General features: G+C 36.9%; 1 protein-coding gene and 1 pseudogene across 1 annotated transcript; both read left to right on the top strand.

The window, feature by feature from the left end:
* Nucleotides 1-11,035: 11,035 nt before the first annotated feature.
* Nrk (Nik related kinase) lies at nucleotides 11,036-110,648 on the top strand. The gene is made up of 29 exons (XM_075956883.1): nucleotides 11,036-11,092; nucleotides 17,802-17,867; nucleotides 54,202-54,258; nucleotides 55,761-55,832; nucleotides 59,513-59,638; nucleotides 61,209-61,319; nucleotides 62,742-62,832; nucleotides 64,761-64,891; nucleotides 66,957-67,011; nucleotides 68,518-68,596; nucleotides 69,604-69,779; nucleotides 71,507-71,570; nucleotides 72,007-72,271; nucleotides 72,308-73,165; nucleotides 75,375-75,473; nucleotides 78,086-78,153; nucleotides 80,294-80,388; nucleotides 82,800-82,897; nucleotides 84,162-84,520; nucleotides 85,582-85,891; nucleotides 87,327-87,507; nucleotides 88,298-88,369; nucleotides 89,786-89,929; nucleotides 93,016-93,174; nucleotides 95,773-95,873; nucleotides 97,701-97,850; nucleotides 100,952-101,087; nucleotides 104,255-104,394; nucleotides 107,549-110,648. The coding sequence occupies exons 1-29, from the start codon at nucleotides 11,036-11,038 to the stop codon at nucleotides 107,642-107,644; spliced, it is 4,416 nt and encodes a 1,471-aa protein (XP_075812998.1). The 3' UTR covers nucleotides 107,645-110,648.
* A 29,328-nt stretch (nucleotides 110,649-139,976) lies between these two features.
* On the top strand, nucleotides 139,977-140,283 carry LOC142841423 (small ubiquitin-related modifier 1-like; annotated as a pseudogene).
* The last annotated feature ends 3,896 nt before the right edge of the window (nucleotides 140,284-144,179 follow it).

Below are 144,179 nucleotides of genomic sequence, written 5' to 3' on the forward strand. Positions count from 1 at the left end.
TTCTGGCTCCCCCGTCTGCCTGGAGATCAGGATGTACTTTCAGCTCCAGTGTGCGAGCGTATGTGCCACCACACCCCTAGCTATGACCATGAAGAACTTAACCTCTGAAACTGTAAGCAAGCAGCCAATTACATACTTTCCTTTATAAGAGTTGCCTTGATCATGGTGTCTCTTTTCAGCAATAAAACAATGATGAAGACAGACATGCTAATGCAGAAAAGACGGAAATCTCATGGGGTCTTGTCCCTAGAAAACAGAATTGCAAGCAGCTAATGAGTTCCTAGAGAGGGAAAGTTAACCTCTCCTGTGATGAACCCCTGATTGTTCATCTAGTACAAAGTTGTAATACTTGAAACCATGTGCATATAAACAACACATATGGACTCAGTAGGTTATATTTATACATTTATTCACATATATACATGCATATGTATATGTAACCATAATAAAGAAAAAGAGGTTTTCATTCAATTGGAGAGTGGGGACATGGGAGTGGTTTCAGGGAGGCATGAGGGATCTAGAGGAAGAAAGGTTTGGGGGAACTGATATAATTATATCTTAACCTAAAACGTAAAACCATTTAAATAAAAAAGTTAAACAATACTGGGTGGTGATGGCAAATGACTTTAATCCCAGTGCAGGCAGAGGCAGGTGGATCTCGGAGTTTGAGACCAGCCTGGTCTACAGAGTGAGTTCCAGAACAGCCAGGGTTACCCAGAGAAACCCTTTCTCAAAAAAAAATGTTAAATGAATAAATATTTAAAATAAAAGTTTATAAATAGTTTAAATGTACTATGAGAGATCTTGGCTGTGGAATATAATGTAGTTTTAACAAAAAGCAATGAAGTAGATTTGGGCAGATTGAGTAGTCAAATGTTCATAATAATTTTCAGCAAAAAAATCAGTAATTATACGGATATGTTCTTTATGAAAATAACCTCTGATAAAAGTTCATGTGTTTTTAAGTGCACAGTAAATTTTAGGTTAGTTGGTATGCCTAGCTTACAGAGAGTGAGCATATCAGTATAAAGATTAGGCTAAAAATTTATTGTCTATCTATGCATCTATACAGTTTTACTTTAGTGTGTTTTGAAATGAGGTTTCACTATTTTTTTAATTTTAAGAAAATTGTTTTTTCTTGTGTTTCCATGACTACTAATGAAGTTGACTAATAATATATTGAAATATATATTATTTATTTATTTATTTAGTGAATTAATTATTTTTTTTGCATCCCGACCATAGTCTCTTCCCCCACCTGCCCTCTTCTCATTCCCCATGCACTCCTCCGCTTCTTTTCAGAAAAGGGCAGGTCTCCATGGATTTGAACTAGCCACAGCGTACCAAACTGCAGTAAGACTGGTCCTGTTAAGGCTGGACAAAGCAACCTCATAGAGGGAAAGGGTCCAAACATCAGGCAACAGAGTTTGAGACAACCCTTGCTCCCACTGTTAAGAACCCCACAAGAAGACCAAAGTACAAAACTGTCACATAAGTGCAGAGGGCATAGGTCAGTCCCATGCAGGCTCCCTGTTTGTTGGTTCAGTCTCTGTGAGCCCTTGTGATCCCAGGTTAGTTGACTTTGTGTGTTTTTTTGACCTCTCTGGCTTCTACAATCCTTCCTCCCTCATTTCTGTAAGACAAACTGTCCATTTTTTCTTGCATTTAAAAACACAACAAAGTCAATAATTTATATGAAATATGATAAATCAGTAATAACATATATATATGGTTCCTAATCTTGAAAAACAGGATAGCAAACTATCTTTATGTATCTTTGTGTTTATTAGTGTAGTGAAAAATAAAGTTAGGGAAATGAAATCACGGAGCTAATAATGTTTGTTATCTCAGTGGAATAAGATGAAGACTAGGGAAAACTGGCATTTTCTTTACACTTCCTTGTATGTTTTGACATGTTACAAAATCAATAAAAGTATATATGTCCATGAAAAGGGTAAGTGGAAATGTCTGGAAGAATAGCACCACTATGCTTTCAGCAGTCTTGGAGAAAGCGCATATTGTGCGGGGCAAGCACCACTCTCTGAAACTGGAAGCGCTCAGAGATAAAGAATCAATTAAATATATCCTATAACTTGTGGTTGGACGTGTAACACAATCATTTTGACACATTTCCAAAGGTGAGTCACCACCCACCTCTCTCACGTATGCACTAGCAGACTTTGAAGACCCTCCTTAATGTTACAGCACTTTGAAGAGTATAACAGAGAAGACTGGACAAGTAGGTATTTGCAGACTGGGATCAAGAGTGCCCTTACTGTGGTGACGCCTCGCACTGGGAGGAGGTTAAGGAGCGAGGGAAGGAGTGGTGGCGATGTCTGCATTGCTTGGTGCTTGCTCCATATATAAAAATAGCCAGCTATGCCTCTTCATTCTAGCCCAGTGTAGCATTTGTTCTGTGACCCTACATAAAATGTAGTCTCCTGGGTGTGACTTTAAGGATAGTACATGCCCTTGCATTAGAAATAGAATTGCGGCGTCTTCTGGATAAACAGCCCAGGACCACAATGTACAGTATGAAAAAAGAACAATAATATCATAGTTTCAAACAATCAGAAAAGACAGTTGCTTTAGATTGATTTATCTTTTAACCCACCTTATTTTCAAATGCAAGTTCAAGGCAGATATTTACTTAGTTTCAGCTTGAAATAGTTCTAATTTTAGAGAAATGTGTCCTTTAGAAAATACTTATTTACAAGCGGCAATTATCAGAGCCTTGTTCTCTGACTGTTCCAACTTTTACCTGTTTATAACATCTGTGTGTTCATTCTTTTTCCTTATGACTTCCCATTAGAAGCACTCAAAGACAGCTTCAAAGCCCCACTCCCCGAAGTCTTCTTTCTCTTCCAAAATGCTAGCCATCCTTTCCAAATAAGTCCTGATTTCAAAATTCTTCAGCATCTTCCTCTTCTTAGTCAAACACAGTTGTCTGCTTCTTTCAAACACAGTTGTCTGAAACAGTTATTCCCCTAAGAGTTCTTCACACAATCCAGGTCGCTTTAGACAATTGCCCCCAATTTGGTTATTTTCTTGGCCTGTGTTATCACTGTAGCGCCAAATTAATGCTACCTGTTTTCATTGGTTTCTCAAATTCCATCTTTGTGGACCAGTTTTCTAAGCTTAGTGACAAGGATTTTATTTGTATCTATGTCAAATACAGTTTGGTTGGTATAGGCCAATAATTCTAGGTTTTTGAACAGTGACTCTCTTTGAAATGGACCTGCAGTTTTAATGTTCCAGCTAAAGAGCAGAGAAAATGTAGAACGTGAGGGAGGGGGAAAGTGGGAGGACCAAGGAAACAAAAGCCAGCATGAACTGGCCTTCATCTGTGCTTATTCCTCGTTGCATTTCAATCTGCTCCCATCCTCCCTTTCTTAACCCCTTGCTAATTCATCATTCCAGTTTCCTGTCAGCCCAGGTCTCATCTCCAGTTTTATCTTCTCAGCTTTTCTGCTCCCCTGCCTCCCAAACCTAGGCCCAATTTATTGCTTCTCTTTTCTAACCTATTCTGGCCTTGAGACCCTTTCCTTTGAACTAACCCTAAAGACTACCTCATGACTTAGCTGGATCACTTCTCAAACTCTACTCCCTTCTTTGTCTGACCATAATCAGAAAAATACATAAATCTGTGTAGGAGTAATACTGCCAACTTTGAGTTCATCAAGAAAACTTATATCCATGCCTTTCATGTTGCCACCGAAAGCATCCATGAATAAGTTGGACCAGGAGCCAAGAATACAAAACCTGTTTTATGTTCCTTTTAGCATAGCTTTGCTTAAGTTTCTACTTCTCCTTTTCTGGAGTTTAGCACATCTAATATCTTAAGACTCCGATCTCTATGGGTCTATATAGATTTAATTTTATTTTAAAACAAAATACATTTTAATTTTAATTCTTAACTTCTCAAACTCCGAGCACTTAGGCATATGCTTCCACTAGCTATCATGGCTCTAAAATATAGATATGGAATATTTTCAATTCTACGGCAGTTCTTTTGAACAGCGCTATTCTAAAATGTTTGATTATTCTAATAATAATTTTTAAAGATTTATTTTTATTTATGTACATGAGTATGTTTGTGTCAGTGTATGCTTTATATATTCAGGTTCCCATTAATACCAAAAGAGGACATCAGATGACCCTGGAGCCAGAATTACAGGCAGTTGTGCGGTACCTAATGTGGGTTCTGGGACTCAAATTCAGATCCACTAAAAGAACAATACTACCTGTTTTTGGTAACTGAGCCATTTCTCCATCCTTTTTTGCATTTTTGTATCAATATTGTAAGTTCACTTTATTTTCCATTGATTCATTTCCTTCTATTAAACTGTTTTCTTTTGTTAAGAAGTTTTTAATATGCTTATTTTGCTTTGGTTGTATTATTATATTTTATTCAATAATAGATCATGAAATCATATGTGTATATAATATATATGTAATGTGTGTATGTGTGTGTGTGTAATGGTCCATTTGATAAGTAACCCAGTCAACTAGTTATTTAGTGCTTTGTAATATGTCATCCCTAAGGTGAATTGCTTAAAAAGTATTTTTTCTCCCTTATGTTTCCTATATATCAGAAATTTGGGAATGTATTCTTAAGGTTTATCATGTTGCATTTGGATTGGTTATTATTTTGGTTCCACTGGGAACTTAAAATCTCCTTACACATTTTCTTAAAGTGTATCTGCTGCGAACAGTTTACTCATATCTACATATATATGCATACATTTATTCTGATTTTGAACAAAAAATCCCTATGTTCTTAAAAATTGATTTTGTTGTATGTATGCATGGTATCAGCACGGCTTCTCTCAAACAGTACAATGACCTGAAATTCGAAAAGTCTTGGCAGATAGTTCCTTATATCAGTCTGTAGTGTACCACAACAACAGTATTATATGTTTCCTTTATCCTTTCTTTTATCTCCAGATAAACGCTACCCATCCTGCTTTTAGGAAGAATTCCTTTTCTATATAGACAGATAATTTCTTGAAGTTCAGTGCTAAAATTTCTTGGGTATTTCCTTTTTTGAAAATATGTATTTTCTAGCTTTGCACTATTAACTTCAATTCATTTTTAAACCCTGACTGCTATAATTGGAGATTTTTAGATACCCACACATTTCCAATTTCCTATGTTGTCAGTATGTAGTACTGGCCCAGCCAAAGCCAAGTTATTAGGTGCAAAACCTTCAGAAAAGAGGAAACTCACTTAGAGCAGGAACACAGCAATATCAATGCAGTATTACTGGATTATCCTAAGACCTTGAGCAGCAGTCACTAAAGCTCATGATTCATTGCATTAGTGTTTCCCGTTAACATGTGTCTGTGTGTATCTGTATTAGGCAGCAGCAATGTGTAACCTGAAGTTATACATTTGAGGATAAGAATGGTCTATCTTCTAAAACAAAGAAAAGGCTAAGAAGAACGGGAAGCTCGGCCATCAGTTTCAGAAATCTGGCTCTTGGTTCTAGTGTCCCTAGTTTAATTCTCTTATAAAACAATTGACTTTACTTTTAGGAGTAGCATTCCAGTTTTCAAGAGCAATGAAACCATGTTCAACCAGGATCAGGTTTCCAGGGCCCCATTTTAGAAACAAGCATAGCTCAAACCAGGCTGAGCCTAAGAGCATTCCGTGACGAGCAGCAGAAGCTTTGCAAACTATGGTTAGAAGGCACATTTCATGACCTTTAGCCTGACAAATAGCGTGTGGATTGTTGCTTTATCTCCTAAGGAGAAGCCCATCAGAAATAGAAAAAAAATGGTAGATTGTTGCGAACTGTTGCAGAAACTGTGTTGCAAAGACGCCTCCACCAGCAAAATCTCATCAAGTCTTCAGCACAGCAGTGCCCAAGGTTTTCCCACCCTTACTAGGACTGCTTGAGACAACGTAGACATGCTGCCCATGTTGATTCTAATCGGTAGCGTTTTGAATTACGTTGTACACCCTTGCTTCACTATTCCTTCCCAGGACCCTGTGCTGCACACAATAATCTTATGCTAATAGAGGTTTTTAAGTTATTAATTCATTTTTAGAGATGACATCTTAGAGAAAACAACAGACCTTTTGTTTACAGCAACCATTTTTTTTCTTATTTTGAAACAGGGTTTCTCTGTGTAACAGTCCTGACTGTCCTAGAACTCACTTTATAGACCAGGCTGATCTCGAACTCACAGAGATCCTTTAGCCTCTGTCTCCTGAGTGCTGGGATTAAAGGCATGCGCCATCAAGGTCCGACACAGCAGTCATTCTTAATCCTCAGTAGCTTTCCATGGCTTCACTTAACTACAGTGAGCTATGGTTCTAAAGTATTGACTGGAAAATTCTAGAAATGACTGATTTATAACTTTCCATTTATTATTTTCATTAAAGTATACTATTATAATAGCTTGGTTCTATCATTAGTTATTGTTACTTTTCTCAATTCACCTTATAATAGGTATCAAGTATAGGAAAAAAGTGATAGGTGTGTACGGAGTTCAGTAATTGCTGTGAATTCTGATACATACTGTGGGTCTTGGAACGTATTCTCCGAAGATAAATGAGGAAACATTGTACTTTAAATTTTTAATAAAACATTTTATAACATTAAAAAATGTAAAGCTTCATTATATGTCAATTGACATATATTCAGGAGAGTAAATGCATTCGCGAAAAAGAGGAACAACAATTGAAAATCTTTTTATTGTTTTTCGAGCATCTTGCTTCTGCTTCTAGAAACATCTGGAATCTTTGAAACCCTTACTGTTTATGAAGTATACCTGGGTTTTGTAGTACTAATCTTTCAAGACTATTGTCATTAGCCAAGTCTATGAAAAAAAAGAATATGTAGTTGTTTTGACGAAGATGAAATTATTGACTTGGAATTTGATTTTCTGTTAAAAGGCACACAGAATGGCAAGAGAGGAGATGTACTCAAGACCAAAGAAGATAGAGATGTACAGTGGGTCCTTGGGGTTGTAAACCCACTCTTTCCCTCATTTTCCAGAGCTCTTTTCAAGTGACTAACTACTTAGCTGTTCCTCTGCATTTAGTGCGGCACATCTGCTAAGGAGGATTCCTCAAACACAGCCCCCTTTCAGATCCTCAGCGAGTACTGGTTATGCCCAGCCAAACTTCTCTCTGGGAGAAACATTCATGGATTTCAAAAACTATTTTTATTTATTCTTTGAGAATCTCATTCATGTACACAATGTACTTTTGTCATGTGGCCTCTCTTCTTCAACTCCTCCAAGACCCCTCCCACCGTGTCTCAGGCTCAACAGCACATTCTGAGTCCAGTTCCGGCTGCCCCTGTGAGTATGAGTTGTGGACCTCCACTAGAGAAAGGACAACTTACCAGGGGCAATAGCAGGAAGAAAACTGGCTCCTCCTTCCCCAGCAGCCAACTACTGCCAAAAGCTTCTCTCCTAGAGGCAGGGATTCATGAGCCCCCACCCCATCCATGGTGGAATCTCTACTAAGGAGCCACTGAAGGTCTTCTGAGGGGAGATTTTTAGGGCACTGAAGGGGGTTGGGGAACTTTCTGGACACATCTTCAGCTTCAGGTCTGTGAAATGTCCCTATTAGGTACTCCTCCACCTGGTGCTCTTTGCCCTGACAGTCATAGCTGCCTTAGGCAACTAGGTTACAGAGCTCATGATATTTCTGGTAGGAGGGCTTGAGGACTGGAAGGGGGAAGAGGGAACTGGATAGCTCAGGGGCCCAGCTACTGTCATCTGATCTCACTTACCCTTGGGCGTTTTTGAATCTGGCTCCTCTTCACACAGTCTTGAAATATGCGCCAGCCCTTCCACAGCCATTGACAAGTGGTCTCTGGAGCCAGAGTGCCTGAGCTGGAAGCCAGGATCATCTAATTACTACCTGTGAGGCTTTCGGCAAGTCAGTTCTTTACTCCCTGCCTCAATTTCCCTAACTTAACAATGAAGACTATAGTGAATAAATTAGAAAACAAAAAGTGTTGACAAAATTAAGGAAATACTACGTGCAAAGCTGTTAGTGTGGCACATAGGGTAAACCTTTTCAGTAAACTTTAGTGATAAAATATATCTGCGACCAAAAGTTGAAAAGAGCCCAGGGTCTTAAGAAAACAGAATGTGTTGGACAAAGGCAGTGTGGAAAACTTTGGGATCTAAAATGGGGGCAGAGAGTTCATTTCTGGCTAAAACGCAACCTGACAAATTCCTGGACCTTGGACAAAGTAGGATTACTTTTATGGCACTTGAGGTCAGGAGGGAGGGACGGAAGGAGAGGAAGGGTGGAGGCCATGTGGGAAGGGGCTAGGGACCTGTGGACTGTGGGGTGAGGGGAAAAGTGCTGAGGTCGGGGAAACAGGTGCCCTGTTTCAACATCCCTCCAAGCTGAGCCTCCAGGGTGGGTGCTGCTTGTATCTGCTAGTGCCGTAGTCAGGTCACCTTCCTCCAAGTGAGCCTCAAAAATCCCAGAAATGCCATCTTAAAGGCAGTGTCCACATTCATCCTTGCCTTCTTTTCCCTGAAAGCTATAACCAAAAAAAAAAAAAAAAAAAAGTCAAGGTTTTTTTTCTGTGGAGTTCTGGTGAAACATCTAGATTCTGGTCACCCCACCCACAGGAGTTCATCCGGACACTTTAACTAGACCAGCTCCTGATGTTTTCCAACACGTGGCTAGAAAACTCAAAGATCTAGCCTGCATTCTCTTGCTTGGTCCGGTATGGCTTTCTTAGTCTGAAACAGTTGGTCACAGGAACATTTCCCCAACCCCAACCCCAACCCCCACAGTCAACAAACAACAGCAGAGGTAAAAATGTTAACTTGTGAACATGTCTTCCCTTTAACAAAGAAAGACTCTCCTAGGATAATCTTCATAGTTCCTTTCATTGTATTCCTTGATTTTCCTGGCTTGGTTTCTTAAAACAGGACATACTTACAACGTTGTAATTTTCGATCAGCTGCAAATCTTCCATTTTAAAGTTCTGAAATTTTATTTTTCCTACTTCCACTTAGGAAAACCCAGAAGCATTTTGCTGGTCACTCAGGAAATCTTAAGTTGTTTTAAAGGAATAGGGTTTTGTGTGGCAGGGTTGTCAAGATTTGAGTTCTTTGATAGTGTAGTTTCTGTAATTACATATATATTTATATATATTTGGTTTTAGAAGATTTGATTCAGAACACCCAGGCTTGTTATTCTGAAGGAGGGAGGAGGTGGTTGATTGCTTCTGTAGCCTTTAACCGAGAATCTTTAAGTAGCTAGACTGGGTTCCTTGGATAAACTGTAGCCATTACAGAGCTCACGGAGACTCTGAGATAAAGGACCGTAAAGAAGTCAAACTCTAGCGTTGAAACAGTCAGAAAATAAACAAAATTCACTAACATATAAGAACAACAATTACAAAAGTTCAGAAGCTGGGTCAGAAATGACAGATTCGAGGACAGTGTGTGTGTAGGGGGGGGGAATTATTTTTGTATAAATATTCCTAGGATAGGTAAGAAAATTTGTTCGTTTTAAAAAAAAGAAAAAGAAAGAAAGAAACAGGAAACAAGGTCCTAAAAGCATCGCGACTTGGAGTTCTGGTGCTCTAAGCACAGTAAGCTCGCTCCGGGGAATGTAAGCAGCTTCAGGGCATTTTCTGAAGTGTTCTTTGTAGTGCGCAAGAGCTTTAGAATGCGGTTAGTTCTACGCATTGGCTCCCTTTTCTGTAAATGCTTGAAGAGGCAACTTATTAAAGTTTGCCATGCAGGAACCAAGTGTCAACCTCCTTGCGCTTTGTGGAGAAACAGGGGCGCACAGCTCCGGAGCCCTTAAAAGTTTTGCAATGAATGAGTGAATGAATGAAACCGGGCAGGAAAGTGGAGGCTGGAAAGCAAGCAGAAACTTTCTGGGCTCACAGTAAGCTCCAAGCCTGCAAACTTTGGAGCCACAGGACAGCCAGGGCTGCTGACAGTGGGTCTGTGTCTCTTTACCCAAACACCTGTTCACAGGTGTGGTTTTGCCTGAGCAGCCTCCGCCAGACGCCAATTAGCCCCCGGGCTAGAGGAGCTGGAGCCACAGATGCCTCCAGGGGGACCTAAGGAACTTTGTCCTTTCTGTCCTGTTCTGTGCCAAAGGCTTTGAAGATCAAGCTGCAGCAGCCCTGGGGACTCAGTTTCTCCATTTGCACTAGTGTGTACCCAAGTCTGCTCACTAAACGGATGAGCGAATCCTTTCCCACTCTTTCCTGATTCTTTTTTTTCTTCTTCTTCTGCTTCTTTAATCGATGGAGCGATTAAAGGAGAGGGGGCGAGCTAGAGAACTCAGACCACTAGGAAAGTTACAATGTTTCTTCGGGGGAGATGACGGTGCGGGTTGTTTGGACTGTGGCAGGGCTGTGGGGCCCAGACTGGGAGCGGCGCTGAGCGGGACCGGTTTTCCGGGGCTGGCAGCTGCCTAGCAAAAGTTTCCTGTGGAACAGTGGCCGGCGGGGGCGGGGGCGGGGGCGGCAGGCGCAGCCCAGGACCCGGGGGCGGGGTGCGGGCGGCTAGGGGCCGGCCCGAAGACCGTTAGAGGCTCCCTCTGCCCCCGGGCCCCCCTGGCTCGCCTCCCCGCTGCGCGGCTGCCCACCTGGCGACGTGACGCTCCACCAATCCCCTTCGAGCTCCTCCGGGCCCCTTGGCCTTGCACCGCCCCCCTCCTCACCCTGAAAGGCGCACCCTGCCCGGACCGCCCTGCGCTCTCGCCGCGGAGCACCCTTCTGGCTTCTTCGTCTCTCGGACGGACAGACGCCGGAGCTCTCTTCTCTTGCCCTTAGCCCAACTTTCTTTCCCGCCTCTCGAAAACTCCGAGCTTCCCTCTTCCTCCTCCCTTACGCTTGTTCTTTGCCACTCCATTTTTCCCCCTCCTCTCCCACGCCACAAACCCACCTCCCCTCTCCTTTCGCCCACCCCCTCCTCCCTTCCCGGGACCCCCTTAAACTCTTCTTCCTCCTTCAACTCAGAGACTCGGTCCCAGCGCTCCTGCTTGGACTCCGTCTCGGTCTCCTGCTCCGGTTCTTCTCGAAGTCATGGCAGGACCAGGGGGTTGGAGGGACAAGGAGGTGACAGATCTGGGCCATTTACCGGTAAGTAAAGGACACCAGGCCATCGCCCTTCTTGTGCGCTTCTTTCCCAGGCTTGCAAAGCCCGGGGAAGAAAGCCCACACCCTCCAGTGCCTAGGCCAGGACTTCGACGGGCCGTGGCTCAGGATGGGCCAGAGAAGCTCCTGTGCGGAATCAGCGCCCCTGGGCTCCTGGCCGAGGTGAAGGCCACAAAAATCAAAGGGACAGGGTGAGGTTGGGGAGAAAGAAGTGGGTGCTAAAGGGTGGGATCTTTCTTAACTAGAGCCAGCATTGTCTAGCAGCGCCCGGGTACCTGTAATAGGAGGGTTCCTAGAGCGGACAAGTGACTGACGACCTACTTTGCCCCCCCCCCCCGCACCGAAGAGATCTCTGTACCTATGGGTGACGCCCTTAAAAAAAGTAATGAGCACTAGAAAAAATGAAGCATCGTAGTCACACTATAGTAGCAGTTTCTAAAACTTTACTCTTACCAGGAGAATGTTCTCGACTTAGTGTTGCTGGAGCGAAAAGAACTCGTCGCCGCCTGGATAAAAACTGAATTCTGAACATGGCCTTTTAATTTTTAAAACAATGTATTATGACCGCTAGATATTGAAATGTAATTTTTTGTTTGTGGTTATCATGCGCAGGGTCTCCTTTTGCTCCGTGTCCCGTTGAAACTGCTTGGTGAGCCATTAAAGCCATCGCAAACAACAGACTTACTACTGTAACAACACCGTTTATTTCATTGGCATCTGGTTTCTGGCTGATACTGGATCCCACCCAAATCCATTTTTCAAGTTCCCTTTTTAGATTGGCATTTCACTTGCACCCAATCTTGAATGCAAACGTCTGCTAGACTCTCCAAAGGGGAACTAACCAGGCACTGTGTTGGAATGATCGCCAAGCATGTGGAGTTCGGGGCATTGGCCTCCTTGCCTTGAGAAAAGCTAAATATTAACCGTGAGGTTATAGGACTATTCAAAGTCATCGTGACTTAATTAATTTTGTGAATGTTTGGCATTTAAAGATACGTGTTGTTAATGATGGCAGATACCTGACTCCCTAAAAATGGGCCACTCCCAAGGCCTCCTTTAATAATTTCACAGTATGTGGTGTGGTCTGTGGTGAGGGGAGGTGATCTACATGGCTAATATTTTAGCAAACTGTTATCAGTCAGTAAAAGAACATGCTTCAATACAAAACCGTCACATGTCAATTGTTAGAATTGCTGTTATTGTTGCAACTTCATAAAATAAGATCAAAGAATTTTAAAAAACTTAAACCATTTTTCATCCCACATACACTTAAAATCACTTCTTTTCCAGGATGGACACATGAGATGTCTGGATTATGGAGGCTTCCGTTGGTGAATTGCCTTCTGAGCAGAGTTTTTCAATGCAGTCTAAGGTTGATTTGATCCTAACTAAGATTAAAGCCCGTGAGTGACCTCCTTGCCTCCTCAGCGCCATGTGCGTGCGCGTGCGTGCATGCGTGTGTGTGTGTGTGTGTGTGAGAGAGAGAGAGAGAGAGAGAGCATGCGTGCATGTGTGTGTGTGTGTGTGTGTGTGTGTGTGTGAGAGAGAGAGAGAGAGAGAGAGAGAGAGAGAGAGAGAGAGCACGCGTGCATGCGCACACGAGCGCACCCACGTGGTGTGGAAGCACGCATGGACAAGCTGAAACAAACTGGTTTCTGAAAAGGATCAAATTGAGGATAGAAATGATAGCACAGGGAATTCCAAACTCAAAGAACAACAATAGCAGAAAACGTAAAGGTGCTATTCCCACAAACAATGGGGATAAATTCCCTGGATTCACTCACCTGGTTATCCCTTTGGAACATAAAGATCTGATGGGAGTCCATGAGATGAGCAAAAAGTCTTAAATCTTGATTTTATAGTTCACTAGAAGATTAGTATTCTCAAGATTGGGTGAGGGTGGTAATGGGTACAGGAGAAAAAGAAAAAAAATGATTTGTAATGTTGGGGAATATGGAAAAGACACAAAAAATAGGGTAAAAATGATATTTTCCCTCATTTTAAATCATCATGGAAGGTTCAATTTAGGAAAATTCTTATGTTTCAGAATTTTATTTTAGAGTAATTTTCTGTACTATCTGAGCAAATCATGGGTAATTCTCCCCTCTCCCTAGATCTAAATTCCAAGAAGAGAAATATAGCTGAGGAGTGGCATGCTCTTCAGTATTTTTCTTTATATCAAATGTTTAGAGATGTAAAGTTGCAGTTTCTTCAGTCACCGAGGTGTAGTTGTTTTTTTTTTACATTTAATGTTTATTTCACATTTAACTTATATTTGAAGACTTTGTAAGCAAATGAATAGATGAATTGATTAAGTTAGATAGACATTTGCAGTTTGACGCAGAGAGACCTGACCAAGCAAAGAAAAGGGCACAGAGCAGTGAGTGTCCCTTGCAATAGTTATCTTCAATAGGACACATGTGAAGGACAGAAGAATATTGGCATATGTTCCTGCTAAGTGAAACAGTTTGCAAACAGCTAGATAATGATGAGAGATTCAAACCTTGAAAGGCCAGAGTGATCACAAAAAATCTTGGAGGCCAGGGTGTGGCCTGGCTGAGCTGTAGAGTGAACGCCTGGCTCGCACAGGCCTTGGGTCCCGTTCCCATATCACACAGGCACACAGAAACGTATATGTAAATCTTTAAGAGTCTAGAAGTACAAGTAAATATAGGTTTGGTATTTATACATTACATACTCTTTGTGATTGTTCAAGTAAATGAACATAAACCAGAACCCCTAGAGAGTATAAGCTTGAACAGGAGTACAATTCAGAATCTAAGAAACAGATGGGAATTTGAGCCATGGAAGTAGAAGGACCATGACTTGGAGGCTCGTGTGGGCTACATAGTATTCTAGAATAGCCTGAGCTTCCAAAAAAGACTCTCTTTGTGACACAAAACAACAAAAAGTGATATAAATTTATGTGGTATTTTTAATTAAATAATGTTTTATACTGAAACATTAATCAGTAGTGAAAGTAGAAGAGAAAAATTATATAAATTTCACAATCATAAATGTTGTTTTGATGTACTTATCAAACCTTTTGCATAGGGCCTTAGAGACATAAAATACGAAAGCCATTGCAATTATCAATTCAATCATATTTGCTTTTGGTTTTTAAGACAGGGTTTCGTGTAGCCGTGGCCGGTTTCCAACTATTTCTATAGCTAACACTGCTCTTGAGCTTCAAGTTCTTTTGCCTTTATTTTCTATGTACTGGTAGTAAATATGGGTCACTACATAATCACACTTTTTAATGACCTACTCTAACTTTTCCCGATTTTTAACTGAATGTATACTTCCTATAGGAGAAGAAAAGTACAGAGATTTATGATTTTATGTTTTCTTTGCAGAGACAATTGCAATGTTGTATATGTTTATAACTGAATTGTATGTTACATTTTGATTAATTTATAATTTATTATATATGTATGTCTGACAAGTAAGCCTGCATAACTCAATCTTCTTCTTCGCCAAATCTAGCTGGTCTCTCACGACGATTGTCCCCAAGCATTTCCTGCCCAGTATGGTAATGACATTCCTAGTGGCTTTGCCCTTGGTATTTGACGCTGACATATGTACTCCTAATCTATATTGGGTTCAGGATTAGACAGGCTTTGAGGACAGTAGTGGTAGAAGTGATCCGAAATAGTACATGATCCAAATGCTATATTTGAAATACATTAGGCTTATATTTAATTATAACACCCAATTTCCCCACTCTTCACTAAGAAGGCAAAACCTGAGTTCCGCATTCAGTCCTGAGATGCTTCCCACTTGACCAAGTTCCTCAGCTACTGTGTGGAAACCAATTCTTGCCTTCGAGGGCACCAGGTTTGAAACAGCCAGCATAACATCCATTACATGGAGAATACTGCTTCGGCTTGACCTTGCAGTTCAATCTATTTTCTGAGCCACATTCCTTGTCCCTAGCACAGGTTTTGTTCCTCATGTTAGTGCACACACAGGGTACATGTATTGAGAATCATCTGGGTATCTTAAAAGAACTGTCTGTCCAAGGGAATTCTGATTTCATAATCTCCTACTAGCCTAAGGATTCTTTATTTTTAAACAAGATTTCTAAATGAATCTTGTGGAAGGAATAGATAACCAAGCCATGGATTACGAAGTAGTCATCTATAAAGATTTTCTTCTCTAAGCTCTGATTTGATTGTGAAGTTCATCCTAGCCATTGTCTCTGAGTTTTGCTCTAGTATTTAGCTCATTCGAACCAACATTTTAGGAACTCTACCCACAAGTTCTTTTCTTAAAAGCACTTTTTGTACCATTAAAACACGTGGAAGAAATCCTCTGCCATCTCTCTATACTCCCAGTGTTTATTCCCACCCTTTGCTGTGTAAGCCGTGGAACATGTTCCCTAACCTTTAAGTGAACGTAAGTACATTGGAAACTCTGCTACCTGTGTTGACCGTGAATTGCTTTTCTTTGCCCCTTTGTATAGCGCATTTAGTTTTATTGATCAAGCTAGGACTGTCTTCCTTGACCAGGAAACACTGCCTTCTAGTGGTTCTTGTGCACCCTTCCACCACACACCCTTAAGAAAGTGAGCCCCTGTGGTGCTCAGTCTTTCCAGCTCCTCCTGCCTTCAGAAGAAACAGCTCTCAAATTCCAGCTTCCAAGGGCAACTCAATTAGGGATTTTTAACTTGAATATGTCGAAGTATGTGAAAAATAGTTTTTAAAAATTGCCTAATGGTTTCTGGCTCAGAAATAAGTTGACCCCCCCCTTTTTTTAAAATTTCACTTTTTGAGAGAAGATCTAGGAATCTGGGTTTCTTTTTTTATAATCCAAAATAAAAGTGGAATGACTGAAGTATTAATTTACAAATCAGTTTTCCCTCTTTTTACCTGAATTTAGTTAGCATTTAGTTGTAAAGCAGATGAGACATGGATTAACAACATTACACAAACTGAGTGAAAACATTAGCCTTAAAACATAGGAAGACTAAGTTTGATATGCTTTTAAAACTTGAAGTTTAAGAATGTATTATTTTATTTAAAGTTAGTGTTAGGGTAATTAGGATGGTGTTATTGTCAGGACTAGAAAACAGATTTCTGGCAATGTTAAGGAAGCTAAAATGAGGGTTCTGGGGTTTACACTTTACAGCTCCTCACTTTCTTTTTTTGAGTAGACATCTGACAAAATCTCATATAAGACATACTTATTGTTGTAGGCAGAAATAGAATAAGATAAACGTCTGACTTTTTCTGAAAATTCAGAGATACCAGCTATATTGACAGACAATATGAGAATTGCCTAAAATGGCGTCTTTATCACGTTAAACACAAATGCACTTATAAAGACAATAGCTTACCCAATAGGAGTTAGCTAACTTGATTGTTTTAAGAAGGAACCTGGCCCTGCGAGATGACTCAGGAGGTAATCATGCTTGCCCCCAAGTCTGAAGACTGGACTTCAGTCCCCGGAACTTACTAGGTCAAAAAACAGACTCCTCGGGAGTTGTCCTCTGACCTCCGTGCGTGTGACATGGCAGGTATGAACATGTCCACACACAGCAGAGAGGAAATGAAAAAATAAATTAATAGATTTTTTAAAAAGTGAACAGTTGTTGTTTCTCTTGAATTGCTAATGGTGTAAAGAAAGCTTCTCAATGATCTTTTTGAACGAAATATGCTAAAGTGATAGTCCCTAAAAGCTGGTTCTTACTAACTCCTGCGTCATTTACCTCTTCCCCATAAACCTTGCCAAGAGTCATAGAAAAAGCTGAGAGTCATACTAGATAAGAGATAGACTTTACTTCTCAAATACTAAAAGCTGTCCTTTCAACATTTTTTTAAACTTTCAATAGGAAGATGTACCTTGATTTACTTGCTTATAATCATGACTTTATTGAGATATCAACTTCAATTAGTGTTTTAAGGAAGTAGGATTCTGGGTTGCTGCGTTAACAATGTTTTTGTCAATACTGGGGAAACGTCTCGATTTTAGGATCAAAGAACCTGTTTTTTTTCTTATAAAATATTAGAACTCAGAAATCACTGGACATAATGCCTTTATTTTCCACGTGGGCTGAAGGAACCCAGGAGAATAAATAAACTACCCAGAGTTGTATAGTTAGTAAATAGCGGCTCTGGAGCTAAAACTCCATTGTTCTGACTGCTTTGTGTGTACATGTTGACTAAGGTTGAGCCAGAGTTGTCATTTGCCTGACAGTTTTGCTAGACCAGGTAAATATCATACTAATCTTAAGAAATCTATGAATTTCTTCGTGGATGCTCCTTACACTAAGTAGCTTTCTGTTTATAATTTTTTTATCTTGCATTTTTATGGTGATAAAATTATTTTATAACATCATTAAATATTTGTGTTCTATACACTTTCTGGATTTGCAAGTATTTGCCAATGTCTCTACCATTCTGCGTATGACTTGATATCTACTCATGATTCATGCAAAATTTTCTAAAATCTCTGCTATTGATTAAGAAAATTAAATTTATTTGAACCATGTTTTTGGTAAATAGGAAGATAATCCACGAGGATGCATGTAAAAGTGACTATACTCAGTCTAAGGACATTTTTACCTATTTCTTTTGGGATGTGGGTTCATCAAAGAACATGTTCTAGGGAGTGCCTTTTGTTTTATAAATTCTAAAGGAACAATGCAGATTTTTTTCAAGAAAACTGATCATTTTTGTTCTACATTTTGTAGGATCCAACTGGAATATTCTCACTAGATAAAACCATTGGTCTTGGTACTTATGGAAGAATCTATTTGGTAAGTGGAACTAGGTTATTTATTCATGCTTAATTTTCTAATAACAGCAATTGTGAGTTAAACCCTAACAATGCCAATAAAATACAGCGTATAAAGTACAATGCATAAATCTGGTAGGCGAATCAATTTAAAATATGAGGTTTAAAAATTTACCGTTTATTGATGCAAAAATGGATTGAGAAATCTATATTGAAGCAATGAACATAAGATGCAAAATTAAAAGCAAAAATAAAACTCTTCGACTAAAAGGGGAAAAAACCAAATAGAATGTGCCAAAATAATAATATCATTTGTGTTATAATATGTATTAATGACTTTTAGTTATTTATATTCAACTTTAAATTGAATGTTTTATTATGGATAGGCAAAGTTTATTAATTTTTGATATTAATGCACACGAGTCTGCAAATGTGTAAAATTTGCTAATTTCTCAAGAAATGCTACACTTTCCATGGTACACACTTTTAATTCCAGTACTTGGGAAGCAGAGGCAAGCAGATCTCTATGAGTTCAAACCCAGCCTGGTCTATAGAGTGAGTTCTGGGACATCCAGACCTGTTACACAGAGAAACTCAATCTCAGTGGGGGGAGGGTGCTATACTTACTTAATAATTATATATTAAAAACTTAAGTCTGTCACAGGAATTATGATAATCTCTCGGGATGAACTAATGAATGAAACAAGTGTAAGTCCTGCTTTTTTGAGCCTTACAATACTGAAACATGTCAAGTATGCATATGTAGAGAGGCTTTTTTAAAACACCCACATATAGTATATAAGTAAACAGACAGCTTTATAATTTTAATTGTCATGCATTAACTGTTAGAAAATTCCTAGCAATATAGATAGATAAAACATGAAAATTCCTTTATATTAAAGGATCAATGCTGACCCACTTCCTAAAGAGTTAAAAACTGATATCGGGAGGATAAAGAATGAAGTGCTGTCATGGTGGATATTAAGACATTCCAGCAGGGCAGGACAATAATAAAGACTTGCAAATAGCCTTGTCACCTTAGTCCAGCCTGCTTCTTGTACTCAAAAGTATGGTAAATTTCTAGTTCTCTATCATATGTTATAAAATATAAGGTTGTGCACAAGGAAGCACTTCTTTTTCTAAGGCCTTTCCCTTGAAACCAATAGCAGTGTCCCTACTAGCTAACCTTACTGCCCACTGATCGCAGGTCATAGTTATATGCATTGTGTAGCAGTGTCCTAATATAGACCTAAAGGAAACATCTTTCCCATTGACACAAGGGTGCCCTCTAGAAGGGCATGAGGTGTCTTCTCTAATTTATCTACCAATATTGGAGTGAGAGATGCTTATTAAATTTTTTCACCAAAGTACATTCCACAGAGTAGAAAGAGCAATGTTGGCAAGCCCTACATATAGAGAGAAGCTTAGCAAGTACGAAAAACAGAGAGAGTGATAATCACAAGGACAAAAGTTTCCTTTTCTTCAAATCAACAGAATCGATTAGCTACAGACAGTAATAATGGCACAAAGCCAAGTATATTGCTTATGCTAATTTTTATTTCATACTTGCTAATATTCTCACTTTTGCCTCCTGATACAATGATAAAATACCATAGACATGGGCAGCAAAATACCTTTTTGTGGCAGATACATCTAGAATATGTATATTCCATAGATATTTTAGTTCCTGAGACATATGTATATATGTATATATGCATTTGTAATTCCTCTGACTAAGAAGTATAGCAACTCCTCCATCACCAAATGATGCAAGTAAGGTAAGAATTGAACATCCATCAGAGGACATCAGAGCTGTGATGTCTTGACCAGAAGAACAGTCAAAAAGGTAAAAAAAAAAAAGGTATGTTATGCATGATAATTTATTAAAAAAACAACAACTCCGGGTTTAGTATAAAATTAATAAAATTCACTCATGAGTTTAAACAAATATTTATAGTCATATAGCTATCACCACAATAAAGACTTTAATATAGTTTTTATGTTAATGAAAGTCAAGGAATGTTCTTACACTCAGCTGTGTGGTATACCAGATGATGTGCGATGATTATGATTATTATGAATTTTGTTTTTACATATAATTACTATTGTGTTATAAATTTATTTATATATTCACTGTTTCTATGCTTATTGTTTTTGGGGGTTGGATGGTCAAGTTCCTTAGACAAAATAAAAATAATGCCTTTTATATTAACATTTAATTTAGTCATTTCTAAAATTTTTATTTCTTTATAAAAATTCAATTCTGTATCTGGTATGAAGAGCTTAAGACCAAAGGCCTTAATGTCCCTTAGAGTTTGAGGTTTCTACTAATGAAATGCATGACTTCTTTACTTCTGGAAGATATTTACAGCCATAGGAGCTCTATTGACATTTTCTCTCAGCAATATAAACACGTTACTCCATTTCCATCTGGTTTCCATAGTTTCTGAAGTCTTGTGTATATGAGGGGGAGGGAGAGAAAGAGAGTGTGTGTGTTCCTGTGTGCTTCATTTTCTTGCCCCCTCCTAGTAGGGTCGCACCTTCCTTCATTATGTTTGTGCCATAAATCCACACAGAGATGCTTTTATGTCTGCAATTATATCCTGTATCTCACTTACTGAGATTTTTGAGGATTCGTGCTTGGCCTTTAGTAATTCACTTAAAAAATACATGACTTCTTCATGTCTGCTTCTATGTATGTCTGTTCCCCCTGCGGCCATAGGTGAGTCCACGCCTTTCTTTAGACTTAAGGTTTGTTGACTGCTTTGAAACTTCTTTCTAGATTAAAAAAGTGTGATTTTGTAGATTGTTTGATTTTTTTTCTTGCTGTTAGGCTAGGAGTGATTCTCTTTCTGTAATTCATATCCTAATTCAAAGCGAGCAGTCTGCCTGAATTTCTTTTAATGAGAGCTCAGGATGCAGTTATTCATTGTGTAGATTTTATGTGAACCTATTGAGATCCAGAGGTAAAAAATATTTCTCATTCTCGGGTTTTCTAAACAGAACCCAGTTTTGTGACATTGATGATTAAAGCTCTATTTACAACATAAAGTTGTCTTTCTGTCACTCACACATGACTTTACCCCTTTTTATTATATCTCAAGTTAATTTCTTTCTGCAGAAAGATACAGTAATATTACCCTCATAGAAAACAACATGGAGTAAGTGTTCATCAGTTTTAAAGTGATTCTCCTCTTTACACTAATAATTCTGCTTTTAGAAGTGTATAATTGAACACTCCAAATTAGAAGAATAAAGATACTCCCTGCAGTGGAAAGTTGGCTTATTGTGGTGAGGACACAGCACCATTGAACCAGGCAGATCGACTTCAGAGCTTAGCGCTCCGGCAGGGAATCAGTCACTTAACCTCCGATTACACATTTCTTTTGTTGTTTATAAGAGAGAACTCATTCTCCTTACCTTGCAGACTTGAATACAACTTAGAAAGAGTATTTATAGAACGTTTGACATATGGTAGATTTCTGTTAAAACGGCCATTACTGTCATTATTGCTACAATTATTTCCACAAAGAAAAATTCAGTAACACTGTAAATAATACAAAAAAAGTGATGGAAAGAATAACCTTATGCTTGGTATTTCACTGTATTGTAAAGCAGTATTTAGTAAAATGACAGAACAAAATGATATAGTCATTATTACACTTACATCTTGATTATGGTTATGACTAAATATGCAGCTGAAAAATACTGAATAAACCTTAGTTTAGTAAGATATTGGGTAATTTTTCTAGTCTGTATTTTTGCTAGATTTTTTCTGTCTATAATATTACATGCTTGAGATAAAAACACATGTCTAAATTTTACATATATACATCTATTCTATATTCGATAGTACCACCTGTTAAACAACTAACCTATACAACAAAATGGAGATATGATACCATTCAAAGTTACTGTGTGAGTGACTCACAGAGTCCTTTGCTTTTTTGGTACTGCCAACCACATCCCCTGCTGTTGTTTGTTTTGGTTAAAAGTCTCTCCAATGTCTTCCAGCTTGTTTCCAAGGCCTCCTTCTCTGACAGGTTTCCAGCTGTCTGCTGAGGTCTGTGCACATAGAAATGAAGACTGACTTTCACTCTGTTCTACCTTGTAACTCTTCTCCTTCCCGTCTTCTAATTAGACAGCTATCTTCCCTCTCTATCCTTCTTCCTGCCAATACAAACTTCACTAGAAATTGTGGGTTTCCTTTTCCTTCTTCATTTTAGGAGAGAGAGAGAAGTGCAGCTCTTCCCCTTTCCCCCAGTAGGGTTAGAAATGATATTTTTCTCTTTACCTTTAACTACTAGTCTCATAACGTCTAACTAGCAAGTTCAATTGGAAGGATATTTAATATTTGGCTATGAGATGGTATATCTGCAAAAAAAAAAAAAACAGGATATGGGCTGGCAAGCTAGCTTAGTGGGTAAAGGTGCTTACAGTGTATACCTGATGACCTTAGTTCAATCCCCAGAGTCGTTATGAAGGTAGGAGAGAATCAAATCTACAAAGGTGTTCTCCAGTCTCCGTATGTACACTATGGCATATGAGTGATACCCCTCACCTCTCCAGAGATGGTAAAAATATGTTGCAATTCGTTCTTCAATGATGCAGGATAATACTCAAATTTCTCTAGGAGCAATGTACATAGACGAGCCTTGGTAATTATATGAAATACTGAGCAAGAGACCAAGACCCTTTAGGGAGGAAGGAGGGAAACTGACAACTTGACCATGTTAACTTACACGAAGCATGTCACCTTAATTTTCTAAGCATATATATTCAACAATAATATAAATGTTCCAGACACGATCATTGTCGAGGTTTCTTGTGCTTTGAGCTTTGAGATACAGCACTTCACATAGTGCCTGACACCACATGTAATGTAGGCAAGTTGTACTATCATTAAAATAATGACAGCAATCCTGTAGTCCCTCTGCCTTCTTACACACTACAAGTTGATTATTGGCTAGTGCCAATTTGTTGCAGTAGTTCTATGTTTTAGTTTACCAAACAAAATATTCTTCAGTGTGGTTTTCTGTTTCTTCCTCTGTTTCACCGCACGATAGGCTTGATTATTAGCCGAGTAATTATTAGCCATTGCACAGGTAAAAAATTGCAGTAGGAATATGAAGAATGCAAATATGCATTGGTATGTAATATTAGTGAAACAGTCAACAGGATTTTCAGAATGAATTAAATGACATCGGCCTTCATGAGATCTCAACTGTACTTCTCACATCTGAAACCCACTCCTACATTACCATTTAGATGTGTGGAAGACAATTAAAGGAGCTAAATGTCTCAAGCCAACCGTTTCAAGCAAAGGAAAATTCATGTGAAATATAGTAAAAATGTATGTAGATGAAACTGAAGCTTACCTTGGGTGTTGATCCTTGGGAGATCTTAGAGAAATCTGCCCGTTGGTAGTTAGAAGGTTAATTCAGGTAAATTATAGTAAATAATTCCTGACTTGGCTCTGCTCTGGAAATGCACCACTTATTGTGCACATCTTCTTTGAAAACACCATCCAATGCATGGCTCTTAAATTTAATTGTCCATATGCACTGTTGGACATATTGCTTCTTTTTGCAATCCTTCTCATACAGGTGAGAGTGAGGTTTATTAGTTGCATTTTCTGCATTTAAATTTAGAGCAAGGAATGGGAAAAGAAAGGAAGGAAAGAAAAGTCTTCAAAGTTGATGACATACAATTTATGATATTTAAAATTAATTTCCAGAAATATGGTGCTGACATTTGAGTTGCCTAGCCACTAGGTCTATTGGATGAGAGAATGAATATTTTTCCTTTTAGGCTGAAATTATACTGTTTATTTGCCTACCAAATGTCTAGCACTGTGAATGCTTTCTTTTTAGGTAGGAAAGTTTCCTAACATCCTTGCCATTTTGCAAATATAGCTCAATTAAGTCAGCCAACAAATATTACTTGAGTGCCCACAGAGAACACAGCGCTGGGTATTTTATCATCTATTGCAAGCCTCTGAAGCAGGAGCTGAAGCTGGTGCTTAATTGAAACCATAGGCCTACCAGGCTATTGTGTCCTCCTCATACAATACCCCAGTTCTGGAGCAGGGCCTTGCTCCCGCCTCCTTTCTGTCACTTTGCTCCTTTGTGATGATATGCCTCAGATGTAAGAATTGGTCCTTCTCAAGCACCATCAGACTGACCTAGCATAAGAAATGTTAAGTGTATCTATTACAAAAAGCATTGTTTCGAATGTCTAAAATGTTCATGATAGAAATTTCCAAAATGTTATTGATTACGTACTTTGTCTCATATATTGTGCTCATTAGAATGTGATAAGCCAATCAGAAACCTATGGGGAGACAATTTTTCTTTGTTTATTTGAGACTTCACGTTTGACAAAGGAATAAGAGGGAGAAAAATTAGAGTGGCCAAAGAGGAGAATATACGAAGTATAATGAGGTTCTGACCAATGAGATTACTAGAACAACTTCATCTTCACTAAGAGAACAGAGGTTGAATATTTGTAGTATGGTGGTGAAAAAGACCAGCATAGGCCAAGTGAATTGAGACTCAGGACCAAATTAATGGAAAGTACTGAGTCTTACATGCCTTGGAGAAAAGGTTGTGTTTCTATCTTGGCAGTGTCTCTCTCAAACTGTGGTAAAGGATATAGGCCTCTGAATTTTAGGCTTGCCTTCCCCCCATATTATCAAAACTTGTGTTTCTCAATTAATCTTGAAGAAGAAAGAAGCCATTAACATTATAGTTAGAGAAGAACAAGTCATGTATGAGTTTCTGCCTCTAAAATATAATTCATGTATTCAATATAATATATGGAAGAGCAAGTTTTAAATACACATATAAATCGTTTTCATATTAGCAGAGCAAACTTAGTTCCTTTGGCTTTATTTTAGCTTTTACCAGTTTCTCGCTAGATCACCATCACATTTTATTAAATAGACACTTTGTAAAATAACACTTGCATTATTGAAATAATGCAATAAAATAAGAATGAGCCCTATTTGTTTTTCGGGCTTCTCAACAGTCTATCATATTTGTGTACCTTTAACTAAGATACTATTGTGAGTGGTGCAATATTTGTGATTAGAAATTAGTATGTCATTGTGACTCTCTGAGAAGTGTAAAAAAAAAGTGGAAGCTCCTAGAAATTGATTTTGCTCAGTGATTTCAGTGGTTAAAAATTTACATTTAATTAGCAAAATTAAAGACAATATAAAGGGCAACTAAAATATACCAACAGGTCTTTATGCTACAGTTTTATTTCCCCTGCTGAGCAACACCTATGTTATAATAAAGTGCTCTCCTACCAAAGCATGAGAAAGAAGAGGAAAATGAGATGTTGGGGAAATGATGGCATTATAGTGGTGGCCTATGTGTCATTTGTATTATAAAATAAGAAAGCATCTATAAGTTTGTCTTTTTAGACAGAGTCCCTCTATGAATAGGAAAAGAAGGTTGGATTGTTCAGAGTTCCCTGAGGGGAGAAAAGATTGATTATAGTCTAAGCAATGCCAGTGACATTTTGTATAAATCATTAACTGTGAAGAGCAAAAAACAAAAAAGCGCCACCATGATAAAAAAAAAAGTACAGGCCTAAGAGTCCTCAGAGAAGGACAACTTTTCTTGACTTGGAGAAAAATACTGCAATATATTATTGAAATATTATCTACTTTTAGCGAGTGTGGCCTCAAGGTCTAAACAGCACATTGCACTGTTCCTAGCTCTTACTTTTAATTATTACCTTTTTAACTCACAAGAGCACTGTGATATGAGTATCTTGCTCATTCACACATTAGGACACAGAAGATGGAAGAGATAATGAACAAACTGACAAAAATCTATAATATAGTATAGCTAAGAGCACACACCCCAGGATTGAGGAAATTTGGGGTTTACTTTGCAATTTCTATATGTTATATAATATATTTATAATATTGTATACACACATAATAGATTAGCATGACTTGATGGCTTTGTTAAAAGATGGGCGTGATGGTAAGTAGGACAAGGAGGAATGGATATGGAAGGAGTTGGGGTAGGGATCAGATATGATCAAAACACATTGAGTGGGATTCTTAAAGAACTAATAAAATAAAATTAAAATCAACACTCTTAAGTGTATGTACTAAATGTATCTGTTGATATACATCTAGTAACGTGTAAAGATTAGACTGTAGAAAGCTTAGAGACACTTTTCTCTGCTTAAGAACATAACTTCTCCCAGAAAAGACAGGAAAAAAATTGCACATAGGGTTAAGTGGCCATAGCTTGGAAGGTTAGACAGTGGCAGAGGGTGAGAGTTGAGCAAGTGGACATAGAGGGAAAGCTTTGGCATTGCAGACGTGGAGATGAGAACCAGATGTACCTTTTCAGATGTCTCTTATATTGTCTCTTCAGATGGGGGTGCAGGTTTCAACAGAACTTATTGCTCATGATTTCCCTAGTGCTTAGCCTCTATAAGAGTTGTAATCAGCCAAATTCTTCCTACCTTGTCACAAAATAGTGTTGCAATGACAGTATAAAGCCAGCTAGAAGACTTGGAGTGGATGGTGAAAGGTTAGTTAGTCTTTAAAACTGCTATGGAAATTCTATAGAGAGCAGGGATCCAGTTATACAGTTTATAAAATTTTGACTGTACTCCTGGATTGCATAATGAAGTTAATTGCACATGTGAGGAGAGAAGGCCATCAAGAACAAATAACAAGAGAAAATTTCCTGCTCTATTTTCTATTGTCCACATTTATGTTTCCATTTTACCTTAAGAATTATCATTTAACAAAGAGATTATGATTTAGAAGGGGTGCATCCAGGAAATAATTTTTAACCACTTTTTAATTCTCGTTGGAACAAGCATGGTACCTTATACCCATAGTGCTTAGTGCATTTTCTGTTGGCCCTAAAGGATGTGCACAGAAATGACTTCCTCACAAATGGCACTTTATTAGGAGCTCTCTGCAGATACACCTGGATGGGAAGGACTAATGACACCCTGCTTAGCCTTTCAAATTATGCCACCTAAGTAACTTTCTATTCTGACTTTTTAAAAAAGGTGGTACTGTGTAGAGATAAATATTTCCAAAGGATGGAAATATTAGCTCTACTTTTTATTACTCTCTTCTGAATGAGTCATTTAGAAAGCTTGAAAGAGTATATTTTTTTGCAGGGTACTGTAGTTTGCTGTAGTGTTGTTGGCATGGCCAAATAAGATGGTTTCAAGAGAGCTTCATACCTTCAGGAAGATGTCTAGAGCATGTACAAATATTTCCTGACTTGGAAAATTGGCAGCCATTAGGAAGAAAAACACAAATAAATAAGAACATACAAATGTCCTTGCTTCCCTTCACCTTCTACCCATACTCGCCAGCTTCTTAACTATACTAAATTTTATTAAGCTTTAAAATAAATTAAATGACCCAAAATAGTAAACTCTAAAAGATTTAGTAGTGTAGTTTTTTTTTTTTTGCTACTCTCCTCGTCCCTCCCCCTTCCCACTCTGCTTTGGTCTCTTTCCTTTCTGCCTCTCTTTTATTCTCTTTCCCACTCCCTCTCTCTTCATTGATAAACTTGTCTGGGTTTACTGGGTGCTTTTCCAGCTGCAAGGTCCCAGAATGCTATTATTAGTCAAACTCTGTGCGTGTGTGTGTGTGTGTGTGTGTGTGTGTGTGTGTGTGTGTGAGAGAGAGAGAGAGAGAGAGAGAGAGAGAGAGAGAGAGATTATGTATGCTTGATTTATAACCCATTCACTCATTTAAATATATTGTACTTGGTGTGAAGTAGACATATCCACTTCTGAATAATAGTGGAAGAAATAATCAGCATGAACAAAAGTGTGCAAACTAGTTGAAATGGAAAATAGAATAGTGTGGTATTGTTAGAGTGCAGAGGCCCTGGTTACTCCAACCAGGGCAGTGTAGAATCACTTCAACTGATTTCACAACAACATACTACCACCATTGAAAATACACAAATAGAATTAAGTGACTGGTTATTTGGAAGAAATTATTAAATATGTTTATTGGTAACTGGTATATATATAGCCTTACTAAAATAGAACATAGATGTTTTTTGTATTGTACCCTAAATGGTTTTGGGGACTTCTCAGACAAATCTGAATGCCTAGAATCAAGAGAAGAAGAATCCAGAACAATAACTTACCATCAGCATCTTTCCCTGATGCCCTCTAGATGGGATACTCTGGCATGAAGCCAGAACTTTACAGATTAACCTTCCCCAATTTCCTCCATATTTGAAAGTACCAATGACATGTGTGAGTATGTGAAGTTGGAGGAGGGTTTACAGAATCCATTGAAATATAGCTAATTAATCTATGCAAGATAATGTTTAGAAAAAATGGCAAAACAACTATGCCAGTAATTCTGTTAAAACTGTTATAAGGCCTTTCAGACATTATAAAATAGGATAATCTATATTTTTTAACTTTTTTTTATTTCTGCAATTATAATATAATTAACAACAATTCTCTTTCCTTTCTCCTTTCAAACACTCCCAAAAAACCCGTGCTCTCTTGCCAATTCATGGCCACTTTCTCATTGATTGTTACATGCATGTATGTATACATATGTACATTTATTTTCTTAAAGATAATCTGTTCAGTCTGTATAATGTTACTTGTATGTATGTTTTCAATATTATAGGAGGCAAAGAACCTGCTTTTCTATACCAGTTTTTTTTTGTAGTTATATTCAACTTTGCAAATACTAGTGCCTTTGGGATTCTGGTGGTGTTTTGAATTATCTTTTGAGTTATTTTTGTCGAGACTACCACTCACTTCATGGATGAGTAAAATTTAGATGCATGAGTTATAGCAATAAAGATTTATTTTCTGAGGATATGTCTCTAGGTTTATAGGACTTGCCTTATACTTGCATTAAAATATGCAGAATGAGAGGTAAACTAAATAACTTTGTTGATTCCTAATTGAGACATTTATTGAAAAACAGCCATGAGGACAAGGGCTAGATAATATGTATCATTTCTTTAATCTTCTCTGCAGAAGCAGTATGCCAAAACAAATTTGTTAGTTTATTGTATATTTTCTGGTTTTCTTTATTTAATGCTATATTTCAATGCCTTGATGAACAGGTAGGGCTTTAAAAAGGAAAGGAAAGAAAGCATGTGCGGTAAAAGGACAGGAATAGAGGAATTTAAGAGTCTTCAGAACTAGAGTTGCCGATTTGGCCCGCAACGTTCAGCTAAATTGGAATCTTTTGGAACAGAGCATAATTTGAGTGCCAGTCTGCCCCAAAGGTATATACTTCTACTCCAAGTATGCCCCAAAGGTATATACTTCTACTCCAAGTATGCCCCAAAGGTATATACTTCTACTCCAAGCACAGCTGTCCATCTGAAACTAGAGTCTAGCCGGGCAAGTCCTGTGCTTTAGCTGCCAGCGTTATGCAGTACCAGCTTTAGCCAACCACAAATCTATTGTCCGCTAGCCCTATATTAAGAAGTAAGAGGGGCCCTGTCTTACCCACCTACTATGGTATGGCGAGGAATGCTGAATCAGCTTAACTAAAACTGCTGCCAAAGGGTGGGGAGGGCTGCTCTTCTAGTCCTGAAACAGCTGCTACTCCTCCCTGCTTCTAGCAAATGTTGTCTTGTTCTTCTTTGTGCTCTCCATAGCAAAGCTGCTTTGCTGGCAGCTGGAGGGGGCACTAAGTCCAGGTGAATAATTTTTTCCTCACTGAAGGGCCGAAGCAAGCAAAGGAGAGTTTTCACCTTGGCAAACAAAGGAGAAGACTTGCCTGCTCACTCTACTAGGCTGTCTAAGACAATTGTAGCCGTCCTAAGTTACTGTGTGTTTTTTTTCTTTCTTACTGTGTATGTAGATGGGCTCTGAACTGGCGAACTTGTCAGACTTTGTCCAGCTTCATTGCACCTCATAATGGGTCTAATCACTTAGTATGATTACAACTAATAAAAATCGATAATGTTGGTGTTTCTTCTGCTGAAAGACCATCTATTCTATGACAGAGGCCAAGCAGACTGGCCACCAAAGATTAGTGTTGCTTAGAACTCAATCAGATATAGTCCATTTTTTGAGTTGTGATAAATCACTTATTCTATATATGGTACTAGTACTTTTAACCAACAGAAACATATACAGGTTGTGAATAAGCTTGTGTGTAGCATGGAATGGAGGTAGACTAGCAACAATGCTGCTTAAAACTAGCCATTACTTCACCCTTTCTAAAATTATATCAGCATGGTCTAGAGATGCTCCCTCCACTACTACTGACAGTCTCCAGAAAAATAGTGTATCTTTAATTTTAGGAAGAACCCCAAAACAGCTCTCTAGGTCATGTGGCATTGCTAGTTATACTAGTAAGCAATTGCTGAGTCCCAGTGGAAAGAACCCTGAGCAGTGTCACCATCTTAGGGACATTTGTTGGTCCCTCTAACATCATCAGTTTTCTTCCTAGTGGATCATGAAAAGTAGTTATTAATTTAAAGTAGAGATAGTTTATCAAGGTAATATGTAGATAAAATTCTTAAATTTTTATTTGTAGGTGACAAAAATGCATAATAACTTTAATTGATTGCTATATGCCAGATATTCTATATACTATATAGGAATTAAACAGTTTTTTTTCTCATATCAACCCCATGAATTAGTTTTATGAATGTTACTTGTTTGTTTCCTTTAGAATTGTTTTCTTTAGAACAAGTTTTTTTTAAAAAAAAGAATAAATTTTATGTCAAACACTTCAACAGCCAAGTGTCCAGTGCAAAATGTATTTTGAAGCTAACCAGAACAGAAACAAATTAGATATGTTATTGATATTGTGCTATACAGATTAAAAGGGAAAAGCTTTCTCACAATTAATTAGATAGTAGATGTGTATACTACTTAAGAGACTAATGTTCTTGATAGGAGTTCTGCCCAGGAAGATAACTGTTTTCTGGATTAAACTCCACGTTGCTAACAAATTCAATGCAGAAAACTTATTTCTGTAATTAAATTTGTTCTGGTCCCCATGCCACAGTGGGAACACATGCTTTGGTATCATACAGGTCTGAATTTAACAAGTGGAATGGCTAGAGGTGGGTCACTTCACCTCCTTTAAGCTCAGTTTTACAAAACAATGGGAACGGGGAAATTCATTATGTAACATAGTTGTTATTATCCCTGAAAGAACTTGCAAAAACTTTTCACCAATACTAGAAATTGTACAACATCTTTATTATCATTGAGGATGGGGGAAATGATAGAGGTCCAGGCAACTAAGGAATGCTTAGAATGGAAAAAACAGGGCTCTCTGGGAAAAGCAATGCAAATAGTTATTCAGTATCAAATGGTCAGCCTCAAAAGCATATATACAAGTAACAGTATATAGACTGAGCCAGTTATGTTTAGGAACATGTGTATACAAATATACATATGTATATAACAACAATTAATGAAAAAAGAGATCATGAAATTGGGGGGAGAAAGGAGTATATGGGAGGGGCAGGAAGGGGGAAATGGAAGGAAGAAATGATGTATTTACATTATTATCTCAAAAATAAAATAAAAAAATGACTTCTCTGAAAGCTGAAATAGATTGGGAAGAATCAAAGTTCTTTGCTGGCCTTTAGTCCTAGCATTCGGAAGGCAGAGGCAGGCGAATCTCTGTGAGTTTGAGGCCAGCCTGGTCTACAAGAGCTAGTTCCAGAACAGGCTCCAAAGCTACAGAGAAACCAGGAATAAAAAGTCCAAGCCCTCAACAGGGAAATTACATGCTTAAAGTCAAATAAGTAAGGATGTAAAACCTAATGCTTTATAGAAAATTCATGTTCTTTGTTAATGTACACTCATGCAAGGCTTCCAGATACTAATTATTACTCCAGTTTGCAGGCAGCTCTGATCTACATATCCTACTTCTTTCCAGAGAGCTGAAGGTGAAATATCTCACTTTTCCCCTGCTTCTGTACCAGATTGTCAATCATTAAAATGTTAATACAGGCTGATAGTACTAGCTTTTGTTCCTATACCAGGGGAGCATAATTTCTTTGGAAATTAAATGTGATTCAAATGTTTTTCTGAGATCTTTTGAGTGATAGCCATGAGTAAACAATATTAATCAATTTATGTAAAGGAGTCTTATTGATATTCATCAAAATTCAAGGAGGAAAGAAGGAATCTTCCATCTGTGGCACACAGAAGTCCCATGGCACACATCTTTCTCTGGATCATGGGGATCATTGTTTTGTTTTGTCTCGTCTCTCTTGACTCTTTTCCCTTTAAATAGTAATACTGCTTAGTACAGTGAAAAACTTAGACTGCCATAAATTTCTTCAAATTTTTCTGGAAAGAATCTGAAAATATGGGAAGAAAATTTGTTCCTGGCTTTCTACAATCATTTTCCACCACGTTTATGTCCGTGTGTTATATATTATTATGTCAAATCTTAGGTAATTTGTCCTAGCTATATTAGATGGTGATGGTCATTTGAAAGCAGGGAAGTCTGTCTATATTGCTGGTGCCAGATATACCTGGGACTAGGAGGCAGTAATAGAGGGAGAATTAATGATATAAAATGGGATAAACATCAGTACTTCATTCTTTCCAGAGTAATCAACAATTGGATATGAACTGTTTCAGCGACAATGCAAGCAGAGTTAGTAGCACCCTGGACTTGCATCCCTTCAATGGAATATAATATCTTTATTTTTGTACTGCACAAGTTCTTAAATAGGGGTGCACACCAAAATCCTCCGGAGGAATCATTTGCATAAACACATGTCCAAGGTCTACATGAAAATATTTCCATTGAGAACTACTGCTAAGCTAAACTTCAGATGTGAACACGAAGACTCCGGGAGGGCTTATTCGTTTATTCAGAAGCTAGAAAACTTTAGCATAATAAGTTTTGAGTACATAGAGGTTTGACTCAATATAGTATGATTTTCTGGAAAGAAAGACCAAAATTATTTCTCACAGAACAGCTTGCTGCATTTCTCCAAACTCCCATCACTGGACAGCCATACACTAGGTCTTCTTGCCAGGAATCACCTTTTTACATGCATTTTATAAATTAAGAAGTGCATTAAGCCACTGATGAACAGTTTAGCACATGAGATTAGTTCTCACCTAATCCCAAGGGAAATGAGCTCCATGGCAGGTAAATTATTTCTAATGGCTGTGTGAGAATTAAGAGGGAGAATTTCCTAACAAGGAGAGTTGCTCCCAAGAAAAGCAAAGCCAGATGTAGCACCTCTGTAAAAGGAAAGAGCCTTAAGGGCTATGTGGGAGGGGTGGGGGATGAAGGCAAAGTACACTTTGTCAGAGGTTATCCAATTGCCCTTGATGGAGGGAGCCTGGTTCTCTCACTCCTACAGGCTCAAGTCTTTTTTACTTCGAATGACCCTCCACTGACCCTAGTTCATTTAAATGCAAAGCAACAAAAAGAGAAAGACTGAAGGACTTAATCCTAACCCTTAAGTTACAAAGTATTAAACAGCTGATTGATTGGACCAATTCAGAGAAGGGACAGCACACACTGTATATTCCAAGCAACTGTTCAAATTTATTTGGCATTTCAGGAAAACAGACTACACTAAGCCAATGGAGAAACAACCTTCTCAGTCTCTTTGCACACGGCATTTTATTTGCTTACCTGAACCTCATTTAGAGTTATGACGCCTTCTAAGTTCTCCAGTGGAAAGGGGGATTGACCATTGGGTCAAATCCTGTGAGACCTCTTTGATGTGGTGAAAATGTTGTAGTGGTCACAAGCTAAGGATTCCAACTGAAGGACAGAGAAAATGGGGACATGGTCGTGCAGATTAGGTTGTTTAAAATTAACTGATGAAAAGAGACATGGTGAAGTTCTGTTTGCCCATATAAATGGAATTTGGGGACTACGACATTGGCAACCATGACTTTTACTATCCCCCTTTAAATCTCTTTCCAGTTATGAATAAAGCCTGTTTGTCTAGATGTCTTCAGAGTACATATAGTTCAGAGACTATGTTCACTTTAAAATGTGGTTTTGATTAATCCATTCTTGGATCATCCAGTTTCTTTTTGGTCAGTTAACTTGAGTCTTGGACTTTAATATTTTTTCTTTTTCATATTTGGCTATGTAAAAGGAGGATTAAAGCACATATCAAATCTAAGCAGCAGGATTTAAACCAGACTCATGAACTTACTCCTCCCTTCCCATGGTAGACATGTATTCCCTAAAGCATCACCAATGTTTTCAATTAAGGAAGCCAGTTTAAGTGGCATGTGGACCACTTTCTTAAGGGAAGCCCAGAAGCCAGTGCTAAAGTCTTGGCAGATAATAAGACAAAATTAAAATCTAGTCATTTTGGATTTACTGGAAATCTGAAATTTCTATGAAACCCCAAGATGTTAATAATCCCGATAGTAAAGGAAGGAGAAATGCAGTGTCTTTAAAAAAATTTTGGATACCCCATCATATCCTTTGGAAGTTTGTCATCCAACTAATGAAATTGCAGAAGTGGGCATTTACCTGTGTTTCTGCCCCTTCTCTTCTGGCTTAGCCTGTTACCTTCAGGGCCTCATTATGGTCATCCTGTTTGAGTTTTTCATTTATGACCCGTGGAGTAGTTAATTATCAGATTCTACTTTTATATCTTAATTCCGTTTGTGTTGTCAGTTTCAAAATCAGGCTACTGGATCACCAACAGCATCAGCATTACCCAAAAACTTGGTAAGAATGTAGAAGTTTTGGTTCATTCCAGTAATATGGAAACAAACAAGAGTTGGGAATGCTAACTGGGTGAAGCAGACAGCTTGCTTTAACAAATGATGTCATTCTGGCTTACACCTAGTGGAAGAGTCACTGATGAAAAACATTTCTTATTCTTTCCTCCCATTTTACATAGAATCAGCTACTGACCAGGAGTAAAACACATTTTACTTGGAGTTTCAAGATCGTTTGGCAAAACTTACTTAAACTCCTTTCCAATCTCCTAAATATATGATACACACAAACTTAAACACACATGCACAACATGCATACACACACAAATACATACATACTATGCATGCTCACACATGCAAAAATGAAAGTTAGAAAACAAAAATATTATTATTTAAAAATTCCAACATTCCATGAAAGGGAATGTGAATTGTTTTCTTTCCACTTGGAAAATAATAAAGATAAAAGATGAAATAGGCATAAAATTTTCCAGGTTAAGATCTTACAACATATAGGTTTGATGAAGAAATGTAAGACTCTCCTTCACAATAAAAATAAATTATAAGCCATGAAAGTATGTCTTTGGGCATGGATAAAAGCAAACACCCTGACTCTCCTGCTCCCACAAATTTTTAAAAGTTTAGAAATACATGCAGCCCTGGTTTTGATTATAGAATTAGTTACTTTCCTCTGCTTGGCATATGTATTCTGTTAGTGATTTGGAAACTTAAGCAATTTGTTCCTTACATCTTAATACACAGTCGAGTAGCATTTTGGGACAGTCTTCACAAAGTTCTTTTTTGGCAAGTTACTGACGGCAGCTTAATGCACTGGTTTGCAGTAGGGTAACAGCATTCTGCAGTAAATTTCTCTGTGCTGATGGCTTAGAATGCACTAAATGTTTCTGCAGAACTTTCAGATCTAGAAACCTGGGCAGAATTTTTTTTTGAAAGGGCAGAAGTTGATAGTGGAGATAGAAAAAGTTGTAAGCTCTCATGGTGAGATTTACAAAGAGATAATTTAGAGATGATTTGAAGACTTTTGCTATTTTCTTGTCAAATGTATTCCTCCGTTGTTCCAGTCAACTCTGTAAATCCATTTAAGAATAAATAAGGAAATAAGAGAGAAAAAAATGTTTGTCAAACCACGTGTTTGACTAAATTAATTCTTGGTTAGTTTACACTGGCTGAATATGTTATTCAAGACGCATAGCCTCAAGCTACTGCTGGACTTTTATATTTTCCTGGTAAGAAACGGAGGCAATATGAGTATGATATTATATATAGTTAATGAACTTCAGACAAAACATATTCATTTGAGTCACAGAAAGTACCAACCCTTATGTACTCTAAAATACATCACCTGTGTTTCTCCTAACCTTCACCCAAGTTGACTGAATCCAGACTCACTATATCCTGGTACATAATATTTTAAATGGATATGCCAATTCATAAAGGTTCTAAAGTTCTCTCAGAGGTTGGCTTTTGGTAATTATAGGAAAATATCATAATCCAAAAACATGGATATTTGATCAAATTTATATGTAATAGCTTTGGAATTATATTGTTATTCATATGCTAGTTGATGAAGAATATTCATGGAATGAAAAATAATGAAAGAATATCAATGTTCACTAACTACAGGCCATCCTAATTTTGGTAAAAAGGAATAAAATAGTCCAGGCTAAGATGTCTTTACCACAGTACTACTGTCTGTTTAGGTAAAAGAGTAGGGAACTTGGGATCACTTACAGTGATACAAGGTCCAGTTTTCTTAGAAACAGAATCAAGTACATTTGAGATTAGTAAAGAACCTTAACAAATATAATTCAGTAAACATATGGGAAGAAAATGTTGCATAACGGTTGAAAACTTGAGCTATGGAGTCAGATGTTTTGGATCTATATATTCTGTCCCTTAAGTGATTACTTTCCTCATCTGCAAAGTGGGTATAGTGATATGATTTGACCTATCAAGTAGTCATGAGATCTAACTGAGTTTATGTATGTAGGAGCTTTTGGAACTAACATGTTATGTAGTCAGCCATCAGCAGTTTTGTCATTGATGTTAATTGAATCTAATGACTGACTTTGAACGAATGGGGGACAATACGATATCATATTAAGCATACTACTGAAACTTCAAGCATTTATTTCCTTTCTAAAGCAGTAATTGTTTTGTTGCTCTGTTCTACTTTTTCGAAAATAGATCTCTAATGAGGGAAGAATATAAGATAGGGTAATGGAGTACATGCGCAATGAATGCAGAGGGGGACTACTAAGGAGAGAAGACCAGCGCCAGGAGAGCAGGGTGGTAGTGAGAGAGGTGGAAAATAAGTATGTATGAAACTGCTCTAATGAAACCAGTTACTTTGGGTACTGACATAAACCTGTAATAAAAGTGAAAGCAGGAGAGCTCTATCTTCGCTTGCTATCTTAATCCTCTAAAAGTACAGGCAGTTGATTAAGAAGCAAAAGCTTGATATAGATCCTGTGTTTCACAGTGATCTTCATAGCCAGCTATCAAGCAGCTGGATGTAAAGAGCTTAGAAATCCAACCCTCCTGCTGGTCAAAGGACTGGAAGTGGTTTATAATATTATTAATATGTGAAATATCAAGGTGAGAGATGAGAAACTAAAATAAAAAAGGAAATTATTTCAAGAATCTAACAAAATAATGAGATTAACAGAATAGAATAGAATGGACTTTCTGGTATTCTAAGTGAATGGGTGAATAACTACAATCAGGCATCACTTAATGATGGTGATACATTCGGATAGAAAAGCTCTTAGTGAATGTCTTTCATGTTAGTTAGAACCCTATAGATATTATATGTGTGTGTGTGTGTGACCACCTTCATATATGCTATCCATTGGCAGAAGCATCATTATTCAGCAGATTAAAACTCTTTTATATAAGTTTACACAGAACTTGTATGTCTTCAGAGAAAAACAACTAATTGTTTTGTGGTCAAATCTTAAATAGTTAAGGATAATCAGAAGGACTCCTTGGCTGCACATAGGTCTTATATTATATAAAAATCTTACCAAGCAAGTAGAGCTATAGCAAAACAAGTTTAAAAGCTATTTTCTTCAGGTGTTTATGGATAGGCAGGAAAAAAAATTCAGCTGCAATTCTCATAACCTCTATGTCTGTAAAGAGTAGTTAAGACTGACATTTCAACATATGTGAATAAGCCACATTCAAGCCATCTTGTACCCCACTTCTTTTGCTTCTATGCCTCTTCTATGTCCCGTCTTCCTCTGTCTTTTTTGATTCTCTCTCTCTCTCTCTCTCTCTCTCTCTCTCTCTCTCTCTCTCTCTCTCTCTCTCTCTCTCTCCTCTTTATTAAATCTTTGGAGGTTTCACAGCATGCACTCCAGTTCTGTTCACCCTCCAGTCCTCCTATATTACTCCCATCCCTGTTGCATCCTCCACACAAAAGAAAACAGAACAAAGCAAGGAAGCAAACAAACAAAAGCAAGAACAACAACAACAATAAAAGAAAAATCCCATTAAACCAAAACAGAACTAACTGGACAGTGGTTGTGCATGCCTTTGATCCCAGCACTCTGTTGCTCTCTTTATTGATGAGACACTTTGACTCCTCTCCTCTCCTCTCCTCACCAGCAAATAAACCCTGTCATATTAGAAAACTTTAAACAAATATAGAACAATAAAATGTTTTTGATTGTCCCTATATTAAGTTAAAAATTTATTAAAATAGAAAATCCAATTAAATGATGAATCCACTATCAGAGCTGTAATATAATATAGTAAGACACACACACACACACACACACATATATATATTGTGTGTGTGTTTGTGTGTGTATAATATATGGCAGTAGTTACATTATTACATATATTTCTTAAAACTCATAAAAATGTACACTAATTTTAGTATGTATTTATGTATGTAAATTATACCTTAATAGACATATCCTAATTATAACCCAATAAACCTATCCAATAATTGTGCATCATGCAAGGAATGTTACATACACCTTTAATCCAAAACCTTAAATCCCAGTACTTTGGAGTTAAAGGCAGGGAGAATAGCTACAAAGACACCCTAGGTTATAGAAGACCCAGCAGAAGAGTCAAATAACCAGGAGATTTGTTGCAAGACAGTAACTTCTGTATATGAGAGGGAAGTTGTATCCATGAAACCTTAACAATACAATTGCCTGAAGTATACTTGAATATGATAATACCAGTTGATATATATGTATATCCTACAATGCCCACCCCTGCATGAAGAGCTACAGGGAGAGAGAGAATCAGTCTTCTTTAGGAACAAATCCCCTGTATCCACTTGCAATGGTCATTCCTAAACACATGTACATACAACATCATTAAGGAGATTCAACTGGCTGTAATTACGAACATATATGTGTGTGTGTGTGTGTGCATAATATATATATATATATATATATATATATATATATATATATATATATATATGTTACAATAATAATTAAAGAACAAGAGGCCATGAGTTTTAGAGGAGTTGGAAGGAAAAGATGGAGGGGGAAATGATATCAATACAGTACTCATGTGAGCTTCTCAAAAACATAAAGAAAAATGAAAACATGAGACAAATGCATAGATTAATTAACGGCAGACAACCAAAATAATAAAAATGTAAAATTCTAAAGCCAATCATGGTATGTGCACCTCTTTTCTTGGGTAACAAATAGGAAGGCTGGGAAGGATTGCTTGTTGAAGTCAGCTTGAACAAAATAGCAAGACCCCATCCCATAAAAATAAAAGATAAAATTTTACAGATGAAAGAATTGAGACCGAGATCCCACAGACATAATCTCATGCTTGGCCAGGAACATACTTCATCCGAGTGGCAACATCAGGTTACTTTACTTTTCTGTAGTTTGTTTATGTGTCTGCAAACTGAAGGGTTTTCATTAGAATCTCATTAAACTAAGGCGGTTCTCTGTTGAGGTGACCTGATTTGCAGGGTGATGGCGGGAATAGAATTGTTTAAGTATCAGAAAGTAAATCATCTGTCACAAAAACAGGTGGAATGGATAATGTCATGTGAAATTTGAGAAACATCTGTTTGCCTATAACAGGGCCTGGGTCAAGATGGAGCCACCTGGTTGAAATGATGTATCAGGTTACAAAACTCAGAATCTAGTTGACACAGGACATTTTGAGCAGTGTGGAGACGGGAAGGAGGAGACTTTCCAGTTTTATAGTTTTAAAAATTGTTTTACTCTAATTTCTTGTTCACGTAGGGACACACAAGCAAAATTATTTTTGCCACAATTTATAGTATTTCTGTGGGCATGTAGCACAGTTTCTTTAAATTTTGAGGGGAAATCCATAGTTGGGGATTCATTTTCATGCAGAAAGTTAGAAAGAATGCAAAAGTGGTTGATGATAATGTTGGAATACTATTTGATTTTGATTTCTTTTTGAAGCTCAAGCCTATAACTTTGCATTGAATGTAGTAGTTCTGTTTGATTTTTCAGTGTTTAGTGCTTACTATGGGTCAAGCATTGTGATACTTTTTGTATTTATATTTTTATTTCTAATTTTGTCTCTTTTCTTTTTCTTTCTTTTCTTTTCTTTTCTTTTCTTTCTTATTTTTTTTTTGAGACAGGGTTTCTCTGTGTAGCTTTAGAGTTTGCCCTGGAACTCACTCTGTAGCCCAGGCTGGCCTCAAACAGAGATCCACCTGTTTCTGCCTCCCAAATTCTGGAAGTAAAGGTGTGTACCACCACCACCCAGCCTTCTTTTTAATTTTAAAAAACAACTCTATGTGGAAAAGTTACTCCTTTTTCTCAGATGAGGCAACTTCCTAATAACCAATAATTTTGAATACCTTGTTATGAGCATTTGACCTTTCGTGTACCTTTCTTGAATAATATATTTAAATATTTTGTCAATACAAGTCCCAGAGAAGCTACATAATTATCTTCTCTTATTCCATGAATTGTCTTTATACTTCAATTTTTGACACAGGATCTCATGTGTCCCAGGTGTGCTTTAGACATACTATGTAGCCAGGGATATACTCACACTTGTGATCCTTTCGCCCCTGTCTCCCCAGCCTTAGAGTTTAGTTTTCATAAATTCAATTTATCTATGTTTACCTTACTTCTTTGGGCTTTGTGGGGGGTCATAGTTAAAAAATAAGTTTTCTTCTACTATGTTTTACTTTTATCTTTTGTATTTAGGTAGTTTATTCATTTTGAGTTACTGTCTGTATAGAGTAGAAAGAAGTTGAAAGTTTAAAAAAATTATAGTCTCAGTATTATTTGCTAAAGTTCTTTAACAGTTTCCATTGACTTGCGCTGCTATTCTCATAAAAATCCCAATAAGCTGTAAATATAAAGATTTTTAATTTATTTTGTGTAATTGTCAGGGCTATTAATTATTCTTGCTATGGAGTTGGTTTAGACATTTTGCCTCCATGAAAATGAGATAGTAACATAAAAAGTGAGCTTACTTGCTGTCAAGTAATTATTGAAAGGATTTTATACTCATGAAAGAATAGTGACTTTTAACACTGAATGCAAATGTGGCCAGATGTGGCCATTTATACTTGCAATACTACCACTTTTAAGTCTAAGGCATTATTGCTGTCAGGAGGAGGCATGCTTCCTAACAGAGTTAGTTTCATGCTAGCTTGGGCCTACACTGAAACTCTGGCTCAAAATAAACTAGCAAACAAAACAAAATAAAAACAAAACCGCAGAGGCAACAACCAGAAGGAAAATTTAATTGAGTCTCTGTTATAATAAATTAATTTTCACTACACTAGTTTAACCTTGAATTTGTATTTAGTTGGTAGCTAGTTTGGGAAAAAATATATAAATGTCATCATTGGTGCTGTCTGTAAAATCCAAGAATTCCTCACTGATTAGCCACTAAAATTCAAACAGGAAAAGAAAAGGAAGCCAGATAATTATCCTGCACTAATTAAACCTAATCATAAGACATTTCACAAAACAAGAATCACAGGAAAGTCATCATCCATATCTAAAAGGAAGAGAAAAGTATTTTAAAGTCTCAGACATACTTTCTTCCTCATGATTTTCCTTTGATTCCTGAGATTATCCAGAGATGTGTTTCAAAGGCTAGCAATGGGTGACAGAATATTTTGGTACCAGGATATGGATCATTTGATGTACAAACAAACTATATAGAGAAAAAGTTGACTCCAAAGTGAATGTATTTGTGGCTTTAACTTTCCTAAGTCAACATTTGTGATGAACACAATTAGTGACAGATGTTAGACCCAGGATAGGGAGGGTTGTATTTATGCCATCTTCTTAATGCGTCTTAGCAAATTTACTGAATATATTCTAGTAGGCAATATATTTGTGGCAGAGTGGCGCTGTATGTACATAGCAAGCTCACACTTTGGGTTTAAACTTTCTGTATGATAAGTCATGGGTTTGAAAGTAAAGATTTTAGTTATTAGAAAAATAAAATGTAGCAGGAAATGGTATATCCCATTCATTCTTGGGATTGGCCTAGGGGTGGAAAATCATATTGTATAGTTGGTAGATAAGGAAAAGTTGGTATGTTGTGGGATAGTATAATATATGAATTTTATGAAATTATGACCAAAATCATTTCATTACATTAGTTACACTTGCTAAATATCATGAAAAAGTCACTGTGAAGACACCAGGGATAATTTTAAGGATGCTAAAGTTGCAAAAGTTAAGGAGGCAATTGTGTTATTGAATACTATTGGGGAAAAGAGTAGCAACACCCTCTATTCAGACTTACCGTACATCAAGACTATTGGGTTAGTTGAACAAACATATATATTTGCAAAATTGTCATTTTCAATGTTTCTTACTGATGTTTAGTCAAAATATTTCATAAACTTGTCTCATTTTATCAGCTTGCTACAGATAAAGCAGCATCCAAGATCTTCTATATACTTGAAGAATCTTTCAAGTAAACATTAGGCCTATTCTCCCTGCAGTGTAACAACCCTAGTACCTGCAAACTTCCTTGTTAAGACTAACAACTCAGTAATTTCTTCACCTTTAATGGTAACAATATTCAAATTGATTGAAGTGAAGTCTATTCAAAAAGTCACTTTCTATAATTTTTCAGATGAAGGAAGGAGCCTGGCAATCTCAGAATTCTAAGTGACTTGACTTTTTTACCTGATTTTTTTTCACACTGTCATTTTAGTCACCTCATACAGTGATTTCTAAGAATTATATAAGCAAGGCTTACGTTAAAGCATTTCCTAGACACTTTCACTATAGAAGTCAGTTTGCTCACAAATGCAAGAGAATGATCTTCTGAGGTTTCCCCCATACAAGGGCATTCTGTGACATGAACCTATTTGTCATTTGTGAGGAGATTTAAATTTGTACCTTAGTTTTTCTATATTTCCATTTTATTTAGATTATATACTTAGAGATATTGTGAATTTAATATCTTCATCAAAGGACAGACCATACAATTATCAGTAAAAGAGGAAAGAATCTACAGTTCTCAGTAATAGTTAATATCCAGAGATCTAAGTGAAATATGAAAACATCAGTCAGCATATAATACCGCATAGTATATTTAGTTACCTCATCAACATGGAGGAGATCTTGACACTTCTACAGGCCACAGGCCAGCTATGACTTGGCAGTTTTGAAAATCAAGTTGGTCTGTTTATTAAAAAAAAACCCTCAAGTGTTTGAAGATCCTTTAAAGTTAAACAAAATGTTAACACAGAATATGTGAAACCATCAGGTGTAATAGTTATAGAAACAAATCTAAGGCTTATAGAAATCTGCATTTATTTTAACTGGTGGCAAAAACAGTTGTGTTCAAAGTGTGCAAAATTAAAATAAAATGTGAATCACACACACATATATTTCTCAATGGCTAAATAATTTTCCTGTTTCAACTTGATGATTAAACTTGCCAAAATAATACCAGTTTCTGATTGACATTCTGTAAGGGAATACTGGGTCAAGACAGAATTAATTTACTAGAAAAAAATAAGTCATTCAGGGAACCTAGATTTTGCTATAATAGTAGCTACATTTCACAAATTCCAAAGAAAAAGAACGAGTCACATGAGTTACTTGGCTCTACACATTACTCAGTATCCTAACACTTATTGAATATCAGTTAACATAAAAACCACAACTCTCCCCAGTTTTATCCCTTTCACAAGAAAAAAAGCATTCTATTCTTTCTCCTCTTTTCTTCATTCCTTTTATTCCCTCTGGATCCATTTCTCTCAGCTCTTGTGTCAGGAAGGCAGCTTGTGGGTATTCTACACTTTCCCAGTCCTAAGTTACTCCATCAGGATAGAGCTGTCTCCTTCTACTCCCCATATAGCACTGTGTTTCCCTTCATCCTTGTGAGATGTTTTCTGCCCCCCCCCACCTCCTGCTTGGAAATTTCCTTATTGCATTCCTTTGCAGCTGCATAATGAGACATTTTGCAAGGGTTCTACTAAGCAAGGTAATAAGAAAACAGTGCATCTAAGACATTAATTGTGATCGTAGGGGGAGAACAGTGGATGGGAAAGCAGTTGGGGTAGAAGTACATTCTGAGGACAGATTGGTTTTTGCTAGAAAACAGTCACTAAGGGGGTCTTGAGCTCAGTCTTTCAGGTATTACCCCATAAAGACTTGAGATATTCTCCGACTTACCGTAGTTTACAACGAAATAAAAGTATACAGTACATGACAGTAAGAACAACCTTTAAACTACACTGCTGACAATGACTCATGGCTCAATTACCAGCAAAAACCCTTGGAGACAAAATACTTTTGTGTTAAATACCAGATGTAGACATCCTGAGTCGTTTTTTTAATTGCCTCGTTTAAGTAGAACGATAGCAGTATGCTCCAGTAGCTCTTAAGGTGTGCAACAAATGCTTGGGCCCATACAAGTGGCGAAGCCTGATGCACTGTAGTTTATGTAAATCTGTTATTTGGCCTGTAATTTAATGGGGCTTGGTATATTAATAAATAAAATCAGAGTACCCAAGTAAAACAAACCATCCTACTTTGCCACTTTTCTTTGTAAGACTCAAACTCTTTTTCTGTCACTGAAGAAGACGAAGAATTGTTTAGGAAGAAAGGAATTGATCTGGCAGCCCTGTCACCATGCTGTGGAAAATACATTGCAGAATCTTCCCTTCATTTTTATCTTGCCAATACTGGAATTTTTTTTTTTTTTTGGAAATCCATGGGGAATGGAAATACACTTTAGTCTTATTTTCCTAAAAATAGGCTCAAGGAATTCTTCACTTTGTGAATATTCTAGGTGGTACATACAGCTTTCTAACAATAAAAGTCAGATACGTTTTTTAAAAAGGAAACAAAATCAGAAGATTCTTTGATGGTACAATTTTAGTTCTCCTGTGAAGTCTCAAATGGAATTGTTTTCTTAGTTCACATTTACTTTTATAAGCTATAAGAGGTGTAATATATAGTTGAATTCTAAAATTTATTGTTCTAATATTAAAACAGAAGAACTTTTAAGCAAAGTAATGGAAAATATGTCTAAAATAAATGAGGTTGGATTAGTAAAAATACAACATGATATTAATACAGTACATCCAAAATTACAGTGAAAGTCTTTGACTTTTGTTTCAAAATTTTTATAAATGTAGTTGACAAAAAATGATAACCTTATTTTCTTGAATTATGATGAACTCTTTACCAAACAATTAGCGACTATTCTTTCTATGCACATATAGAACATTAAAAAACCTGACTATATGCTTGAGTCTACATTTCAGAGAATTCGTATTCTACAAAACATACTGGATGCCTGAAAAGAGGTTCTAATTCAGCCTACGTGACAAAGCTAGCATAAAGACCAGGAAAATGGGACACAGGAGACACAGGTAGATGTGGACGTGACAGGAGACATTTACCTAGTTACCTAGGATACGGAATGCTAATGAATTTCCCCCTCAGTTTATGTTTTGATATATAAGGCTCTTTGGAGAATAAACGAGAGGAATTCTTCTTCTCCAGGATGTGAACTTAGGATTTCATGAGGGACCACTGAGCATCTCCCTCCTGATAAGCCCCCCCCCCAAAAAAATTAGAAAGCGATGACAAAATACACTAAATCTTTATGATACATTCAGAAATGAACCACATGCTTATGTGTCTAATTTGGAGGCAAATGACTACTTTAATATAAATTCAAAAACATGTTCTCTCAGATATTTATCTAATCAAAGAGTGCTTTTGTTTGCAATATTTAATACATATCAAGTAATAATAAATTTACAGCATAATTCATAAAGATTTTCTGAGGGCCTGAATAAAATATTGTTAAGTCAATTAGTATAATTGACTTACTTGAAGGGAGATTATTTAATCTACTTGTAAAAGTAGATTTGTTCAAATTCTTTATTACCATTAGATTTTATATCACATATCTAGCTTGTTGTATAGTTTAAAGGGAATACAGAATAACTAAAAATGTACAGAGACAGGTGGAAAAAGTAAAAGAACACAACACCAAGACTAGAATAGGAAGTGATTCTTGGACTGTGTCTTGGATCTGTTGTTAATACTATCACTGGCTGTGTGAATTAACAAATTTGGAGATTAGTAGTGAACAATATAGGAGGGAAAGTTATGAAACAATATGAAGTAGGAAAGAAAAGAAACTCAAATTTTAACAAGGCAAAGTTATACTCTGTATGCTCTTATGGTATTTTATATCTTTTTTATTCATAAACGTATGTTTCCTTTAGGTGACTGTCTTAATCTCTCATATTACCTTACATTTAAAGATTGCCTTATTAAATTGAACTGATATTCCCCAGTGATTTTCTTAAATGAAATCTGTTCCACGCTCCACATTAAATCTTTCCTTGAAATCATAGACACCCTCTCTACCTTAGACTCATACCCAGGGCTGTTGTGTTTATCCCTCTATAGGCAGACCTGGAAGAGTTAAGACTCTCCTTTTGAGTGGGGGGATTTGTAAGGCAAAGCTGTTGCTTTTGGTTGTCATGGCCCTCTTCTCATCTGTTTCAACGTGTTTCTTTCAGTAGTTGAGTTGCTTGGTAGAACTAGAGACACTGCAGGTCACATCTGTCAGAACACATGGAATACATTTTGTGTGAGTGTGTTAGCTGATTCATGCATTGCGGAAAGACGGCAGTTCATGCTAAAACACTGAGACACTGTGAGGAAGCATTATCCAGTCCGTGCTAGAACCTGCGCACTTACAAGGAATTTGTTTCTTTGCACTTGCCCATGCCCTGACACAAAGCCCATGGTGAAGTCTAGACAGATCTTAGAGGGAAAGAAGCAACTCTGGGACAGAGAGCAGGCAGGGGAAGGAATGTGAAAAGTCAAGTGGCTTCTGGTATTCAACCCCCTCTTATTTTTGTAATGTGCTTTCCGAGGAAAGCAGTTGTCGTAGGCTTAAAAGCATCCACAGTGAGCTGTGTAGCTCTCTTTGACTTCCTCATGTTTTCACTATATTTTACTGAATAATGATGCTTAGAAGTGTCGTCAGTGGATTTGAGGTACGTGGGCACTAGGCTCATGCAGGTTATAGTTTTCTCATCATATACAGTCCTAGGCTGTAGGGTTGACATTTTAAAAGCCCCTCCCATCTATGTGTGTGTGTATGAACATTCCGTGTGTATGCAACTGCCAATAGGGGCCAAAAGAGCTAGGGTTACAGGTGCTCATCAGCCACCGGATATGGGTGCTAGAAACCAAGCTTAAGTCCTCTGAGAAAGCAGTTAGTGTTCTTAGCCTCTGAGCCAACATTTTATTCCTGTGGACTATGACTTTAAACTTGTATTAGTGACCAGCATTGGATGTTTTATGATGCCACCTACTTGTAAGAATAATTTTCAAAGGTTTTGTATTTTTTTCACCTTTAGATCTGACTTATGTAGCAATCTATTGAGGGCATCTCTTAGTTACCTACTAACCGCCATTCATGTATTTCTAATACACACACACATACATACAACTTTAGTCAAGTATATTGGACTTTATTGTACATTTTTTGCAATTTTCTGTTTGTGCACTGTAGTATCAGAGAGAGCAACTGCATTTGCAAATGATGTTGCTACATATTTTGACCTATTTTCCCTGCAGGAGTAATAACAAGGGTAATAAAAGTCAGTTGAAGCTGCTGTATAAGCACACATAACTGCCTCAAATTACAGGGCAGACCCTAAGCTACAAAGCCACTGGAACCGCAAAGGCCCTCTGCCGCCTGTTCACAGTTCTAGTAAGCATGACCATGACTGTCCCAGATTTCTGGAAGAGGAAAAGCATTAGTTTGTCTGGTTATTCTGATGCTTCTGTAGCTTTTTACTTTCAAAGTCTGGTTCACTATGAATTCATTTACTACAACTAGCCAAGGTCTGTGTAATTGGATGGTTTGCTATCAAAGAAAGAGGTAAAGTGCTTGACGCTCTCACTACTTTATGGCACTGGACTTGACAGAAGTACACATCTGTGTGTATGTATATATACAATATTAATATGTAGTATTAATATCTACTGCAGATAGTTAGTGAAGGTTTCAGTATAGTAGCACAGCTGAGGATTAGGTAATGCTACCTGACAGACAAACCTTGTGTGGGTTTGGCAAGAGCCTTGGTTCTGCTTACTTCTTATGGGTTCCTGCCCTCTGACATGGACTAGCATGTGTCTTTCTAAGACTTGAGGCTTTCTTGAGAATTGTTTGGAACTCTAAGTGGCCTCCCAGTGGAACCACAGAGAAGATTGTAGGGTTGAAGAAGGAAAATTCACCTACTGATAAATCAATGTCCTTTGGATTCCTGGAGTACCGTGCAATACTGCAACATTTAAGAGGTTTTGTCTGGAAATATGAGTGTATCATCGTGATGATTAGGAACTATGGTCTTCCTAAATTTTCTCCTATTTTATGTGGCATAAAATGATGTTTCCCACCACCACTCACATGTCTACACTCTCCACTTGGCCCATCCCCTTCCGTTTTAGAATCATATTTCAATTAAGTTGGTTTAGCCCAATACACATTTGCTGAATGCTTGTGATCTTAAAGTTAAGTAAAAATGAAAATTTCCCTTAACTGTCATCTATAAGTAGATGGAATAGGTAAATTATTTATTAGGTAAAAAAATGTTTGGGGTATCAGATACATAAGTTATCAATTGATTATATAATTTAAGTTTATGTAACTTAGGTAACTGGAGTATAAACCTACCCTTATTTTATGCAAAGATGTGACATAGCTTTGCAATGGCCTGTAAAGAACAACTGTTTTGTAAGTGATATTTATAATAAGTAATATTTATGATCTCTTAAAAGAGTTTCTTCTTTGGAATTCTTAACAGAAAATGACTGCTTTTTGTTCTCCCCTGTAACTTTCCATGAAAGTTATAATAGTTTGATTATAGAAGTCTTAAATCCTAAAGCTTCAATGTTACAATAGTATTAATTCAGTTTCAGGCTCCATTTGCTTCCAGGCACAATCCCTTGCTTACTCTGAGTTATCTTCAAGTGCGGAGAGCAATCACACCTAGGAAGACTTTTCCATTTTTGATGCACATGCTCTGCCAAAATCTTTGTGCCAATGAGATAGATGCTCATACAAATATTGACATATTCTGCATAATGCTCTCTGGCAGTCATTCATTCTAATGTAATGATCAGTGTGTGTTCTTTCAGTATCCTAGGCTTTGTGGGAATGAGAATTTTGTCATTTAGTAATTATCATCGATCAAATATCCACATATTTGTGTCCCTTAAAACATATATTTAAAAATCTAAGTTTGAAGCCCATAAAATTCATTTTTCTTTCAAAATATACTACAACTCCTTGTAAAGAGTGATCGATATTCCATGCATGGCCTCAGTTCTCCCCCTCCGTCTTTGCTGTATCTTTGCTGATTTTAATCACACCTCCAAGAACTGATTACTCTGAAAACATCTGTCAATTTGGGCTTTTTAAGCTGGTTTGTATGATGGATGAAGAAAAAGAAAACAAAATGAGAAGACATGCATGTCAGAAACAGTACCCTTACAACCAGTCTGAAGGAATAGTTCCTGGGAGGCCATACTAACCTTCTTTGAAACCCTTCAGCCAACCACGTGCTTTTGTATTTCTGCATAGATCTGTTTATAGAAACTATTCAGTTAGTCATGTTGTCTCAGCAAGTGTTCCCAGATACTGCTTATGGCTGCCCTTGTGGTAGCCTTCAAGAATCAGTTGGATGTTGTCCTAGGGATCAAAACAGATGATGAAGGACAACACTGTGTGGATAAAAAGCAAGCCACACAGCTGTAGAATGAACATGAGTACCGAGAGTAGCTGAGTGGTCTTTCTGCACCACAAATTCATGTGGGTGCTTTCAGTTTGCCAACTGCAAACAAAGCAAATGACTGGAGGGACTCTGAATGAATGGCTGAAGAGAAGGCAGTTTTTCCACAACAATTTCTTTAACTACATAATATAAAAATTGCTTAATGGAGATTACAAGGCCATCAAGAACTATCCTATATTCTTTCTAGGGGAAAACATAGTAATTAACTGTTGCAGAATGATGGATTTTTACCAACACAGCTGTCACAACTGCTATTTTAAATCATTTGTTATGGTTTAAAATGTATAATCCCCAAGAAATTGATCATTACTGCAATTCAGTGCTGACTTTTCAGTGCCTTGACGATTTTGAAGCTTGCATCAGACGTTCAGCTAACAGAAGGCAGTCATACAATAGACAACTAATGGCTTATTTCATCAGCGATGTCTTCTCTCCCCCTCTCAGCAAGATTTTACTTTCCCGCTGACATTTCAGATATGACTAAAGCAGGTGTGCTCTGATGTTCTGTTTTCATTTTTTTCCTGTATGCTCATTCCCCCATTTATTAATATTTTTGTGTTTGGTGGGTTTCCCCAGTCATCATTGCCTGATAGTATTTGTTTATGAAGCTCTTTCCACATGAGACCACGATTTAATCCCTAATCTTTTCAAATGCTGCGCCATATTCATGTTCCCATTGACATTTGTTCCACTTCCATGACGGTTTCCCAACTATTCCAATGGCAAATAGCTGGAACAGACACTCATCTTCACCTAAGCAGCCCCAAAGATGAAGGGAAGAAGTATGAAATAAAGAGCAAGAAAAGCTTAATTGAAAGGATCAGTGCCAACAGAAAGGAAATTTGGGCTTGGAGAGATGGTTGACTTCTTGGTTAGTTAGGACCTGGTAAGGCTGAATGTTAGGCGATGTGGACACCGCTAAGTCATATATTTCTTCTGTAGTTCTAAGTTCAGTTAGATTTACTTTTGGAATGTTAGTGTTCAAATGAGCCTTCCTTTATTATTTTCAAGACACTTTCACAAATTGTAACTATTCTTTAGTGTAGTAATTTGACTTTCCAAGGGAATTGGAGGAGTCTGACTACCAAGTAGTAGTACAAGTCGTCCTTTAACCTTCAACATTGTGTTCATGACCTCCCCTTACCTTTTGTGCATATCAAGGTTTAGTCTCCAATTAAAGAAACACTACCTATACATTAAATCTACATATTATACATTTATGTAAGTATACATTATATCTACAAGTTTGTGACTACTGTCTTCAATTTAGGGGTGTGTAGCATTTTTTGTTAGTAAGATATATTCAGAATGCTGATATTAACATTCAAGACCAACAGCACAATAATGAACTCTGCTTTTCCCAGAGGAAGCAAACTAAATAATGCTGTTTATTTGACTAACCTAAATTAATTAAGAACACAAATCTTTGCCAAGTTGAAATTAGCACATTGAGGGGTATATGTTCTCTCCTGAGTTACTTCAAATAGATATGTAAAAAGAGTACATGTTTAGTTCTGAAGACATTATAATTTGCTAGTACAGCTATTTGGGACCTTATTTATGTCTTTTTTTTAAATAGTAGCCTGTATTAATTGTCTTGAACCCTTTAAGAGATTCTATTAAGGATTCAAGAATTTATATGAGTAACTATTTTTTGAGTTTTCTTTTCCCTTACTATCATAATCATACATATCTTAAAAATTGTGACTCCAGACAGCTTATCTTTCTATTATCTTTGAGTGTTTTATATTTTAAAGATTATTATTCCGGTCCAACTAATGGATTCTGTATATTGTTGATATTTCCGTAGGGAAAGTGGTTGACAAAATCCAATTTATAGTTGTGGACTTTTCAATACTCATGAGAACCAATAACAATTCTTAATATTTTAGACAAAATCTGTCTGATTTCTTAGCATTTTCTGCATACATTTACAAAAAAATTCACATGCATAAAACACAAATTGTACCTGGAAAAGGAAAGGCCACATTAAACCCCCACATTACAAATGATACACATCTTTCGCTACAGAATCTTCAGCTCTTATCAGAAAACAGCTTCCACATAATCAGCAAACCACAAGATGGCACTACTGAACAATGAGTTTATTTCAGAGAGGTGCCTTCTAGATTCTCTAAATAGCTGGTCAGGAATAACCTTATCCCTCCCAATTAACGTCAGTTACTTTCACTGAAATGCAGTGACACGGAGAATAGTGACTTGATAGTGGAGAAACTTCACAGGTCTTAGGGCAAGTGATCAAGGACAAAACATCATAATTGTTATGTTGTAATACACTTCACTTATATGTGCTATAAAGGGACTTCTTGCCCAAGTGTGCAACCTCAGAATAATTACAAGAAAGCATCAGACAAACCAAAGCTGAGATACATTATACAATGTGGTTGACCAAGAAAATCACAAATAAACTGTAATATAGTTTAAAGTAATAGCATACCAACATTAATTTACTGTTTTTATTTATTATACCATGGTAACATAATATACTAACATTATAGAAAACTGAAAAAGAATTCATAGGAACTCTGCAATATTTTTTAAACTAATCTCTGAATTTGAAATTATTTCATATTAAATGTTAAAAAACTCAGTATACAAATGTTACCTGAAATATTATCTTAATCACAACACTTTATAATTATGTATTTTTTTAAATTTATTTATTTATTAAGGATTTCTGCCTCCTCCCTGCAACCGCTTCCCATTTCCCTCCCCCTCCCCCGATCAAGTCCCCCTCCCTCATCTGCTCGAAGAGCAATCAGGGTTCCCTGACCTGTGGGAAGCCCAAGGACTGCCCACCTCTATCCAGGTCTCGTAAGGTGATGAACATAGCGGATAATGAGGAATATAATTATGTATTTTTAAATATGCTGGACATCTGTGGAAGCTTGTAATGGTTGTCTTAACCTATTAAATGATTTGAAGACCTAGGGTCTAGTTTCCCTTCAGGAATAGTGAGTAAATTCTTGAAACTCGACTTTAGTACAAATCGTGTGTAATTTTGAAATGAGAGTCAATCACAGATTGAGAGGACATTAACAAACTGCTTCTTTACACCATGATTACTAGCACTTAGTGACATTCCATTACCTCACTAATATGTGTTCACAAATATGGTGGTGATGGAGTTCTAATTTTGCAAGGTGTTAAATTTTGCTGTCAATCAAAAAAGGTGATATATGATTATTATCTTTGCTAGTCTGCCAAACACTTTATATTGTACAAAATAGTAGTATGAACAGAATAGCAGTTTGACCCGTGAATAACCTCTTAGAATCAAAAAAAGGAAAGATGTAATTCACTGTGTCTACGGAGAAATGCAGGTATAACCAAACAAGGCCACAAACTGGAGTACAAGGTGAAGTTGGAATTTGGGAAATTACTGCTCAACTTAGTATATAGTCCAAGAATAATTTTCTGCTAGAGAACTATCATATAAGGCATTCCACTTAGCTTACTCATAGTAACACTGGACTGGTATTTTTCTATTACCACAGCATGAAATATTTTTTAAAAATTAGCACCCAAAATAAGCTTTAATTTAAAAATCTATATGTTTACTTTGATATTATTATAATCTATGATTTTCATTTAGCCTAAGATTACAATGTTAGACATCATTGTGATGCCAGTAAGAAAAAAAGTCTTCCAGAACATAGTTCATAGGATTTTGGTTCCTATGATTCAAGACATATTAAGAAGTTAAGAGCCGGGCGGTGGTGGTACACTCCTTTAATCCCAGCACTCGGGAGGCAGAGGCAGGCGGATCTCCGGGAGTTCGAGGCCAGCCTGGTCTACAAGAGCTAGTTCCAGGACAGGCACCAAAGCTACAGAGAAACCCTGTCTCAAAAAACCAAAAAAAAAAAAAAAGAAGTTAAGAGGCTGTTGAATTAATTATGTGTCACTCTTATCAGTGATCACTATGGAGGAAATTGTGTGTATGAAGAAATATTCAATAGGAAGATAATCTCTGCACAGTGCCACATAAATGTGGTCAAAAGTGTAGAGTAACATGTCTTCCTTTTGTTGCTGTCTTAATTGAAGATGTGCACTTTCCATCTGGATTCTTTGGTGGAACACAAATCGACACTATTAGTTATATTCAGTAATTTAGATGATCAGTTATGTCCACTGCTTAACATAAGCACAAACATCTAAGCTACCTAATAAGCTTGCTTCATTTCATAAGTGCTTCAGATTTATGTAAATGTTGACGACATAGTTATGTATTAACATGCTATGACTTTGACTTTAATTAATATATTTTGCTTTGTTAGTTTCTTGGTAGCTAAGTAAATAGCAAACATTTGGCATTTATCACTGTCCTTTCTTTCAGGGACTCCATGAAAAGACGGGTTCATTCACAGCTGTTAAAGTAATGAATGCCCGGAAGGTAATCTAACCTGTGCCCTCTCTGTATGCTGTGCACTTCATATACTGTGTGCATGGGAGAAACAACTCTAAAAGCACTGTGTTGAAGTAATGATTTTATATGCTAGTGAGTTAAGCTGAAATAATTGTAGTTATGTAATCACAGTTAACAGTGTATTATACTTACTGGTTTTTATTTTCACATTAAAAATGATTCATTCACATCATAAATTCCAAGTATTTGACTTTATAAGCCACTTGAGAAAATGCCTATCTTGCCCTCTAGTTTCAGTGGTTATCTATTGCTGGGGTTAGCAACAAAAATACTTCCTTTAGTATTGTGGTAATAGTGTTCTACTCTGTCTTAGTTTTTCCTCAGATAATTTCTTTGAGAGTTGAGGCCATTAGATCGTCAATGACAGGTAGAAGGAAAGTTGTCAAAGATGCACGCTTTTCATATATTTTCAGACAGACAAGCAAGAGACCATTTAATTGGCACTGTTCCTGCTAATATTCATAAAATTGCCTCACAGTTCATAATCTATTGTCAAAGAATTTGCAAAGGACTGATTTCTGCCCTCTTTCTTTAGCTTGAGTAATTCACTTTGTCAAAATAATATTAACATGAACATAACAGAAGTTAAGAAATTTTTATTTTATTATACCCAAAAGGAAAAATATTTGAAAGACTTTGTAGCTTTATGGCACTGCTGTACCCTACAATGAAATGTTACTTTGAAAAGTGAAGAAAGAGTAGAGTACTTTTCTTTTGCCAGTAAAATGTCAAATGTTGCAAACCAACGTGAGATTCAGGGGGTTTAGGAGCTTTGCAGATTTTTAAAGCATAGTTTCCAAATAACCCTCCATTTTTTAGTAATACTTTGTAAAATGCATATTTCCTTCTTTTAACTCAGGAGCTCTAGAACAACATTAAATCTTTGTTGAAATATTTAAAATTTAAGCCTCTAGATGCTCAATATTTACCGTCTGCATTTTTAAGTGGAAAATAGCACTTTAGTATTATAAAAATTTCCCATTAATGTGTCATTTACATCCATGAATTTAGTTATCACTTTACACATGTCATAAGAGACTGAATTTTGTCGTGTTGTGGTGGTGCAAGCATTTAATCCCAGCACTTGAAAGGCAGAGACAGGCAAATCTCTGTGAGTTTGAAGCCAGCATGGTCTATAAGAGCTGGTTCCAGGACAGCCAGGACTCCAAAAAAATACCCTAGAGAAACCCTATCTTGAAAAACTAGAGAGAGAAAGAGAGGGGGAGGGAAGGAGGGAGGGAGGGAGGGAGGGAGGGAGGGAGGGAGGGAGGGAGGGAGGGAGGGAGGGAGGGAGGAAAGGAGGAAGGGGGGCTCAATTTTTAAATTAGTACAATTAATGGGAAGCAAGAAAGGAGTGATGTTTTATTCCTCTACAATTTAGTGCTAAAGTAGCTAAAAATAGGTTAGCATAAATGATTGCAAAAGTGTACTAGTAGGTCTGAGAGTATTTTCCTTGCTTTTCCCCCCAGACTCCTTTGCCTGAAATAGGAAGGCGGGTGAGAGTGAATAAATACCAAAAGTCTGTTGGCTGGAGATACAGTGTGAGTACTAAACATCTTCATTAGCAACTCCAGAGGCTGTCCTTTAATTTTAGGCTTCAGTTCATCATTTTGTCTATATTGGGTCCCTCCAAAATGCTCCTGCTGGAAAGGATAACGTGTATATCTTCTACTGTTCATATAGATTCAGTCATCATAGTTGAACACTAACATCTGTCAAAGAAGAGGAGGGCCTAGAAGAAATGTTCCTTTGCATGCTAAATTATCGGCTGCAGGGCAAACTTGAGTGTATCTACAGAGTATAGAAGCTTCTCATTAGCTAGCAACAGAGGAAGAGTTGACTGTACCGAGTATAACTTTTCTCCTAAAATTGACCTTAGCAAACTCCTTTTTACATGTTGCACGTCTTCTTTAGAGTGAATAACTGTTGTTCAGTTATACTGATCACAGACATCATTGTATATGATCCAAATTCTGCCTATCTACTCTGTATATTACAAAGTCAATATACAAAGTAAAAAGCCATCAGGGTGCTATCCTAACACTCTTCAGATATTTGTCCACAATACTTTAACACAAAAAGGAGTGTCAAATACTTTCATCTTGTAGAATTTTTGAGATGCTCCTTAACCCATGACCACTGGCTTTAGAATAAGTTCATACACACAGAAGTATAGTTTTCAAAAGACCTTAGTTTTCTATCAAAATATTATATGCACATAAAACCAAAATTATTATTCATATAAATATGAATCCTTGATTAATTTTTCTAGTTTTCTCTCCTGCAGTCAAATAAATAAGGTTCATATATTTTTGGCTTTTATGCCTTAATAAATATAGTGTCGCGTACATTAAAAATAACCCCTTCTACTAATACAAACAAGCACATTTAGAATCTTTCTAGGTATATGAAAAATCCATTGCAAAATACCTTCATGATTTATCTGTTACACAACAGGCTTATTTTGTTTATAATGTGTCATAACAGTACAAATATATTCAGAGGAAGCAGCTGTAACTGGCTTTGGTAGATCAAAAACCCACTAAACAAACGGAATGAAAACTAAAATTATTTGACCAATTGTGTTTTCCTCAGAAGTGTATATTAATGAAAAAATTTTAAAGTCTCCAAGACCTTTCTGGTATTCTTTCCATATAAAAAAGGGATTTTGCTTGTAGCATTGGTGAATTTACAAAGGAAATTCTGGCATCCTTGAGCTGCCTTCTGACAAAAAGCAGGGGATCCAGGCCAGTCTGGGATCAACTGGCAAGGAGCCAGGAAACACTGTAGCATCATATTACTGGGAGATGTGTGAGAGTTTTAAATTACCCACTTGGCCTGATGGATATTATGTACTTGTGTGTTTCTTACAAGCTCAACTTCCCGTTAATTGAGAGTGGCAAACACACTAATGCTTTCCAAACATATCTGATCTTCATTTATTTGTTTTGGGAGAGTTTACATTTATGTGGGAAGCCCACTCTTGGAAGTTTTATTTTTTTAAGTCATGTATTTTGAATTCTGTGATTATGTTTTAGTAAAGGAACATCGTTGCTAGCTAATCAGTTAGCATCTCTAAATCAGCTTGATTATTTTAGCTAAAATGTGTGTTAGTTGCACATACACAGATCTTCTGTGAAGACAGGGATATGTTCCTGGTTTCTACTGTATTTTCTAAGTAAAGGGAACCTTGGGATGAAAAAGTGGATAAAAAGAGATGTATTAGTAATACACTAAGTACTTGCTCTTTTCTGACGAAGTTTAACTTATCTTTTTGATAGTTGTCTTTTGAAATTATGCTTCTCACCTTAATGATCTCACCTAACTAGGTGGAATTCAGATATCAATAAATTGGTAATTCTTGAAAAGAGTACTTCAACATCCCCTGAGCACCAGAACCATATCTCAACTCTTCATAATTTTATAGTGCCACCAAAGGATGTAGAAGTATTCATTTCTGTAGATAAATGTGCTTTATGTGTTGATTAAAATTACAAAAGAAAAATATGCAGTGGCTTAGATTCAAATAAATACCACATATACTATCTATAACTTGTGTGTATCATATGTTGCATATATGCATTGTGTATTTTTCCGTTCAGTCTCTAACTAGTCTGTTAGCATGCATAATTCTGACAGAATGTGTACTACAACTTTTTAACACGAATCTGTGAAAATAATTAGTGAGAGTAGATCATTACTTGTTTTATAGACATAATGTACTACTGTTATGATTAGAAAAACTAATTTTTTTTATAAACTTACTTGACAAGATTAAAATCAAATGAACTCATACCTTTAAAATGTATTAAAGGATAGTCACAACATTTTGCAACTAGCTCTATAAATGTAAAAGAAAAATTCTGACTATAAATAGATCAAACATTTAACCACGAGAGCTATAAAGTGCTTTACAAAGTATAAAATGCTTAGAAAATAACATAAAGGCAAATACTTGTGATTGATTTTGATTTGATGATGAATCTTTACATATGATACCAAAACTACTAAAACTAAAACAATAATAAGTTGAACTTTTTCAAAAGTAAAAATCTGTGTGCTCCAAAGAAAGCGTGAAAGTTTAAGGCACCTCGGAGAATTGGTGAAGATACTTATAAATCCACTATCTAATAAAAAATTTATATCTAGAATATCTAAAAAATAGCTTACACTTATATAATGGAAAGCCAACCCAACATTTAAACATACAAAGAATTTTTTTATTTCAGTATTTTGCAACACACACGCTAACAGGAAATTGATAAGATAATCTGAAACCAGTTCTCACCAGGGGATTATAACTCAAAATTACATGCTACTATAATGTCACTCTCAAAGAACAGATGTAAGAACTTTGGGTTCATGTACAACGATCAGAACTTCTTATATATGTCATGTTGGTACGGTAAAGTGATGCACTTGCTGTTGAAAATGAGTTTGGCATTTCATCATAGTATTAAACATACTAGATTCACCGGAATGAAATGAAAACTTTTACATTAAATTTCATGTTAATGTTCATAGAAACATTATTCATGGTACCCAGAAGGTAGAAATAACCAATGTGCCCATCATTTGATTGATTATAAACCAAAATAAATGAAGTACTAATATTTTATGAACGGATATTTCACATATAAACCTCAGAAATAGCTAGTGTGATGTGACTACATATTAAAAATTTTCTTTTATGTACTTTGGATAGAATGTAAATTAGTGGTTTCTCAAAACTAAGATGACTGTGGTAGAATTGGGGTCAGGCTATGAACCAAAGTTCATAGAGCTTCATTTTAGAGGAAAATTATTCTGTGATTGACTGCAATAATACATACATACACACACACACATATATGTCACTAAAACAATTAGAAGTTCCATTTTAAGTGACTTAAGTCTATATTATGTGAGTTGCCTCTCAAAAAAATTAGAAAAGAAATGAAACCACTCATTGGATACTTTCTCATGATGTAGTGCTGATTTTCAAGGGACACATTTTAAGAACTTCTGAATTAAAAGATCCTTAGTTTACTCTTTCTTTTTGCTCCTAAATTGTAATTTTATCAGATATTTCCATCACTGTTCATTCTTGATATCTTATTTTCAATTACTACAGAATATACTTTTACTATAAGATTTTCTTTTATAAATATATTGCACTTTTGAGACAAACTGCTACCAGTTTGCTTAGCTTCAAACTTTGTTGTCTGGTTTTACTGTTTAGGATGAAGAGGAGGATCTCAGGACCGAACTCAATCTGCTGAGGAAGTACTCTTTCCACAAAAACATTGTGGCCTTCTATGGTGCCTTTTTCAAGCTGAGTCCCCCTGGCCACAGGCATCAACTTTGGGTGTGTTTTTCTTTGCCCTGGTTTTTTTTCTATAAGAAAAGTCAACACAGTGAAAGAGCTGAGATGTGATACTTGCTTTCTGACTAGAAAATTTAAGCCCTCAGCAGTTCAAGATAGCGTGGCAAAACGTATTCTGACTCCTTGGGACAGCATGATAAGAAATAAAAAGAATAACAAATGCCCGACTAGGAGCTTTCCAGTGGGATGGAGGAGGATACACATGAACACTGTTGATTTAACTTTCAGACTGGAAATGACAGCTTTGCTGGTTTTACTTTTTGCTGGTTTCCAGGTGACTTGATGGGCTAAAAACAATAAACAGATAAGGACAAATTTGATTTAGTACTTGACATGAACAAATAGCTATGTATTAGGTGCTTTGACATATGTGCACTTCTGCATAAATATTGCAAAATGGTTTGTTGATTTGCCATCATGGCTGGACTATTATAAATTCCATATCAAAAAATACAAATTTCAGTAACTAACTGCAAACTAGCCTAGCTAATCCCCTGGATTAGTTACTAGAATTTTTCCCATACTCTCTCCACTGTCTTAGACAATGAGTTTTAGTCAATGATAGCTTTAAAACGAGAATTTTGGACAAAACCTGGTGTAATGTCTTTTTTAAAATGATAACAAAAAGTTTTTAGGCTATTCCAGTGTCAATCAAAAGTCCTACTACATTCTACAGAATGGATTTTGGGAATTAAGGCAATTGTTGCTGGAAAAATGTTTACAGCAACACATTCCAATGAAATTCAAACTTTAGCATGAATCTTGCATCATCTGGAGAATTTTCTATAACACCGAACGCTGGACCACCTTCACAGATTTTAAATTAAGTAGGTCTGAAAAGCCTGTGAAGTTTAGACTTTCTAGTAAGTTCACAGATGATGGTGGTGCTCCCAGATTACTACCAGAATTCTTAAAACCATCAAATTTAAAGATGTTCAAATTAACCCTCTTTTTCTCAGATGTCCGGCAATTTGAATTCTTTATTCTCTGACAATTGAGGTGGTAATCTTATTAAATATTGTTCCACAACTCTGTGGTTACCATATTTAATATTTGTTTGTATACTGTCTTTTTCATAAAATATTACAAAATTTAGCTTTCACACAATATGTAAAGTTATTAGAAATATTAACTCTTGTTATCAGATATATTCTGTTCATTCAGTCATTTTAACCCATTAAGAAATGAAAGTAAATCCAAGGTTAACAATGTGCTGCTGTGGAGTCTTTGCATATCAGGCAAACTTTTCTTTTATATACTCCTTCTTTTTCTCTCCAGTCAGCAGTCAGCCTTCTCCTCCTCACACACTTCTTTTCAAGGTCAGGGGCATTTGTTTGATATATATATATATATATATATATATAAATAAACTTAAATGATCTTCCTTCTAAATATCTCAAACTACAACCTACAAACATGAATTAGTTCAAACCCCAGCTGCTAATGAACCATTCAAATGTGGTTCTTGGTTTATCTACTTTCACAAATTCTCCTTCCACTGTTGAAAGTTTTAACAAATACAATACGCTATGCTTTTGTGGATCATCTGCAGATGGTGATGGAGCTATGTGCAGCAGGCTCAGTCACTGATGTAGTGCGGATGACAAGAAATCAGAGTTTAAAAGAAGATTGGATTGCTTACATCTGTCGAGAAATTCTTCAGGTGAGTATATAAATAATACTTAATTATAATAATTATAATAATCCCTGATCTTAAAAGAACCTAGCTATAAAACAAACAATCACACATATACACACACAAAGTTTTACATATATACATATACATAATATATATATATATATATATATATATACAGAATAAGACTAAGAATTTTAAATATAACCTGTGATAAGTAATTTCTTCAGAGATCCAAAAGTTCAAGTCATAGCCTTGAATGGCTCTCTGCGAGTTTCATGCTACTGTGTTCATCACATTGTGGGACTGACATTATGATTTAATTATTTTTAAGCATATCACTATTATCATAGATTAAGATGAAGTCTAGTCATGAAAAGTCAGGGTTCTGCAGTGTGGCCCCAAACCATTGCTGCCTTTTAAAAAGGCATATATTATCTTTGAAAACAGTCCCACATTTTCTTTTACATCTCACATTAAATTGGATGAAAGCAATGAGTTTCTTGGTCAGCCAACTTCAATTGGTGCTCAGTGCTTAACTCATTAGGGTCATCAAAAAAGGATATTAATAAAATGAAGAGTACCCCAACACTTTGGAATGGCATTCTTTCAATTTTGTTTGAATGTATTTGTGCTAACAATACAAATCATACACCAAGTTTAGACTTTAGTTTGTCACATGTTAGTTGTATGAACTTTAATCAGTTTCTTGATTTCCCCATGTCTCATTTCCCTTTTCCATAATATAGGAGGATAGCATATTCTCCAAAGAGATTCTGGGATAAGTTAGTGATGATTCCATTTAAACCATTAGCACCATGTCTGGCACAGAATAAAAGCTCAATAAAGTATTATTAATGCCCAACTAGTGTCTGGCATGATCTCACTTAAATGTAATAATGCATGCAATGTCATGGTTTAGCCAGGTCTTGGGGTTCTTTAAGTGCTGAATGGGCTGGAGCCAACAAGGTAAGCCAACACAAATTGTACACACTTTAAAATGAATTTCCATATTCGCTCAAATTCTAGGTCTACAGGACTCATCAGAACATATTTTGAACTAAACAAATATTTTGATAAAAAAATAGAAGAAGACAGTTAATAGTTAAAATGCCCATGTCCTTACTGTCATGGCTAGTCAGAAATATGGAGGCTATAAAGGAGGATAAAGTTTCCCAATCTATATAAATATTACTTTTTAGTGTTCTTTTTCTTTCATGAGTATTCTGATTTATTTTCCTTTCCTTATAGCCAAAAGCAGTATTTCTGGGAACTGGTTGTAGTCATTCCAGCCTAAAGAAAGAATTTTGTTTGAAAAACCAAATGTGGACCATTTTTCTTAACAAAAGATTTTTTTGCCCAAAATACTTAAAAGCAATCCTAGAAAACTGAAAAAATAATACGCATCTATATATTTACCTGACTTTTAAAATGTGTATGTATGTACAGGGCTTAGCTCACCTTCATGCACACCGAGTAATTCACCGGGACATCAAAGGCCAAAATGTGCTGCTGACTCATAACGCCGAAGTAAAATTAGGTAAGTTCATCCTTGCAAGGGCTAGGTGAGGAAGGATGTGAAGAAGAATGCCTTTGATCATAGCAGTGCCAATGTAGTATTTGGGTTTGCTTGAAACTTTGGCATGGAACTGACATGAAAGTAAAAGGGGCGTGCCCAATGAGTTCTTTGAAACTGCAAATAAACTAACTTTAAGTATAATAGACTTGTGTTTTTTGGTCATTTAGTGCTTTATGTTAGAGATAGCTCTCATACTTATTTCAGCGATTGAATTATGGCAGGTATTAACCATTTCAAAATACTCCTGCCCATATTTGAAGACTATGAAATAGCTTTCAATTGCTTAGACATAAATTTCTTATTTGTATTTATTCTTTGAAATTATATTGATCAGAAGTGATGTTGTAGCAATATAGAAACCAAATTCTGCATTTCCCATTTTCTTGCTAAATAAACAGAACCAGAGTAGAGATTTCGGTTATTAAGAATATTTATTGAATATTTGTAGAACAAATGAGAAAGCAATTGTGTGTTATTGAAATAACAGTAGTTTTGAGACAATGTACGATGCCTTATATGCATAAGCTACAAAACTAGCAACATAAACTACACAGATCACATTATCTCTTAAGCAAAGTACATGAAAATGACACCTATAGAAGCAGCACCAAGAAAGATACTGTAAAATGATAATAATTTCCATAATCTGTACCTTGTATCACTAGGAAAATACAAATTATTTCATTGTTGATGTTTCGTTTTTGTTGTTGTTGCTGCTGTTGTTTTGAGACAGAGCCTCTCTGTGTAGCTCTGACTGTCCTGGAGCTCACTCTTGGCTAGGTTAGCCTTGAACTCAAAGATACTCCTGCCTCAGTGTTCTGAGTGCTGGGATTAAAAGTGTGTACCACCACACCCAGCTTCATTGTTGAGTTTTCAATTTTACATTTTATCATAATTTTCTCTTTGCCTTTTTAAATCTTGTATTTACCATTATTTCTTCTAGATTTTCCACACTTGCTTTCCCTGCATATACGGGGTATATCGGTTTATGTCCTTCATAGGTCTTTCTTGGCCTTTGAGTTGGCTATTGGAGAGTGGGAATATTGAGCTATTGTGTAGAGAAATACTTTTTTTAAACTTTAGATAATGAGACCAATGGTCTTCAAAAATATTTGGAATAGTCCTTCCTCTTGTTAGATGCTCTCTGAAAGACTGCCTTAAAATATTAACTTTATTTCATTTTTCTTTGATTCTACTAAATTATTCAAGCTGCTTTTCAGTTATTTTGTTCACCATATTCCAGATTCCCAGAAACTATTATAAATTTGAAAATCTACTTCATATTTCATCTCTGTCTTATTGTTTTTGGAATTAGTAACCCAAGTCTACTTCAGCTCTTTTCTGTCTGTTTCTCAGGATACCATACTAAATATTTTCTTACAATGTATCCCACAGATGAATGAGAAACTGAACTTGTATAGCACAAAGCTAAGATATAGATAGTCTGGATAGTATTTGTACCTGATTCAGAAGATCTGGATACTTACTTAGCTTCTATCAGGAAGCTCATTTTTCCTTATCAGTGGGTTGGAGTTTCCGATGTCAAACATTACTAAGATGTGGCTCCTAGTGCTATTCATCCTCTAGCTTGGTGGCAGATCCGTATGCCATATGCCACATTTAGTAATCAGTGGAACTTTATTTTTAATATTCATGATAAACATTTATCCAAGCCTACATTAAATTTATAACAGCACTGTTGGGTCTCATTCCAACATAAATAGCAGCTAAAGCTCATTTCCCAGTATTCCTGGAGAAGACTTCATGGTAAAGTTTTCTGGGCCAGAAAGAAAATTTGTTATCCATTGTGGCTTTTGTATTGCCTTTCCAAGTTAAAGCAATAACTTACTGAGATTTGTGTTCCTGATTAATTCTTTTGACATATGTAGTGGATTTTGGCGTGAGTGCCCAAGTGAGCAGAACAAATGGAAGAAGAAACAGCTTCATTGGTACACCATACTGGATGGCGCCTGAGGTGATTCATTGTGATGAGGACCCAAGGCGCTCCTATGATTACAGAGTGAGTGTGCTACTTCAGACAGGGAGAATTCAAATTTGAAAAAAAATGTGGACTACATTTATCTTATTTGTGAAGATTGATTTTTAAATGTGGATGTATGTGTCTGTATGAGTGTATACACACATTTGTGTGCAAGGTCCATGGAGGACAGATACCAGCATGGAATGCCCTGTAGCTGGGGTTACAATGAGTTGTTAGCCAGGTGATCTGGAGTGCCAGGTGACTGTGAGTGCTGGGGTCTGAATCCTGCTCTTTGTGATTAAGCAACAAGTGCTCTTAACTACTGAACCATCTTTCTAGATCCAACTATGTCTATTTTAATGATAAAAGAATATAAAGTAGTTCTTCCTTTTAAATAACCTCTAATCAGGAATAGTAGTCTCTATTTCCTATATGTGGTTTCATAGTATGCATAAGAATAATATTGTCTAATAATGAAGGCAAAGTCGAACACTGGCACTTTTTCAGATTCAGGAGGGAATATCTAGCTCAAGTTGTTGGCAACTTCTTTATAAAAATATATTAGATGGCTTCATTTGGAGATTCAACTTCCAAGAGCAGAGGAATTTCTAAACTCAATAAAATGAAGCCAGGACTGGGGCCTCAAGACTGTAATCCCAACTACTTGGGCGGTAAAAGCAGGAATATTAGGCCTGCTTGAGCTACAAAATAAGTTTACGTTCAGCTTTGTGTCAAAATTAAGAGTGACGAGTAGAGTTGATGATGCTGGCCAGTAGGTCTAACATTCATAAGGCCCTATGCTTAATCACCAGCTTCACACATATAGAATAAGTATAAGACAAATAATTAATTTTTATAAGTAAAAATTAAAAATAATAATTTAATTGCTTAGTATACTGGAGAAAATCTTTGGCATTCGGCTCATCTCCAAAACCACAGAAAATCAGTGGAATAGAAAATTTAACAATTTGTGCTATATATTAAAATTTCAACTAAAATTTCAATTTGAAATGCACATATAAATATATGTATACAAACATATATTCCAAAAATTCAATATGGAAAAGCACAAAACTCCCCATTTGCTAAAAACTAGAAACCTCACTCACTTACCACATCATAAGTCTCCAAACAATTCACTGTGATCTCTCTCTGTAGTACTTAGGACTCAATACGTGAAATCAATTTACATTTTATCTCTTTGCCATTTCCTCCAATGTCCTTTGCTTGTTCTGTAAAGCAATTATTTACTGAGAGCCTATTGCATTTTCCGCACTACAGTGAGAGCTATGAAGACTACAGAAACAAAGTTTTTTTTTAACCCATTTACTGCAAGATATGGTAACTTATATCTGTCTAAATTTTACAGTCTTTCAAGTACTTTAACTTGGTTTTATTATTTAATCTGAAAATAATTGAAAGAAACCTTAAGTCTCTTAAAAAGCAAAGTTAAGGCATCTATAAACTGAGGCTCCAAAACTAGAGTATACTATTTTAAGAGTCAACCAGTATGGTGCCTTTTATTCTTTCCTATATACACATTTTATTTAAGTATGATATCTATGCTCATGCATCTGCATGCTGTGTGCATGTAAAAGCACATGGGTGGAGCTCAAAGGAAAACTTGTAGAAGTCAATTCTTTCCTTTCAACATATGGATCCTGATGAGTGAACTCAGGTCGGCAGGTTTGGAAGCTAATGTCTTTACCCACTGAACCATCTCACCAACCCCCTTTTTATACTTTGACAAACCAAATACAGCTGAACATGGTGAAGATAATTTATAAGTGCTTCATAATGTTTTGTAGGTTCAGTTGATTTTATCTCAGGAGCTAATGAAATACGTATTCAATAATTTATATAAAATATATCAGCAAATATAGTTTATATGTAGAATAATTTGTATGTGAATGTTTAACTCACAAATTATTAAATATAGCTATGTTTATTAAATATATGTACGTATGCTCATATACATATAGATATGTATGCATAAGAATCCTATGAAATGGGTATTATTAAAAAACATCCCTGCCTAAATGTTTTGGAGGTTCTTAATAGTAATTTCCCATTTTAATAGTAGGTTTCTTGCTATCATTTCTAGAGTGATGTGTGGTCTGTGGGAATCACTGCTATTGAAATGGCTGAAGGAGCTCCTCGTAAGTACAAATGTTTGATATAGTTAATCTATTTAAAAAATTGTGCAAGTGTATTGTACAAACCTGTATCTCTAAAAAATGATGCTAACACTTGGAACAGTAAGCTTTGATTGGCTATACATGTGACATCATGTACCAAACCATAAATGGTCGTGTTTTCAATAATGACCAAACACCATGGTTAAAAATCACCATATGTAAATATATGATGTATTTCTTATCATTTTATATTTCTTATGTCTTATCTTTTAATATCTACTTCTCTGTACATCTCTTCAAATTCAGAATGTGATAGTTGGCATTAGTTTTATTTTGAGTTTTATTTTAAGTAATGAAAAGGACTGAAGAGCAAACTCATAGGAGGACAGAAAAGTTTTGTTATAGGGGTTGTAAATGACAAGCTTCTTTAGAAAGATGAGTGAGGGCCAGGAGATTCTGAACTCACAAGCAGATAGACCGTTGCCTAGATAATTAATGAAAATTGCTTTAATCACAAGCAACTCTGGATAGCCTCCCTATCAAAAATTTCTCTTTCACTACTATCCTTTATTGCCTGGAGTATTTACTCTGCATGAAAACGATACTCATCAATTTAACTGAAGCAATTTTCTAGGTTATGATAATTATCATCTCAGAGGAAATAGTTTTCCAAAACCACAATTATCAGATGGTGTCTTCCAAGATTTAGGTAAGAAAATTATCATCCTTTGATCTTTTTTACATCAGGCTCTCCCAGAGAAACAGAGAAAAAAAAAGAGGAAAAACTTAGCAGGGAGAGGGTGCTTTAACAATAGAAAAACAGAACCTTTTGGAAAGCAGGAGCTTTTCTAGTTCTTCAAGTATAGGTGGGGACTTAAGCAATATGGGGGCTTTTTTCACTGAGGCTGGAAGATTTATAATAGCATTTAAACCTGTAACACCATAGATCACAAGTTGAAGAGATGTGCTTCTGAGCCTCTACCTTTTTTGTGACAGTGTGGATCTTCTGCTTGTTGCAAAGCAGAATGTGGACAAAAATTCCTCCTGAGTACCAGGCCAGTTTACTTTCATCTGAGCCATATATTTCCCTATTTTTGCATTCTCCCGGATATTGTGTAAATATTTTAATATTGTTGACCATTTTTCTATTAGCCATTTCTAATTGATTTGTTAGACCTGGTAATGGAGATATTGACTTAAAGTAATGTTTTTATTAAAACAAATTTTACTTTAAGTTGTTATACATTTATTTGTATCTGCTTATCTCTTAGTCTATCTAACAGGATATGTGAATGAACACTGAGACTTTGGAATGAGCAGTAGGCTCATACTTTCTAAGATATTGACTTAAAGTAATGTTTTTATTAAAACAAATTTTACTTTAAGTTGTTATACATTTATTTGTATCTGCTTATCTCTTAGTCTACTTAACAGGATATGTGGATGAACACTGAGACTTTGGAATGAGCAGTAGGCTCTGCAGTTACCCTTTTCTTACTTTCTAAATTCGTCTGTTTCCCTTAACAGCTCTGTGGAACCTTCAGCCTCTGGAAGCCCTTTTTGTTATTCTACGGGAATCTGCTCCCACAGTCAAATCCAGTGGATGGTAACATGAATTTCTTAAATATATTGATTTAATATTTTATAACAAAGTTTTCATTATTTTGTTTATTCTTGCTTCAACATTTTTGTTGGACAACATTTCCTGTATCTTAACTTGGATGTCTAAATAGCCAGTTTTCAGCAGGATATAAATGGTTACCTAGAAATATGTAGTATCCTCTATAATAATATATGGTGAGAATATTACAGTCTTTTCATTAATAGACATTTTCATCTGCTTCTATATCAATGAGGTGAAGCAATGGCACCCATAAGCAATATTTTTTCATGGTGCCTAGACATTCAGTGAAAATTCTGATATACAGCCCTATTGGTTGGCCCATTAAATTAAACATCCATAGACTTGAAGAACTCCTTCTGCATTGCTATAGACCAGGCAACCATGAGAATTCTGTTCTATGAAGCTGGTTAATCCAGTTAAAACTCTTGCACAAGATTACTAAGAGGTTGCAATTGTTATTTCTTTGCTGGCATTTTTTTTCTGAACTTAATTCTTTCCATATATGTAAGCTTTTGGACTGTATCTCTTTTCATGTGCTATTTTACAAGCTTAGTTTGTCCTATTTATCAATACCTTGTTTTGAAATCATAGTGAAGCTTCTGTGGCTAGAATTGTATATAGTACGGGAAACATTCACCTCCAGAGAATGAATGTCAGAATCATATGACCAGTATACGCTCCCTGACAACATATGCCACATCAATCTTTTAATTGCCATCTTATTACATGACCTTCACCATGTACATGCTGCCAAATTCATTGAAATTTCTATTGAGTATAAAAGTCTGTTTACTCGACTCCTGTTTCTGAAGTTTAAATGAACTCATTGTAGAACGTATATTGTTAAGACATGGAATATTTGCTAACTGAAAGACAAATAGATCTAACATGTCTTTCAGAACATTTGGCCTTGAAAGTAGCACAGTAGTAGGATAGGAACAGTGCAGCAGGTGACAATGTCTTTTCTCTGTATGCTTCATTTATTTCAGGTCCCGTAAGTTCCACAATTTCATGGAAAAGTGCATGATCAAAAATTTCCTATTTCGTCCTACATCTGAAAATATGCTTCATCACCCATTCGTTGAGAATATTAAAAATGAACGGCACGTTGTGGAGTCCTTGACAAAGCATCTTACTGGGATCATTAAAAAGAGACAGAGTAAAGGTAGAGATGGCAAAGTTTTGTATCATTCAGATAAGAGAGGATCTTACATTTATTGGCTGACTTTAGTTTCATATTTGTTTAAGAATTTAGTTATTGGAACCTAGAGAGGTGGTTCAGCAGGCAAAAGGTCCTGAGGTCAGTTCCCAGAATCCATGTCAGGTTGCTCATAACCAACTTCAACTCCACCTCAAGTAGATCTGACACACCCGTGCTCTGTACGCACCCACACTTACATGCACTTACGCACACACACATATAAAAACTTAGTCTGAAAGTGAAAAACCCAGAGCAATTAGACATTTAGGTTTTTCAATGTTGCATGTCACTAGTTCATATAATTACCTCTTTTGTGAGCATTTATCTATGAAGTTATTAATTTTTCCTACCATACATATTAAGTATTCATATTTACAAGGCTTAAGCCTCAAATTCAAATAGAATATTGTATTATGGCTATACTATTTTAAGTAAACTGTAAACTAAAGAAATTAAATCAACTCTTGAGAAATAAATGTGCTCATAATTACAAATTTAATGAATTAGTTGTGAAATAATTTGTATATATCATGTGAAGTTAATTTTATGTTCAAATCACAAAATATCAGATAAAATTTAAGAAGATAATTTATGTACCCAAAGGTAATCTTGTACCTATTGATGCCAACAGGTGACATTGTTTTAGTGAGTGTAGAAGAAAATACTCAGAAATCTCCAATTTTATATTTTCTAGAATTAGGGGCCATAGACAGTGTCCAGAGTAACTATGGAGTGGAAAACGGGGAACTTGAGAAGGGTAGAAAGCATGCTAAGATCTAATCAACAGTGGGAGTTACTGCAGTATTGCTTGTCCCATCTACAAAATTATGTGTCCTTTTTCCAAATGGGGAGCTACAGGGTTCTTTATGCTCCTCTGATACTGGAGTTATTGGGTCCAGCATCAAACAGGTCAGCGCTTCTCAAACTGCTAAAGGAACATCAGCCATAATTTGATGAAATCTAGACTTATAAGATTTCAAAGAAATGTTACTTACAGGAAAGTCCCATTTATTTGGAGATTACTCTAGAAATGTAATTAGAGCTATCCTAAGCGATTTAACACAGGGAACTTAAAGAAAACTCTTCCATTTGTAAGACTCTACATTTTGGTAGTAACAGCGCAGCTGACAGGAATGAAGCTGAATGTGTTATGTTAGGTATAAAACAAGCAAGGCTGACTGAGAGCCCTGCATGAAGAACTCCCCTCAGTCAAGGTGGTTACCTGAGTGAAAAGCACTTCAACAACTTCAGGGGCAGCCAACGTGTCTATGCCACTATGGGCTTGGGATCATACACATACATAGTTAAGCCTCTTTCGGAGCAGACTCGGAGCAGTGTTCATATATTCATGGCCCTACAGGTCAAACCTACACCAGAAAGTTGTTCTTGTTCCTCCCATCCCCTTTATTCCATTTTTCCTTTTACCTCTTTAGAACTGCAGCAATCATATTGCCAAAATATTTCCTTCTTTATGTTTAGAAAAACCAATGTCTGAAATATCTCTACTGTGTTTCAAAAGTATACTTTGAAAATTGGTATCAACAGCCAAGTATGTTTGAGGAGCTGTCTTATTTGTTGTATTCCTTTTGGTTTGAATGCACTCTACATCGTGAGCCTTAGAATCTGGTAGGCAACTAAGTAGAGTCACACACTGGTTATGCATCATTTCCTGTTCTCTTTTTCATGTTAAGGCATACCCCTGGTCTTCGAGAGAGAAGCAGATATTAAGAAGCAGTGCACCACAGAGAGATTCAGGTGTGTTGGGAAAACTAAATATGTAATCAGATAGCAGCATGTTACCTAAGAAAATAGATTTGATACTATTGCTTTCTGCTCAAGACAACTTAATCCTTTCTGGTATAAAACAAACAAGCAAAAACACAGCATACTTCTGCTCTATGAGCTGTTGTGTGAAAATGTTGAGAATTTGTGTTACTATTCCAAAACGACTTCATACATTATCAATAGAATGATCATGTAGAATACCAACCTACCCTAAGGATTTAATCCATTAGCACTATATATATTTCCTGCAGACTATTTCAGACATTGCAGGAATTAGTCCAGAATTCTTTGTTATCTTTGTGGAGGGGGGGGGCTGTATCTTTTAAAAACTAAATCAATTCTCATGCATGACCTAGTTCTTCTGAACACTCTCTGTAAATGACAGTCATCTGCATTTTTATTTTAGAGGACCTTCTTGCACTCATGAACTTCTGAAAATGCCAACTAGCAGCAGATGCAGACCACTTAGAGTCCTGCATGGAGAACCCTCTCAGCCAAGGTGGTTACCGGATCAAGAAGAGCCACAACTCCAAGCCCTTCAGCAACTGCATGGAGCAGCCGGAGGGTTCATGCCTCTACATGCTCAGGACAATCCACCCTTACAGAAGCAGGCACAGGCACCACAGTGCCTACATGGGGCAGCTCAGGTGTTCATGCCACTACAGGCTCAGGTTAAAGCTAAGATATCTACACCTCTATTCAAGCAGATTCAAGCACCTCCCCGACTAAAGAGCGCAGCCCGGGTGCTCATGCCACTCCCTACTCAGGATAAAGAACCTAGTCCTCTAGAGGTACAGGCTCCCATAACTAATGAACAGCAGGCCCAGTCTGAGCCCTTAGAAACAGGAGAGGCTAAAGATTTGGACCAGGTGCCAGAAGAATTTCAGGGGCAAGATAGGGCATCCGAACAGCAAGGGCAGGGCCAGGGTGCTGATCAACAGCAGAGGCAGAATCAGGTCCCAGAAGAGCATCTGGACCAGAACAGGGCACCTGAGCAGCCAGAGGTGCGAGAACAGGCTGTCGAGCCCCCACAAGCTGAAATTGAGGATAAGGAACCTGAGGTACTCCAAGTACATGCCCAGGTGTTCCTGCCTTTATTGTCACAGAACCATCATGTGCTCTTGCCTCTTCACTTGGATACACAGCTGCTAATTCCAGTAGGGGAACAAAATGAAGAGGCACCTCCAGCACAGTCCTGGGCTCTGGAGGCCTCACAGGCTGTTGGAGCAGTTCAAGCACTGATAGAGGGACTATCAAGGGACTTGCTTCGAGCACCAAATGCTTATATCTCAAAACCACTTGGTCCACTGCAAATCTTGATGGAGAATTTGTCATCAAATGAGTTTTACACTCAACCAGAACAGACAAGGAAGAAAAAGTCAAAAGTTTCTAGTCTAAAGCAAGCACTGGCCAAAAGACTGTCACCCAAGAGGTTCAGGGCAAAGTCCTTATGGAGAATTGAGGAGTTTGACCTTTCCGATTTAGAAGCCAGCAGGAGACGGCGCCAGCGTAGATGGGAGGACATCTTTAATCAGCATGAAGAGGAATTGAGACAAGTTGAAAATGTAAGAGATTTTGATATTTTTCCTGAGTGAAAACTATTAAGAAAATGTACTAGTTAATGCTTACGTATTTCCTCTGTGACGCACAATTCCATTGTGCTTCTACCAAAGATTTACTAATCTGCACTTCAAAGGAATCATTCTGAAATCTCCAGATAATTGTGATCCAAAGAGGAAAAAGTGCTTTACTAATACAAGTAATGGCTTAATGTATCTCTACAGGAGTTGCACCTTCGTTATTAGGTGTTTGGTTTGCTTTTACCAGTTACTCCCTTAACCAGTAAAGGGATGGCATACAAACACTTAATTATTTGACTCTTGAAACATTTCTAATTTAAAATTCCAGACTTGCCTCCTTTTTTATCCCTCTAAGATGTAACTTTCTGGGACTAGAGAGATGGCTCAGAAGATAAGAGAATTTGCAGCTTCTGCAGAGGACATAAGTTTAGTTTCCAGAATCCTACATGGCAGCCCTTGACTGTCTGTAACTTGTCTTCCATGGGCTTCTGCACATATATGGTGCAAATGAATTGAAATAGGCACATACATATAAATAAAAATAAGCAATTTTCTTTTAATCTGAAGTTGCTTATTTGTTATTTCTTGCCATAGAATGCTGGACAGTGCTACTTGTGTGAACTGCATTTGTTTGTGCTTTTGGACTTTTAAATTAAGATAAGAGCAAAAAGTCAGGGCTAGAGAGATGAATCAAAAAATAAGAGTACTTACTCATTCAGAGGACTCAGGTTCAGTTCCCAGGACCACGTGACATCTAACAATGATCAATAATTCCAGTTCTAGAGGACCTGATACCTTCTTCTGTTCTGTGCACTGTGCATACATGGTACACAGACATACATGTTGGCAAAAATACATACACAAATAAAACTCCTATACGTAGGTGGATAAAATTTGACAGGCTTTGTTAATTTTATCTGGCAATAATAATCTGATAATGAGTAATTTGTAGGTTTCATAAGCGAATTAGGTCAGGAAAAATTAGGAGAACAGTTATTTTCTAATAATTTTCAGTATTCATTTATAAAAAAGGAATTATTATATGAAGATTAAACAGTTAACCACATCCACTTAAATAATAACTGATGTATTAATTACAAATTAACCTTGCCTGAGTATCTAAATAAGTAATTGTTTAGTGTGTGCACGCTAAATCAGTTAAACAGTTGGTAATTCTCTGGCATATTTACATGAGAAAAGACTTTAAAAAGCAAAGAAAGAATGGCTCAAAAGCAGAAATGAATGCATCACATCCAGAATATAAAGAGATAGAAATCACAGGCAGAAGGGGAGATAGGAGTCTGAAATGAAGGCATCTAACATGCTAATGAAAATTCTCAATGAGCTCTCTTAACCAGTTAGAGAGAGCTAATGGAATTTGCATCAGTGAACAAGACTTGATTTGATCCTGAAAATATTAGGAGCAGAGAACATATTTACAATCATTATTTTGGATTTATATATATTTAGATATATAACATACATAGGTATGTATGTCTATGTATGTATGAGAAGCCATTTCAAGATGTAAATAAGTCAGTGAGTAATTGTTGCCATCCTATGAACCTAGGTTCCTACATAGGCATTCATATCTTTATATGCATTTCTTAAGAACAAGCGAAAGGAAATAAAATCCTTCATACTAAGGATAAAGTCACAATCCAATTTAAAGTGAAATTTAATTGGAATTTAAAGACATGTCTGAGTGCTTTGCTGTACTAGTAAGAAAAATGCATACATTTTCCTTGTAATTGGATGAGATAATGGCGGTTGATACATTTGATTGAACAATTTCTTAGCTCTGAGAGCTTAATTTAGGAGGAATCTTTGCAACTCAGGACTAAATGTTGAAGTTAATATAGCAGCTCAACAAATGTGCAAGTTAGCTTGTGATTATATGCTAATCAAGTGTTAAATCAGATTCATAATTTGGATCTCATAGATAAGCTTCGAGAAGGCAGCAGTTCAGCTGAAATCTATGCAGATGTGTGTGCAAATGCAGTTAGTAGGTAATCGGCACCTTTCCTCGGCTTGAAAAGGGATCCTTAAGCAAAAGCTGTTAGAAGCTGCGCATTTAAAAAATTTTTAAATATTAGCAAATCATTCATCCTGGTAACAAATTAAGATGATTCTGTCATCCTATCACTTGCACTCCTGTGGTCATTTAAACATTTCTATGATTTTGGTTTCAAAGGATAAAGAAGATGACTCATCAGACAATGATGAAGTGTTTCATTCAGTTCAGGCTGAAGTCCAAATAGAACCATACGCTGCAAATCCTACAGGAAATGAGGTAAATTTCTCAATATGAGTTGTTAGGATATTAATAAGTACCTAGAAAAGTGCCTCTTAAACTTAGTGTTCTCAGGATCCCTTTATAATCTTCAATATTGAGAATTCCGTAAAGCTTTTTCATTATGTCATTCACTATCTAACTTGCTGAAAAATAAAACTGAAAAGGTATAAATACATTTAACATGATAAATAAATATAAAGGAATAGTATTTATCTTTCCCAAAATATTATTATAGGGATGTCATTGTCTCATATTTTCAGATGCTTTTAATCTGTCTTGCTTAATAGAAAACATCTGTATGTTCATATCTACTTCATAATTCAATCTGTGGCCATATGGTGTTTTGCCTGAGATATATGTATAAGAGCTGGCTTGTTACTTATAGAAGGTTAGAAGGGGGGGCGGTTTTGGATAAAATTTTCAGATAATTGTGACTGTTGGAGATTTTCCTTCAGATACTTATGCATATTCTTTGGTAACACAGCCAAACTAGACAAACAGAATCTAAAGTCATATTCATAAAATTGTATACAAGTAATGATATTAAAATCCATTGCCCTGTCTTGTACTATGAATAGATATTTCACTTATGCATTATTTCTAAATTCATGTATTCATCAATTGGAAAATATTAGTTCACTGTGTATACAGATTCTCCCAAATGTTTACATTCTGTTTTACAATATCAAAGCAGTACTTTTGAACATCACTACCAATTGTACCATAAATGTAACTGAGTATTCATAAGCTGTCAAGTACTCGGGAACAGATACTAATTTACAATTTCTACTTATCCCTTAAAAGCTCATGTTTTTATAATTGCTGCCAAATTGCATCACTTTGATTTTTTTCTTAAGTTTGCAGATGTAATTCATTTAAAATATCTAGCACATGCACAAAGTTCAAGTAAGAAGGCTTTTCAATGTTTTTAAAAATAGAACATTTTCTATCAAAATGTTAGTAACCGCATGCCATCCTTTACCTTGATTGTGTCTGTTCCTGGTACGCTCTTTGTCACAAATAGCGGCTCAGTTAACCTATGATTCTTTTTCTCACAGAAGAGAAATTAGATGATTACATGTGAGGGTGACTTCTCTTTTGATGATCACGTCAAATAATACAGAATTCATAACCCACATTTGTGAGACTGGGGTTGTGAGCTTTCTTTTTAAACAGACATAGTAGCATTATCAGACTTGCATTCCTAACAGCCAACATTACAAATTCATTTTGATCACTGAAGTGTACTATGAAATTTTTCAAGACTCTTGATTGACGAGTCAAGATTACTTTTTTGTGAATACTAACTATTTACAGAAGGAAGATAGTGAGGCTGTGTCAGTTAACGAGAACAGTCACTAATGTCTTCCCTGCTGCCTTAGCACATGGCTTTGCTCCTATTCCCAGCTGGTAGTTAGTACCTTCAGCTTGACACTAAGCAAGATATGCAATGAAAAAGTAATGTTTGCTTTGGAACGTATTGTGTCTTAATATATGCAATTCTTACTAATTTTTTTTCTGTTTCCCATTTTTCATACCAAAGAATGTCAAGCCATATTAAGCCTTGCTTTTCATTTTTTACCATTATATACATTTGGTGATTTTTGACATTTCTTTTAATAAGTATTGCTTAGTTTCTTGACTTGGCTGCAGTGGCATTACATATTTGTAGTCTCAGCTATAGAGAGGCAGAAGCAAGAGGATCATTTGAGCTTGGAAATTTTAGGGTAGCCTGTGGAACATAGGGACCTAATATCAAACAAAAATAAAAAATAATCCTCCAAAAACCACAGAGAAACCCTGTCTCGAAAAAAAAAAACAAAAAAAAATAAAAATAATCTTTGAATAAAATAGAAACTTTCTGAGATCAACTTCATAAGAGAACTAGAATTGACCAGGATAGCCAATTATCTAAACTGAAATTAGAAAACATTTTTCAGAAAGATGATAATCATGAATACTGTAAAACATCTGGTTGTATTTGGAACTGCATGTTAGCCAAATATAAAAGACAGATCACCAGTCTGTCTGTTGCAGTACAAGGGCAACATTGAAAAGTCACTTCGTAGGACAAACTAATGTATGAAAACTAAGTACAGCTTCTAGGAATTAGAGAAAAATTATTTTTTTAAAGTGTAACATGATGCAATTTTCTCCCTAAATAGTATAGTGACTTTCTTATTGCTTGTTCGAATTGCCTTTGGGGGGCAGAACAGAAAATTGCTGGGAGTAAAAACAGTGATTTAAAACTAAATGAGACAAGACAAGAGATTATGGATCTGCCTGCTATTGCTAACAGAAAACAATTCTACCTCATTGATGTAAGCTAACATTGTATGTGCTCTTTTTTGAGTATTTTACTATGTCAAATGAGTGTATGGATCTAAAAACCCAAAATAATTTACTTAGTGACAAAAAGTATTTGAAACACTTCTTATGACATACTTTCTCAAAGAAACTATAATGTATTTTCTGTGTGAAATCTAGAGTTAGTTTGGATGGACATGATTTTGAACTTAAATTCTTAATTTTTGTTTGCAAACTTAACTGGTTTTAGAATTTATGGTCAAGTACTTTCATTAAACTATTGATTGCATTATGTCTTTAAGGCTCAAGAGAGCTCTGCTTCTAGGCCTGGCAACCGGAATCGTACACATCGTGTGACATTTTCCTCAAGGTATGTATTTCTGTTTGCAAATTACTTGTGAGTAACTGTGAAATCAAAAACAAAATTTTGAAATTAATTTCCGCGTGAAGTCAAAACTAAATTATCACTCACATCATGACAGTTTGCCAAAATTGGCTTACATTTAAAACCTCGCTGCAGTGATCCATTAACAGCTTTCATAGTCTAGTTCATTTGATTTAATTCAATAATTACCTAACAATTTTGAAAATAATTTATTTGATATGATTCATTTAGCAGTAGGATTTAAGAAGTGTCAGGTGTGTTTTTTTAAATGTACAATACAATAAAACAAATTATTCATAAGTGCAGAAACTAATAGAAAATAGGAATAGGAAAGCCTCAAAGTGTTCTGTGGTCAAAATGAATCATTGTCAGATAAATAAGATGACATATGCATCATAGAAACTATTCATTGTAGTTTTCATCTTTGTAGTATTGCTGGTTTCAGTAATTTTCAAAGATTATGTTCCATAAGTCAGTTGTTCTGTGCTATGCATTATACATGAAAGATAATTTCTAAAATGGACTAAACACACAATGAATAGGCCATAGCCTATGTTCATTCAGTCAAACATTCAGCAAATATGTATTAATCATTCTTTATATTAAAGCTATTAGACAGGACCGGCAAGGTAGTTTGCTGGGTAAAAGCACATTGTATCAAGCCTATTGGCCCGAGTTCAGCTCTCACAACCCACACAAAGAAGAGAACCAACTTCCACAATTTGTCCCTATGACTTCCACATAGGTGACATGACATGTTTGTAATTCTAGGTGCATGTAGACACAAGCACACAAACACACACACACACACACACACACACACACACACACACACTGATAAACGTATCTCATAATCAGTGTTCCAAACAATTTTTTTCTCTAAGTAAATTAATTTGGATTTTCCTAAGTATATACTCACCATGTAATATAGTAAAACTTTGAAGAAAAAACAATACAAATAATATTAAAGATACTGCGCAGTACAGACAGATGGCAGAGTTCATGTATGATAAGCATAGACATACACCATTGTTTTGTAATCTTGTGACTTTATGTTTTCACAAGAAACCTGAGAGAGAAACTTGCAAAAATTAAGTCAGATTGAGAGCTCTTTTTCTCTCCAGTCAATGTCTGAGTTACCATGCTTCTAACCTCAAAGAGAAGAAATGAGGTTAGTTTTGAAAAAATTGTTAGTGCCCTTGGATATGATTTTAATACAATTCAGTATATAAAATTTAAACTTGATGTCAACTTGAGAGTGATCAGTAACTTTACAAATAGATTTTTAATTTATTAATAACAAATGCATTTCCTCAAAGTATATTTAAATTTGTAAAATGCATAAACTATAATGAACTCACAAACAAAAATAAATTCATAAAATTACTGTAAATGAACCTTGAGTTATTCCTGAAATGATTGGCCATACTAATGTCTTTGTCTGTTATAAACTTAAATTAACAAAAGAAATCCTTCCTAGATATAAAACTGAGAGCAAATAAAAGTGTCTACACTGGCATTTAAATTTTAATGGTAAACATGGATGTGCTTATGTATCCAAAGTGTTACCTATTCAGACCAGGAACAATAATACACTTAAAACATGAATTATGGACAAATAAGACAGGATAACAGCGGAATATTTATAATAACAAATTCTTTGTATTTGCCATGTGAAATGTCTGTTATACAATGGACGGTTTTGTTTGCTGATGTTATCTGGATAATTTTATCTGAATATTATTCTGAACACTTATAGAATATATTATATGTGAAGGAAATGCATGCTATATTGAAAAGTACTTTCTTTTATTTCTACACATGGAAATTGTTTCTCTATCATAGATAAAATAGGTTTAGGAAATTAAAATTGGAAAATAATATCCATGCTCTACTTTTTTTTCAGTGTGATGTATAATTTTAAGAAAATTCTTGTTTGGCTTTTCGAGACATGGTTTCTCTGTAGCTTTGGGGCCTGATCTTGTGGCACATGCCTTCCTGTCTCTGTGTTAATTTAGTTTGGTTTTCTTTCACAAATGGTTTTAAGAGATGAAGGTAAACCCAATATGCTTATCATGATTATAAACATATCTTTGTTAAACCTTTTGTCTATTTATCATTTTAGTGTCTCTGAGCAGCCTCTTTTCGAAGAAGTTCAGCAGCCCATGGACATCAGACAGAGGAGTTCCCTAAATCCTCAGAATTTCCAAGCAGCATCAGGTGATTCGAAATTCAAAGTTAGAACAGTCAAATACATAGAACAAATATATAACAGCATATAGTTCAGAACTAAAGAATTTCCAGAAAGAATGAATGAAAAATATTAAGGAGGCCAAGTAGTATTTAAGATAAACAGTTGATTTGATTTGGTATTTGAGTGATTAGTGGTGACCTCTGAGAAATGGAAAGTGATAATTTCCTTTAGTTCCTATACAACATGAGACCATATGTTAAAGAACTTGAGGACTATTCTCCATCTACCCAACATCTATTAGGCTGCATTTACAATATGAGCAGAATAATTGTGAGAAGAAGTTTTATTTGTCATTTTATCTCACCTCTTCAAAATATGATATACACAGTATCACATAAATATTTCTTAAATACCACAAACCAATGGCTTTATTTAAAATACACAAAATTAATTGATCAAATAATAACAGGAGTGCTTATCAAAATTTGGTATCAATTTCAGTCAAGTATTTTATTAGTGATGTGCATTTAATGGACTTTAGATTTATTATACCTTTTTAGGCATTAGGAAAAATCAAAAAATTGTCATAAACTTAGGCATTAGGTCATAAATCGGCATTTTCCAGTTTTAAGCATGCAAGATCTGTTTAGTTAGAGGACATTTTCTGACCAAGCCCTGACATTATTTATAAAAATGTAGAATACAGATCTGTGATAATGTTTATATCATAAGGGATATAGAAAATCAAACATTCAAATTTCTGAATTTTAAACCCTTAGGAGACCTTAGGAGAGTACTATGATGAAAGAATTCTTTTCATACTGCAGCCTCACATAAAAATGATGTTTTGAAAAGATAAGGCAAAATATTAGGAATGTTTTCCTTGCAATATTTTCCTTCTGGTTTGGTCACGTATAAATTTGCTAATACATGGCAAACACATCAGTTTTAGAGTTCACTCACTTGCCTTTCTGAAATAAACTAATCCCTAAACATTGATAGGAGAAAGAAGAAGTACTGTCTCTGCTGAGAAGCGCTAACCCTTTCAGGGCTGAGCCTCTGTTACGTGTATGCCACAGAGCATCTTACATTGCCAGCAGATTAGGACATATGTAGATGTGCAGAGAAGTCATCAGCCGCTGAGACTGCACAGTCGCTCTCCTTCCACTTGAAAAGACTTGAAAGAATTGCTTCCTGAAAAACAATAAGTAGCAAGGTTCCAGCACAAGAAGGCAAGAATGCAGATTCTGGGATATGGTATATAACATTCTCAAAAGACAGCAGCACAGCAAATGCAGGGTTTTTAATTGTAATGTCTAGATTTAGACTATCTATAGTTAGTGTGCAGACAAAAGGCCAGTAGTATTTATACTTAATACCCCTAGAAATAAACATGGAGCCAGTATTCCAGTAGGACACCTTTTTATAATAAATATGTTCATTTATACTCTACTGAGTTCTAGGCCTATTATGTATTCTCACTGAATTTTTATGCAACTTGTTATATATCATATCACAGTTTTCAAAACCTATACTGTTATACTGAAAGAATTTGTATTTTAAATAGAATTATTATCATAATGGAATTGTGCTGCCCAATGTGTCTGTAAACAGCCACACCACTTGTGATTATTAAAATGAAAACTAAAAGAAAAATTAAGTAAACATTTACAAAGCCTATTTCTTAGGTGTACTGGCCACATTTTAAATGCTCTGAAGCTACCCTGGTGGTCCAGTGGTTAATACTCAGTACTCCCAAATGTTCATTTCCAAACAGACACAGAATATTTCCTTCACTGCAGAAAGTTGTCTCACAAATTACTCTAAAGTTTCCAAATCTATGATACAAAGCTCAGTTTTATAAATTTTTATTATCCCAATCTTCATCTTTATTGAAATATTTGGCTATTCATAACTTGGTTAAAACTTGGGAGGTTGGTAGATTTCTCAAGTGTGCGCTAAATACTGAAGACAAAAATGCCTTGTAGGTCTGCAGCATGAACAAAACCTGAGCCTACTAGTACCCTTGGAAGTGGAACTCAGGACCACAACCACAATAGGTGTTTCTAATGTAACAGAGTTTGTTTGATAAATTAAGAAGTACAACTGAGCTCAGAACCAGAAATCACTGAAAATTAAGCCACTGGCAGATACTAACCAAATAACAGAGAAGTAAAATACAGAAATTGCTTACTTCTTAGAGTGATGTACTTGCCGTTTTTGACATGGTATGATCTATTGACAGTCTATGATTGGCTTAAGCTTGCTTGTTTCTTTGTTTATTACTGTCATAATGATTTTAATATTAACTGATAATTTCAAAATAGAATGACAAAGGCTGAAAGAAAAACAATAAGGTTTTGAACTGATCCACTACACAAACCGAAGCAGTTGTGAAATCACTGTTGTTATTAATGTAATTTTTGGCATTCCATAGAGTCATCTTCTGAGGAGGACAGTCCTGTGACTAGGAGGAAGTCCCAGTCATCGCCGCCTTATTCTACTATTGATCAGAAGTTACTGATTGATATCCATGTAGGTTTATCTCATGATGCATTTATATCTACTTTTAAGATCATTTTGGTTTGTCCTATTCTTTCTGACATTAAAAGATAAAGGGTAGGCATGGACAGATGGTTCATCACTTGTTCCTGTCCCAGAAGACGAGGGTCTGCTTTTCACAATGACTATGGTGACTCATAATCATCTGCAATTCCAGCTCCATATTTAACACCTTATTCTGATCTTTGCATACACCAGGCACACACAATGCACACAAATATGCATACAGGAAACCACTTATACCATAAAATATTTTTAAATGGAGAAGTAAAAGAGTTTAAATGTGTTTTATTAGCCTTTATTTAAAAAGATTACATTGTTGGGGAAGTATTCCAAATAGAAAATTCTAAATTTAAAATTGAAATGGGAAAAAGCACTTATCTGATCAAACAATGTTGTATTTTCACATTTTTGTCAGGGTATGTGGAAGAGATGTGTTAAGGATTTAATCTAATGGTAGAATGCTTGCCTAGCATACTCAAGTTTCTAGGTTCAATCCCAGTACCACACAAATTACAAATAGAATATATAGGAAAGAATACTGACAAACAGATATTTCTAGAAATTAAGTTACGATCAAGAGGTATAAGTTACATTTTAACTGTTGTTTAATAGTGTTCCATACGTAATGAAAGAAAATATTAATGAAACTAGTATCTTTTGATTGTATAAGTAAAAGATCACCCTAAACTTTTGTAATTTGCTTTCAGATCATATTGTTTTATGTTCACAATATCCATACTTTTTTATATACACGTTTATGCCTAACATAAAAATTACATTTGTATTCATTTGCTTTTTGGAGGCATTTGAAATAATTTAAGATAATATATGGCATATATGAACAAACCTGGAAAAATAATGTATCTATTTCAAGAGCGATACTTTAATCTCAGTGTTAGAATAAAACAAAAGGAAAAAACAGACTTTGTAGAGAGCATACTATCTGGCATCAAGTGCAAATGTCTACTGCTCAGCAGGCAAGTAGGGTTAATAAAAGAGTGAGTAAATTTGCTATTTGCTGTGTGATCTACAAAGTCCACAACTAATTACTAATGTTTGGATTTGGGCAACTCATCTTCACTAAAATATTTGCTCTCTATATTGGCTGGACATCTTTGTTTCAGTAAGAATATGATTTTAACATGTTTTGAAATGTTGTCATTTTGGAAACTTCCAATAGCTAAAGAAAATAAGAAGCTATTAGAGACTACCTTAACCTTTCTTGTGCACACAGGTTCCAGATGGATTTAAAGTGGGAAAAATATCACCCCCTGTATACTTGACAAATGAATGGGTAGGCCATAATGCACTCTCTGAAATCTTCTGGGATGATTGGCCAATTCCTGCACCTGTCACTCAGCAACCTGAAGAAGATGGTGATTATGTTGAACTCTATGATGCTGGTGCTAATACTGATGAGGAAGCTTCTTACGATGCTTATGAAGATAACTATGACCATGTCAATGGCCATGATGACTTGAATAACCAGACTGATCAGGCAAATGTCTATGAAGTCCGTGGTGATGGTGACTATGATGATGAGTCTCTTCGTGGCATAGATGATAATCTTGGTGCTGCTACTAATGGGCCAAGGTTGGTTTTTCTCTGTTATTATACTAGATGCTTATGAGTTCAGAACTATTGACATATTTGGTTTATTTTTAAATGTAAAATAACATTATGAGAGTTAATGAACTGTACTTTCATATTGGTTATATGTTCAGTATTGTGATTTAAATTTTTCTAATGTAGAACATATAATTCTGAATTATGTATATACAATTTAAATTCAGTTAATTTTTAGTTTCTTTATAACTGGGATTGTCCGAGTGTTTCTCTTCAAATCAATGCCATTGAATCTTCTTTTGCTTTAAAATCACAATGAGAAATGAGGTAAAAGATGAAGGATTCTACTACTGTTTGAAAGATTGGCTAAGCATTTCCCAGAGAGTAGAGATGATTTTGTCCTGTATATGATCAACTTGGTATGATATTTATTAGTTTAATTGCAGAAGTTACCAAAAGATCTTTTGAATTTTTCTCCCAAATAGAAAAACTATAAAGAATTCCATTTTCATACTGATTTTAATTTATAATCTTCATAGGGACACAGGTTTAATATTGTCTCCATGTAAAATGAAGGATTGAGCATTTTTAGAACTTAACATTTATAAACCCTGATTATGTGATTCTCTTACTCTAACATATGAAGCCTATATCAGTTGAACACTCTGGTGAGAGTATTGACCAAAGGTCTATAGCAGAGCTGTTTGTATACATGTAAATAAATGAAAACATATGTTAAAAGCAACAGAATACTGAAAAATATTATAATATCACTATGGGTTTTATCATTAACATGACTGGAATTTTTACTCAGTTATTTAAGAAAAATGAGTATTTTCTGCACTAAACAGTCGTGTCTACCACATGATGATGAAGACTTAAGAGTGGCTATCATGTTAATTCAGTATTTAATACTGGAAAAGCATTGAGGAAATTTTCACATGTATATAAAACAAAAGCATTAATAAAAAGCAAAAATATTCCTGAGCATAACCTATATGGGTGTGTATATGTGTAAAATCTGATTTCTGGCTTTGATTTGTGATATATTGAACGGTCTTCTTTCCCGAATTTGTTCTTGCTAACAGGGAGAGCTATCGCAGAGAAGGAATACTCAAGCATGGTGGCAGAGGTGGAAGGAATGGAGAGTGGGGGGCTTTCGGAGCCTATGGAAACGACGGAGCCCGAAAGTATCGTAGAAACCCTGCTGCTGAAGCCAGTGCAGCCTTTAGAAGCCAAGATGGACGTGGAGCCAATAGAGGTGCCAGATACAGAGGAATCAATGGAAACAGGGAAGAGAATGGAGCATATGGATACTGTGCAGAAGAAACTCACTCACAGGAAGATGGTGCAGGACTGGATCAACATATATTTCAGGAGTTTGAACGTGAGCAGGAGGTAATGAAGCATTTGAATGTATATCAGCACATAACATGTAACATTTCAGCTATTCACAATGATTGTATTTTTGTATTCCAAATCCTGAAATAACTTAAATATATAATTAAATTATAAGTGCATGGGATCTTCACTACATACAATTTGACGGTTCTTATATACTTCAGGGAAAAAAAATCCCTGATTTATTTGGTCATTTTAAGTTAGATCATACATATGGAGAAGTATTTCAAGGTACTGGTCATACTATTTATAGCTGTAGAAAACATACTAAAAATTTCCAAGTAAAGCATTCATATAGCTAGCGTTTTAGACATACACAATATTGTGCAACCATTAGCATTTTGTATTTATTTGTATTTTATAGCACATAAAGTGATGAATTTCATTACAGCATTTTCACACATACTTTGATCTTGTTGGTCCTCCTCTTCCTTCCATTCCCTTGCCCCCTCAACTGTACCTTTTCCTTCCTTTCAAGTCTACGTCACATGGATTCTGTTGATCCATTTTTCCCATTACTCTTCCTTAAAAGTCTTTCTCCCTTTTCTTGATAATCTCTTCTAGTTCTCTGCTACACCCCCCCACCCCCCCACACACATATTAAACTCTAGGATCTGTGTGTCTGTCATTAAGAAATGGAAGGATGTTTTTCTCTGAGTAGAATTATATCCCTTACTATAATAATTTCCATAGCCATCCATTATTTTGAAATTTTCATGATTTTATTTTTCTTTGTGGATGAAAAACATTCCATTGTGTATATGTACATATCACATTTTGTTTTACAATTAATCTATTAGACATCTAGGCTGGTAGATTTAATCGTCACAAATAATTAACTCCTAATTCTCCACCCGACCTTCAATATTCAATAACCCCACCAGACAGTTGAAAATTCTTCCACATACTGAATATAGAATTGTCATGCTTGGAGGCTTTTATCCTTGAGTGTCTACTCCATTAATGGAAGTGTGAAATATGTTTACTTAAGGATTGTTATAAGTCTTTTTGTTGTTTTGTTTTCTGTCTTTTGTTTGGTCATTTGAACCACACCCCCACGGTTCTTCTTAGCCATTTTTCTTGTTTTGTTCTGTTCCTGTTTTTTTGTTTTGTATTATTTTATTTTATTTTTGTTTGTTTGCATGTCTGTGTTTTACAATATTAGGACCAGGTTCTAGCTCTGTAGGCTCCTGCTAGCCTAGAACTTGTTATGTAGCCTAGGCTGGCCTAAGACTCATGGCAACAGTTTTGCATGTGCCAGGAATATATGTATGTACCACCAGAATTGGCGCTGTAGTTATCGTAAACTAAGCCCCCAGGGTGTGCTTTTTTTCAAAGTAGTTTTATTGGTGTATGCATGTAGGGTTTAGATATTCCTTTTAAACCTTAGATCCCCTGTTTACCAGCTCCCCGATCCTATATCTTCTTATAGGAGTCAGATGGTGGAACTGAGACCTCAGATTCAATTGCCTTGGATATCACATCCCTTGCACTTGATGGTGAGAATCCCAATGACACAGCCGGGTCATCAGGAACACTGGGTTTCCCTGTTATCCACTCATCTCCCGGAGGGTCTGCTTCTGCCTCTGATATCGACACTGCGAGCGCCAACTGTGAGTATTTCTGGTGCAATCTTTCCATGATGCATGCTTCCACTTGCTCATACAGTAGTTCGTGGTGTGTGATAAATCAAAGAAGTTGAATATTCATATGGTATAAAATGCGGTTGATGAATGCTGGCAAGATGCATCGGAAGGTAAAAATATTGCTACCAAGCCTAACGAGTTAAGTTTGATTCCCCTAGACCCATTTGGTAGAAGGAGAAAACCAACCACAACATATGTGCCTAAATAAGTAATTAATATATAAGTTTTTCTTTTTAATTCCTCCTCAGTAAAATCTTTTCTTTTTCCTTAGATTTTTGGGAGTCTCGTGTAACTGGGATGACATTGAGTTCCTTCTCTAGCTGCTGCTGTCACTGACTTCCTCATCTTCCTGGGATCCCAGACACTTGCTATTACACCCAGCTCTCACTGACTCTTTATGATGATTAGATTTGACCTGCAATTGAGAAATTGAGTCCCTTATTCAATTATTGCTTTTACACTATAATCAAAGCCACAAATCACATCCATACTTGGCAATTTATTTTAACCAGTATGATTTGTATTTTCTAATGAGCTAAAAATTTACTAACTCTTACATAGAAGATGAAATACAATAAGGAAACCAAACTTTGAGGGTCATCTCCATTATGAAAATACTTGGCACATTAAGTATATAGATCAGTGATTTGTCTCAATGCCTTTCCCTTTGCAGTACATGCTGGGTTTGTTGAGGTGCCTGAAAACCCCCCTCACCTACCATTTGAAGTAAATATTAACCCACTCTGTATCTTCCCAGCATATAACAAACCACTAATCCATGTGTACGAAAAGGAGTTTACGTCTGAGATCTGCTGTGGTTCTTTGTGGGGTGAGTTTGAGTTCTTGATACTGAGTTTTGTTTTTGTTCTGTTTTAAATCCATGTTCATGTCGAAAACTTGGGAAGGTTGTAGAAGTAAAACATTTTACCATTGCCAATCAATTAAAATGAATTCATAGTAATTGGTTCAGGACTGATTTGGCCTGTTGAATTAATGTCTTGCCCATTTTATGCTTTTTAACTTGAGTTAACTAGAGTAAAATACAAAATTAGACTTCACTATGATTATTTGAAAATTTGAGTTTAATATTTTCTAAGTTTGTATATACTTATTACAAGAAAGGTTTCTTTAGGATCTTGCAATTTTTAAGTGAGAAGGTTGTATAAGTTTTCTCTATAAATGTTAAATTTGACATACTTTTTCAACTCTTTGTTTCAGAATATTAATGATCATAGCGGCAGATCTGAGATTATATATAGGTTGTCCCAAGCAAGTCTACACAGTACAGTACTATAAAATAACTTAACACAACCAGGGTCCAAAGTAAACACCCACTTCTAACTTAACACTTAATAGATTTTAACCCATATATGATTGAAGATGAGTTTTAAAGAAAAATACAGGGGACAGAGTCCTTAGAAGAAAATGGTCATCCTCAATGATTTTCTAATTTAGTGGCTCAGATAATAATGCATGATGTGATGTAGTTGATGTCTAAGAACCAAAATTAACTGTGTATGTATAGATATATATATACACTAAATTTGCTTAAAGATAATATTCAGAAGGTCTAATTGATTCTGGAAATGTATGTGACAAATAATAAGATAGTGCTATGTATATATAATATTCTGTATGTCCGATGGCACACTAGACAGCAGGCAATAGAATATTGCTAGTATGTATAGAGAGCTATCTGCTCATTTTAATGAAACATACCTGCGAGGAGTGTACATAGCTAAATAGTATGATGTTAACAAGGCTAATATTAGCCCGAAATGATAAAAGTCATGTTTGCATGGATTAGCAAACTGCAATAAAAAAGAAAAGTAATTGTACATACATATTTACTTGAATCTATAGGTAAAGGTTAAGAGGTGTGGAATACACACATACATAGTAGAGTATTATTCAGTTGTGAAAAAGATTCGAAACATGTTTGTAGAAAAGTAGGTTATAACTGGATATTGAAATAAGCCACATGTATAAAGACAAACATCACATTTCCCCTTATTTGTAAAATGTTTTATTTTTCTTAAGGTCCTAAAAGTTGAATGGAGACAGGGAAATGGAATAGGATGCAGAGGGAGTGAGAAGGAAATATAAGGGAGGGTGATGTGGGTGATTTTGATTAAATTATGTAATAGATAAGCATAAAAACATCATAGTGAAAACCCTTTCTATAGAATTAATACACACTCATAAAAATAATCAGCTAATGCAGCACTTTTCTGTGTCTGAACAGGAGTCAATTTGTTGCTGGGCACCCGATCTAATCTGTACCTGATGGACAGAAGTGGAAAGGCAGACATCATTAAACTTATAAAGCGCAGACCATTCCGCCAGATCCAAGTCGTGGAGTCACTCAATTTGCTGATTACCATCTCTGGTTTGTTTAAGTCCTCAAATTAACCGAGTAATTATGCAGAGTAATTGAACTGCAAACTAGGTTAAAGGCTTTCTTAGGTGAAAGTGCTCATAGGAAATCACTTTAAATATAACCTTTAATTGGGACAGCAGAATCTCCTACTTGTGTTTTCTTATCCATTCACACTTTAAACAAAATCCCTTTGATGTTGATGCACTTAACCTTGGTTGGAGATCAAGAAAACTATGTTTGCATCCGTGAGTAATCTCACGTACAAGGGACTACACTAATAGCCACCACCTAGCTTTTGATGTGTCCAAAACACAAATAGATAAATTATTGGGTAGAAGAAAGAATAGTCCCTGTCTCCACGTAATATTACAAGGGCAACCAGACAAGATTATCTACACCTTTCCCAAACAGCAGTTGATTTTCATAATCTTTTATAATTTTCATAATAAGAGCCTGACTCTGAAAAAGCAAGTAAGCTGGTGTTAAATTAATTGTGACTACTAAATGAATTAAAACAAGACTGCTCCTAGGTATGGTCGAGGAGGTTTACTGTAGATGGAAGGGAGAACATAGCCAGAGGCATCTGGGAGAGTCCAGAGTGGACATGACAGACTGAATAAGAATATGAGAGAGAGGGGAGCCTGGAGTGGCAGCCAAGAGTTCAAAAGGCAAAAGAATAAAAGGACTGGTGTAGCCAAAATGGCTGGGACATACATGGAAGAGAGTGTATAATATAAGAGGACATATATATGGGAAAAAGACAGCCCAGCCCCTGAGCTGAAAGCTTCTGGGTGGGGGACAGGATATGCCAACCAGCAGGTTCCTGTAACCCATAGGGACTGTGGGACGCTGGGAGAACCTGGCAGCCAGTGTCTGCTTTGATATGTTAATAAGTACCTTAGTTAAGCCGCTTGTCTTGGGTTTGAGAGCTAACAGTAAACAAGAATTAGTATCAGAAAATCAAAAGACAACTAATGAATCAATGGAAATGGTTAACATAAGATTCAGCCACCAACTAAAACCATACCAACCACTGATATTTATATGAATTTTTGTACTTTATAACATATAAGATATATGTGGAATATATATTAGCAAATTTTCATGTGATTGGATTTGATTCATTTTGCTTCAAGGTTTGATTAAAGGCAAAACTTTTTAGAGATAAACTCAGTTATCATAATATTTTAATCATATTTCATGACCAATCATTTGCAATAATTTCAGGTACACAGAAGCAACATTTAGTTTTGAAAACATCTGGATAGCTTAGAGATTATGCACATCTGGACAAGAGATTTTTTTTTCATCTGATTTTCTCAAACCCAGACATACCTCTTTAGATTCCTTAAACTTAACCCAGATGTAATTGGGTTTACCCAAATGTTTGTTACTAGGTTTTAAAACTAAGGCCTTGTGCATGGTAAGCAAGCATCCTCAGCCTACAAATTATTTTGTGTCAAATACTATAAAAAAATTATCGTCAGATGAGGATCCCCAAAAGTCTACCCTGAAAGAAGTTATAAGGATGCAATGTGAAGTTATCAGTAGTTTATTCTACCAATTGAGTATAAAATGCCTACAAGTGTGATTTTCTGAACCCTAACACTTATTTAAAATTCCCCTCTAAAAACACAGTAAAATTAATCACTTTAAAATTTTGCTGCTAGGTTGAGCATAGAGGCACACACTTTTAATCTCAGCACTCAGGAGATAGAGGAAAGTGAATATCCAAGTTTGAAGTCAGCCTGTTCTCAAAGATTCTTATTATTGGGACTTTTATAACAATATTAAAAATGACTAAAAAGCCAGGCAGTGGTGGCACATGCCTTTAATTCCAGCACTTGGGAGGCAGAGGCAAGTAGATTTCTGTGAGTCTGAGGCAAGGTTGTTCTACAGAGTGAGTTCCAGAACAGCCAGGGCTGTTACAGAGAGAGAGAGAGAGAGAGAGAGAGAGAGAGAGAGAGAGAGAGAATAAATAAGACTTCAAAAAAGAATACAGTCATATAAATTCTTTAGTGTTTAAATAAATTTTGTAATGAGGAAATTACAATTAAAGACTATTTCAAAAATTGTCTTAACGGGTTATATTTATGTATTTATGAATATCCATGTGTATATATATAGCAATTAAGAGAGGGCATAGATTTTAAAGAAAGAAGGGAGTGTTATAAGGGACAGCTTGGAAGGAGAAAATGATGTAATTATATTATAATCTCAAAAACTAAAAGAAATAATTCAAACATTGTCTCAAAGAGGCTGAATTTAGGCTGGTGGTTGCCAGTGGCTGGACTGAATGGAAAGAGGGAAGGAAGGCAATAGAAAGCAATAGGTACATGTTAAGTAAAATTTAAATAAGAGTACCACATTTTGTTGTTCTATGGTAAAACAGGTGAATGTATGAAAAATAACAGATTATGTATCTCAAAATAGAGAAAAGGAAAGTGAATGTAGTCACCATAAATAAATTTTTTAAATTAATGGATATGCTTATTTTCCTAGTCTACATGAATACCACATTATACATCATAAATTATAAAAATAAGCCTTAAAAGACAAAATTTTTTTAGATAAAAGAATTGAAGAAACAAATAATAAATGTGTCTGATTCATTTATAAACATGCTAGGGTGACAAAACTCTAGAAGATCCATTTCCTGGTTCCAAATGCCCAAACAGTCAGCATTCAGACATCTCATCCATACATACGGGGACCACCACTAGGACTGAAAACTTCTGGGGAGCTATGACTTAGGAAAGTCCAAACAAATAGTCATTGGGTTGGCATCCTAGAGACAGTCTTAACCTATGCTAGCAGAGTATTTTAGGTCCACTTCAGATAGGCATAGAGGCAGACAGTTGAACCCAACTGTCTTTTGGAATTGAGACAGAAGATACGAGTATCATGTTAGCTTTTAAAGGTGACTTAATTTAATGAATAATTGGTTGAAACAGGCTTACACCCTGCTTCTTTGAATTTTGAATGAGAGAGAGAGAGAGGGAGGGGGAGAGAGAGAGAGAGAGAGAGAGAGAGAGAGAGAGAGAGAGAGAGAGAGAGAGAGAGAGATTTGAAATACCATCATGTTTTCTTACCAGGTCGCAAGAATAGACTTCGCGTGTATCATTTGACTTGGCTGAGGAACAAGATTCTGAATAATGATCCGGAAAGTAAGAGAAGACAGAAGGAAATGCTGAAGACAGAGGAAGCTTGTAAATCTATTGATAAGTTGACTGGCTGTGAACACTTCAGTGTCCGTACGTCCATTTCACATTTAATATTGTTATATAGTTTATGCTTCCATTCATGTGGAGAGGTCCATAATTGCAAGAGACAAGGCAAGGAAAGGAAAGGATTTGCAATTTTGAATGAAAATGTGAGCGAATGTCATTGAGGCATCTCCTAGGCCTCTTCTATGTAATCATACCTATTGGCTGGAATCACTCTTGGAGTTCAATTTGGTTTACTTCTTTCTTCCTTTCCTAGTCGCTCTTAATATTTAAAAGTTATATTTTCCTTACTGTAACTACGTTTGATGTATCTTTAGCAACTTACAGAGATGTATATGATATTTTCTTCCCTTTTAATGGAAATAAAATAGGATCCTGTTTAATACTGACCAGGAAACGTCATAGTGGTGTAGGAGGTTCTGAAAGAGTGTTTCTGTGATCTACTGACTGTTGCTCCTAATACTTTATGTTTTATTAGAGAACTTTTTCATATCCTGTGTCTCCTCACAAATATTTCTGTAAAATAGAGTAAGAACCTCTTTTGTCCACAGAATATTGTTCTGAGCTTTCGATGACTATGAAGTAATGTTAGCCCAGTCTATTCCAGTTCTGAAGCAAATCCCCTCTGTTCTCAGTTTCCTTTTACTCTGAAGCCATTGACCCTCAGAGGAGAATTGGTAATGTAGGTGAAGGATTGCTGAAATCACTTTATACAAATTGCAAGAGAATATTTATATCATAACTGACTTTTGTTTGCACATATGTGCACATATAAACATATAGCATTAAATGAAGGGATTTGTGTCTAGAAAACTAAAGGACAAGATAAACTCTTTCTTCTAGCTTTAGATACCACACTGCCCTGCAGTCAAATAACTATGATAGCCCCAAAGGTGAAAGACATTCCAAGATGTTAATTCAGCAGTTTATATTGAACAACTTCCTCTTACTAAACTGGCAATTTTTTAGCACAATGATAGATCTTTATGAGGGTAATCACCTTTGAAATCTGCTTTAGGTGAATGGACAAGTGAAGTCCTTTTTCCTAGCTGAGCCTGTTCTAATCAATAATACTTCTATCCAGGACTACCAAAAATCATTTCTTCCATTAACAGGTAAAATGGTGGGAGAGATAAAATTAAAAAAGAGGAAGGAAATACGATAAAGAGACAGAATATTGGAGAGAATCAGAACAGAAGCAGTATTCTAGCCAAAGAAGAGGGATGTTACATAAACGACCATGTGCTTTGTATAACCTTTACTTTCTCTATCAATAGTGATATTGACATTATTTACTTACTATGAAATGTAGTTTTTAAAAATGGAAAACTCAATAGCCATTACTATGATCTTATTTACATAAAAGTTCAGATTTTAGTCCCCAAAGAGACCAGTATTCCATGAATTCAATGACAGGCATTCAGTATTTCCTGCCTTTTTCCCTTTCCTACTCTATTTTGTTTTTTCAAGACAGGGTTGCTCTGTGTAGCCTTGGCTGTCCTGGAACTTGCTCTGTGTGCCACCATTGCCCAGCCCCTTACCCATGTTTTGTCAAATACTAGAGAAACCTTGATCTTCTTTCCTTCCTTATGTATTTGCCTTATCTCAGAAGCTAATATAAATATATCTGTGTATTATGTGGTCTTCTCTAACAGTTTTCTTTCACTTAGTGTAATGCTCCCAAGGTTCACTTGTATTGTGTCATAATACAACACATGTCAATATTCATTTTTCAAACTCCAGAATATTAATATATTATATAGACATCACTTGTATTTATCAGCGTATCAGTTAGCAGATATTTGTCTGCTTGCTACTTTCAGGCTTATAACAATAATTCTGCTATGGGTATCTATGTGCATCTTTCTTTTTTTCTCTCTTGGATAGTACTCCTAAACTATTTTCAAACTAGATGCAGAATTTCCCATCACCACCACTAATATATAAGGATTGCATTTTCTCCATATCCATTTGAATGTTTATATGTGTCTGTTTCTCCTTACAGTATTAGTCATCCTAAAGCAGAGTTAAAGTAGTTCCTCATAACTCAGTGTACATTTTGTTGGTTAGTAATGCCCTTCCATACTTTTTAATGTATTTATTGACCGTTTGTATATTTTTCTTAAAGTAAGTACTTTGTCTAGTCTTTTTGCTCTGATGCTGAATAGAGTTGTAGAAATTTTTATACATCCTATATACTACTCATTTTTTTTTCTGAGACAAAGTTTCTCTGTAGCTTTGGGGCCTGTCCTGGAACTAGCTTTTGTAGACCAGGCTGGCCTCGAACTCACAGAGATCTGCCTGCCTATGCCTCCCAAGTGCTGGGAATAAAAGTGTGCACCACCACTGCCCAGTTTATACTAGACACTTACCAGATTAGTAATTTGCAAATATTTTTCTTTAGTACCTGGATAGTATATCACTTAAATACAGATAAATACAATCTATGGAAATATGCAGTGATATTAATATTGAATGACAAGAATACAATTCCAGCCAAGTAGCTATTCTAAACATATGCAGTTTTAGCTCTTCAAATTCTCATTTCATTTGTGATAATAAATATAAACACCTGAGTGTTCTTGTTAATTCTGATGTATGACTTTTTGTATGTTGCCATTATAGTTCAGCATGAGGAAACAACATACATTGCAGTTGCTGTGAAGTCATCCATTCACCTTTATGCCTGGGCACCAAAATCCTTTGATGAAAGCACTGCTATTAAAGTGAGTGACCATTTCATTTGCATAATACTGTTTTCTCTAAAGAAGAAATTATAAACAAAATAGTAGTTTGTGATGTAGATTTGGAAATACATACCATTTGGCTACAATTATTGCAATTTGAATATATCATGTCAATAATTATCATTTAACCCCTTTTTAGAAAATCCACAGGCGCCACAGCAAGGGAGAGTTTGAGGGATGTCCCCAACCCTTCCCCTTACAGGACATCCCCACCAGCTCCTCACTCCCATTTCCTGTAGTCAACATGAAGATCTTCACTTCTAGAGGCCAAAACACAGGCTTCAGGTGCCACCTCAATAACTTGAAGCTGGGAAAGTCCCTGTTCTCTCTTAGTGGGGGGTGGGGAGTAGAGGGAAGGTAAGAAGAGATGTGGAGATACTGAGGAAGCCACATTGGAAGGGGGTGATAAAAGCCTGCTCCAGCTATCAGTACAATAGGTGGGTGGGGGAAGCAAGTGGTGTCTTGATTTCTTCTCTGGAGAACTGTTCTGGGACATAGCGGGTAGGCACAGCAGTGTGCTTCACATGTAAAGATTTCACTGCCTTTTATGCATCAGCTGTGGAAGTTAGCCATCTAATGGCCCAAATAATCTGCTGCTGAGGTTTTCCCTTTCCCATAAATTGGGTTCTATTTAAATAGGATACATTTTTACAAAAGGCAAGTAGCTATTTTATCTTGCTGATTATAGGCATCAGAATCACTGGAAGCATTTGTTAAATATTTGGATCTCAGACCCAACTCCAGGCTGAATTAGTGGTTCTGTAGTGGGGCCTGAGAACCTGATTTTTAATAAATGTTCCCTGTGATACTGAACTACTCAGTCCACCTACAGATTTCACAAAGCTCTTGTAGAAACACATCCTGATAGACTTAAAGGTATTCATGAAATACATTTGTATTTTAGATGAGGTTCTATTTTTAGGCCAGAACATCATCTATAGATACACAGATCACGGTAAAACACATATGAATTTTCCTCAAGAACTATTTGCACTGTTTGCACAGTGTCCTCTTTGTAGATAGAATGGCTACTATATAGACAATCAGTCTACCATGACAGCTATAGCATCCTGATCTGATCTGCCTAAACTGGGTCTTGGTTCAGCTGTCAACATTTGGATATGTGTTAATTCTTGGGTGTCTGCTGGCTTGTCAGCGCTACCTGGTATGGAACTGGAAAACAAAGAGATAAGTACCAACAATAAGTCTAGCCAGTTCCTGTCAACTTCTCATTTCCATTTCTGATGCTCACCTCATAACCACATTATTGTGAATCCTGTGATGTGATATGTAAGCTGATCTTGGCAAAGAATCCTGTTTGCCTTTCTGTTTCCTTAGACTATAAAACATAGGAGTCTTTGAGGATAGTCTGTCTACCATAGGTTAACGTGTATGGCCTTTTTCATTCCTTACCAAGTATGCATTGATCAATCAGCAGACTCCGAAGGAGACTACATGTCCTATGAAGCCTATATACGAATATTGGCAAAAATAAAGGCAGCTGATCCAGCGAACCGGTTTAAGAGACCAGATGAGCTCCTTCATTTGCTGAAGCTCAAGGCAAGGAACTTAAGGGCCACTAATGAGAGAACAAGGCCATATGCAGTTCTGAGGGTCATAACAATTTGGTCATTGTAGCTTATAGGAAACCATAGGTTCAGTTACCAGGATCATCAATCAATCAGCCAATCGTAAACAGCCATCTGAGTTTTATAAGCTTGTAAATCTAGCAAAAGAATAGGGAAATCTTTGCCTAGTCAGAATGTCATTTTGGCCTTTGGGCCATGTTTGCTTTTATGTTTTCAGGTGTTTCCAACTCCTGACCTTAAGCCAGTGACAGTTGACCTGGCTGTTGGTTCTGAGAAAACACTGAAGATTTTCTTCAGCTCAGCAAATGGTTACCACAGCATTGATGCAGAATCTGAAGTTATGTCTGATGTGACCTTGCCAAATAATGTAAGATAACACCTTCAGATCCCTTGGACTTACTGTAAACACTTTGAATTTTTCCAGTTATCAGAACTCTCAAAAGTTTAAAGTGTAACTTTCTTTCATTTCTTTTACTTTAAAAGCGATATTTATTTTTACTTCATGTGCATTGATAGTTTGCCTGTATGTACATGTGTTTCTGAGGGTGTAGAGATCTAACAGGTAAGCATATCAGAAAGTGTTGCTACATAAATAAGAATCACTAAAGCTTTCATTTTCCAGGTATTTAAATGCAGTCTGCAGACAGATTTTGTTTGACCATAATGATTTTCTTATTAATGAATACATGTAACCTTTACAATCCAGTTATATTGATTAACCAGATCTGTTCATCTCAAGCCCACACCACCATCTGGTCATTATCAAGTGGAACTCATTGAGGTCTTTCTCCCTTTAATGGTTTTGTGTTCTACATTCTCTATCTGTTTATCTTTCTGCATTTAGACTAATTGGCCCTAGGATACTTTTCAATTGGCTTTAGAATTTCTATACCCTGTAATATACTAATACATTGTGTTAAGAAATCAATAGCAGAATTACATAATTAAGTGTACTCCCCTCTTTATTGCATTTTCTATAGACTATAGCAAATTACTTTAAAATTCATTTATGATATTCATTATATTTGGGAATTTCTGATGAAAAGATTCAGTATTTTTAAAGTAAATGCTCTACAATTTTAACATGTAAATAAAAGTCTAGATCTAACTTGCGAATGGTTGTGAAAACACTCATCATTAATATAAAGAGCTTGACGAGAACATCATATCACACCAAGTGCATCATACAAAATATTTATCGTGGAATTGATGGCTTTCCTTGTTGAAAATTATATTTAAAGGAATGCCTTTACCAGTTGTTGTTGTTTTTTAGTTTTTTTTAATTTTGATTTTCGGTTTTTGTTTGTTTTGATTTTTGCTCTTTTGATTTTTGGTTTTTGGAGACAGGATTTCTCTGTAGTGTTTGGCACCTGTCCTGAACATCACTTTATAGACAGGCTGGCCTCCAACTCATAGAAATCTTCCTGTCTCTGCCTCCTGAGTGCTGGGATTAAAGGTGTGTGCCACCACCGCCGTTCTTTTTCTTCATCTCCTTTAAGATACTGAGCTTGCTGAATCTTAACGTTTCAGCAGCTTATCATTTTGTATAACATTTGTGTGTTTTAAGTCACTCAACTTGTGTGATATCTTGAACATTTTAGGAATATAGCATGTCTCTAATAATGCAATTAAAACAATTACATAAAACAATCAGAACATTGGTGAAGACATCTTTAAAGGCATTTTGGTGAAACTGGCAATCATTAGCTAATGACCCAGTGACTGCCTATATAGACAATTTACACTGTTCGTACTGGGAGAATATTAAACACAACCTCAGTCAAACCCACAAAATAATTTTGAAAAAAATATAACTATATTTAAGTTGTCTCTGTAGCTTCCTGCATCTTATTTATCATCATAACAGATAGCCTTTGTTCAGAAGCCAGTTCAATAAAGAATACGGGAATGTTGGCTTAAGTTAACACTTACTGAAAAGTCCAGCCAGGCATCTTAGTGCACACGTATAATCCCATAACTTTGGAAGTGTAGGCAGGAAGTTTGGCAGTATTATTACTAGCATTAGCTATTTAACAAATTTGAAGCCAACCTGGGATATACTAGTCACTGGTTTGAAAAATAAAATCAATAAAGAGGTTTAAATCTAAATAATGAGCAGGGAAATTATTTGCTTTAGAAAATCAGTTAATTAACTTTAGAAACGAGAATGAAAAAGGAAGAGATTTCACAAATCATTTTTCTGACCTAATTAGGATCCCTCATATATACGCAAACGTATTTTTAGACAAATCCCCTAGTGTCTTGACCCACTAAAATAGAAAGGACTCTAATATAAGGGAGAGGAGGCTGTCTCTAAAAGAGAATGTCCTAAAAATAATATTTTCTCCAAAGTGCTAGTTTACAAAGGCTCTAATGTTACAGGGAAGCCACGCGTGCTGACGAATATGCCATTCCTTCAGCAAGCATCCGAGAAGCAAGGGAATTACCTCAGAGGCTGTCTGGATTCGCAGCACACCCTTTTTATTACAAACAGATTTTCTTGAGACAACCTTATTTCTTGGATTTTCTTTCATTTTTTCTTATCTGGTTTCTGATTCAACTGCTCATGCAAGTGCCCAGGGAACGCATTAAAATTGCGTTTCGCCTCTGGATTCCCATTTTAGTTTTGAGGATTGTTGTTGCTGAGACATGGCCTCAAGCACTTGGCCTGAGTACGCTGGCTTTGGCAAGTATAGTTTCTCATCTTTTCTTTTCCTGTAACTTGCTAATTTGGAAAAACACACTGGCATAATATCTGTGTTCTAAACAAATTTTGTCTTGTTTATGAATCTAAATATTTAGAAATATTTAGTTATCTCTTAGTATTTCCTTATTCTGCCAACCAACACTTCTGAATTTGTATATTGAGCCTATGGTAACATGTGACTTGAATGAGAAGTCTACGTTTTCTTGAATAGGGGACAAATATAATTAAACAAGCCATAACAGTATTAAAAGTTGTCCCTTAAAACATTTTAAACTCAAGTTATTTGAGGGTTATTTTCCCTTTTTTCACGAATTTGCTGATGATCAAGAATTATGTATATGATTTGTTACTTGGCTCACATATTCATTATGAAAATATTGCTTAATTTTGGAAATGAATCTTAAATTCAGAACTGTATTATTTTTCCTATTACAATAAACAATACTTTCGTGGAATTTCACAATATTTCACTGTGTTGGAAGTGCAGCTTTACTTATTTTTTCCAAATTATTATCCTAAGCAAAAGTAGAGAATTAAATCAAAGGCTTCATGACATAATAAAAACCAACTCTTCTCAAATGTTTAGTTTATCTCATTCTGTTGAATTTAGAAACAGAGGTTACCTTCCTTCCTGCACGTTGAACATTTTTTGGTCTTCAATTAAAGGCATAGTTGCTTCAATTAATGTAATAGTGATAAAATTCTGGACACAAAAATCTTTATAAACATAGTACCAATCCCTGGCAATCATTATATCACAGAACATCATCATTTTACCTGATGGCCTGGGAATTGGCGTGATGCTCTCCTTCAATGCTGAAGCTGCCTCTGAGGAAGCAAATGAACAACTCTACAAGAAGATCCTTGATGTGTGGAAAGATATACCATCTTCCGTAGGTATGTACCAATTTTTTTTCTCTCAGATGAGACCAAGAAGTTTGAAGAGTATATAAAATGTATCCTAAATAAGGTTTCCAGAATTTTTTTCCTTAAAGCACTGGTGGATAATTTAATGTCTTGCACATTTAAAAGGGACTCTATTTTGTTTAGTCATCAATGTTCTGTTTATAGAGTAGTATTTATTTAAAATCAGTTATATAAAAAGACAGATACTGCCTAGAATACCTGTTATTTGCCACCCAGGTAGGTGGCAACATGAAAATCCATTTTTTTTCTGACCAGAACACTTTATTTCTCTAAATAGTCTAGGGCTTCTGGTCTGGGAAATTATCATAATCTGATATTCTTCTGTATGTTTCCAATGTTCAGTGGCTAGAGAATAAAATACATACCAATAGTTAAAATGTTAGCATGGGCAAATGGTAGAATGATAAGCTGAATGAATGGCAACTCCCCCGCCCTGTGAGTGTGTGTTTGTGTGTGTGTGTGTTTGAAGAGACAGTGGGTTATACAAAAGAGATGGAAAGGGAAGGGTAAAAAAGCTATTTGTCCAAACAGATAACAGAATCTTCTAAAATGTCTGTACAGTGGGTAGAAAAGTGACACCCACATTATTTTAATTACCAGTTTGAAAGAACTCATTTTTAGACATTTTTTCTATGGGTGATAGTTCTTTGCATTGGATCTGCAAAATCTTTTAATGTTAAGAATTGTCCTGAAAACCTACCCTAATTTCTTAAAACAGGTAAGAATTCACAGAGGGTTTAAAACGATTATAAATGACAGAAACTTAATGCTTATGGTACAAATTGATGAATCTAGGGCAAAAGGAAGTAAAAGCGATGAGTCATGTTATATCTTTTATAGTAATACTTTTAGAAATAATATGTCAAGTAGAAAGTAGTGATGCAGCCTAGGGAAAGAATGCATCCCCAGAACCTCAAAAAGTATATGAACCAGAAATGAAAGTCAGGTAGCCAAGTTCAAATGGGAAACTGAGCATAACCCTAGTATTCAAGCCACTAGGTAATCACAAGAGTAAAAGGGATCTTTAATGTCCACATCATCTCTGGTTCTCAGGCAAGAAAATTTCTAACCTAGATCAAAAAGCTAATTTCGCTAGGTAGAATTTGAAAAACACGTATATGTAAAACAAATTATAGCACTATAAGCCCATGATGTTATTTTTTAGTGCATATTGAGAATATATTACAATATAACACTAATATCAATGAAAGAACTCAGTCTGTTTTCAAACTCCAAACATCTTGCTCTTAACAACTAGCTTAAATCCAAATTGTCCTAAACTAAAATTTACATTTCATTAATCTATAATGTTTTCAATAACAAGGACAAGGATTTTATTCCCAAATATTTGTACAGAAGTTTAAGAATTATAGAAAATTTTACCAAAAATCTCTACTTCAAGATTTCAGAAAACAAACTAGTTTAAGTGGATGTGTGATGATGTAAACACTGGGTATTGGACTCGGTAAACAGGCTGTATTAAGTTAGAAAGTTTGGCTCTGTATGGCTGTTGAGAAGAATACTATTTTTATATAGTAGTCATGTGAGTAAAATACTCAAACTTATACATGCTAATTCTGTTACTAATTACTGTAAGGCAGGCCATTAGTTCTTTGTATTTCCTGTGGCAAAATTTAATTAGGACCCTATATTACACTAATAAAGTTATTTCAGAACAGTTATTTTTCATAGTCAAAATATCATAGTAATTTAGAAAAAAATTGATATCAAAATCATACAAGTAATAGTTTTCATTGTAGTGAAAACAGGGATAATCATGCTTTGAACTTTTCTTTGAGGTAAGCCACCTTTCTCCCAGTATGCATTTGAAAGTTACTTTTACAGTTTACCTAGTAGTCTTCCATAAGTTATTTTATGTAACTTTAATGTAGAATACAGCAGGTAAATTTTGGTTTAAACGAAAGTACCTGGGAGCATTTGATAAAAATGGGTGATTTTTTAAAATATAAAAGACATAGTTATAGTGACACCAATTTTCCCCCTTCAAATAAAGGAAAATAATAGATTAAAGAATTCTGCTCTCAGTCATCAAAGTGCCAGATTTTGTTGTGTTTTACCTGCAGTTAAAATGTTTGCGATTTTAAATGTTACAATTTACTTTATGTATGGAGTTTTATTCCCTATAGATTACATAAAGAATAGTAGCTTGAAAGTGAAACATTTAATAATATTACTTCTTTCGCCATAAAATACTTCACAGAATAACGGAAGTATATGGATGTTTAATAATAAGCACTCTGCTTTCAGATAGTATTTTCATAAATGATATTGTCACAAAGGATTATAAAACAGGCCTAAGAAATTTAAATGCAATACCATTTTCCTCGACAACTACTCTGAGTTCTGCTTCTAGCAGGACAATTACTCAGTAACATTAGAGTGACTCAAGTCTGTTAGAGGAGCAAGCTACCTGTTGCTTCCTGGCCATCCGGCCAGCTTAGACCCGAAATAATCACACAGAAACTGTCTTAATTAAATCACTGCTTGGCCCATTAGCTCTAGTTTCTTATTGGTTAACTATTACATATTAATTTAACACATTACTATTAATTTGTGTATCACCACATGGCAGTGGCTTACCAGCAAAGTTTTGGCATGCCTGACTCTGGCGGCTCCATAGCTTCTCTCTCTCTGCCCTTGTTTTAATTTGTTTTTTTTTTTTTTTGGTTTTTTGAGATAGGGTTTCTCTGTGGCTTTGGAGCCTGTCCTGGAACTAGCTCTGTAGACCAGGCTGGTCTCAAACTCACAGAGATCCACCTGCCTCTGCCTCCCGAGTGCTGGGATTAAAGGCGTGCACCACCACCGCCCGGCCTTGTTTTAATTTGTTTATGAATCAGTTTTCCATGTATACTACAATATGGCTCTTTATTGGGACCACTCAACCTGTTTCTGGTGTGACACTGCACTTCACCAACACTGTTACCATTTTTTTTTAAATCATGGGTTGATCAGAATGTCTACAAAGTTGTCTATGGTCTTACAATATCCTAATACAAACATCAACAAAGATCTAGCAAGTCAATGTGAATCACTGTGGGATCTATAGATAATGACTGAGTTTTACCTCACTTCTACAAAAACTAAATGGTCTTTTGATATTTCCATTTGTATTATAGCTTTTGAGTGTACACAGAGAATCACCGGATGGGACCAAAAGGCTGTTGAAGTGCGGTCCCTACAATCCAGTATTCTCGAGAATGAGTTCAAGCGCAGGTCAATCAAGAAACTGAGATTCCTGTGCACCCGTGGTGACAAGGTATAGTTTATACCCTTCAGTAAAGGAAAAATAAACTAACCATTGACACTAATTAGACTTTCTGACCTTTACCTTTTGCTCATAAATGTTTAAGAATATGTTTTCTAAATTGGCACACTATTAATAAAAACAATTTTCTTTTTTGCAGCAGAAATAGATTTGGTAAATAATGTAATTTTGTTTCAACATCACCTCATTTCAAAGTAAAAATCTCTAGTTATATTACCATTAAATTTTGATATTTTATTTGGCATGAACTTACATTATTTTTGATTCAAAGTCATTTTTACTTTCATACCAAGAAATTTAAGAAAATATGAAAGCATATCTGCGTCCTTAGGATGATTTAAATATTTTGGTTTGATTATCATAATTTAATCACACATACCAGTGACATTCATTGTGATATTTCAGTGCATGCCATCCATGTGAACTAATCAGATCAAGCTTTCTTCATCTGCCTTAGTCCCAACATCATTCTGATCTCTAGATAGATTTTTTACCTTTGATATGCAAAATAAATCATTAACATTTTGTTTTGGCTTATTTCAATTAATATAAGTTCTCTAGCTCTATGTAATTTGCTGCAAATGCATGATTTTAGTTTTGGTAGGGTTGTTTGGTTTTGTTTAGTTTGGTTTTCTTCAGTTGATGGGTACTTAGACTGACGCAAAAGTTATTGTAGATAGTGCTCCAATAACCATAGCGTACAAATATTTCTGGTAGGCTGGTACCCAATTGGATATATGAGAACCAGATCACATGGAAAGCTTATTATTTTGTGTTTTTATCTGTCTGGAACTTTTTGAGCTGCTCTTATACCATTCTCTATGATGGCTATAACAATGCACTCCTACCAACAGTGCGAGAAATTCTTTTTTGCCATCTCCTTACCAGCATTTCCTTTGCTTTTTGAAGATCTTTCATTTCTAGCTTTCAGCATATTCCAAGAATAAGAGAAGGAAGAAGTGCTTACGTTTGTTAAATATATAACTATATGTTTTGCTTTATGGTTGCTATTTTAGAAGCTGTCTCAATTATATCTTCACAAGTAGGTATAATGAAGACTACAGGAAAGAAAACGAAAATTGAGTCTTGGAAATTGTCTCTGAAATTTGATCAGTGTTAACTGTTGAAAATAGCTAGATGGGAAATTTCATCAATTCAGTTAACATTTTAAGAAATAATGCTTTGAAGAATTAATCTTAATAGAATTAATAATCATTACCACAGATTATACAGAATTCAAGTTACTGTAAGGGAAAGTGGGCAAACTTGCCACATGTCAAGGAAAGGTGCCCGATTTTGGAATGCAATGCTAAGAACCAGGATTTGAGGTCAAAGAGTTAGGCTTGCAGTTCTGGCTCTGCCACCTAACAAGATGTGAGAACCAGAGAAGTTTAATTGATCTTTCCTATGTTTTTTTTGTCGGGGGTAGGAAAATGCTGGACATGGAACCCAGGATCTCACATGTGCTATGCAAACACTGTACCGTTGGGTCACATCTCCAACCCTTGTTTTCTCTCTCTCTCTCTCTCTCTCTCTCTCTCTCTCTCTCTCTCTCTCTCTCTGTTTTTCTTTAAGATTTTCGAGACAGGGTTTCTCTGTGGTTTTGGTTCCTGTCCTGGAACTGGCTCTTGTAGACCAGGCTGGCCTAGAACTCACAGAGATCCTCCTGCCTCTGCCTCCTGAGTGCTGGGATTAAAGGCGTGCGCCACCACTGCCCGGCTTTTTAAAAACTTAATTCCTTTATTTCTAAGACGGAACTAGTAATTACTGTTTGGGAAAGGAAGATAAATCTCTTCCACAACAAGGATGTAGTAAGCATCTTACAGAGGATTCGGCACGTGAAATGTGCTAATGTTAGCTGCTCGTTGTCAGCATGCCCTACTAAATAGAACTTTGAATGATGGAAGAAAGCTTTGACTTCTTTCTGATATTTGTGTCTATTCTGTTCTGATTTTCTTTATTATGGAAGAACCCATGTTTGAACACCACGTTCCTCTCTATTCCATTGGGTTTCATTCATTATACCAAGGAAAGGAGGAACTGTTACAATTCAATTATAATCTCAAAAAATAAAAACAAATTTATTCTAATTCAAATTGTCTTTTAACACAAGGAAAGAATTTTTGCTGTCACTTGCGACTTGTGCTTATATTTAAGAAGTTATAGGAATGTTCTACCTTTTATGGTTTTTTTACTAAAGTGAAATGAACTTGTATCCTAAAAAGTAGAAATTTTAATTCCCTTTCTTTCCTCCAAACTCTCTCGTTTACTTCTCCCAGCCATTCAAATTCATAGTCCCTTGTTCACTAATTTTTATTGCATCATAACTTTTATATTCATATATATTCCTAAATATAGCCTGTTCAGTCCACAAAGTGTTACTTGTATGTATGTATTCAGGGCTGGCTTTTTGGCACTAGACAACTAGTTGGTGTGGTTTTACCTGGTGGAAAAGCACCTCTCCCACTTCCAGCTCTCAGCTTTCCTCACTTGCCTATAGTTCTTTGTATAGAGTGGAGGTCTTGTGGGCTTTCCAATCCAGTTTGGCATGTCCTCAGCTAAAGGAAAGTGTTGTTAACCAAAACTAATAAGGCACTTCAGCCAACGAAAACCATCAATAATAAATATTATATGGCAGTTGGTAGCTGCTAAGGGAAGTAGAAGCATAATTCTTTAGGGAAGGCACTCGTAGGTTCCCGGCCTCACACCTGTGCACACATGGCCAGCCCTGATTGGACCCAGTGGGTTATAATTTTGAAAAGAGAATATGAAGATGGGTGGAAACATGTTGAAGGGATCCAAAGGGAATTGAGCAAGTGATCATGTGATCATAATCCATTGTATAGGTGTATGAAAGTCTCAAAGAATAAATTTTAAAAGTAAATATAAAGCCAAATTAATAAAATATATGAACTGCAATTCTCCAGACTATGGTGAAAAGGTTACCTTGAAATATGCAATTTAAGTTCCAAACTAATCAAACTTATGCTTCTTAAAATAAGAAAAGTTATTCCAAACAAAATGGCTTAATATTTTAATTACATCGAATTATAGTTATAAACTGGTACTTACCACTTTTGTTTATTATCTGGCTAAAATGGATAAGCCACTCACTGATGATGCTTTTCTCTTTATTTCTTTAAAGCTGTTCTTTACGTCTACACTGAGCAATCACCACAGCCGGGTTTACTTTATGACTCTTGGAAAACTTGAAGAGCTCCAAAGAAGTTATGCTGTGTGAAAGATCCCAATGATTTCCTCCAGCATTTACATCCATCACATATATGCCATTACATCCTAAAACTCCAGTTTTACCATTAGAAAAACTTTAATCAGAGGCTTTTAATGTAGCACACCATAGTTTCAATGACAAGTACAGCTTTATAAACAAACTTAACTATAGCAAGCTCTATGTACTCCAATGGTGTACAATATCTTTTGCACGAACTTTGTAACTTTTGTTACTGTGAATTCAGACATTACTCTTAAGACAGTTTGGACAGTATCTGTATTCAGATTTATAGCATGGAGAATAGAAACCTGTTATAAATTACTTTACAAGTGACTTTCAAATAAATTGGCCCTAACTAAGCTTTTCCAAAGAAAAAAATTTAATTAATGTAGGTGACTTTTTTCCAAGAAAAGTTAGATTAAGAGAAAAAACGTAAGGAATTTTTATAGCCCAGACTAAGGTTGAACAACCTGCATACCAAAAGAAAACTACAGTGATCAAGGGGGAAATGCCACCCAATCTTTTTCATAATAAATCCACAGTTGGAGACCAATTGTGATTTTCCCCCCTTGCTAAACTGGTTTTCTCTATATAAGAAGAAAAGGAGAAAACCTCAGATGTTTGGTTCCCCCATCCTAAAGTCCCACATATGTGCAATAACTGTTTTACAACCTACTAAACAATATATTTACTAGTTTGAATACAGAACTGAACTCCAATACACATGTACTGTAGACAGGTTGTTTTTTTTTTAATACTTCTAAGTAGGCGTCAAATTCTGTCCCCATGATTGGCTGGGTTCTTAATTTTATTATCTAGCTATTACTATGACCATCAGACAGCATTGAATATTTTCCCCGTCCTACATTAAACTATATAAAACGCCCTTCCAGGTATTAAACAAAGCAATATGGCAAAATGAAAAGAACATTGATAGCTAATACTTGCATTTTCACATTTCTATCACTACAAACTGAGAAAGTCATCAAGTGATAATCTCAAATTTAGTAATTTGCTATAAGTAAGTAAATTACAAGAGATTTAAAACAATAACGATCATATATCAAAGTCTGCAAAATTGGACTAGTGAAATTCATGCCAGTCCATACCCAAATATTTTATAGACGCCAAAATAGGTGATATTTGATCACCTATGGTAACTGCTACCTGATAAGAAAACGTGATTTATACCTATCCATCCTCAATGCCATGGTTAGTTCTGGGGCGAGAGAAAAAGCCACAGAACCTACCACAAAGTATACCTCAACAAGCCCTCTAGTTCTGCTTCTGAAATCTGAAGCCTTTTAAACTACCTGGTTAACCAAAACAGAAAGCAGCTGACTGAGTGTGATTTCCTGGCAGTGTATCATTTCCTGGAACCTTTGTGCCAGAAATGAAGATTTGCATTTTCTCATGACTTCTATCAAGAGTGCAGTAGCTCAGTGTTCAGATTGTAGACGAACCTAAATCCCCAAGTGAAATGTGATTCACATTTCTGTTACTGTGACACAATAATGTGATCCTAAAACTGGCTTATCCTTCAATGTTTACAATTCAAATTACTTTTTTAAGTTCAGTAGTTACTTTAAATAAGCAAACTTTAATGTCAAATCAATACCTTAGAAGTAGTTTTCTTTTTATAAAAAAAAAAAATTGTACACCAAAGGTCGTGGGGAACTTGGTGCAAGTACCTCATCGCTGAGCAAATGGAGCTTGCTATGTTTGAATTTCAGAAATTTTTCTCATTTAAGTAGTATGTAGGAAAGTCTTTTAAGCATTTTTCTTCTTCATATTTACTCAATTAAGCTTATAATAAGTTTTATCTTAAAATCATATGTTTAAGGCAGTAATACATTTTAAAAAATTAATTTTAGCAACTCACCTCCCATTGCTCTCCAAGGCAAGTATTCCAGCAAACACAGGAAATAGCAAGCAGACTCTCCAAAGTTGTCCCAAACCAACCACACAGGAAAGATTAGCACTGCACTGCTGTGCTTTGAAGGCTAATGCGTTAGTGAGGAAAAGAAGGTTGACACCTAGCAAGGAAAAGGAAGCCGCACGCATTGGGTGGCCAAGTATGAGCTAGTGAAATAGTTGAAGTAGTTCACTAGTAATAAATGTCACTAATGAATATTTCCAGTCTAGGTGTACATCTGTGTAGGATCTATATAGCCTTTGGCAGGTGAGCCAGAACAGTGGAACAATGTCATCTCATAGTCTTTATACTCGGTAATAGAAGAAATGACATATGTACTATACCATGTAACGGTGCCTACAAGGCCCAGCATATCACAGAAGTGTGGAGAGGCACCCCTGAAGGTCAGTGTAACTAGGATTATGATTGGAAGCATGAATATTTTGGCGGGTTATTATCAGCACTGGTGAGAGTATGGTTTGATTTAATGGTGGTTTAGTTGCTTTAAATTACTTGTAATAAAAGAAATTGTGCAAAATGTTTTGAAAACAGTTTAAGAAGAGGACTGATAGCAAAATTTCTGAATGGATTAATGGGTTCAAGCAAAGTAAGATGCTAATTGCAAGAAGTGAAAATTATCAAAACAATAAAACGAGCAAATCAGTATCACTCCCACACTTACATCCCTTCACCCAAATTTTAAAATGCCAAAGATTAAATTCGTTGCGAGATAAATTGATGTTTTCTGCAAAGATTCTTTGATTTGAAGGCTGGACAGATAACTAGATTAGTAAAGCCCGTGCCTTATGGCTCTAAATTCAATCCCCAGAAATCACATAGAAATTCCAGTCATGATAGTGGATACTTCCAATTCTTGTGCTAAAGAGAGTAGATCTTTGGAGATTGCTTGCCAGCTATTCTAAACTAATTGGAGAGCTTCTGGCCAATGAGAGACCCTGTCTCCAAACAGGTGGATGGCATTCCTGAGGATGACACTGGATGTTATCTTCTGCTCTCCCTCCCTCCCTCTCTCCCTCCCTCCCTCCCTCCCTCCCTCCTTCCCTCCTTCCCCTTTCTCTCACCTCCCTCCCTCCCTCCTCCCTCTGTCTCCTTCATAACACAGACACATACACATGCATACACAGGCACACACACACATACACATGCATACACAGGCACACACACACAAAACACAATTCATTCATCTGAGATGGTCTTGATAAGATAATGAATATTGCCACATACTCTCAATGGGATCTTTTAAGTACTTTTTGATTTGTCTCAAGATATGTGCCTGTTTGAATCATTTATACTCAACATGTATGGAGTTAATCTTTGAGACTAATTGTTTGATTGGAAACTCTAATGGATCATTGTTTGGCTTCTTAAATAAAAATTTGCAGTTATTGATTGATGTCATTATTGAAATACACAGTGTCTTGGAATTTGAACTCATTTGAGAAATAATTTTTTTAAAACAAGTAAGACTCTAACAATTAGTGTATATTTGAGGGTCTCTCTGTTGCATGGTTCTGGTCAAGGAAACCTGTATCTATCTAATAAGAGCCCTTTCTGTAAACTGGGGGTGTGAACCAGTAAAGATCTTGTCATTCAGGCATGAAGGTGTCAGCGTGGAGTCCTAAAATATTGGTAGAGCTGTTGAAAACCCAGCATTGGGGGAGGGGATAAAAAGTGGATTCCTAAAGCTTGCTGGCCAACCAGTATGGCCAAATCAGAGTCTTTGACTCAGCAAGACAAAAAATAAAGTGGCAAGAAACCGAGGAAGATGCTCAATGTTGATCTGTGCCCTTTAAGTGCACATAAACATATATAGAAAACACAACATCCTATGCAAATAGCTCCGAGGTTACCCTTGTACAATTAGAAGCTAATAACATTTCCTCTAGATATGTGGGACTACAGACATAGAATCACATAGGATAGAGTTTAACACATTTTGATTTAACATGGAACACTGGTAGCCACATAAGTATAGAATCATTCAATATGGGCAAACCCAAGCAAATCTCAATACTACCTTCCCTAGAATCCCACCCCAGTATCTTAATGTTTGGTGGAGACAAAAAGTAAGAACCTTATGCAAAGAGAAGAGGACATGCTTGTAGTTTATTAGTCATCATAATGGGGTTTGTAAAAGCTGATAACTGAAGAGAGAAGAAAGCATCAACATGGCATTGTCACTTGTTATGTATATTTAGAAACATCAATCTGATTCAAAATAGTAGTTCTAGAAGAGATAAAATTAACTTATGTGGAATTATGTTTTCAGAAGCTTGTCAATATTGCAGATAAATAGAAAATCAGATTTGGAGCCATCTCCCTCAAAAGGGAGGCCACTATGACCTATATATTTTAAGGATCATAGGTAATGACAATTTTCTTAGTTATTGCAGGCATCACAAAGTAAGGTATTTGCTTTCTGGTATACAAACATTTGTTTTGGATGTGGTCCTTTTCCACAAATTATCTTGTTGCATCCCGAGATATGTTTTCTTTCACAAATGTTATGTTACTATAAACATATGTTCCTGTGTTCATTGAAGGTACCTTTTTAGTAGGTAAATTATTTTTAGGGAGGAAGCTATTAAAACAAGCATTCCGTACCAGAAAGATGAATCTCTAGCAATCAATATAATGGGGTCAAAACTGATTGATTTACCAAAATGCAAAGTTATTTTCCATAGGTAAAATTAAATTTATATGACAAGCTGAGAAAATATGGGCTATATTTGATAATGCCCATTGGTCTATTGTCTACACTCATCCAAATAGATACTTGATAGCTTGAAGTGGCTTTGGGGTTTCCTGGGCATGAGCATCCATGAGAGTCTTTGGGCTAGGTGCCCAAATACCTTGGGTCATAAACCTCCCTGGGTAATAGCTTTGCAAATTATAGTTCGCCGTATCCTTTCCACTCCTGATTAATCTTTTTTCCAATCAGCCCTTTAATCTGTCTGCACCCCATCCCATTTCATGTAAAATTAATTATGTCTTTTCATTCACTTTTAAGAATGACCTGATATAATCATGCCAATGAACTTAGACTTAAGAAGAGCTCCATCCATGCTCTATTATATAACCCCTTTAAATGCCTAAGATTTTTAAGTAACTCTCATGAGCTGTGTTGAATTACTTAGCCTAGGTAAAATAAATAAATATATATTCACTCCATATATGACCCCAGTGACAGACCAGAGGAATGATTACACCCAATTGGGCACAGCTTGATGAATCATTGACTTCACTGACTGACTTTACAGAACCTGATTGAAGAGTTACTGGGCATGGGTAGTCATTCAGTCTGCTTCATTTTGTGGATTCTTTTGGAATTTTAAATCCAATAGGAAACTTGGAGATTCTTTTAGTCAAAGATAGCTTGCGAAGGTTTGATACTCATCATGGCCCAGCTAGGATTTAAGTTCTACAAAGTTTGGCTTCAGAATGTGTGCTGTTCCTTAGAATTGAGAAGAAATGAATATCAACATACTTCAAACAATATCTTTCTGCAGAATCATTAATAAGTCCAATTTTCATCGACTTGTCAGTTGTTGGAGGGTAAGATTATACTTATTTGACATTAAGTCCCATTGTTAATTTTAAAGCGTGGGTGTGGATGGAGCCTTAAAAAGCTGGTGAGGGCTAAAGAGATGGATCAGTTGGTAAGAACACTTACTGTGCAAGTATTAAGACCCACATTGAGATTCTAAACACTCATTTAAAATCGAGGCATGGAATATGTGCCTGTAATCAAAGCTGAAGGTTTGCTGGATGCCAGCCTAGCTCCCAGTTGAGTGAGAAACCCTGTGTCAAGGGAATAAGGTGGGGAATGTTAGAACAAGACCACTGATGGTCCTCTGACCTCCATAAGCATGTAGGTTGGCACACTCAGAATGCACAGGTACATAAACCACACACAATCACACAGCCTCAGAAAACACTGACTGATTGAATGAAATGTCTTGAGTAGAGTGTGAAAAAAAAAAGAGAACAAATAAAATCCTCTGCTCTCCTATTACGGCGGCAGAGCCACACACCTCTATGACACGTATCTCTATAGTTGCCATGAATATTAGCTCTCCTGGTACTTACTTGATAGCATGTATTAGGAAATATGATATGCTTTTCTTGACTTGGAGTTGAGAGCAAAAGTAATTCATAAGAGGTGAGTGAAGTAGAAGGCAGCTATTATCCCGAACAAGTGTATCTTTTTCTCACTGGACTGGATACATAGGCACACACTGAGAAATCTCGTCGCAGCCAATTCTGCCTTTGTCTCTGTTTATCATCTACAAGGTTAAATGAGGTTATATCATGGGCTTCAGTTCAAAGAATGTGTTTGCTTGTACATTCAAATATCTGTCTAAACTGCTTAAAATAACAAGTGGATTCACACCAGAAACGGAGGGAATTTGGTTTCAAATGTTGGAGTATGGTCCCTCATGAGGCTCCCCGATTACAAGTACATGGAATGTAGGAACACTTCTTGTGGTCCTGAGTGCCCAGTACCTTCAGCCACATCACAGTTCACTTCAAAGGAAAGAAGCTAGTCTCCTCTAATTCCATTCATAGCTCAGAAACTGGAGTTGGGATTCTTATATGATTTGTGATGGCTTTTTTTTATTGAGAAAAGGAAAAAAAACAAGTTTCCACCTCCTCCCAGCCTCCCATTTCCCTCCCCCTCCTCTCACCCTTCTCCCCCTCCTCCCACCCTTCTCCCCCTCCCCCCACTCCTCTCCCCCTCCCTCTCCAGTCCAAAGAGCAGTCAGGTTTCCCTGCCCTGTGGAAAGTCCAAGATCCTCCCCCCTCCGTCCATATCTAGGAAGGTGAACATCCAAACTGGTTAGGCTCCCACAAAGCCAGCACATTAAGTAGGATCAAAACCGCGTGCCATTGTCCTTGGCTTCTCATCAGCCCTCATTGTTCGCCATGTTCAGAGAGACCGGTTTTATCCCATGCTTTTTCAGTCACAGTCCAGCTGGCCTTGGTGAGCTCCCAATAGATCAGCCCTACTGTCTCAGTGGGTGGGTGCACCCCTCGTGGTCCCGACTTCTTTGCTCATGTTCTCCCTCCTTCTGCTCCTCATTGGGACCTTGGGAGCTCAGTCCAGTGCTCCTACTGACTGGGAGAAGATCTTCACCAACCCCGCAACAGACAAAGGTCTGATCTCCAAAATATATAGAGAACTCAGGAAACTAGACTTTAAAATGCCAATTAACCCAATTAAAAAATGGGGCACTGAACTGAACAGAGAATTCTCAACAGAAGAAGTTCAAATGGCCAAAAGACACTTAAGGTCATGCTCAACCTCCTTAGCGATCAGGGAAATGCAAATCAAAACAACTTTGAGATATCATCTTGTGATGGCTTTTATGATGAGTTTTTCTCCTTTTAAACTGTTTTTCTTTGCATCTAATATCCACTTATGAATGAATACGAACCATGTTTGTCTTTCTGGGTCTGGGTTACCTCACTCAGGAATGTTTTTGTGTAGTTCTATCAATTAGTCTGCAAATTGGGAGTGCAGGGTTGTCAGAGGGAGGGGTGAAGGGAAGGGGGCAGGAGAAACAGGAAGGTTGAGTTATGGGAGGGACAGAGAGGAAGAGAAAGGAGAGAGGTATACAGGGAGTAATGGGTTAGGGAGAAATCTGGTACTAGGGAAACTCCCAGGAATCTACAAGGTTGACTTTAGTTAACACTACTAGCAATAATGCAGAGGGTATCTGAACTGGCTTTCTCTTGAAATCAGATTGATGACCACCCTAATTGTCATCACAGAACCTTCAGCCAGTAACTGGTGGAAACAGATACAGATCCACAGCTAAGTACTGGGCCGAGCTCCTGGATTCCAGTCAAAGAGAGGGTGGAGGGATTATATGAGCAAAGGGATCAAGATCATTATGGGGAAACCCACAGTAACAGCTGACCCAAGCTAGGAGAAGCTCAGTGATTCTGGACTATTGATAGCTGGGGAACAAACTAAGCCATATGAATGCGGGTGTCAGTTGTATGGCTTGGGCAGTCTGTGGAACCACTGGGAGTGGGACTACGATTTATCCCCAGTTTATGAACTGCCTTTTTCGAGGGATACTATGTTCAGCCTTAATACAGCAGGGAGGAGCTTGGTCCTGCCTCAGTTTAGTTGACTTCCCAAGGGAGGCCTTACCCTTTCTTAGGAGTTAATGGGTGGGGGAGTGCAAATGAAAAAACTTTTAAATAAAAAATTAAAACAAAATATTTTTTTTTATTTTGTGGATAATGTGTGTATGTATGGATTTGGGTGTGCCAATACACACCAGCAATATGGAATTGGTGAAGTTCAGCATGAGACTGTGAGCGAGCAAAGACAGTTACATGGAAACAGTTTTTTCCTTCTGCTTTACATGGGTTCTGAGGACCGAACTCAGGCGGCAGGCTTGAACCAAGTGTTTTCCCCACTGAGCCATCCTATTGGCCTTGCTCTTCTGGCCTACCTCCCCACCACCTCCATGCTCTCTCTTTATCCTTCCCTCCTTCCCACCTTCCTTCCTTCCCCCACCTCTCTTTGATTTTTCTTTTTTATAGAGATAAGAGTTTCTCTGTGTAACAGCCCTGTGTGTTCTAGAGCTTGTTCTGTAGGGCAGACTGACCTCAAACTGCCTGCCTCTGCCTTCCAAATGCTATAATTAAAGGCATGTAATTAAAAAATACGAACCGTGTGCTGCTGCTGCCTCCTCCTCCTCTTGCTCTTCTACTTCTACTACGTCTTCTTCCTTTCTCTTAAGAGAGGGTCTCATTAACAAGCCCTGATCTGAAACTACCTATGTAGAATAGGCTGGCATCCAACTTACATAGATCCTGCTGCCACTGGCTCCAAAGTTTTAGGATTAAAGGTGTATGTCACCATGCATAGTCTTCTTCTGGCTTTTTCCCTTTCAGTTTTTATTTTTTTTTAATTTTCAATAGATTTCTTTTCATACAGGTCTGATTACTATTTCCCCTCTCCGCATCTACACACAGACCCTCCCAGACTTCACCACCCATACAAATTGCATCTTTTGTTTCTCTCATTAGAACACAAACAGTCATCTGAAAGAATAATAAAATAAAGTAAGATAAAATAAAACCAGATAAACCCGGATAGGACTAAACAAATAATGGTGGTAACTTCCTGAAAACTGCATTGATGGAGTTTCCTTTTTAGCCAATCTTCTGTTTCCCCTGTGCTCTAACACCTTTTTGTCCAGTCTATGCAACATGGGAAAGTGCAGGGCTTGTCTCAAGTCCTGGCTACAGTAGTCTGTTAGGCTGGATCATTTCAACTGGCTAAGTCAAAATTATTCTGAGCAGTTTTTAATCCAAAGCCAATCTTTAGGTGATGTTTTTCAACTTAGTGGTGTTATTATAGTCCTGGAGGAGTTGTCCTTGTGAGGCTCCCTCCTCCTTATGTTCATGGTTCACTGCAGAAAACTGAGAGACACTCAAACCTGAAATCATATACAGGAAAGTATATGGAACCTTTTTCTAGAATTAATTAGTACTCTATATGACCATTAATATCATAACAAAAAGTTTCATATATATACTATAAATCTTATACCTTAAAAAAATGCTAAGGGGTCAATATAAAACCAAAGGATTATGAGACGAATAACAATAAAATAGCCCTTAGATTTTTGCTTTTCTTCTGTACCATATCAGGACCCCTGATTGGCTGACATTTGTCTGGTGGTGGTGTCCTGATGAATGTGTGCTGGCAGGTGATCTTATCTACAGCAGTTGGAATGTTAGGCATTTCCTTTGAATGCTCTGTTCTTGGGTGGTGGTCAGGTCCTGTAACCAGGTATTGCCTCAGGGTAAACTACTGAGACTCAGGCCTCTTATTAAATTTATCAAGGGCTGAGTTCTACTTTGGCAGGTGATAATGGTTGAAAATAAAGAACTTCTTTTGGGGACCTGTCCATACTTAGCTTATCATAGCTGGCATCCACATGAGTCTCCCCTAAAAAAAAACCTCTTTATTATAGGATAGTAATCTATGAGCCTCCCCTAAAAAAATAACCTTTATTATAAGTAATACTGAGCTAGTGTGAGATTATTGTGTATCTTCTGCCATCATCTGGTGCTGGAACGTGGGGACCAGTCCACAAGTTTTGGGATTGGTCTGCCAGCTGCGTGGCGCACTGGGCACTGAATCTCCTGTCCATGGCTCTAGCAAGCCCTCAGATGCAGCAGGCTGCTGCTCAGCACTTCCTTGCTCATGACCCACATGCTACCTCTCTGTGCGATAGACACCAGGCCACATGCTACTGCCTGCAATCCCTGTGATGCACACAGTCAGCAACTTGTACTGACAGAAAACTTTGGGTTTTTTCTTTTTCTTGGGCCCCAACTCTCAGAATTGTTTGATCACCTTAATAACGGCTTTTAATTTGTTAAACGCACATTTTTCAGTACCTAAGTAAGCAACACATGTTGTTCACTGCTGGCAGCATCTCTTGGCCAAGTGGCTGCAACTGTGACACCTGCTGGCCAATAACGATTATTATACCTACTGCAATTCGTTGTAATTGCCTTATGACAGGTAAGATCTGAAAAAAACTACAAAGAGTGACTGATAACATCCAGGAGTTCAATAATTATTTTGCTTATACTATAGAAGGTATTCTGCAAGGCTTATGTGATTTTTCCTCCTATACCCCTTTATTTGATTCTAGGAATTAGTTCTGTTTTCAATATTATCTCATTAAAAATGGTCCAATACTATGGAGAAGGATAGCATCAATTTGACAAAATTATCTGAAAGAATTTGTGCTGTTGAATTTAACTATCAGAATCTGTTGAAAAGTTATGATAGATTAATGGATAAGATATCTCTCCAGGAACGTAATATGCACACAATCAAAATTATGTCCAAAGAGGAGATGTTACCTTTACTGGACAAGTTTCATACCTTGGAGTCTTCAGTGAAGGCATTAAAACAGAACACTGGTCAGGAGATTCAGACTTTACAAAAGGCAGTAGTAAAAAGATTAAAAGATTGAGGAATTTAATGAAACTAATGAGCAGGGACAGAAGGTACAAGGACAGGATTTAGCCTCATCAATACATGCCAGACCATGAGATGATTTACATAGAGTTTCAACTTCATATCTGGTAATTTCCTCAGAAATACTATCTGGCACAAAGTACCCTAAGGTAGTCGAAGAATATGCATGGGAACCAATACATATGAGCAATCTAATAGAAATAAAGCTTGCAATAATTTCTTATGTGCTACATTCTCCATTTTTAAGAGAAATGGTGAAAATATGGGCTTCAAGCACTAAGGCTACCCCATACAATTGGCTTCAATTAATCTCAGCAGTCCTAGAAGATGGACCTCAGCTGCTTTGGAAGTGTTATTGAAGAGAAGAGACAAAACTTTTAGAAAAGCAAAAGAATTTGAGACTTCCCAAGATCAAATTCTTGGCAAACATCATTACTCTGATTCTCAGGAACAGGCTAACTACAATGAATGTACCTTGTCTCTGTGTAGCACAGCAGCTTTAAAAGCTTGGGACAGAATTCAGGAACTAGGAAAGAGGTTGAATCAAATTGTATTCATTTAAACACTGCTTGGCACATTATATCCAGCCTCTTCTCTGCCAACTCGCGCACCTGGACTAGCCCATTTCCAATAATGTGTGTAGCACCCCTAGGTGCACTTACCGGGAAGATTCTAGCCTACGTCCATCCTGGGTCGGAGCTTCATGGCGTCTGCCTGGGCGAGGGGAGCATGGCCTCTGAGCTCACTTCCTCTTCCTCCCAGCATTCTGTTCTGCCTACTCCATCCACCTAAGGGATGGCCTATCAAAATGGGCCAAGGCAGTTTGTTTATTACCAATGACCTTCCTCCATCAAAGATGGGGTCCTATAACAATGACTTCATTTGGTTGATATGATGTCATGATGCTGATAGCGCTAGTATCAGGCTGGTTTGGGGGTACCAGCTGTGGAAATGGTGCACCTTCTTAGAACATTCTGGACAGAACTCCAAATAAGAACTTCAAAAAACAAACAAACAAACAAAAAGACCCTATTGACTACTCAAAGACCATTTGCAATTATACAAAACAGCAATCTTGAAACTTAACTATCATTTTACTTTTACAGGATCCCATAGATAAAACATTGACCCCACGACAGCTAGAAGCAACTCTAGAAGATGATATTTTCCTCTCCCAACAAAGTTTTTCCTCTGGGTTAGAGACACCATTTTGGGGTTGATTATTACTCATACAGGTTTGGGGGTTGGAGTGGAAATTATAGAGGCTCAGAGATCTCAAAAAAGAGAGAAAACTAAATGAGATAATAGGCAGATTAGTGTGAACTTACTCACATTAATAATAGTAATAGTGAGTAATAGAGTGAATACTTGTGAACTATTATTTATGGACAATTTACATTGGTATAGATGTTTGTATATTGATACGTGTAGAAATGAGCAGCAGGCTGCATTCCTGCTACCCGGCTCCTGGCCACCTGGAATTTATGCCCCGAAATAACAATACATAAACTGTATTCATTTAAACACTGCCTGGCCCATTATATCTAGCCTCTTCTTGGCTAACTCTCACATCTTGCTTAACCCATATTTAGTAATCTGTGTAGCACCACGAAATGGTGTCTTACTGGGAAAGATTCAGAATGTCTGACCTGGCGGCTTGCTCCATTGCACCTGACCAGAGAGGAGAGGCATGGCATTAGTCTCACTTCCCTTCTTCCCAGCATTCTGTTCTGTCTACTCCACCCACCTAAGGGCTGGCCTATCAAATGGGCCAAGGCAGTTTCTTTATTAACCAATGAAATCATCACAAAAAAGAAGACCCTTCCACATCAAACAAGTTCAGATTATATTTGTTATATGGAATATGTTCCTATTTCTGTTTACAATATTTGTATACCTATGCAAATTTATTTTATCATATTGCATGTATGCATGTTTCTACCTCTGTTTAAGACATTTTGTATATTGATATAATTTTAGGTTATATTTATCATATTGCTTTATATATTTTTACCTCTGATCAAGATATATATATGTATATATATATATACACATTGTTTACATTTTGAAGTCATTGTTCTCCTTCACTGCACAGTTTTTTAACAATTGTTTAATATTCTGATATGAAGTTTTAATCTTTAAGTTATATAAGTATTAAGTATTATAGATAAATAGTCATTCATCTTTGTTATAGTTTTAGTCAGACTAATTAGGTTCTTTAGATACATAGACATTGTATTATGCATAGATAGGTAACATTCAACTGCTTTAAATATCTGTAGGACATGACATTTAAATAGCTTATGATTCTGCTGATGTGAGACACAATTGCTCCTGGCAGCACCAATATATTCCTGAGAGAGAAAACGGCCCACTTGGAGTTCATTTTTTTTCTTGGCACAATTAGCCTTTGCACAAGAAACTGCCCATGCCTCTACCACTGACAAAATGCACGATGTCTGGACTGGATAAGCAGGATATAAGAAAAAAACACTGTCAAATCTTGCCAAAACAGTGTAAGACAGTTTTGAAAACTTTCCTGCCTCTGAAAATGGTCTGTCACTTATTCTAGGCCTTGCCAATTTGGTTGCTTGGTTGTACTTCTTGCCTACTCAAGTAATATTATCTCCCTTCTCAGGCCTTTGATGGGTTTAAAGATTAGATAGTCATAGTTACCATCCTCTTATGACCTAGCCAAACCATTTCCAATACAAGACATAGATTCCTTAGGATAGAATGATAAAACATTATCAAGCTACAGTTACCCTGATACCAAAATCACACAAAAACTCAACCAAGAAAGAGAATTACAGACCAATCTCACTCATGAACATCGACACAAAAATTCTCAATAAAATACTGGCAAACCAAATCCAAGAACACATCAAAAAAATTATCCATTATAATCAAGTAGGCTTCATCCCAGAGATGCAGGGCTGGTTCAACATACAAAAATCTATCAATGTAATCCATCATATAAATAAACTGAAAGAAAAAAACATATGATCATTTTATTAGATGCTGAAAAAGCATTTGACAAAATTCAACACCCCTTTATGATAACATGAAACCCCTCCTCTGTTGTATGCCTTAAATTCAATTTGAAAAAGTTGGATATATCTAGAACATCCTACCATCGTTGAACCACTGAGCACATTTGCCATGTTGATGGATTTACATGCTGTCTGGAGCTAAACAAGGACTTGGTGGCAATTCTTCCCTAGTAGCATACCTTGGACCTTCTAATAGTGAGCATGTTAACAAGCTGGAAGCAAAGTTCCTCTTCAGTCCAAATTAGATTTCTCTATGTTCTTCAACTAGAGATCCCATTGTCATGTCTACAACAACAAAAAAGTGACTTAACATCTAGTTCTGTCATAAAAGCAACAACAGCAATAGCCTATTAATATGTGACTTCAGAGGTTTCCCTAGAGAGCAACATACCCAAGAGGTAGCCTATCAGTGACACTGATGTTTTCATGTGCCATCCTTATGGCTTCTAAAAGCACCTTTATCTACCTATTCAAAATACCTTTTCTCAAACTTCTAACAACTCTCCTAATGTTTGTAGATAAAAACTTTTTTTTGGTTTTTTGTTTTTTATTGGGGGGCAACAGGGAAGGAGCCTCTTTCATCAGCAGGAGTATTCACAGGTTCTTCAGCCACTCCAGGCTTGGGCCCTGAGGGTCCTGGGGGTGGCTGGGCACATCAGGCATGTTCCCATTATCTCGTACAGGGACTGAGTAGTTGTAGGGTGTTGCCTGGTTGATCAGGGAAGCATACTTGGTGTAGGGGCTGATTATGGGCATAATTATAGCGAGGCCCCAGACTGAGAAAGACACCACCAGCACCGGCTCCTTCGCCCAGGCATTCTTGAGGAAAGTGTGATTCTCGCAGCCAGCTTGGTCTTCTGTAGATAAAAACTTTTGTAGGATTTTTCTTCAGGTACTTGGTTAGTTCTTATCTATACTTCACCCAACCATAACATTTCTGTACCTGCTGTTCCATCTTGTAAGAACTGATTTCCCATCATCACTTGCTTAGGTGTGCTTGCACATTTCAGATGCTTTTCTAGACCTGTGAATCATCCAGAGCTTAGTTTTATATAATGAAACATTGCTATAAAAGTGAGCAGGATCTGAAAAGTCCAAAATCTATTCATTCCAGCAAGTGCCAACTGGTCTTGGGATTTATTAGCTATGGGGGTTTAAAACATGTGATCAAGGTACATGAGAAGATTCCACTGCTTCCTTCAATTGTTTCCTCAAAAGAGCAAAATGGGGCACAGCCACACAGATGAGCAGCTCTCTTTTGCCTAACTCTATAGATCACTATCATGGTCTGTGAACCATCCTGCTTCTTCATTTTCTTGATGTTTGGGAAAGAAAGATCACTGATAGGACAGACAGGGAAAGAGAGCATGGATATATAAGAAAGATGACAAACTTCTGGCTTCCTCACATTCCTGACCTGAAACAAAGGTCTAAAGGACTGGCTTTTTCTTCTGCCAGCAGGGCTCTACTACTGAGGAACCAGTCTGAAAATGACCAGATCAGTACATATTCACATCAAAGTTTTGGGTCTATCAGCCTCTCTGTCTTTGTTCAAAATTATCAACCCTAAAATAGAGAGAAGAGATACCTCAGAGAGGAGACAGTTAAATCCCCAGCCCTGACTTCAGCTTCTAAAATTCCCATTTGACTTTACTGAGAATCTTTCTCTCTGTGTGCATCTCTGTCTCTGTTTTAGTTTCTGTTTGTCTCTAGTCTCCATTTCTGTCTCTTCCTCTACTTCTCCCTCCCTCTCTTGTTCTCCTTTCTTCCCCTTCCCTTCTCCTCCCCTCCCTGTGTCTGTATATGTTTGTATGTGTTGTTTCCCCACCTTTAATGAATTATCTTTCTTCATCAGCTCATCTGGCTGCTGAGATTTTCCCCTGCCTTTACCTATTGTATTTGAGAATTGTCTTGCCTTTTAAGTTTTTAACTGGCAGAGGAAACAAATATGATCAAATAAGTGCCTCAATGGTACGAAGATGCTAACTCTAGAGCCCTACCAGGGGAGTTACTATGCTCTCTCTCTCTCTCTCGCTCTCTCTCTCTCTCTCTCTCTCTCTCTCTCTCTCTCTCTCTCACACACACACACACACACACACACACACACCCCACACGGATGCAACAGGGTTGGTTTCTACTACTTGGGTTAACAAGAGTTAACAAAGGATCTCAGAACCATGCCCTCTCTGGTTGTGCAACTACACATACCACTTAGCACAAGCAGTGTTAATGCAAGGTGCAAAAATGGATGTAAAATAACAGAAAAATATATATAATGGATTATACTACATAGACTCTTAACTCAACTGTTGCCTCTAAGGAGGGAAATGTTACCTGGGTGAGTAAAATACCTACTTTTTTTCACCTAGCCCTGTTGTACTCTTAGAATTCCTACATACTTTGGATAAAACAATTTTGCTTATTTTTTAATTTTATAAATTATTTCCAAAACCTAGGTATTATTTTAACTATAAAATATTGGGGAAGTCCTTGCTCCTGAGAAAGTCCTGTTTCTACATTCTACATGGCACGATTTAATATTGTCTCCTTACTCAAATCTGAATACTCACTGGTCCTTTCTGCAACTCCCCTACGGGTGTAATTCTGATTGTTGGAGAGGAATAGTATAGGGTGAAACAGAGCAGTTGCCAAACCTAGAGCAGACAAGGGTGAGCATGATATTTACCTGAGCTCTCGTGGGACAACTTACTTACTGTTTGGATTGTATGGCTCTACTGTAGCTTGTTTTAAGTAAGTGTTAGATCAAATGTAGCAGGTAGAAGCAGCCTTTAGTTTTAGGACCACTTGAACCTCTTCGAACCATTCTTAGACCTGTGTCTATGAACTATGTAAACCACTAAGTGGTGCTATAAGCTCATGTTTGAAAAGCATGCATCCTGAGTTCAGTTATTTCATTACATAACTTAGACTTTTTTAAACATAGCAGAAAACTGTAGGCTGTTTTCCATCCAAAGCCTCACCATCCTCTTTGAAATGAGTACTCAGAAGCTAAAGCTTGAGATTGACAGGTCTGACCACATAGAAGGACTAGAGGTTAAAGACAAAAGAAAGAAAACAAAATTTTATTTCATATAAATAACCACATTATTTATAACAACTACGAGATTGTAATACAACTGCAACATTAGAAATTATTGCCTTGTTATTTAAAACCCCATTCTCCTTGCATTTAATTTGCCTATGCTCTATGAGTATTGAAAATACATGTAAAAACTTGATATACTAGAAGGCTTAAAGGGATAAGTGCCTGAAATTTATATTTACTAAATCTTTGTTAAATATCTCACAATTATGATTGAAAGTTCTACTTTGCATCTATTTTTTTTCAAATTCTTACTATCTAGAGTAGTTAGTAATGATAAAGAGAGGCATTGTCTCACGGTCATTTTGCTCTTGGGACATTTGGCAGAATCTAAAGGCAATTTGTTTGCAGCAACTGAATGAAGGTGGTATTATTGATATCCAAGGGGTAGAACCAAGGGAGAGAAGGATACTCAGGAAGGAAATAAATAAGAATAGAGGGAGAACTGTAAATATATAAATAAGAGTGTGGGGGGGGTACTGGGGAGATGTTGTAGTTGGTAAATTGCTTGCTTGCTGCAGAAGACTTAACTCCCGAATTCATCACAGCACCAGGGAAGGCAAAAAGGACAATTCCTAGAGCTTGTTGGTCAGCCTCTCTAGCTGAACCAGTAAGTTCCTGGTCCAGGAAGAGTCCTTGTCTCATAAAAGAAATTGAAGAGTTATTGAGGAAGATATAGGAACATCAATCTCTGTAATGAAAGGCGTGGACCACCACACCCACTCAAATTCAGGGACTGTATTCCTTTTTGCAGCACTGAAGATTACATGTAGGGACTTACACATGTTATTCATGAGAAAGACACTTGAGCTACATCCCAGACCTTTAAATGTCTTTTTCCTCGAATATTACCAGATTACACTATTGCACTATACAGAATGGTTTTAAAGCAACAACAAAATCAAACGGAATCAACTCTGGGCTTTTACTACATTCTTGACACATATTCTCTCTTCCATAAAAGTTACTATATCTATAGAGGAAAGGATGGACAATGCGAAGAACAGAAGAAGGGGAGAGGAAGAAAGAGAAAGAATGACTAACTGCTTACATGCATTATAACTGAGAAGTAGCTTAACTGAGAAAGGTTAGGTTAGAAACTGTTCTCTCCTTCTAGAGTTTGATATTGGCTTCTTAGTATTGTTGCCTCGAGCATTAAGTTTCAACCTGAATATTCAAAACATAGTGCCAACCCTTGGTTGCAATCTGCCAAGTCAGTATTAGGATGGGGTTGTAGTTATGCAGAAAACCAAGGAAGTCTGTGACAGCTTCTGGATTTGGCATTACCAGTGTATGCAGAGCACCCCCGTGATGTGGGAGTGTCCTATATCAATCTGTTGATTTCATTGGTTAAGTAATAAAGAAACTGCTTGGCCTGATGGGTTAGAACATAGGTGGGTGGAGTAAACAGAACAGAAGGCTGGGAGGAAGAGGAAGTGAGATCAGACGTCATGCAGCTCCTCTCAGAGCCAGACACGATGAAGCAAGCCGCCAGGTCAGATATGCTGGATCTTTCTTGGTAAGACTGGTGCTACACAGATTATTAGAAATGGGCTAAATTAATACGTGAGAATTAGCCTAGAAGAGGCTAGATATAATGGGCCAGGCAGTGTTTAAATGAGTACAATTTGTGTGTTGTTATTTCGGGGCATAAGCTAGCCAGGCAGCAGGAACACAGCCCTCAGCTCCTACAACACCTCCACTTAAGCTCATTATAAAAATTTTATTTTTACTTTGCTTTATTTTTGTTGGTAGTCTTGTTTGTTGGGTGTTTTTGGTTGTGATTTCTGGTTTTGGTATTTTGTTTGTTTGTTTTTTGTTTTGAGACAGGGCTTCTCTGTGTAGTACTGGCTGTCCTGGAAATTGCTATGCAGACCAGGTTGGCCTCGAACTCACAGTACTTCCAAGTACTGAGATAAAGGTATGTGCTACAATACCCAGCAAAATTATGTCTTTAAATTAGCTTACAATGTAGTGAATCTTCATAAAGCTTTTCATACATCTTTCTTAGCACTCCTACCAACTCCTCATCTCCAACCTCCCATCCTTACATACGACTTCATACAATGTATATCTATCTAATGCTACCTGAAAACTGGACTTGAAGCTTAACAAAAGTTTATAGCTTTATTTCCAAGTTGATGTAATTCAAGCTATTTTTAAATTTCCCTTGAGAGTTCTTTTATCTGTGTTTTATTTATAAATATATTGTTTAATCTCCTTAGATTTGACAATTCCCCAGCCATTCTTTGTTTCCTGGGCACTAGTTCAAGGTGTACTTTGTGGCCTATAATACGGGTACTACAGGGAATATTTTGTCAATGTCAATTCCTTCAAGTTGATTTTACTAGTGCTTTTCTGATTTACTGATTCCTTACCAACCTTCTGGATGCTTAATCTATTGACTACTGGCAGTTTTATGACATCTCCAAATATAGGGGTGGATTTATCTATTGCAATTTGTAGTTTTAGCAGTTCTGCGTCTCCTACTTTGATGTTTTATTGTTAAGTGAATACAATTTAAGGATTATTATGTCTGGGTACCTGACACATTTATTACCTGTAATGCCTGTTTTTATCTGTAAAAGTCATCCTGATTCTGAGATTTGCTTTACTGAAATTAATAGAAAGTACAATTTTCTTTTTATTCACATATATCTTTGTCATCCTGCATCTTTCAATTGAGCTGTCTTCTTAGTTAGGATAGGTTTGTTAGGTGGGTGTGAGAGTGAGCCCCATAGTCTCAGTTACTCGGAGTGCTCGCAGCAGAGGATCACTGGACTCTAGAAGTTTGCGACCACTCCAGGAAACATAGTGAGAATCTGCTCAATAAACTAATTCAGTTTTGATAAACAATGTGTACTCAGAACCTGTTTTGCATTGCCTTTTATGTTTTAATTAGTGGATCCAGGCTATGTTCTTTATCACAATCAGTACATTTTGATTAGTGATAATAACTTCCATGTTTATTATCTTCCATTCATCGTACTCACTCTTTTTAGCCTTCTCTGGTTTTACTTGAGCTTACATTTCATTTATTTTTAAACTTCTTAAGTAGTAATCTTAAGTTCCAGTAGGCATCTTAATTAGCCTAACTCCCCCTTCAAATAACACTAAACCACTTCATATGCAACATACATACCTTTGAATAAAGCATTTCAAATTCTTCAGGCCTATCCTACCATTCATTTCCTGTCTTCTAATGCTACAAGTCTGTAATGTAGTGTTGTCTTTTTTATTTTAATCCATCTTTTGCCTTTTAGAGAAACTAAGAAAAATGGAGGATTTTGTTTTACCTTCATTTATTTTTTCTTCTGGAATTCTTCCCAGTTTTATATAAAACCGTGGTTTTGACTTATAGAGTACCTTGTCCCTAACAAAATCATCTTTAGGTTCTTTAAGTACTAGTTCTCAACCTCACTAACACTGTGACCCTTTAATACAGTTCCTCATGTTCCCGTGACCCCAACCATAAACCTACTTTCATTGTTACTTCATAACTGCAATTTAGTTTCTGTTGTGAAGCATAATGTAAACATCTGTGTTGTCTGGTGTACTTAGAGGACCTCTGTTAAAGGGTCATTCTCTTCAGCCCTTCGATCCCTAAAGGGGTTAAACTCATAGCTTGAGAATTACTGCTTTTGAGTAAAAATAGCCTGAAAAATGAATTATTTTGGTTTTTTTTTGTTTTGCTTTTGAAGTTTACTTTATTTTGTGATATTTGAGATTTGAGATGGCAATCAAGCACTATACCACTGAGCTAAATTCATAGTTTCTTTTATCTTATTTCAGTCGGGATTTCATTAGGATTCTCAGGCAGCCTTGATTTCACTCTGTAGCTTCAGCAGGCTTTGAACTTCCAACCTTCCTGCATCAGTCTCACAGTAATTAGGAATGCAGACCTGAACCAACAGGCTGAACTTTTCTTTAATTGATTTTACTGCTTACACAATTTTAAGTTCCTCGTTGTTTCTTTTTCTCACCATCAATTTAATATTTCACGCTTCTCTCCGTTTACATACATGGACTATAATTTTTAACCAGCAAAGCACATTGTCATTCCAGCAAAGTGGCAGGCTACAGAATAAGATGCAGAAGCAGAGGTGGAAAGATTTTAAGAGCTAGAGGTAGTGGATGATCCCAAGAAAACAGCATCTTCCGGACACAACTGGGCTGATATACACATGAGCTTACAGAGACTGTTACAGCACATGCAAGACCTGCACAGACTCAAACCAGACAAAATCTCAGCACTGAGAAGGAGACGTGGACACAAAGTTCCATACCTAACCAAGAAGCTATTTGCAGTCAATACCTACTGGAAAAGGGGGGAAAAATCATTTTTCTCCAATGCAGTGCCACTGGGTATATCAACCACAGTCTAGGGCAGGCCCAATACCCAGGAGTAGTTGCCCAACACAAAATAGACTTCATGATGTTTTCATGCATTTTCTTTTTCTTTCTTGTTTTATTGATTTTTCTCTTTCTTCAGTCTGTCTGTTTTGATTCTTGTTGCTTTTTTTTTTTACTTTGCTGTTGCTTCTATTTCGTGGGTTTTTAAAAGACGATTAATGTTCAATTGTGTGGGTAGAGAGTCAGGGAGGATGTGAAGTAAGTTGGGGGAGGGTAAAGAATATGATCAACATATACCACCAAAAATTTTAAATAGAAATTAAGAAATTGAAAAAAAAACTAGGAACCCTCACAAAGACAAAAAGGGAGGGAGGGAGGGAGGGAGGGAGGGAGGGAGGGAGGGAGGGAGGGAGAGAGAGAGAGAGATGGGAGGTGGCTGAAGCCAATGGGATACATTTTCAGATGTCATGGAGCTCCGGTAAAGTCTGCTGCTGTGGAGAGCAGGTCTTTTAATGCACACTTGTTCTCCTGCCAAACAACAGTGGCATCCTTGGGCTTTCCATTATGAAAAGCTGATGAGCTTTCTGGAGGTAAAGCTCAGACAACTGTGGTGGCCTTGCCCTCCGTTGCCCTCAGATTGCTATCCTCCACAGGTTTCTCCTCAAAGTATCCACATGCGTGAGAACCTTAGTGGATTCTAGCTCTGGCAAAAACCTGCCTGGGACTCTCCAGGTTCTGTCTCTCCATTCCGAAATGTGGTATTTGCCCTGAAAATTCAGCCTGATAATTTCTTTGGTGTTTTTAATTGAAATGGAATTACATCACTTCTCCTTCCCTTTATACCCACCTTCAAACCCCTTGCATCCCCCTTCAAGTGATAGGCTCTTTTCAAAAATTATGTATTTAATTTAAAAAGAAATAAAGAAGTAAAAGTGAGAAAAATATCTGTTTTGAATTCCCTCGATTTTCAGTTTTTGCGAGCATGGGAATAGTGATTGTTCAGGTCTTTCTGTGCTCACGATTAAACCAGAAGTCAAAATTGACCTTTCTGTTCTTTCATCTAATTGGCTAAATTTAATTTGTGCTTGTTGATTTCTTTCCTGTGTGTGAAGAAAGCACAGCCTAAAATTGAAAGTGCACAATAAAGTAGTACGCATTGCTTCTAACATATCTCTGGGGCTTTTCTATCTGGCAAAGCTAAAAGCCCAGCAACTGAGACGTTAGCTGCTGTAGCTCCTCTTTCCTCACTCCCCCAGCACCTGGTGACCATCAATCTCCCCTCGGCTTCTAGTGCTTGGCTACTTTCTCCCTGTCATGGAAATGCAACTGAGACGCTAGCTGCTGTAGCTCCTCTTTCCAGACAGCAACTGTTCTTTTGCGACTGGCTTGTTTGACCTAGTATAGTGCCCTTAAGTTCATCTGTGTTACAATATATACATCTTGATTTGAAAATAAAAAAGATTCAAAGCCAAAACATACCAACCATGTGCAGTTTTAAATAGCTTTTGTTGTAGTAACTCTCGCTGAGAAATTGATTTTGAAGAAGAGATTTGAAGGAAGTGGGAAACATAGTCAAGCAGATATCTGGCAGAAACAATCCAAGTGTGGTAGAGGCAGAACAAAGAACCTAAAATAAGAATGTTCTTGATATATCAGCAGAAAATCAATAAGGCCACATCGATGGAGTAAAAGGAACAGAGAGATTAGATAGAGAAGACTAAGTATAGCAGACAGAATCTGAAGGGCCTGTCGGCGATTAGAAAGACACTGTCTTTGCCTCTGAATGAAATTCGACTCTCCTGGAGGGGGTCGAGAAGGAGAGGTACACAATCTAATGCACAGTATGAAAAGAGTACTGTGTGTGCTGTGCTAAAAATAGGCCAAATGTATGAACTAGATGGGCCCCAGATGCAGAGAGAATTCACATGAACCAATGATTCATCGTACAGATACATCCTGAATATTTGTCCAGATTGTATCGGTGGAAAATAGGCTAGAAGGCAGAGAAAAACTGCAGTAATTATGCTCCTATACTTTTTGGACTTTAGGCTGTGCAAACCAGAATCCAAACAAACCTAAAATATTAGGTACTACAGCCGAAGCCTTTGCAAATCAAATAACGTCAAATTAAAAGTGGTGGCAGTGGTGCAACTGGGAATTAGCCTCGTCGGCTATGCAGTAAATTGAATTAGAGCTATAGCTGTGTCCCCATTCAACTCATTTAAAAGGAATGAAATGTTCATTCTTTCAACCTAACCTGTAGTCAGCAAACGAAAGGAAAAGACCTAAGGCAGATTCTCACCTACTTTGATAAATAATATTATATGGAACCCAAACAACACCAATTCATGTACGCATTTGTGTGATTATGTTTTAATGGCAAATTTCAGAAATCGCAACAAAGAGTATGGGGCCCACAGTACGGAAAATATCTATTCTCCTTTTGTGTCTGAATAATATGGTCTCCTATTGGTAACCTCAACTTCTACCTACAAAATCCTAAAATAGAGAGTAAAACCCAAATTAAGCTAATAAATATCAGAGTGGAAATTAATGAAGAAGAAAACTAAGGAACAATGGGACCAATCAATGAATTCGATACATCATTAGTACAATGGAAAGGGGGAAAGTAGCAGATAATAGAAAAGTGAGAGGTGTCTTCACAGGAGCCACTAGGGATTCCAAGGCTATTACAGAGTTGATTCTGGATAAAACAAGGTAACTAAGGAGCCTTCTGTGATGGGGATTGTTACATATCCACCTGACAAGGCTCTAGTGCCCAATCATTGTTCAAACTCTAACTTAAATGTTCTTATGAATATGTTTTTTCTTCCGCATTTATTTATTTTCTATGGAGAGGGTGTAACATGTGCCACAGAAGCTCATGGAGAGGCAGTGGACAACGTGTAGAAGCTCATTTTCTTCCACCCCCACTACCTGAGTCCGTCAGATTGCCAACCTTATTGACAAAGTACCCTTCCCCATTGGTCTTCCTCACTGGTCCACTCATATGTTTTCAAACTATGATGAACACCTTGCAAATAGGTCACTTAAAGTAACCATTTCCTTTCTGTTTTAGTTAGGCTTCTATTGTGATACTGATCAAAAGCCACTTGGCAGAGTAGGCGTGTTTGGCTTACATGCAGTTCCACATCACAGTCCATAATCAAAGAAAGGCAGGGCAGGAACTAAAGCAACTGCCACCGCGCAGTGCTACTTACTGGCTTGATTCTAATGGCTTGCTCAGCCTGCATTCTCACGCAACCCAGAACCACCTACCTACCTAGTGGTGGCACTGGTACAGTACCTGTGCCCTCCCACATCAACCATTAATCAAAAAAATGCCCCTACAGGCTTGCCTGTAGGCCACTCTAGTAGAGGTAATTCTTGAATCAAGGTTCTCTCTGCCCAGGTGCCTGGCTTGTGTTAAGTTTACAAAAACTAGCCAGCACAGCTCCAAGTTGTTGGCATCATAGACTCTCTTTCACTTCCGTTGTTTATATGAATGCGAGGGTTCTGAAGCCAGATCCTCATGTTAGCACAGCAAACACTTTATCTACTGAGCCACCTCTCTATAGCTAAACATTTTCACTTTAGTTAACTATTATTATTTTTCTGTGTATGTATGTGAGTGTGGTATATGTATGTGGTTTATGTATCTATGTGGGGAGGGGGAGTCTACAAGCCTATGTGTACCCAAGTAGGCCAGAGCATGACATTTGGTTTTCTCTATTATTCTATGCCTCACTTTTGTAATGGATTTTATTACTCTGAACTATGTATTTGTGTGAGTCTTTATATGGATACATGTATGATAATATCATATGTTATAAGAAAAATATACATTTAAATTACATTAAGATGTCAACTCAAACCTGATACCATACATATGTATTTGATATATGCCAAATACATATATCAAATTTGGCAATACCAAATCCAGGCAACAGGATCATTTCTTGACAGAAGACAAAAATATAATTTTTTAAAATTATTTTTAGTTATGTGTGTGTGTGTACTCATCCAAGGAGGCCAGAGGCATCAGATCTCTTTGGAGCAGGAGTTCGTTACAGTTGGTTGTGAGGCACCTGAACATGGGTGCTGAGAACCAAAATCAAGTCCTCTGCTCTTAACCACTGAGCCATCTCTCTCAGCCCCCGTCTGCTTTAGTCCTTCATGACAAGTTATGTCCTGAATTTAGAGCTCAGATTTCCCTCCCCCAAAACACATACACCAGGCTGGAAGGCAGCAGTTCCAGAGATCCTCCTGCCTTCGGCCCACTCAATGCTGGGCTTAATGGGGTGTGCAATCCCATGACTGGCTGGATCTTCACGCTTGTGCAGCAAACCATCTCAACTGCTGAGCTGAGCCATTTCATCAGTCCCAGGAAGCAACAGCATGTTAAATCTACAAAATCAGATAAATAAAAATGTTCAATGTACAAAATTAGAAATAACGATAATGATCCAATTCACAGATAAGGAAAACATAATAGTGCTAATAAGATCTGAAGATAAGGCAGCTGGGAAGCCAGAATACTCTTTAATATGCATAGAGTTTCATTTTGTATAGATGAAATCATTCTGGATATTGATTGTACAAAAATATGAACTAAACAATAGCTACTGAGTGATATATTTAAAAGTAGTTAACATGGCAAATATTATATTACACACATTTGAACACGATTAAATAATTTAAAAATGAAGAAAAACTTTGACAGATATATGTTTATAAATGATGACTTTTGTAATATGCCATATGAAAAATGAAGGCTAAAACTAGATTAATGTATCAACTCAAACCTGTGAACATAGCAGAACTATTTTTTTGAATTTGTCAATGCCAAATCCTGACAAGAGGATCTTTTCTTGAGGACAAGTGAGACTATAAAACAATATGGCACTGTGAAAGACAGTTTGAAATTTTCTTACAGTGCTGAATTCAACCCCCACAGTTTAACCACGTATGTCAATACAAAAATCTGTATGTGACTGTTTACAGCAGTTTAACCAAGGCTTGTCAAACAAACATGCTATCCTTCCAGAAGTGAATGAGTAGCCAAACTGTGATTTTCTTTTATCAATAAAAATGAATGAGCTATCAAACACAAAAAGATAAAAAGAGAGGAATGTTAGTGCATACTTCTAAGATAAAGAAGCCAGTTTACAAAAACAACATATCATATGATCCAAATCATATGAAATTCTGGACAAGACAAAAATATAGAGAGGGCTTAGGACAGCCTGTGTGAGGTACACAGGTAGAGTGCAAAGGACATTTGGATAATGATGAAACTGTTCTGGGTACATGCAATTACCCATTTCATGTTGATGTAGGTATGCCATCACACATTGATCAAATCCTTAGAATTGTATAGGCCCAATAATTCAAGTTAATGTAAGCAATCATTTATAGCTATTAATAATGCAAAGCGATTTTTCTAATTGTATGAAATACCCAGCATTAAATCATGATGATAATTATTGGTGAGACATGAAAGAATTGGAATCATTGGAATTCTGTTCTAGTCACTCAGTTTCTTTTTGCAGTTCTAGTAACTGAAGTCAAGACCTTGTTCATCCAAGAAAGTGTTGTCACTGAGCTACAGCCTCAGCCCCGCTCAACTGCCTTTATAAACGAAATGGTGCTCCAGAGAAATGAAGCCTTCTAAAGCTGTGTAGTATCTCTAAATAATCAATAGCTTAAAGTCGCTGAAGATATCACATACCTGTGTCAGAGGACACGGAGAAATCCAACTATTGCCACCCTCAAAGCTTCATTCCTAGTGGCTAACTTCCCCAGTGTGGAGAAGTTCTTGTCACGTTAGCTGGAGAGAAAAGTCATCATCCACCTTACCCAGCTGTGAAACACGTGAGTGACAATAATGACTATCTTGGCAAGATATGCCCATTGGTACAACAGAGGCACAAATGCCATCATGTAAACTAGCCATTTTCTGATTGGATTTAAGGTGCTTGCCGTAAGTGGGACCCCAGCTAATACTATTAACTGAGCCAAAAAAACAAAAAGGAAAAAACAAATAAACAATCCAAACTAAACCAAAACCAAAACAAAACAAAAAAACAAAGAAAAGAATCTGGGCTGGTTATGCCATAGGTCCCAGGGGGAAAAATAGCTCTTTTATTTCTGCTAAATAAATAATAACCTGTCCCCCACAAGTTCTTACATTTATACTAATAGATTGGGGTGTCTATCACCTCCCATCAGGGAAGCTTCTTTTTACAGTAGATGGTGATTAATACAGAAACTCTTAATTGTTATTGCATAGAACAAGAGACTGTGGATTGTTCAACTCTAAATGGGACATCCGTGACACACCTCATTTCCCCAAGGCTGTAGAAGTGGAAAGACTGTAAGAGTGAAAGGAAGTAGATGTCTCTAGTGACACATGCATTTTCCTAACATGACAGCACAGTGCACACATGAACTCCCAACAGCTGTGAGAATGTACAAGGCTTGCACAAAATCAAGCCAATGCTAAATCCCAATATGGATGGGGGAGGGGCTCGTGCATCCCCACCTCAATCTGAGAAGCTATTGACGATACACAGCTGCTGGGAGAGACTTGGTTTTCCTCAAGGATGCGGCATCTGGGAGGCTACCCATGCTCCAGTAGATGGCTCTGCACCCATGGACATAGTGGTAGCACCGAGAGGACTGCACGGGTATTAAACTTTTTAAGAAGGAGAAAAACACATGAAGTTGGGAAGGAAAAGTATTTATGATAGGGGAGGAATGGGGCAGGGAATGAGAGCATAATTGATCCAGACACATTGTATGCATGCATGACTATTAAATAAAATAATTAATTAAAAAAGAATAGGAAGAAACCTGTGGCAAATGAAAAAAAAAAGGTTGCTCTGTAATCACTATAATGGGAGGCTTAAAATAAAGCCAAATGTTTGTAAATAAAAAAATTAAATAAAAGCAGCATCAAAGTAGAAAGAAATTACACTTTCTAGAATAGCTGAAATCAAAAGATTGGCATCAGTTGCTGTTGGCAAGTGTGTGAAGCTACTGTAACACTCTCGCACATGAAGGGTGATACACAAAACAGAACTACTGCTTTAGGAAACAGTTTAGCAGCTTCCCACAAAGTCAAAAATATTCTCAACACAGGATCCAACAATTCCATCACTATGTTATTACTGTAGAGAAAGGAAAACCTGTGCTTCCAAAAGAGTTGAGTAATAACATTAGTAGCATCTTTGATGTGTACTAGCCCCATACATAAAAATTAACCCCACTGTCTGTGAAAAAGAATTGAATAAACAAACTATTGTGTGTTCATATAGCAGAATATTACTCAGCAATACAGGAAATAAGATGGTGCTACATATAGCAATGTAAGCAACTTATTAGAAGTAACTGGGAAGAGAATTTAAATTGAGGAATTGTATATAGATCAGATTGGCCTATAGGCACATCCGTGGGAGAGATTGTCTTGATTGTTAACTGATGTAGGAAGAACAAGCCCATTGTGAGTGGCACCATTCCCTGGTTCAGAGAGCTGTCTCCCTCCCCTCCCCCATCTTATATTCTTCTCTAGGGCTAGGATTAAAGGCATGCACCACCCAGTTTCTATGGCAACTAGTGTGGCTACTGGGATTAAAGGTGTGTGTGTGTGTGTGATCAGTGGGATGGTTGTACTCTCAGATCTTCACGCAGTCTTTATTTATAAAAATACAATGAAATGCCACTACATTCATTCTTGTCCCTATGAAAGGAGTCTATACCACACACTTCTGTGACAGTGACCATTATGAACACTGTTGTTGGGGACTTGTCTCTTGTGATGGCCTGAAATACCCTGAAACTGTGCACTGAAGCAGTTTTTCATTCTGAAGTTATCTCTGTCAGATACCTTCGAAGCAGGATAGAAACAACCCCTTGGAACTGGAAAGATTGGCTGAGAAGTTAAGAGCACATACTCCTCTTGCAGAGGTCCGGAGTTCTGTTCCCAATACCCACAAGATAATACAGACATCTGTAATTCAAGTTCCAGAGTATTTGATGCCCTCTCCTGGCCTCCAAGGACATTTACACACACATGGTCCATAGACATACATGCAGTTGAAATGCCCATACATATTATGTTAGTTGCTGCTTTATTGCTGTGAAGAGATACGATGATGACAGCAACTCTTATAAATGAAAGCATTTAACCAGGGCCTTGCTTACAGTTTCAGAGGATGAGTCCATGATCATTGTGGTGGGGAGCATGGCAGCACTCAGGCAGGCATGACGTTAGAGAACTACATCCTGATCCATTGGCAGGAGAGAGAGAGAGAGAGAGAGAGAGAGAGAGAGAGAGAGAGAGAGAGAACACACATCCTCCCACAAGGCCACAGCTCTTGCAACAAAGTTATACCCCTTAGTCATTCCCAGACAGCACATTAACTGAGGACCATCCATGCAAATATATGAGCCTATGGGGGTGAATCTTACTCGAACCACCACATACCACTAACTGTTCCCATCCTTACCCAGGATCTTTAGCCAAGGAAAACATGGTTGAATTCTTTATGCTGGACTTACTGGGTCCTCTGAGTAGGAGCATAGACAGGGATGCTAAGGGACATGTGGACAGTGACAACCCTGCACAAGAAGTTTCAGAGAGGAAAAATATTAGCGACTGGCCTCGAGATCATTCTTATGATATTTTGCTAGAGAATGTGGCTGGTTTTTTGCTCTTGTCCTCTGGCAAAGGCTAAAGTGAAGAATTTTGGATTAATGGAATTGATAGAAGAGATTTCAAGAGAGCCTAGTATTGACTGTTGTCTTGTAGTTAGCTGGAATCACTTTGATACAGATCTACACTGCAGAAACACAAAATGTGTAGTGTAAAGAGAAAACAGACACCAGGAAGAGTAATGTTTTTTTTTTTGTTTTTTGTTTTTTAAATTTATTTATTTATTAAGGATTTCTGCCTCCTCCCCACCACCGCCTCCCATTTCCCTCCCCCTCCCCCTATCAAGTCCCCCTCCCTCATCAGCTCGAAGAGCAATCAGGGTTCCCTGACCTGTGGGGTTAAACAGGAAGAGTAATGTTGGATCTAAATCCTGTGCTCAAGGAGATAAAGAGTTTAAAGAAATGCCTGATGCTAAATGAGATAAAGGGAGTAGTGACCTGGGGGCGAGGTCCCACACAGCTTAATTCCCAACTTGAATAAATGCATTGAAGGAGCAGTGCAGGGAACTATCAACAAGTCAAAGTTTAGGCAAATAAGAGTAATCCAGGGGCTCAGGTTTTGGCCCTAGGCAGAGGCAAATTTGGTAGCTTTGGGACCACTTGGGTTTGGCTTTAAGGGGTTGTGCACTCTCCCTCCAGGGCTAAAAAAAAGCTGCTGAGGCCAGGTGTAAGGTAAGGGAAGCCTCGGTATGGAGGCCCAATGAGGCCAATGCCTGGAGCTGCAAATTTGAAACTTTCAAGACTCCAAAATGTTGGAGTTGCCATGGTTCTAGGATACCTGCCGAGGAAAGTGGAACAGTGTCTGAGAAACGAGCTCGGGAGAGAGAAACGTGCTCCAATAAAGTTGATAGGAGGAGATCTGAAAAGCACTTTGACATCAGGCATGGAAATGTAGAATTTGTAGATTTCCCTGCTGGTTTTCAGTCACTCTTTGGTCCAGTATTTCCTCCCTACATGCCCTTTCCTCCCTTTGGAAATGATAATGTATATTCCTTTTTTCTCTTTTTTAAAAATGCTTATTTATTATGTATACAGTGTTCTGCCTGCATGTGTGCTTGCACACCAGAAGAGGGCACCAGATCTCATTATAGATAGTTGTGAGCCACCATCTGGTTTCAGGAATTGAACTCAGAACCTCTGAAAGAGCAGGCAGTGCTCTTAACCTATGAGCCATCTCTCCAGCCCAGTAATGTATATCCTGTGTTATTGTATGTTGGTAGTATGTGATCTGCTTTTGATTTTGATTTTACAGAGGATTACAGTTACAAGATTTCTGTGAGTCTAAGAACAGACTTTGGACTTTTAAACAGTGTTGAGTCTGTGAAAGGCTATGGGGACTTTTGATCTTGGACTGAGCACATTTTGCATTAAGATATGGCTATAGGCCTAATGGGGACAGGGAGTGGAATGTGATTATTTGAGTTAGATTGACACCCCATGGACTCTTAATTTTACAAACTTGGTCCCCAATTGAAAAGCTATCCAGGGAGGATTCGGAAGTATGGCTTTGTTGAAGAAAGTGTGGCGTTATTGAGGAGGTGTGTCACTGAAGTTGGCTTGGAGGTGTCAACACCCACACCCAGCCCAGTGTCTCTGCCTGCTTCCAGTGCATCAGGATGTAGTTCTCAGCTACCTTTCTAGCATCATACCCACCTGTGTGCTGCCATGCCCCCAACCATGATGACAAAGCCTCTGACACTGTAAGCAGTCCCCCAATTCAATGCTTTCTTTTATAGGACTTGCTATGGTCATGGTGTCTCTTCACAGCAATAGAACAATAACTAAGAGACACATGAAGTAAAAACAAATAAAACTTTTTAAAGAAAGCTATTTTAAATTATCGTGTCAAAACACCAATATTCTATGCTTAAGCCCTTAAGTGATATATGGTCTTTCTTCTTCCCCAGCAGCAAACCTACAATTTTCTAGGAATCTCATTAGAAGCCCCATTGGCTGTAAAGTACATGTCTTTACTTCACATCATTGCGTGACCCTTGTGACCCTTGATTCATCAGATTACAAGCCATCCAAGATACAGAACCCTGAAGACACCTTGTAATTTCACTTACTGAAAACTGAAGGAAAATAGAGAGAGTAAGGATGTGCCTTCCAGAGGCCACTGTGGTGCACAGATCTCCAATAAAGCCACTATCACCATGTCTGACCAGGAGATAAAACCTTCAACTGAGGACTTAGGGGACAAGAAGGAAGGGGAATACATTAAACTCGAAGTTATTGGATAGGATAGCAGTGAGATACATTTCAAAGTGAAAATAGCAACACATCAGAAGAAACTCAAAAAAATCACAGTGTCAAAGACAGGGAGGGCCAACAGATTCATTTGGATTTCTCTTTGAAGGGCAGAGAATTGCTGATGAACATACCCCACAAGAACTGGGAATGGAAGAAGATGAGGCTGATGTTCATCAGAAACAAACTGGATGGGGGAGGAGTGCCATTTGATGGTTTCACAAATTATTTTTACTGTTTCCTTTTCTCTCAATCATTTTCTATTTTTAAAATTGGTTCTTTTGTAACGTGTTCAAGATGAAAATTGAATACGGACACTCCAGCTCTTTAGAACATCTGCTAATCTGAATTCTAGTGTTCAATATTCACTATTGGTTGTTATTTTTGTGTTGATTTTTAGTGATCAAACTTCAGCTCCCTTAATATTGTCCTTTTTTCATTTAACAAAATGTCATGTGTGCACAGAGAGACTGCCCTTTTCAGGGCTGTACATTTGCAGGTTCGTGGTGATAAAAAGGCCAAGCAGTGTAAACTTTCCTACGCTCTTCCAATTGGCCCTGAAGGTCCAGCACGCAGCTGCTTCACTCCAGGACTCTGATTTGCCATGGGAGATAGAAATTGTACAGAGAACTGAACTGGGGGAAAATGGCCTGTTCTCAGCTTGAAGCTACTTTTAAAAATCTGAGGGTCTGGACCAAAAGAAGAGCATCATATTTGTAGTCAAGGTGACAGATGCAGCTAACTCCAAAGATGGCTTCACTGGAGAGAGAGAAAGCATCCTAAGAGTAAGGCAGGCTGTCTGAATATCCCGAGAAAAGTTCTAATTTTCCTCAGCAGTTAGCAAAAACGTTACTCAGGCAGAAATGTACACAACAGACAGTGCCCCTTTTGATTCCGTTTGTACTTTTTGGCCTGGGACATGAGTTCTTAAGGGACATCATCTGTACCAGTTTCTTTAAAATAAACAATATTTCTAAAAAACATAAAAAGGAGGGGAAATAGAAAGAGAGGGAAACTCTCTTAGAAACCATTTGAAATGTAACTTGAAAGTCTCTAATATTGCATATTTTGCTACTGCTAAAATATTTAAGACTCTTCTTTAAGCAGTCAAGATGCCCACTTGGGCGCATCTTCTTCTTTCCAGGAACACTCCTCTTTTTTACTATAATTCCCGTGCTTCAATCTACTTCAGAATCTCTTCTTAAGAAACTCCAACTCCAAGGGGACATGGCTTAGGTGGCAAAATGCTCCCCGTACAAGCATGAGGACCCGAATTCAGATTTCCAGCACACATGCACACGGAGCTGGGAATCACAGATTTACATCCCAGCCCTGGAGAAGTACCTCAGGGAATCGCAGACCAATCATTCTAGCTCAATCTGTAAACCCCAGATTCAGCAGAAGATTAATCTCAAGAAAAACAAACAAACAAAAAAAGGTGGCTGAACCAGGCATGGCGATGTTTACATTTAATCCTCGCAGGTGGGAGGCAGATCTCTGTCAGTTTCAGGTCAGCAGCCCTATCTACCTAACAAGTATCATGATATCCAGGGGCTTCATACTAAGAGCATGTTTCAAAATTCATTAATGAATTAAGTAGAGAAGTGCCTGAGGAAGACATCAGTTGTTAACTTATGATGTTTGCACACTTATGCACATGCAAATGCACCCACACATACGCCATGCATGAACATTCACATATCAAACTCCAACTCTAGTTCATCCTGGCTTCTCCTTTCCTATGATGAAGTCACTGATCCTATATACAACTGTGTTGATGCTGCTGGAAAGAAGCCCTCAGGTTGCATCAGGTAGCAGTAGGATTGTATCTCTCATCCACACAATAGAAAATATCTCCTGGGTAACCTGGGAGTGATGGGGGGCCATAAAAGGGAGGAGAAGAGAGATGAACAATGAGGGATGGTGGGGGGGGGAGAGGGAGGAAGTGGAAGAGTCCTGAATGAGATATCTTGATAGAGAGAGCCACTATGGGGTTAGGGAGAAACCTGGTGCTAGGGAAATTCCCAAGAATCCACAAGGATGGCCCCAGCTAAGACTCCTAGCAGTTGAGGAGATGGTGCCCAAACTGGCCTTCCCCTGCAATCAGATTGATGAATACCCCAACTATCATCAGAGAGCCTTCATCCAATAACTGGTGGAACCAGATACAGAGATCCACAACCAAGCACCAGGCTGAGCTCCGGGAATCCAGTCAAAGAGAGGGAGGAAGGAGAGAATATATGAACAAGGGAGGTCAAGATCACAATGAAAAAATCTACAGAGACAGCTGAACCAAGCTCATGGAAAACCATGAACTCTAGCCCAACAGCTGATGAACCTCCATGAGACCAAACTAGGCCCTCTGCATGTGGGAGACAGTGGTGAAGTGTGGACTGTCTGAGGGGAACCTGAAAGTGACCAGGATCTATTCCTGATGCATGAGCCAGCTTATTGGAGCCCATTCCCCATGGTAGGATGCCATGCTCAGCCTTAATGCAAGGGAAGGGCTTGGTCCTGTCCCCAACTTAATGTGCCAGACTTTGTTGACTCTCCATGGGAGTCCTTACCCATTGGGAAGAGTGAATAGAAGGTGGGCATGGGGAGGAGGTGAGAGGGTGGGAAGGAGGGGTGGGTGGGAGAATTGTGGTTTCAATGTAAACTAAAATTAAAAAAATAAATTAAAAACAGCAAATAATTCAAATAGCAGCCAAGGGCACATCCAAGAAAATGGTTATAATGACTGGCCATGGAGAGTTCAGCCACAGATAAAACACATACAAAGGGAGATTATTTAAATGAGTTACCTTAAAAAATACTTTTAAAAGGGGAAAGACAGAGCTTTAAAATTGTATAATCATCAGATGCTCTATTTAGAAAAAGTAAAGTATATAAAATTAAAATTTAAATGCCCTATATCCATATCTCCACCTTTCCTCCACTTTGGCCCTCTACACTTCAGGCCTAATTAACTCCTGCTAACAGCTTAGTAAGTATGGTGGCACATCAAACTAAATGGTGGATTCTCTGAGACTTTGAAAATCCTCCTTGAGAAAAGTTGAACCAAAAAAGTGCCATCTCCCTATCTACTGCCTATGTGATGATCCAAAATGTTTCTTGAGCATTGTACCTATTTCATGTTACCTAGCTAGGCTTTATGTAATTTACCAAATTCCCATAGGAGATAAGTAGTAGAATCGGGGTTTGTATTCAGGTACCTTTGACTTCAAACCTCAGCTTTCTGATCCTGGTTCTGTTCCTTGCAGGCCAAGGGATGGATGAGCAGGGACACTGAGCCTGGAGTCAGGAAGTAAGTGCAGGGATTGTATAGTGAATTTTGCCCACAATAGACTGCATAGTAGACTCACAAGCAACAGAGGAGAGTTCCTGTGCTTGCCAGTAGCAGAATGGAGAGCAAATGCGACATTTGTGACAACACGGTGGGGAAGGGAGACACAGACTAAAGCAAGTGCTTGCAAAATCACCCTCTGCAAGGTTAATCATTTGCAGAGACACACATAAGACACAAAACAAACAAATAGGAAGAGGTGAAATCAACTTAGATCTTGTGGGGGTGGGGCATTTCTTCCCAGGTTCTGGGAAGTGTAGTATATCAGAGAGAAAAAAGAGAGAGAGAGAAAAGAGATTTAGTTTCTCCAGGTTGCAGAGCTGACTGGGAACAGCAATGCCAGTTTTATTTTTCTCATAGTTCTTTTGTTTAATTTTTGTATTGAGAATTTTAAAAATGAATTGAATATGTTTTGATCAAATCTATCTCCATTCCTTCCTCTCCGACCTCTCCCCTATGTCTCCACACCACTATCCCTTCCAACTTTCATGTGCTCTTTTTTTTTTCAGCTCACTGAGTTCTCTTAGTCCTGTCTGTGCAGATATGAGTGTAGAACCATCTACTGGGGCATGGGGGATCTCTCAGGAGCCACATCCCTGTAGAAAACCATCTTTTCCTCTCTAAGTAGCTATCAATTTCTAATAGCTTCTCATCACATCACTGTACTTACTTAGTTTACTCTTTCGCGCCACACTTAGATTGTCCACATGGAGCCGTGTTTTGTTCTGTCTTGTAAAAACATGCCCTGCTAGACTTTCCACGG

The sequence above is a fragment of the Microtus pennsylvanicus genome, chromosome X (genome assembly GCF_037038515.1).
Source record: "Microtus pennsylvanicus isolate mMicPen1 chromosome X, mMicPen1.hap1, whole genome shotgun sequence".
Classification (NCBI taxonomy): domain Eukaryota; kingdom Metazoa; phylum Chordata; class Mammalia; order Rodentia; family Cricetidae; genus Microtus; species Microtus pennsylvanicus.

Bases quoted from the DNA above. Each gene is read 5' to 3' on its own strand.
- Nrk (XM_075956883.1), top strand. From the start codon at position 11,036: ATGGCAGGACCAGGGGGTTGGAGGGACAAGGAGGTGACAGATCTGGGC. The intron at 59,639-61,208 runs GTGTGTTTTTCT...GATCATCTGCAG, and splicing joins GCCACAGGCATCAACTTTGG to ATGGTGATGGAGCTATGTGC. The intron at 73,166-75,374 runs GTAAGAGATTTT...TTGGTTTCAAAG, and splicing joins AATTGAGACAAGTTGAAAAT to GATAAAGAAGATGACTCATC.